We start from the raw sequence: 144,179 nt of genomic DNA on the forward strand, positions 1-144,179 counted from the left end.
TAAATACTTCCCTTCCCTTATTGATTGGTCTCTGACAAGACCCTAGTAAGTTAGACTCTGGTAAATAGTTTCCCCTAAGGGCAGGCCTTGTATGGAAAAAGAGTGCTCTGGCACATTTCAGAATGCTTCTTTTTCAATATAAACAAACAAACAAAATAGCTATAGAAACAAACGCATAGATACAGAAAACAAACTGATGGCTGCCAGATGGGAGGGGGTGGAGGCTGGGTGAAAAGGTGAAGGAAGTCAGAAGCACAAATTGGTAGTTACAAAGTAGTCATGGGGATGGGGGACCACCTCTTAATTCATATAAATGTCTAACCACTATGCTGTACACCTGAGACTAATGTAAAATAATATTAAATATCAATTGTAATTAAAAAAATAAAATTTAAAAAAAGTTTTATTTTCCTCCTCCCTCTGCCAAAAGCATGAGGGAATTTTTTTTTCTGATATCACTGTGAGATCCTGGAGGTAAAACTGACAGAAGTGTGGGCACCCCCCTGATTTTTGAACTCTCAGGCTCATCTGTCCTGAGCCTCCAGAAGCTGGTCAGTTACAGTTTGGCTTTCCTACTTTGGTACTGGTTTCCACGGAGGGTTCTGCTGGTATTTCTGCTCAGTAAGTTGTGATTTTCTGTATTTTCCTGTTTGCCTCTCCAATTTGGGGGGCAGTAGTTTGCCTTGTTACTTCGCTTCTCTTATGATCTAAGATTTGATGAATTTTCAGTTTGTTCAGGTTTTTTTTTAAATATATATATATATTATTGATTTTTTACAGAGAGGAAGGGAGAGGGATAGAGAGTTAGAAACATCAATGAGAGAGAAACATTGACCAGCTGCCTCCTGCACACCCCCTACTGGGGATGTGCCCGCAACCAAGGTACATGCCCTTGACTGGAATCGAACCTGGGACCCTTGAGTCCGCAGGCTGATGCTCTGTCAACTGAGCCAAACCGGTTAGGGCTTGTTCAGGTTTTTACTTGTTGTTAGAAGAAGTAATGAATGACTTCCAAGCTCTTTCTGTGCCAGAACAGAAACCAGAAGTCATTGATACCCTCTCCATTCTTGTTCTGCACAAAGATCTGGTTCATGGTCTCTTTTGACCCTTGTCGTGGCAACTGAGCAAAGATCTATTATTTCTGCCATAATATTAAGTAGCAGTTGAAATGAAAGGATCACATGCCCACAGTCCATGGAACTCACCAGATCACTGATCTGTTTGCCTGGAGGAAATGATCTTAGATCAGTGGCAGTTTGCAATGGAGAGAGATTTTGCCCTCCAGGGAACATTTGGAAATGTCACATTTTTGGTGTTACAACTGGAAAAGCTGCTACAGGCATCTAGTAGATAGAGGACCCTAATAACAATCCTACACTGTAGAGGACAGTCTCTCCCCAAATCCTCCAGTACATGCAACCATGACCTACCCAGTCTCAATGTCAATGGCAGAGGTTGAGGAACCCTATTTTACATTAACCTGGAGGTTCTCTTCCCCTAATCCCACCCCACCCGCATCTTCAATACAACCAGCACTGAACCAACTTGATGCCTTGAATGCTATTTTGTAATCTTAAGATTCAACCTTTCTCTTGATTATTTGTTGGTCTTGTCACCATTATTAGGCTGCTAGTCAAGATTCAGCCAGCATTTTACTGAGTATCTATGGCTCACCAGGCAGCATGCTCATTCCTTTACCTTATTATCTTGCTTCATTTATTTCCATTAAATATTAATGGAGCCCTAATAGGTACCAGGTACACTACTTCAATATGAGGGAAGAATTGCTATCCCTGTTGTTATAGGTGAGGAAGCTGAAGCTCAGAGAGGTTAAGCAATATATCCTAGGTCACACAGCTCAGAACTGGTTTGTTAGATACACACGCTGAGAGAAGCCACCATAGCCTTCCTTTCTCCTGGAATTCGTGGGTGCCCAGATACCCTGGCTAACCAAGGCTGGAAAGTTGGAGAAACCCTGGCAGGATTGAGGAGGTACACACGGTCATGGCAAACAGAGGAATAGAACCCAATGTTCCAAGTCCCCACCCAGGTGCTCTGCAGGCCTCCCAGAGAGTATGAATGGGTTTTGATGGGGTTAATAGTCTCTCTCCAAATACACTCACTGTTAGCCTTTCTTATGGAGCAATTCAGCTTTCAAATGCTCAGTACATTAGACCAAAGGATGGGTGTTTTGTCTTCTTTTTCCCCTGCCTTTTTCTTTTTTTAGGAAAAGCAATTTGCTCCTTTCTGATTTAGAATGAGATCTGGCAAGTAAGTGCTTGTTCTCCCTCCTTCCCTTGTTCCCCCACTCCCTCCCCACCCTTCAGTTAAAAAAACGCTGTGAGGGTAGTGAAGAGGGGGGGATAAGAACACAGGATCCATGCTAAGCAAAACTATTTGCATAAGCTGTACACTTGGTCCTTAGAGCTGGGGCTGATCTAACCTATGACAAATTCCTCCGTCTCGGCTACCTGCCAGCTGCGTTTTCATCGGGGCTGGCAAGACAACTGAAGTCTACATTCTGTACTAATTAACGACCTTCAGGGAGAAGACCACCAATTGCAATGCCAGCACACTTCGCTTGTTAAAGGGGACAGGGGGCCTTGTTAGACAAGGCCCCGGCTTTTTTCTTTAGCGTGGGGGGCGGGTAAGCAGGCCAGGAGGAGTGAGGGGTGGGCTGGTATGGGGGGTGTACAGTAAACATTCCAGAAAGGCAAACTCTAAGTTGTAGTAACAGTTGGGAAGACATCTGCACAGACCACAACGCACAGTGAGCCCTGGCTTCTGCAAGGTGACCTTGTTGCAAGTAGGAAAGGAGCCCAGGAGTGAGGGGCTCTCTTTTGGGATGGGACTCTGGTGACCCTGAGCGTGCAGGCAGAGCCCATGCTACAAAGGGCAGCCCTGGCTAAAAACATCAGGGCTGCCTTGCCCGTTGGTGCCCACCAGCCACACCCACTGCCTAGACAGTCATCAGCACTGGGAGCATCACCTTTTGGTGCAAGGATCACAGATGCGGCTAGAAGCCACTCAGAGGGAAAACCTCTCCTCCCCCAGGATTCTACCAATTTCATGTTTCTTTACTGTTAGATGAGGCGGGGGGGGGGGGGCGCATAATAGGGGACATTCTTAAAGAACAGTTGAGTGAGGAGAACAACCATCTGTAATCTCACCATCTAACCCAGCTGCTCAGTTCGTGCTGCGGGATGCTGTGCTGCCGTTGCCCACACTCTGTGAACTCCCGGAGCCATCCTTCTTCACCCGGATGGAGACGGCCTCCAACCACAACACGTTAGGGCCTGAGGGAACCCGGAGAGATCATTTCACTGGCCCTCCTGGATGCAAGAATTACCTTTTAGAAACCAACCCTCGTTGGGTGATGACACGGTCCGTTTTTAAGGAATGAAAGGGATCCCCCAGGTTCTGCCTTCCCCACTCATATTGTGGGCCAGTGCAGGGGAAGAGTCGCTTGGTGGGGAGGATATAGGCCATGTGCTCCTGGCTGATGCTCCTCCCAGGAGCTCCCTGCCTCCTGCCCAGCAGAGCCTCTCCTGGAGGAAAACCTAAACCCTCTCTTCCAGCTCACCCCCTCAGCGCTCCAATCTCCAAAGGCTCTGACATGGAGCTAGTTCCATTCCTAGAGGCACATCCATACTAGCTGTGAGGTAAAAGAGGGGCCAATTGTCCTTTCCCTCAAGAAGAGCCTGGAGTAGAAAGATGGGGTGCCCCTCTGCTCACCCCTAGCCCCTGCAGGCTCTCAACACCCCCATATCACCAGCCCATGCTTCATTAAGGGAGCACAATGTGTCCCCGTGGTCGCCTGCCAGCCGGGATGTCCTGTTTGACAGCAGATGCAAAGAGAATGAACAGGCGGCTGAAAGAGCTGGGGACAAAAAGAGCACATTGTCCAGAGCTCTGAAAGGGCTGCCTGAGAGGGGACATATGCATCTGAAAAAATACCCCAGTGGGTCTCCCCCCCTGCTGGCCTCAGCCCCCCTCACCCAAACCTTCAACTGATATTGCACAATGGTGTCCCCAAGCCAGGCAGGGCTAGGCCAGCTCCAGGCTAAGAGCTGGAGGATGACTGTGGAGGTGAGGTCTCAGAAACAGAGGTTCCCTCTGAGAAATTCTCCACCTGTGTTCCCTGTCTGTCGTGGAACCATACAAGACTAGAGCTGAGAGAGTCTGTAGAAGTCACCTGGAATGTCCCCTCACATTATAGATAAAAAGGATTGAGGCCTGGGATACATGAGGTGCTACAGCTGGACAGCTGAGGCAGATGCTGCCAGGGCACCCAGGTCTCCAACCTCCTGGTCTGGCGCGCTTTGGTACCCACAGACATCCATTCAGAGGATGACGATGAAACTTCCAAAGGGTCGATATTCTCGCTGAACCTCCCCTCTGCTGCTCTGTCAGGATCTGGAGCCAAAACTTGGGAAGTGATTGTGTCATACCCATAAGAATCCCAGGGGCCCCCAGAAAAGGGAGAAGGAGTGAAGCTCACTCACAAACAAGCTGCTGTTTTGTGAGAGATGACTGCATGATTTTGCAAAGGAAAAGTTCATGGTTTTACAAACCAAATGTAAGCGTCCACGTCCTCGGTTCTGTTTTGTGAACCTGGGCAATCCATGGTACCTCCATAAGCTGCAGCTTCAACCTTAGCAGCCAGGGCTGATGCCAACGGCAATGGCAATACCTCTTCACGCCAATTCTGGTGCTAACAGTGTTAGCAGTGTCCACCCTGACTTCCCCGAGGGTCACCTGAAGATCGAATGCGATACCATGAGTGAAAGTTCTTTGTGGAGGAGAAAGCACCGTACAAGTTAGAATATTACTTTTACCACAAGAAAGCTGGGCCAGGCTGCCTCGGCCCAGGACCATATTCCTTTGTAGATGGGAGTCAAGGTTCTTTTTTAAATCAATTGCAAATTAGATAATGCCTTATTTTAACCATGACAGGCAAAGCAAACTCTTCTCGTCAAGGAAGGCGGCTGTAGGATCACTCGCCCTTCAGCCTGTCTCCAGTGAATTTTCTGATGTGAAAAAGTTCCCCCTCCACCTGGGGCCACTTCCTCTTTCCTCCTCAGCCCCTCCCAAGGTGGACTTAAGTGGACCCCACAGACTCAGACTGCATCCCCCGGAGAAATGAGCTCACCGGCTGTATGCTAGCAGATGTGGGGAAGTCTGTGTGGTCTCTCACAACAGCTGTTCAGAATTCTTTCCCTGAAAGTTTCCATTCTGTATATGGGGAGGTGGGCAGGGGGGGAAGGGCACGCCGGCAGGCAAGGAAAGAATGTCAGCTCTCCACCCTGTTTTGGAACTGCTTTGCTGCTTTGAGATCTCAATGTTTCAGAGACATTGTGTATGCTGGAAGGTGTCATAAATGAGTTTGTTTTGTTCCAGATGTATGACACCAGGATCTCTGACTCGGATTATACACATTATGTTGCCATGCCAACACACACACACACACACACACACACACACACACCACCCGCACACACGCATGCACTAGTATTCCAAATTGTTCGGCACTGGGGAGGAAACAAGGGGCCTAGGAGAGAACTTTTTTTTCCTCTAGAAAGAATTTCCCATTGTGAAGTCAAGTAACATATTCCCGAATCAATTAGAGGCCTGGTAAATGTCACACTGCCCAGAACCCAGAAGAAAGAGAGTTCCCTTAGGAAGGGGCTGGTCAAAAGAGGTTTTGTGGCGAAGGTGTGACTTAGTTGGCTGAGAAGGGGAATATAACTTGGGCAGAAGGCAAGGGCTGGGACACTCTACACAGGGTGGAAGGGTGTGCAAGTGTGTGGAGGTGGGATGAGCTGGTTCCTCTTACCCCCATGCGTCCTACATATGTCTAGCAGTCTACTTAAAGACTCCTGGAGCTGAGGCCAGTGGAGAGCCAGGTGGTCTATCCCCACCTCCAAGCAGAATCATGATCAAATCAGCCTCTCTTGTTTGTAAACCTTACCCAAGAAAAAAATTCCAGAATCTCTGGTAAGATGTTCTGGAATTTTATGGCCATAATTGTCAACAAATCTTTCCTCATATTTGCTTTTAATCCCTTTGGCAGCCTTGTGTTCACAACCTGAAAACAAGTCTTAAACATATAGAACACATGGCCCCAAAGGCATACTCGAGGCTAAAAGGCCCTCGCCTGACACTGCTGGACACCTGCGGTGTACCAGGCTAGACATCAGACCCCAGGCGTTCTGAGGTAAGCTAGGACTTGCTTTCAATATGCTCACAGGGAAGTAGAAAGGCTATAACACAGTGCAGGCAAAAAGAATTCACAAGAAAGTTACTAACTCTGCTTTGAGGTTGGAGGACAATAAGGGAAGCTTTGCAGAGGAGGTTACAGTTGTGTTGGACTTTGAAGGATGAATAAGGGTTTGGCAAGGGAGGAAGCAGCATTCCAGGCACAGGGATCAGAAGGTGTGCATGCGTAAGGGGTGAATGGGCATCCCCTCTTCCTTCCTCCAGGACCTTACTCCCAAAGTGAATTTGGATCTGTTAAAAGAATCAATAATAAATGAGTGAATGCATAAATCTCCTAGCACTTCACAGAATTGTCCATGGGATGTGACAACCTTGTAAGCACAAGATATCCAAAGGGTCTTTTATTAATTGGTTGGCACTGTGAACCCTGAGGACTAAGGGCTCCTGGTGACTAACTGGGCTCAAAACACCAGAGCTTAACAGCCATTTCCGCACAGGGCCTCTCACCCAAACTGCACTCCTAGGAGAAGCCTCTTGCTAACCTACCTGCTTGGGCAAGAGTGCCTGCCTGCAGGGTTTCCACCATGGGAGCCAGCCCTTATAAAGGAGTTCCTGGAGTTCTATTTCAACCAATAGGACTGAGGCTTTCCACAGACAGGCTGTAGTAGCCTTGAGCTGTTTGCACTAAATGACATTTCCTTCTTCACCACACCCCAAACAGGATTCCCATTGACGCCTGAATTAAATTGGCACAACGGCCATCAGTGACAGTGCCCATGGCAATGTCTGAGAAAGAGGATGAATGTGAACGTTTCTAGCAGAGCACCCAGCATACGGAGGGCACTTGCTCACACACTTCTTCAGGGACCGGCCTGAGGATAAGGATGCCAGTGTGAGGTTATGAAAGCTTTAGCTAATCCATGGGAGCTGAGATAACAATAGGAGAGCGAATGGAGTCCGTGTGACAAAGGGAGGCATATTTGTCTGCTGTGTCGCCCTTCCTCTGTTCTTAACTGTTTCTGTTCCAAGTCCCTTTTCCCTTCCTCATTGGGCTGGAAGAGCAATGCAATACAGTAACAGTAATGCAATAGCATTAGTAACACTGGAAACCTACCATCAACCAGACCCTGCTCTAAGCACTTCCTATGTTAACTCATAGTCCTTATGATTCTGTGAGCTAAGTGCGATTATTAGCCTCCTTTATGAAAACAAGAACAACAACAAAAAGCCCCCCGCACACAATGAACATGGACAACAGGGGGATGAGAGCAGGATTCGGGGGGAGGATGGGGGTTAATTGGGGGGATGAGGACACATTTGTAATACCTTAACTAATAAAGAATTAAAAATAAATAAATAAATAAATAAAATTAAAACAAAAAACAAAAAAGCCCACACACACAAACACTGAGAAGTAAAATCAAACAATTGGCCCAGGGTCACAAAGCTGGTGACTATAGAGCTGGGGTTGAGCCCGGGTGGAGGGGTCCCAGGGCCTGGGATCTCGATCAGGACCCTCATGGTCTTCTCCCAGTGACACAGTATAAACCAGACCCTTTCCCTCCTCTCAGTGCCCATCTACTGAGCTTCAGTAATAAGAATCATTGTAGTTATTATCACAGGTTCTTTTCTATCCTTCCATCTTTACTTTGTCCCGATCTCAGTATAGCATGGCTGTGGGGTGGGGTGGGGAAGGAGCAGCATATAGCTGGTGGAGAAAATATGACATCCGAAGGAGGATGGGGTAGTAGTACCCTATACTGTCTGTGATTTGAAAGTTCTGGGCGCTCCATCTCCTATATAGTCTTTTTCTCTTACAGGGGAGATTATAAACTCCCCTTTGATCCTCCACCTCTTCAAACTCGAAAAGAAAGATATCTCATTATGTTAGACGAGAAACTCAGGCAAGGGACAAAGGTTCATGGACCACTCATCAGACCCTGAGAACATGAGGGCATGACAGTACAGGAACTTCTACTTTATAATCTGATCAACAGCCACACAGCTCATGGCACCAGCCCAAGATCAGACTAGAAAGATGGCAGCCACCTGGCATGGAGGCCTCCATTTCCCTGTCGCATTGGACAGACCTCACCAACCCACCCCGCAGTGTTTCCCACTGTTTTGGTGCTGCCTCAAGACTTCTTAGAGCAGTGCTTCATGCAGTCACTGCATCCTAATTTGATTTGACCTATGAGATAAAACCTCTTGGAACTCCCTGGACCAGTCATTAGCTGTTTGAAGACCTTATTGGGATCTTGAATTCCCTCCTAGATCTATAATCAACATACCGTCTCCGAGGGCTGGATATTTTCTCATTGCGAGGCTGTTGGGCTGACTAGTGTCTCTTCCCTCTTTTATGGGACCAGGGCAGGAGGAGTAACAACCTAATGGCCTTCCATTAGGTTCAATAAACAAACTTTTATTCTGTGCCAGACCCTATTAAACATAAGATCCAACTATCCCCCAAGCCGCTGCTTAGGATTGTGCAGGGTGTGTTTGGACTGAGATGTGAATAGCAGCCAGAGGGCTGAGCATTGCATATCCTGTATGATGATCTTCTGAGGCCTTCATCCCTCCCTCAAGCAGCTCACAGTCTAGTTGGGAAAATGATGTCTAAACAAGCATAATTCATTCTCATCAGCACTGTCACTGAGGCACGTCCAGGAGCTCTGGAGGAAGCCAATAGCTCTCCACCTGGGAGCTGGGGATGTCATCACAGCACAAGAGCCCTCAGCGTTAGGCGTTGAGCAATGAATAGGAGTTTCCCAAGCAGAGCAGGAAAGAAAGAGCATTCTGGGCAGAGGGGCCACAATGTGGGACGGTGTAAGTGTGTGCAGGGAGGGGAGGAGGCAGGCCTGGTGGAAGTCGCCTGGGTGCCTGCAGTCAGGTCAACCCCGTCCTGAGAATCCTCTTGTCTGCCACTGGGGCTGTCTGGGAAGGAGAGGTCCTCAGAGACAAGCATGTCTAATGCAGAGAGGAGATGGAGAGATTTATTTTTTAAAGGCAAAACCCCCAAGCCTCAGCCCCACAGTACATCAGTGTGTAGAAGTGAGAGCCACAATTCATAGCCTGTTTGCACAGGCCAGAAAAGGGAGGCTTTCTGGGAGTGAGGTGAGAGCTAGGCTGTTCCCAAAGTCTCCAGTCTCTGTTTGTGCAGACAGCATGGAATCCTTTCAAGCCATGATGGTGTGGCATCCGCTGCTGGCCTCCAGGAAAATCCATGGCATGGCAAGGAATGGCCAGCTTCGTCTGCCAGAGGAGGGGCAGGCATTCTGGGGCTCTTGCCCACTGTGTGGTCAATCCACTCAAGAGACTATAGAGGCTCAAGACCTTTTAGCTCAACCTCAAGCTGAATGTAAAGACAATCTCCAGAGTAAAGAGAGGGAAGGGAGAGAGGATTCTTAGGGACCACCCCTTTCTCAAGAAAAACACTCCATGGACAAAGATATCCATCCCTAAGCTGGGGAAACCCCCAGGCACTAGACCACAGAAGAAGGTGTCCAACATCTCTGGCTCAAGTTCTCCTTTCTCCTGCAGCTCGAGGAAAAGCGTAGCAAGGACCAGTTACCTCAACCACATGGCACATACCAGCTGCCCATCTGAGCCAACAGTCACATCGAATCAGATTTGGGGTGCATCTCATCACTCCAAAAGCTTCAGATGTTGCTCTTGCCTGTGAGTAGAATCCAAAGTTCTCACTGTCTTATTTAGATCCATCACTACCCCCTCCATCTTACTGCAGTTCACCCGCCACACTATTGGCCTCTTTTGCTCCTGGAGAGCTACTCACTATTCCCTGAGCTCCCTGTGTCCCAGTGCTGGGCCTCCAGCTGGCAAAGCCCTCCTCCTCCTTCTTGTCTATTGAAAATGAGGCTCCTGCCAGAGCTCATTCACATATGCCCATTCTAGTGATAGCTCAGTAAGCCACGATCCCTTCTCCTGTTCCTTCACATCACTGCACTGTTTGTATCTTATCTATAATAATAAAAGTGTAATATGCTAATTAGACCGGACGTCCTTCCAGATGACTTTCCAGATGAAGCCAGGGCTATGAGGGCAGCCTGGGTCCCAGTTGCCAGAGGGAAGCCGGTGCCGGCAGCTGGGGGAGGGAAGGCCTACTCTTGCATGAATTTCGTGCATCTGGCCTCTAGTTATTTTAATAAATTAAAAAAGTTTTCAATTACAGTTGACATACAATATTATATTAGTTTCAGGTGTACAACATAGTGAATAGACATTTATGTAATTTAAGGAGTGATCCCCCCAATAAGTCTAGTACCCACCTGGCACCATATATAGTTATGACAATATTATTGACTATGTTCCCTATGCTGTACTTTACATCAACATGATTTTTATAACTGGCAATTTATATAATCCCTTCACCCTTTTCACCCAGTCCCCCAACTGACCTCCCATCTGGCAACCATCAATTTGTTCTCTGTATCTATGAGTTTGTTTCTGTTTTGTTTCTAACATAAAATTCAATTTATAAAATAAAATTATGGGTATTTTTCATCAGATTTTGAACTTCTTAAGGACAGGAACTGATCTCCCACAGTGCCTTGTATAAGTGTCTCACAGTCAGTTATCATGTGCCCGCTGGAAGAGAAGGAGGGGAGGAGGGAGAAATGAACTCGTGCATTTTTCTGAATACTACTCTGTTAATGAGGTGATTTCTTATTCTTGAAGGCAGACCTCACAAACACTGCCTTCTTGTGTGGATATCATAAAAGTCTGTCTGAAAGAGAAATCCTGTCAGCCAGATGCTTTCACAGAGGTATTTACGTGTGAGGTTGAATTCTATATTTGAATACATGAAGAATGTCAGATACTTTTAATAAAATAAATTTCTCCAGCACTTATGCAGTGTCAGGCATTACACTGTAAAGCAGTGGTTCTCAACCTGTGGGTCACGAACAATGAAAATATATCCTGCATATCAGATATTTACATTACGATTCATAACAGTAGCAAAATTACAGTTATGAAGTAGCAACAAAAATAATTTTATGGTTGGGGGTCACCGCAACATGAGGAACTGTATTAAAGGGTCGCGGCATTAGGAAGGTTGAGAACCACTGCAAAGGGACTTAAACTTGCCCTAACCGGTTTGGCTCAGTGGATAGAGCGTCGGCCTGCGGACTGAAAGGTCCCAGGTTCGATTCCAGTCAAGGGCATGTACCTTGGTTGTGGGCACATCCCCAGTAGGGAGTGTGCAGGAGGCAGCTGGTCGATGTTTCTCTCTCATCGATGTTTCTAACTCTCTATCCCTCTTCCTTCTTCTCTGTAAAAAATCAATAATAATAATAATAATAATATATATCTTGACTCAAACATGGAGCAGAAGTGGGCTCTATCTTCAAGAAGCTAAAAGTCTATCTATACACAAAGAGAAGACATGAGTGAAAGCATCACATGCAAGGTCAAAACCCTCCGGTGTGGTAAGAGATGCGAAGAGGGAGGATTCAGCCCAGTTTGTGGAGATGTGAAAGCAGTGTCTTTCTGCCTTGAAGGTCTGGGGAGGAACTGTAAATCTGTTTGCTTATTGCCGAAGAATGCTCACCTTGGAAACTAGAGAGTGCCTCAGATTCAGTCCCAGTGATAAAGTATCTCTAAACTGGGCCAGGGACAAAAACAAAGGGGACGACACCATAAATAAGGAACTTACGGGGCAGAAGGTGTCAGCTCAAGCATTTGGAGGCGCTCTGCCAGGGAGAGGGAACTAGAAATGTAATTATTTGGAAGACTTCAAAAACAGTAAATCGATGAGTTGTTTAGTACAGCACTTCTCGCTCTTTGGTAGCCTATTACAATTACTTCCGAACTGATTTCTCCAGCTTCCATCTCTCCCTGCCTTATCGATCTTCTACTGTATTGCCAGGTGCATCTTCCTGGGACGTGGCTTTAATCACGTTACTCCCCTTCTTACACCTTTTATTTGTTCCAAAGAAAAAGAATAAAAGTAATGTTTCAATGGGCATTCGAAGCCATTTTAGCTGCAGTCTCTTTTAACAAGCCCTGATTCTGAGGCCTGAGAGGCCTCAGAATTGTTCCCTTATGGCTTATGTCTTCCACCAAGGAAGTATATTTCCCCCTGACAAGAGCCTCCCTGATACTATCTTGTAGTCCTCGGCTCAGAGTCTGTCACACAGCAGAACGTTCTAGAAATCGGGGAGAGGCGACCTGTATCTTCTGAGAAAAGGCTGCTTGACAGGAGGCGTGCTGGGTGCGCTGGGGAAGACAGCAGAGCTAGACATCGCCCAGCGTTTGTTCAGTCTATCAGAGGAGACAAAATCAACACAAGCGGCAAATGAGAATGATAGAGCTGCTTTTCAGGGTGCAGCTCCCAGAACCGACACCAGCACAGACAAGGGGAAGAGGCCTGCGTGGTTGAATTATATGTCTTTATATGTCCATAGAATGGCCTCAGTATGGCCGAACTCTCCCTTCATGGTGCTTGGGTTATTTCTTTTCTGTCCAGGAGCAAGTGGCCAGCAAACCAGAGGATAACAATGATGATGAAGATGATGACAACAATAACAACGAATGTATTCCTACTTAAGACAATAATAACTAACATTTATTAAGGTTCCAGTATGTGACCTGTATCTTCTTAGCATTTTATATATTAACTAATTTAATCCTCATAACAACCCAATGATACGTATCGGAGAGAGATTAAAGCTGAGGAAATCAATTCAGAAGTTACTGCAATGTGCTAGAAAACCCACTGAGATAGTGATTCATCAGTTTTACAGAGGTGGAAACTGAGGCACAGAGAAGTTAGGTAAGATTCTACTGATTGGAAGTGACAGAGTCAGGTCTGAATTCCTCTGTGCACTAAGGGAGTTGGGAACGGGCAGCTAGGGTCCTGGCCCCTTGGCGTGATCTGCAAAGTGCAGAATGAGATTTTAGTTCAACAGGGAAATTCTTTTTTTTTTTTTTTTTTTACAGCGAAAGCAAAACTTTTAATGATGGTCTTGCAAGGTCAGGTGTCTAGTATGCAGGCATAACAGGGGCAGTTACAGGAAGCAATTTATCCCTACTGAGCTAGTCCCTCCCCCGGTTCCTCATTGGCTGAGTACTATGGGTGAAGGCTTCCCCCCACCCCCCCACATCATCTAAATTTACTATTGGGTTATTTAAAAAGTGGGCTGTGGGCTTTTTAGTTGTCCCCACCTCCCTTTGTCTCTTTGTGGTGGGAAGGTCTTCCTGGGGTATGTGCTTTCTGACACATATACAGTCTTTTTTTAAAAAAGATTAAATTCTTTATTGTTTAAAGTGTTATGTAAGTCTCCTTTCCCCCTGCCCCCTTGACCTCTCCCTGGCTGCCCCCACCCCCAGCACGTGCCTTCCCGCCCTTCGCCCCCCGCTCGCCTGCCTGTGTCCATTGGTTATTGGCTATGCTCATCTGTATGCATACAGATCCTTTGGTTGGTTTCTTACCCCCTCACCCCCCACCTTCCCTCATAGGTTGGACAGTCTGTTTGATGCTTCTATGACTCTGGTTCTATTTTGGTGCTTCAGTTTATGTTGTTCATCATATTCCACAAAAGAGTGAGATCATGTGATATTTATCTTTCTCTGACTGGCTTATTTCGCTTAGCATAAGCTCTCCAGGTCCATCCATGCTGTTGCAAGTGGTAAGAAAACAGGGAAATTCTTGGTGTCTTCAGCAATATCCTCCCAGATGGCTGCTGTTCCTTGTTAAGCTTTTCATCATCTTTTCGGCTCAGTAATTGGCTTGCTTTCTCACCTGCATGGGAGAGCTTCTTCCTCTTTATTGATTCCCTTTAACATGCTTCCACCATCCTCCTTCCCCTACAGAAATCCCAGATGCCCCTCAGAGCGGGACACGGGTATCCCAGCACCCTCTGCTCCCTCGCTCCTGGCTTGGATGGGCTCTCCTCCACCTTAGAACACTCTTTTCTTTTCCTCTTTTTCTTCATCACAGAAGGAAGGGAAAAACTGAGTTGACACCTATTTTTACAGATAGATTTTTAAAACAGGAGCACAGAGTTGCAGTTCAGTGTGATCCCATGGGGACAGTGCTTCGGGGGACTCAAAACAACTAAGTTGTATGCCATCTCTGACTTACTGTGTGACCTTGGGGCCAGCCACTTGCCCTCTCTGTGTCTCAGTCTCCTGGGGTGGGATCATAATATCTACCATCAAGCAGTGCTCTGAGCAAGAATGAATTATTATCCTGAACACCCTCTGAGCTTCTGGGACAAAGGTGCTATGTTAATACACAGTATCCCTCTTCTTCTTCTTCTCATTAGTATTATTCAAACCCAGATGGCATTATTATTGTTGTTGATTGACAGCCCTGCATAGCCCCATTCATGGGTGTCAGAGAGCCAGGCGGTAGTTAACACAAGCAAAAACCATGTTTAAAACAAAGCCCAAGGAACACTCCAATAGTGTGTGGCTTGGGCTGCTATTAAAGCCAGAGCAGCTGCGGTGGCAACACGGAGGGACAGGGCAAGGAAATGCATCCCGGAGCACAAAGAGGGGAAAGTGGGTCTTGACACTGATCATATAATCGTGCTGGGCTTTTATAGACACTGGGAGGCCTCAAACAGAATAAATGCTTGAACTTTATCCACGGTTTACAGGCAGCGGCTGTAAAGGTCTTTGTTGCTGTTGCTGCCATATTAATGACCCAGCTTGGGGCGCTGCAGCCGCCGCCGCCGGCCGCTTCTTCCAAAGAAAACAAATCAAAGTGAGTAACTCGATGTCCGGCAATGAGTTTTCCATTATATAAAAATAAGTATAAATCTTTCCCAGTCGGGCAGCCCCACTGCGACGTCGGAGGCTGGTGAAGGGGTCAAGGTGGCTAGACGCTTTGAACCCCTGAACTAGCGCATCAAAAAGAGGCTCCTTCTCTATGTTAATTGCAAAATAAACAGATGAAAATAAACCGTGGTGCTCTGGCTCCGTGGACAGTGTTTGCACCAAAGGAGAGAGGATGGGAGGCTGCTGGTAGGGGAATGGTTTCCCTTGATCTGGTTCTCCCTTACCTTTCCTACTCTGCCTAGGCGGATAAAACCCCCTGAGTAACTGACCCTCCACAAGCAGGGGCATTCATCTTCAGCTCCAGGCCATGCCTTGCAACATTAGAGAAGTCTTCATCAAAGTGGTATCTTGCACAGATGCAATTTAGTGCCTTGGAGGTTTTAAAAAATGGTTGCCCATTCATATTCTGATTGTCTTAAACAGTGGTTCTCAACCTTCCTATTGCCGGGACCCTTTAATACAGTTCCTCATGTTGTGGTGACCCCCAATTTCATTGTTACAAATTGAACATAATTAAAGCATAGTGATTAATCACAAAAACAATATGTATTTAATATATGTGTTTTCCGATGGTCTTAGGCGACCCCTGTGAAAGGGTCATTCCACCCCCCGAAGGGGTCGTGACTCACAGGTTGAGAACTGCTGTAAGTCCTTGGTAAGCGTTAGGAAGCTGAAAGGTGGAGGCACGTGCCTTGGTGGGGGAATTGGACAAATGAATGAACAATAGCCTGAGCTCCCAGGACATGGCCAAATGGATGACTTTGGGTAGTTGGGCTGGGGGGTGGGGGGAGCATGTGAAATAAGGCGGGTGGGTGTGAAGGAAGAAAGTGGGACACTGGAGTGAGAGACGGAGAGCTTGTCCCTGGAAGGGTGTGTGTGTGTGATGGTTTGGGGATGTGGTGAAGGAAATGACAGGGACAGAGTTAGTGGCAAGGGAAAGACATTAGACAGCTGGAGGGGCAGGAGATGGGCACCTGGAGGGAGAGGCAGGTGATTCCCCCTGATTACAGGGTCTGCAATCCCCATCCCATCCCATCCCCATTCTTCCTTCAGATGCAGCAGAAAGAACCCAACATTCTGCTTGGATGTGGAGCTTTTTCTTCCCTAAAATAGCAGATACCCACCCAGCAAAAGTAAATGTGTTTCTTTTATCCAAACACTTTGTTTTCTTTTCTATATTTTATCATCCTTCTCTTCATCCCCAGACCTCTTTCCCTACCTGGGTCCTTTCTGAGTATCTTTTCTTTGCCACCAGTGACCATTGATCAGTTCATTCATTCATTCAGTCAACATGGTGGAACACCTTCTACAGTGACTTTCCAGAAACCATGCAAAGCATTCTAGATGCTACTAAGGGAGGGTCTCTGCCCTGAAGCAGTTCTCTTTCCAGCGTCTGAGACCAACTGGTGCTGAGATAAGTACCAATACAGAAATAAGCACAGAGCTGGGGCCTGCTTCGGGTCGGGGTGGGTGAGAGATTGTGGTATGTGTGTCTGGCTGGCAATAGTAAGGAAGGATTCAAGGAGAGAGTGGCTGAGCTGATACATGAAAACCATATGGGAGTTAGGTGGAGGAGAAGGGGTAAGGATTTGGCATAAAGAGGAATAAGCATGTTCAAAGCATGGAAGTTGCATTGATGAAAGAGAAAAGACTGTGAGAGCCAGAACAACAGCAAGGCTCTGGGAATGACAGGCTGCCTGGAGAGGCTGGAGCAGAGAATGCGAGAGAGGTGAGGCCAAGAGGTGGGCGGGGGCCAGGTCACAGAAGGCCTGATAAGCCACAATGAGGAGTTCAGGCTTGATATTGAAGGTACAGGAATCTACTGAAATGTTTGAAGTGTGGGGTGGGTCGGGGATAAGATCAGATTAAAGAGAGATCACTCTGGTTGTGAGATAAATAGACTGGTGGGCAGGGGTGTGAGTAGAGAGACCAGTTAGTTAGAAGGTTATTATTATCTCCAGGGCAAGAGACAACCTGGCCCAAGCTAAGCAGGACAGGGGCAAAGAATACAGATTATGTAAAAAGGTGAGTCACCTAAAGAGCAAGGCATGGGAAAAGCGAGGAGAGGATGCCTCCCAGAATTCTAGCAAGTTTAATAAATCCCTCCTCCTGTTCATTCCTTCATAGCTCAGCTCCTGAAAGGGCACTCCAAACTCCTCTCATTCAAACTCTCTCTCTCCTTGCGTCTCTGGTTTTGTTCAAGTCTCCTCCTCATACCTTCCTCTCACATACATACAGCACCATGGCTCCTGACAACTGCTCTTCTCCAATATCCTAAAGATCCTTCTCCTCCAAATCTCATTTTCACCTTCTTTATTCTTGCTTTTTTCCAATTCTATGCTTTTCCCAGCTTGCAGCACAGTAGAGGATGAACTGGCTTCCAGACTCTTGCCTTAAGGGCTGCTTGGGAGAAAGAATTGAAGGACTTTCTGGGAGGCAGGGTGAGGGAGATTTGGGTGAATTTAAGGCAGAAATAAAATTAAATTGGTCTGGTTTCTTCCCTGAAATAACAGCCCATTGGTAATAGATTTAATGTGCCCCCTGGACATTTTCACTGCATACTCCTAAATTTGAGATTTTTTTTTTTTTTTTAGAATGGAAGAGAATCTACTTTTTTGGGCACTTTTATAGTTCAGGAAAGTTTTCCCAAAATTCAATGATTAGGTGACCATTTGTATGTGGTCTACGATAAATTGGCATGCCTTCATTTAGCACACACTTGGTATCTCCGTGCTTGACACTCTGACCTGGATGAGAGGTGATGACTATGGTTTGGTTGTCAAAAGTAGCTATTGGCTTTTGGAAGTTACACAATTCTTTAACCAGCTGTATGTCCATACTCATGAAAAGGTCTTCTCCTGGTGGAGTGAAAACAACATGATCCTTTTGACCTAAACAATGATATTGTCTCCTGGCTCCAGGCTTGGTTCTTGGTCTCCTTCACCACAGAATGTTATCTTGTAGCCACCTTTCATGCCTTTGTCAATATGAACTTCTAGAATCTTCTCTCAAACTATCTTCCTTCCATTGCCCCTTTTACATCTACCTTTTGGACAGATTCATTCCTCATGGCTCTGGCACTCCATGCACACAGACTGAACTGGCCGAACCATTCCAGGTCAGATCTGATGAATTCTCATTTGCATTCCAGTACCTCGGCAATTGGAATGGCACTCTACTGCTCCTTTCTTATTACCTCTAGCTTTATATTTGTCACATACCATGTTCATTGGTTCTTTGGCAGAGCTATTTTTCTTGTTGCACTACTATGTACACCTTCTAAGATTACTGATGAACAACATTTTTACCTCTCCTTTCTCTCTGCATCCTCCCTTCTCCTCCCAAAGATGTCCACTGGGGGAGCCAAAGCCACCACCTGCTCCATCTTCTTTAATTGCCTGTTTTCTTTTGTCATACAATACCCCCTTCTTTACACCAAAGAGCATTTTGTAAGCTTGAGAAATCTGATTAAACTTCTCTCCTTCATTTAGAGTCTTATCAAGGTGGTACTTCAAGGCCAGCTTCCCGTAAGCCTTTTTCAATGCTTCCTGGATTTGACCCCCAAAACATCATAGTAAGTGGTTTCTTTCACCATTTTTGACAGGCAGTGAGCAGGCTGAGGCCCGTGAGGAGGAGCAGGAGAGAGCACATTGCTGTGGAGAACATAATTCTTAAGAGAACAAGAGAGAAGTTGCCCTTCCCCCTGCTCCTTCCCAGCCACTGCAGGGAATGGGAGCATGACTCCTGATTCAGACATTTCGGAAAGACAAGTGGAGACTTCAGAGGAAACATAAGGAGTCATTTTTGTGATTTCCATATTAACAAGTTCAAAGCAGCTTATTTATCACATGATAATGTTCTGCTTGGCGATTTCACATCCATTACATTTCCTCTAATCTCATATCAACCTTTGGGGGTAATCATAGTCCCACTTTAGAAATGAAGAAGCTGCTGGTTATGAAACTGGCCCAGGTCTGTGTGAGTCCTCAGCCTACAGCCTTTCCCACTATGCCATGCACTCGCTCCATTGTCAAGCTAATGCTATTTAAAAAATAAAAGTGAAACAATAATAAGCCACATTAGCCTAGCATAAATGTAACCTTACGCTTTTTCCTCTGTCTCCTCAAATGTTAGAAATGGATCTCACTCTCTGTATTTTGTTTGAAACAGAGAATTAAAAATGTTTCTTATAGAATTTTGATACTTTCCTCCAGGTGAAATATTTGTTGTCCTGAAAAGTTTTTTTGTTTGTTTATTTATTTGTTTGTTCCCAACAATAGCATCAAATAAAATCTTTCACTAACCCCATCTTTCAGCCCTTTGCCAAGACAGCTCCTCCGGGGAGCCAATCTTGGAAGAAAATCGTTTACCCACTGTGTAATGGAGACCAGACGGGCTTGATGGGCAGTCACAGGAGATGTAGATAGACAAGGAAGTCCAAAGTGGGTGTGAAGGTGAGAGACAAGTTGGGTGCTGCTGTAACAAGACACATTCAAATATGAGAGTGGCGTTGGGACAGTAGAGGACAGAAGCTGGAAGGACCTTGAGAAGATTATTAGTAAAAATTTAAAGGGTCTCAAAGAAACTGTCAGTAGAAGCCAATGTCTTTGAGAAGGCTATTGGTCCAGGATTACAGAGAAGTGAGGAAAACGTTACTGGCAATTAGAGAGAAGAGGTTCCGCTATGCAGTGACAGAAAGTTTAGCAACACTCCTGCCTGCAATAATGTGGCAAATAGAAAATGTACCCCAAGCAATGGGTGATCTAGCTAAGGAGGTTCCCAGGCAGGGCTACAGGTCACCCTGGCTTATTTTTCCCGCTGACATTGAAATGGGAAGGGAGAGCAATAAGCTCAAGAAAAAAAAAGTTACATATGAAGGAGAGAGAATCTGCTGAGTTTGTAAATACCCTGCTTCTCCAGATGGAAAGCAATGTTGCATTAAGAATGGTTTCTGGAGAAAAGTAAAATTTAGGAAATTAAGGAAAACATGGTGTAAAGATGAAACAAATTATGATTATAAAATTATTTGCTAAGACTGTGGAAAGGTTTCAAGTAATGTCTTAGAGAACTGTTCAGTCAAAACAAAAACAAAAAATCCAGGACTTTTAAGAATCCTTGGCAGCTTCAGCAGAAGCCCAAGATAGATGGTGATTTATCATAAAGAGATTTGTAGCCCGGCCACAGTGGCTCAGCTGGTTGAGCGTTGTCATGTGTAAGGAAGGGTTGCAGGTTCATTCCTGGTCAGGGTACATAGCGGCTTGTGGATTTGATCCCCAGGCGGAGTATACAGAAGGCAACTGATCAATGTTTTCTCTCTTACATTGATGCTTCTCTCTCTCACCCTTCCTCTCTCTAAGCATGTCCTTGGGTGAGGATTAAGAAAAAGAGAGAGATTTATAGATGTGGCTTTTTTTCTAATGGCATGAACCACAGTATGATTCATAGGAGGCTCTCAAAAGCTTTAAGAGAATGCCCTGGCCGGGTAGCTCAGTTGGTTAGAGCATCATCCAGATACACCAAGCCTGTGGGTTTGATCCCCAGTCAGGGGACATACGAGAAGCAACCAGTGAATGCATAAATGAGTATAATAACAAACCAATGATTCTCTTCACTCTCTCTAAAAATCAATTAAAAAATTTTTTAAAGTCTTTGAATTCCCAGACTTTATAGGCTGAAAATAGTCTGAAAAAAATGAACCAGTCACAAATGGCAAATTCAGATTACCTTTTATGGAAAAGGAAGAATGATACAGAGAGTAGAACCCAGAGCCTCTGTGAATAATTCCCAGGGTTTGATCTCTAATCAAAGAACTGACCACATGTGGGCTCTCAAGTTTCAGGGTTGCTGTATGCCCCCTCTGGTACCCCTTTTAGAATGAGTGTCTATAGCAATTATCCTGTGCCTGTCCCACCATTGCATGTTCAGTGTGTGTGTGTGGTGGGTGGGGAACTAAGGGGTACAACTAGGTTGCGTCTTTAATTCCCAGGTTTTCAAATAGGGACTAACGGTACTGAAGGAATCATGTCTATCACTTTATAGGATGGAGACCCAGCACGCCTTCCTGGCACTTTATACACTCTGTTCCTTCTGCCTAGAATTGTCTTCCCTCACTTCCCTATATGGTTAATTTCTATTCACTTTCTACAATTCAGTTTAAAAATAATCTCCTCCATGACATCTCCCTAGTTGTCATCAGCTCAAGTTAGTGGCTATGTTTTCTGTTTTTCTATAGGACTTATCATGGCTCTTATCATCCTGAGCAAAACAATTTACATACTTGTTTGTCTCCCCCACTGGCCCATCATTTTATCAATGGTGGGGATTATGCTTATCCAGACTCACTGCAAAATTAATACAGGTGCTCAACAAATATCTGATGATAAATACATGTGAGGCTACAGATGGTATAAAAACCTTGATGAGGGAAAGTTAAAACCTGAATGGTATGCTCAACAACTGAGGGCTGGAGAAGTTTGATAAGGTGACGTGGGGCTAGGGCCCTGTCCTAAAGGTCAGCCTGATTTGGTGTTTAGGAAATCTGAATGCAAAGCAGGTCTTCAAATAATGTCATTTTGTTCAATATTGTTTCTTTATAACACTGATGAAAAAAATAATCAGTTCCTGGCTGGAGCCACCGTCTACGTGGAGTTTGCACCTTCTCCCCATGTCTGGATAGGTTTTCTCCGAGGACCCTGGTTTCCTCCCACATCCCAAAGATGTGCACGCTAGGTTAATTGGGTGCCTCCATTGTCCCAGTCTGAGTGAGTGTGGGTGAGTGAGTGCCCCTGCAATGGAAAGGAGTCCTGTCCAGGGTGGTCCCTGCCTTGCTCCCTAAGCTCCTGCCACCCGTGAACCTGAACTGGAATAAGTGGGTTGGAAAAGAATTCGCTCACTTTTTTAGTTTTCAATTCATCTTTTTTAAATGTATTATAGGTCACATTTATTTCCATGTTTAATATTAAAAAGTGTTTGGGGCCTTTATTTAGAAGTTTGGTTATGTTTTTGTGACCAGAATTATGCCACGGGAACTTGTCTTATGCTATCAATCAGCCTAGGTAAAATTGGTTTCGTTACACATGAGCTTGCTTGCAGCCACGGTTTCCAAGAACCTATGGACAATGTGGAGTGAAGACTTACTGTACTGAACAAGTAGTAAGAGAACACAGGAAAGAAATGGCTTCATTTGTGCATGTGGAGATGGGCACTTTGTTCTCCTTCATATATCGTTAGGGAACCTCACTAAACTCTTTAGCATTTAGGAACCTGAATGGGGCACCAGGAATGGTGGAACTCTGAACATCAAATACCTGGGGACCACCTCAGACCTAAACTCTTCTGTTGGGAGAAACTAGTGCAGAGAACCGAGTTAAGCTCCGTGGGACCAGAGACTGGCCAGGCCTTCCTCTGTCACTGCTGGAATGCAGTATGCACCAACGACATCATTTAGTGGTTGATTGCTATTATCATATGGAAGGAGGAAGAAGGGAAGGGAGAAGGCTAGGGGATAGTTGGGAAGTTTCCCAATGTTACCTAAAGCATAGGATTTAAGAAAAACAAATGGTGTGAGTTTATCGAGTGGGGGTGATATTGTAAGGAGGTTTTGTCACCCCAGGATGGTGGTCTCCAAAGGCCACCTCCCTGAGACCTTTCTCCAGAGGCTCCCACATTTGGTTGGAACTATTCTCCCCTAATTCTCAGTAAGGCTCACATCTGAGAGAGTATGAGACAGAAGCCCACAACTTCCGCTGCCACGGAAACTGCAGCTGAATGCCCGGGAACTAGAGTCTTGAGGGGGAGGGAGGTGATCTACATTGAGCCCAAAATAAGATTTATTGACATGATTGATATTTCTTTTTTCTGTTTCCTCCTGTAAGGATCTCATAGTCAAGACCTAGAAATTATTGTAAATACACAAATAGGCACATTCTAGTTCAACAGAACTTATCCAATGACAGTGTTAGAGGCACCCCTGTAAGACATGTTTTCAGAGGGGCCGACAAGGCCTCTTTCCCGACCACAAGAGCTCTTTCAGCCACAAAGCTGCCATTGGCTGTCACAGTGGCTTGGTGAAAATTAGAGAAGTCATTCCTTCCTTCAGGGGACACAGCTCTGTGCCAGGGAGCATGGCTTGGTGCAGAGGGTGCATAGTGGGTTGACAGTTCCACTCCACCCCTTGGCTTCAAGCTCCATGTCAGAAACAACCTACACAATCCAGATGAAAGTCCTCTTGAAGTCCAAAATTCTACCATTTGGATTCCATTCTTTACGATTGGATGAAAATATTATTACTTTTCATAAAGTGCAAACACTCCTAAATATTGAATACACATCCAGCTCCTATCAGCCAGCATTTATGACTCTTTACCAATGGCAAGGAATTGTGACAGAGACAGGGGAGGAGCCTCCAGGCAGAGACATCTGAGCATGGACGCCCCCAGGGAGAAGAAACTACCCTAGAGCAAGCATGTCGAACTCCAAGGCTAACACAGGCCTAATAAACAAGGTTTAAGTTTTTGTGGGCCGGGAAAAAAAAAAGCTTCAATTTTCATAAAAACGTAGGTTTATTTCGATAGAGACATGCTGAATACCAAGGGCTGAAATAAATGAGTAATTGCTAACATAAAATAATAGAACATTTTAATAAAAAATATTATTTTTTTCTTGAACATTAATTTACCAGACACTGAATAACTGCATACATTAGTAAGTGTAATGCAAATAAACCTATTTTTCTTGTTTTCCAAAAGTGAAATATTTCCTGTTGCACACACCAAACAAGTCAGTCCAAGACTAATGACGTGGCAATGGGCTGCTAAAATATTCGCTGCTAGCATTAGTGGAGAGAAATGGTGTGCCTGCGCATAAGGTGGCTTAGGGTCCTAAGGGAAATGAATGCAACATGATGAGAGCCATCAGTCATTAGCGAATGTTGTAGTTCCTTGTTAACAATTATGTATATAGGATATTGTAAAAATTAAGTTACGAAATTTTTATTAAAACCTTTCTTACATACTGCTATATTGGCTGGGCTGCAAAAAATATTCATTGTGGGCCACATGTGGCCTGTGGGTCAGCCATGAGTTCGCCATGCTTGCCCTAGAACCTCAAGGAGGCTAAGGTTCATGGGAGGGAGTGGGAATGGTGGGTGGGGTAAGATGCCCGAGGGCCAGACCACATTCCATTCACCAATTTCTTCCTAATGGTAATGTGGCTGCTAGAAACTTTAAAATTATATATGTGGCTGCCTTATATTCTATTAGACAGCACTGCTCTAGAACTCACACAGTACCGAGCACCTAGCAGACGCTCATAGATGTGATTTGAAATGAAATGGAGCTAAACGTACCACAATCGTGTGTCCAAGAGCTGTGACTGATACCTTTTCTTTGTGCAGTACCTCTTTCTCTAACTGGCTACTTTTTGTTTGTTTCTTCAAAAATTCACAGTTGCTTAGAATAAAAGATTAATACAATAAGCTAAAATATACTTCCAGATACTTTCTGTAAAACAAATATCCCCATGTCCCTCTCCCTTATTCCCTTCTCTGGAATGTACCACAGTCTCTCAAGTACTGTGTGATGGCTGGTCACACAAGGAGAGAAGACAATTTGTCAACTTTGGGTTCTTTCTGTAGACATTGAAATTGACTCAGAATTCTAAACTATCTAAACTCTAAATCCTTTATAAGGGCCCACCGTGGATTCAAAGTCTATATCTATAGGAAATACAGCAGAGAGCAGAGGATGTAGTTAATGGCTTTCTGTTAAATGAATAAATGAATAAAGCTTTGAGACTGTATTAGGAATATGGAGGAAGATAGCGATTTGGAGAAAAATGTTAGGCTCCCGCCCCCCCCCCCCCCCCCGGCCCTGAATCACTAGGAAGAAAATAATCTCACAGTTTTAATTCTTTTCAGTTCTCTTACCCCTGTTGTTATATGTGGCTTTTGCCCACCACATCCCCTATGTCGACAGAAGGAGCTCTTTGGTGACCATAGCTGGGTCAGGTGAGTGTGGCTGTGTGAGGAGGTCACACTGGCTTGGCTTTGGGGAGGGGTTCGGCGAGGAAGAGGGTGTAGACAGGCGCCAGAAGAGGCTGTGGTTTTAGGGGATTTTTTTGTTTGTTTGTTTAATTACTTGTTAGAATAGATTTAGTTTCTCTCCCCAGAATAGATACAGATTTGAGATGAATTTTAGATGTTTTTAGAATAAAAATGCTGCTCAGTTGAATTTCTGTTTCAGCCATAGCCTTGTAACTGAGCTGGGGGATAGAAAGAACAAGTAACTCCCACAAGACTGAATCCCTTTTTGTTTCTTCCATGTCGCAAAGCCTGCATTCTGTTCCTGAGGGAGAAATAGTATCCTGAAGGATTCCCCAAAACTTGGACAATTAGGTAAATATTTTTGCTCAGAAAACATGCCATTTGCTTCTATTTTCCTTGATAAATTATCTTTTCCTTGTCAAAAAGAGGCCAAAAGAAGGAAGCCTTTTCTGAGATAGAATCATAATAAATAAAAAGATTTGATTGGATTTTTATAGATGTTAAAGCACTTAAACATGCCAGAGCTTGAAGTAGTTAAGTGTTTTTCCATATTTTTAACTTTTCTGAAAAGAAAAGAATAAAGTCCATGGTAACATCTCTTCTCTTTTTAAAAGACTACAATGAAGTTGAGGGAGGAAATGAGACAGTTGTCCCTAATCATTTTTGCCTTACTGGTTGTAGAAGCCATGCGTTTACAAAAGGCATATTGGGCTTCTTGCTGGCTTCATGCATAGTTAGCTTAATGGCCAAGATATAAGACAAACTTCATGGATAAACTGTGTCCACTGCTCTCCCTTTATTTCTAAATGAACTGAGTAAATATACTACATTACAGTCGCTCAGAGAAGATACTTAAACAAAAATTGACCATGGAATCAGTAAACCATAGGTACTGTGTATCTTCTCAATATTGCACACCATATGATTCATTCACTAATCCCCCCAGTTCACATGCATTGAGTGCATTGCACAAAGAAGAAACAAATATCTTAGCCTCTAGAATCTGGAGCCAACTTCCCAACTGAAATTACTTTTGATCAAGGTCTTGAAGATTAAAAGTGTGGCAGGAGGGCCAACCTGACAGAAAGAATAGCATATGTACATACACAGCTAATAAGTGATAGGTATAATTCTAAGTGTTGTGAGGGTAGAAATGGGTATAACATAGTTGTTATCTCCAAGGAACTTAAAATGTAGTTGAAGAGAAAGAATATACACATGAGACATTGATTAATAGTTCTTATTAATAGTTTCAAATAGTTATATTTGGAAAATGTATTATTATTTATAATTATGTCTACCGTATCTCCCAGGCATTCTGCAAGGTAATTTGGGTTAGTATTGTTAAGGTTTAATTTACCGATGAGAAAACTGAGGTTCAGAATAATGGACATGTATTTGTAGAGCCAGGTTTCTCTTTATTGAGTCCAGTGCCCTTTCTAGAACCCATTTGTTAACCTTTATAAAAATACCAGAATTATTATTCAGCTACTAAAAGGAATGAAGTTTTGCTACATGCTTCAATGTGCATGAACCTAAAATACATCATGGTAAGTGAAAGAAGCCAGACACAAAAGGTCACGGAATATGGAATATTGTATGATTCCATGTACATGGAATATCCAGAATATGCAATTCTATAGAAACAGAAAGCAGATTGGTGGTTGCCAGGGGCTGGTGCCAAGGAGGAATGGGTAGTAACTGCTTGATGGTATGGGATTTTATTTTGGGGTGATGAAAATATTTGGAGCCCTGGCTGGGTGGTTCAGTTGGTGGAAACATCATTCCATACACCAAAGGTTTGGAGTTTGATTCCTGGTCAGGAATACATACTTGGGTTGAGGTTGGATCCCCAGTAAGGGCATATATGGAAGGCAGCCTATTGTGTTTCTCTCTCTCTCTCTCTCTCTCTCTCTCTCTCTCTCCCTCTTTCATATATATATATATTCTTTCTTTCCTTTGGTGAGCATTTAAGATAATGACATGCACACCACTCTCCTCTCCCCAGCTCCCTCAGAACTGGGTTAAGAGTCACTGTGAAGATAATGGGAAGTTAAAAATTCTAAACAGGCTGGCATGATGAAAGCTGCATTTTAGAGAGAGCATTAGTAGCAAGAAGATGGGATATGAATGAAAAATAACATTCAGTCCGGCCCTAAAGGATTTAGAAAACCTAGCCGCAGAGAGACTAAACACAAACAGTGTAAAGGACAAAGGGCCCGGGTGGCAGCCCAGGGAAGAGCACATGGGACTCACACCAGGAGAGAGGCACACTGTTGTAGGAAGTGCAGGAAATGAGCTGGAGGACTGGGCTTTGTCACTTTAACGCTGTAGGTCTCAATTTTCAACCTCTAAAAGTGAAATAATGACAATATCTACTTCACAAAGCTGTTACAAGATTAAATTATAAGGCCTATATGAAAATGCTTTGTTGACTATGTAGTCGTGAGCCAATACCAAGCACCAAGATGTATATTGTGTCTCTGAGCTATACAATGTACTCTAGCAGTAAAATTAATGACATGGACTTCTTTGCTCTTTACCTGCCGTAAATTCTTCATGTGAACAAGGTCAAAGAAGGGCAGCAAATCTTCCCGTTGGAAGGCATCTTTGAGGTTATTATTTCAATCTCCCACTCCGTGGAGGAATCCTCTTTACAAATGCCTGCCCTAGGTGGCCACCCTGTCTCCGCCTGAATGCTTCCCACGGTGGAGGTGCTACTCCCTCGTCGCGCATCTCAGCCATGGTGGACCGCAGGAATCATTATAAATAGCCCTGAAATCAGACTCCCTCCAAGTTCTTTCCGTTTTGTCTCAGTTCAACCTTCTGAAGGAACACAACACTAATTCACTCCCTTTCCCCTCTGACAGCTCGTCAAGGCTTTGAAAACAGCTATCAGGGCGCTCAGCTGCCTCCCTGGGATAAACAGCCCCAGTGTTTTAACTGCCCCTCACAACATGATTTCTAAGGCCCTTCACTACACTGGCTGGCCTCCCTGGAAGGCTCACTACTTTGTCAATCTCCCTTTTAAAGTCTGATGCCACCTTCCTGCCACCACTTCTAAATGGAAACAACCTAAATATTCGGGGGTCAGTCGATTGAAACAAATTAAGGCATAGCCATATGATAGTAGGTTGTGTAACTATTAAAACTGTGTTTTCAAAGAACATGTAATGAACTGGACAAATAAGTCAGAATATAATGTTGATTTTTTTAAAGAGTATAAACTATATAAGCCACATTTTTAATACTTCCCTCTATATGCCTCCATCTCACACAAAAAGACTTAAAAGAACACGTACAAAAATGTAATTTTTGTTTTCTTCTTTTTATTTTGCTATACTTCTAATATTTCTACAATGAACATATTTTGTTTTTATAATTAAAAAAATACAAAGGCCCACAAAGCTTAATATGAAGGAGAAACATGGTGCCTAGAACCAACCTCGATGCCCTGATGCAGGCAGGATGATGGACCCCCGCCACCCTCGGTATGACCATTGAGCTTCCCTCCATACTGTCTACCAAACATTAATGCTATTTTTTTGTAGCAATGTCAGAATTTTTGACTCACATTGAGCTTTCTGTTAACTAAAAATCTTCAGACTTTTTCACATTGACTATTGTCAATGGTTTGAATGACTGAGTTGTTTTGTAAGAATCAGAATGAAAAACTTTCACTTTCCCTCATTAAATTCCATTGTGTTTATTTTGGTTCCTTGTTCAGGCAAACCATATCCTGTTTCTGTCGGGCAGCCTATTACTCATACTTCTTCACTTTGTGTCCTGCCACATTTATGTATTGTCAAGTCTTTCATATCATTGAAAGATTTTTAACAGAACAGGTCCCCAGACAAGGACCAGCGGCTTCTTGTTCTGTGTACCTCCCTTGTGTGTCTTGGCTCAGTCATTCAGTGTGTTCTGGATACAGTGCTTTTCCCAGCTGTGCCTTTACCCGGAGGTAGATCATCTAGTCCTAATCTCTTCATGTTACCATGAGAAACTTTGTTAAAAGCCCTGCTGAAAGATTCCCTACCTCTGGGTCCGTCTGGTCAGTTTTGGTACCCTTTCAAAAGAGAAAAAATGTATAAAATGTTGTTTGTATGACGTGGTTTGTGTTACATGAATTTGTGCTGGCTTCTTGAGATTACCACTTCCTTTTTGAAGCGATTACAATCTAACTCTTCAATAACTCAAGTGAGAGTTTGCTGGAGACCAAAGTTAAACTCAACAGTGCAAACGTTCCAGAACCTACCTATTCCCCCTTTGACAACTCGGACAGTTTGCCCATACTAATCCTTTGGCATCACTCCTGAGATTTCTGAGAGATTGCTGACAACGGTTCTGTGATTAAATCTACAAGTTCTTTTAGTCCTGAGGATGTAATTTGTCAGGGCCTGGAGACCTGAGCTTATTTAGAGACAAGTCATTCATTTTCTAAGGAGCTTCACAACTAGGGCTGCAATTTTCTCTTTACCTTGTTTATACCACCCTTTCCAGTTTGGAGATCCTTCCTGGAGATGGCGAAGACGGAAGCTAGGTAGGAGTTGAATAATTCTGCTTGGCATCTGTCGTCTGCTAGCATTACACCATCTGCCCCACGCACTGGCGCTGGCCCTTCCCTATTCCTTCTGCTCAGAATGTGGTTGCACAAAGCTCTTTTTGCTGTTACTGAGCACTTGTTGCAAGTCTCAACTCATTCTGAGCCCAGCCTTGCTAACACTATGACTACATGCCTCTGACAGTCTTTGCTTTTCTTCTCTGGTTCGGGGCCTCTCCTTTCCACTTTCGTGAAGGCTCTTTGAAAACCTGGGAGTGCTGGAGGGCTTCCTCTGCTGGCTCTGGTCTTCCCTTTGCTTCCCAGTCAGAATCGCAGGAAACTGTACTGTTAGAATTTAATTCGGGGAAAAATGTTTCTTTAATAAGCCTCTGTCTTCATATCCTTTAAAAAATAAAACAACAACCACAACAAAAACAGGACAACAACAAAACCTCTTCAGGCATGTTTCCTGTCACAGATGCAAATAAGGTCTGACAAGTAACTGGTATTGTGCATTTAGGCTCAACTCTCCTGGTCAGCTTTCCTAGAAAAACATGAGAAATGATTAAAAATATTGCTTAATTTATTTCAAGTAAGGATGTAGAGGAGCTGTTTCTTTCCAGTTTATTGTGCAATGAGAAAGAGAGGAGAAGGCAGAGATTAAAGGAAGAAGGGAAATTAATATTGAGTACCAACTACATTATTTCACTTAACCGTCATGTCAATCCAGGAAACACTTTCCTGATTTTAGAGATGGAAAAATGAAGCTTAGGTTAAGTAACTTGAAATAATTTTGTTCGTGATCCAAAAGGTAGAGAGCCCAGAGCCGGGTTCAGTCAGTATGACTCTTCTCTTCATGCTTTGGTAGGTAATCTACTCACAAAACTACTCAGCCCAAAGTTGGATTTTTTGGACCAAACAACATTTAAAACAATTTGAATATATTGCCAACATTTCAATTTAGGAGATTTTATATCAAATTTCAGATTTCCAGTTTCTTAAAAAATCTCTGGATCCAACAATTCCCCCCATGGCAACCATTGACCAAGCTGAGTACTGATGATCCCTTTCCATCCCTCTCTAGTTTCCATATCCCCACTTCTTCCTTCCTTTGTAGTCTCTGCTTGGTCCTGCTAGGTATTGGAGTTTTCAGTGCCTGAGGCCATGCTGCTGCACCATTGTTTTTCCTGGTTTTAGAGAGAATGTCCTCTGCCATATGGAAGAGAAGGGAGCAAAGGTTATGAAAAGCATAGATATGTCTCTTACACTCAATTCAGCCTTATTATTCCCATAGAAACGGGGCTCCTAGAAACTCAAGAGGTTCTAAAAAGAATGTGCTTATTTTATTGAGCTTGTCTTACATTCCCGCTAATGTGCTCACTTTTTGTACTATGTTTCTTAAACCACAGAGTCTAACAATAATGTAATTTCAGACCTTAAAACCTCTAAGGATGGGCAACAGCGTTTCTTCCTATGACTCTTTGAATAGGAGTCTCAGGCATGATCAAAGCCCATGCTCTCCCAGAATCCCCAGCTAAGCCAGCCATTGTGGCTGGACACTTCTAATAGATCATTAAAAATACATAAAGCTGGATTGACCATAGGCTGGGAATCAGGAAACCTGTCTCTTAGTCTTGTTCTGTTACTATAAGGATACTAATGCACAGAATATTATAGTAATACAGACCTGGGGAGGTAAGTCCTAAACCAGGGCCAGTAGTAAGAATGAAGTTAGAGGAGGAATCTAAATGTCATTTTGAAGGGAGGAAGCTATTCATTGAGTCAGTCATTCGATATATACTTATTATGTGTCCACTACATGTCTGACACATTACAATGAGGATTTGAAAGTGAACAAGACAAACAAAAATCCTTGCCATCATAAAGCTTACATTTTAGTAGGGAAAGACAGATGATTAAAAGAAATAATAAGAAAGTGAAAACTAAATAAAAAAGAATATATCTAGAATAATAAATGCATAATATGCTAATTAGACCAGCCATCCTTCCGAATGACCTTCTGGACAAAGCAGGGGCTGCAAGGCCGAGGCAAGCTGCTGTAGCTGTGAGGGCTGTGCCCCTTGTATGAATTTCGTGCATCGGGCCTCTAGTATATAAATAATATAATATTTTATTTATATATATATATATATATATATATATATATATATATATATATACTAGAGGCCCGGTGCACAAAAATTTGTGCACTCGGGGGGGGAAGGGGGGGTGCCTCAGCCCGGCCTGTGCCCTCTCGCAGTCTGGGACCCCTCGGGAGATAAACCCCTGCTGGCTTAGGCCTGCTCCTGGGTGGCAGAGGGCAGGCCCAATCCCTAGGTGCAGCCCCTGGTCGGGCTCAGAGCAGGGCCGATTGGGGAGTTGAGGCGCCACCCCCTGTCATGCACAGAGCAGGGCAGATCGGGAGGTTGCAATGCCACCCTCAGTCTACTCTGGGTAGGGCCAATTGGGGGATTGGGGCACCGCCCCCTGTCACACTCAAGGCAGGGTCGATGGGGAGGTTGCGGCGCCACCCCCTGTCACGCACAGAGCAGGGCCAATCAGGGGTTGGGGCGCTGCCCCCTGTCACTCACAGAGCAGGGCCAATGGGGAGGTTATGGCTCTATCCCGTCACACACAGAGCAGGGCCCGTGGCGGGGGGGGCGGGGTTGGGGCGCCACCCTCTATCACCCACAGAGCAGGGCCGATCAGGGGGCTGGGGCACCGCCACTCTCACACTCAGGGCAGGGTCGATGGTGAGGTTATGGCTCTACCCTGTCACACACAGAGCAGTGCCCGTGGGGGGGGCGGGGGAGGTTGGGGCGCCGCACCCTGTCACACACAGAGCAGGGCCGATCAGGGGGTTTGGGCGCTGCCCCGTCACGCTGATCCCGGTGCCCGGAGGCCTCGCGGCTCCGCTGATCCCGGTGCTGGGAGGCATATTACCCTTTTACTATATAGCATCCTTTTACTATATAGCATAGAGGCCTGGTGCATGGGTGGGGCTGGCTGGTTTGCCCTGAAGGGTGTCCTGGGTCAGGGTAGGGGTCCCCACTGCGGTGCCTGGCCAGCCTGGGTGAGGGGATGATGGCTATTTGCAGCTGGTCACACACCCTTCAGGGTGGGGGTCCCCACTGGGGTGCCTGGCCAGTCTGGGTGAGGGGCTGAGGGCTGTTTTCAGGCTGGCGGGTGACTGAAGCTCCCAACCGCTCCTTTTTTTCTTTTGTTTTTTCTTTTTTTATTCTGGGCCAGCTTTAGCTCTGGCTCCAGCTCTGAGGCCTCTGCTGCTGAAAGCAGGTATCTGGTTTGTTTGGGTTCTATAATTGAAACTCTGTATCAACTCCAGCTCTGAGATCCCGGCTCTCTGAAAGCAGGTTTCTGGGGTTTTGTTTAGCTTCTATATTTTTTACAATGTTTCAAACTGCCAGCTCAGTGGCCGGCAAGGCAGGCAGGGAACGTTGGAGTCCTCCATCACTGAAGCAAGCAAACCTCATTCATGTTTGCTTTAAGCTGCCTGGCTGCCAGCTGCCATCTTGGCTGGCAGTTAATTTGCATATCTCGCTGATTAGCCAATGGGAAGGGTAGCGGTCGTACGCCAATTACCATGTTTCTCTTTTATTAGATAGGATATATATATATATATATATATATATATATATATATATATATATATGCCTAAGTGACTGAAAGACCGATCACCTGGTCGCAATGATGTACATTGACCACCAGGGAGGGGACAGATGTTCAACACACAGGATTGGGCTCCCTCCTATCTGGATCGGGCCTGCGGGGATTGGGCCCAAAACCAGCTATCTGACATCCAGAGGGGTCCCGGATTGCAGGAGGGCACAGGCCAGCCAAGGGATCCCACTGGTGCAAGAATCCATGCACTGGGATATATGGAGAGAGAGAGAGAGAGAGAGAGAGAGAGAGAGAGAGAGAGAGAGAGAGAGAGATATTGAGATTTTGGTGGTGATAAGGCTATGGGAAAAAATGTGTCAAACCAGGTAATCCCTGTTAGGGAGCTTTGAGACTAGAAAGGGATATTTAAATAGAATTGTTGAAGCCTCTTCACTGGGAAGGTGATATTTACAGACCTGAAGGAAGTGAGGAAGTAAGCCATGTACATATTTAGGGAAGAGCATTCAGGCAGAGGGAAGAGCAAGTGCAGGCCTTGAGGTGGCACCATGCTTAGCATGTCTGAGCTGGAGCAAAGACCAGCATGGCTGCAGTGGTGTAGGCAAGGGAGAGAGCAGTTGGAAATGCGGGTGGGACAGGCAATGGAGCCCTAGACCATGGAGGGACATGCAGGCCATTGTAAGCACTTTGATTTTTGCTCTGATTGTCATGGGAGGCAGGGAAGTGACATGATCAGACTTGCACTTAACAGGATCACCCTGAGAGCTCTGTTGAGAACAGACTATAGGCAGCAAGGGTAGAAGCAGGGAGCCCAGTTAGGTGACTGTTACATGGTGGTGGACTAAGGAAGTGGCCTTGGAAATGGTGAAATGTGGTTATATTGTGTACATATTTTGAAGGTAAAGAGAACAGGATTTGCAGAAGGATCAAAATGGAGCCTGAGAGGAGAGGGAAAGGTAGGACTGTAAGATTCTACCCTGAACAACCAGAAGAATGCCATTAACTGAGGTTGGGAAGGCTGTGTGGGAAGAATGGGTTTTGGTATCAAGACTAGGAATTGTCTTGGATACATTCAGATGCCTATTAAACACTGTTACTATAAGGATACCAGAGATTGTGAATAGGCAATTGGTATGTACACATGTAATTATTAGTGAGGCATCATAAGTGTATTGATTATACTTAAAACCATAGACTGGATGAGTCACCAAGGAAAAGAGAGTGTTTAGAAACGAGGAGAGGTGCCAGGACTGGGCCCTGGCCATCCTGACGTTAGGAAGTGGGGAATAAGATAAAATCAGCAAAGGAAACTGAGAAGTGTCCAGGAAGAAAGAAGGAAAATGCAAAGAAGCCAAGTGAAGGAAGTAAATTAAAGAATGAGGTGATCCAGTCTGTCCAGTGCTGCTGAGGGGCCAGCATGATGAGGACTTAGGAATGGCCATAGGTTGTAACAATGAAGAGGTCTCTGGTGACCTTGATAAGAACGTCTTAGCAGTAGTGGAGGGGATGGGAGGAGAGGCTGCTATGAAATCCTAACTAGGGAATGTGGCAAAGAGAGATTGGAGACTGTGAGTATAAACCACTATTTAAAGGAGTTTTGCTGTGTAGAGAAGAGGAGAAATGGGATGGTGGCTGGAGGAGGAAGTGAGGTTAGAAGAGGTTCTCTCTTCTCTCTCTCTCTCTCTCTGTATTCTTGCCTCAATAGAGGTGAGGATGTCTAAGTGAATTTGTCAGATGGGATCTAGTGAATATGTAGAGACAGTGGCATTTGTAAGGAGCAGGGCCAGCTCATCCATGGTAATGGTATGAAGGCGAGGTAGGTAGCACATGGAGTGACAGAAACTTATAACTGTAGCAGATCTCATCAGCTAGCTAAAAATGGAGCGGGCAAGAAAGAGAAAACTCAGAGATACAGGTCCAAAGGCCCATAGGGAGGTTGGTAAGGGGTAGATATGGGTAGTTCTAGTAATTGAATCTGAGAGGACACCAAGTGGAGGCATTTTTATTTTTTATATTTTTATTTCAGAGAGGAAGGGAGAGGGAGATAGAAACATCAATGATGAGAGAGAATCATTAATCAGCTGCCTCCTGCACGCCCCCTTCTGGAGAATGAGCCCCAAACCCAGGCATGTGCCCTTGACAGAATTGAACCTGGGACCCTTCAGTCCGCAGGCCCATGCTCTATCCACTGAGCCAAACCAGCTAGGGCAAGGCACCTTTTAAACAATGAGACAGAGTAGACCTGAGAGCCTCAATTAGAAATAAAGCCTGTGGGAGTTGTCATCACAGCCAGTGCCCAAAAAAATAAGATTGGATTAATTGAGAGAGAGAGAGAGAGAGAGAGAGAGAGAGAGAGAGAGAGAGAGGCAGGAACAGGTCAGGCAGTGGTTCCACAGGACACCCTAGGAGTATGTGTGCATATGTGTTGTTGGTTGGGTTGGGGAGGCAGCAAAGACAGAAAAAGATCATTGCTTCAATTGTCAGTTCATACCTACTTTCTTGCCCAAAGAAGTAAAGACAACTGAACATGCACTGGAGAGTATTTCCTGAAGGAAGGAACCATCAGCTAGATCATCAGCTTCATGAAGGCCAAGGGGGTGGGGGAGTGATGGCTTAGTAAAGTCACCAGATTTAAGAAGGAGGTCACTGGCTTTCTAGGGGACAGTTACAATAGAGGAAGTTGGGCAGATGCCCAGTTGCAGGGGCTTAAGGTGTGATTAAAGAAGTGAAAAACCATATAATACCTCTGAGGACCAAGCAAAACATTTAAGGGAGTTCTAGGATGACATCAGAAGAGGGGCCATGGAGAGGGCGAGAGCCCAGAGAGGCAGGGGCTGTGGTGTGGCTTACAGGATTCTCAGCGGATTTCTGCCTACACTTCCTTGTAGCATACCTGGAAGTTCCAGGGGGCGGTGGAAGGACATTTCAAGACCTTTCACTTGTCCCATAGCCGCCTGGGCAAGATTATACACAATAAGGAAATGGCAAGTGAGATGCATGGTGTCCTAAAAATCCCCCAGGTCTGCCTGGGTGGAGCTCCCAAAGCTGGGAGGAGAGAACGTAAAGCAGGACACGTAGATGCTGCTTTCCTCATTCCCTTTCTTATTTCCTTTCCCACATGCCTCCAAGTCTGGATGTAAATGTGTGTCTCTGCAGAGTGTTCTAAGAAGGTTCTACTCAACATGAGAAGTCCAGGAGTTTCCTCTTGGAGGAGGAGACTCAGGGCTGGAACCTGCATGTTGGGGAATAACAAAGCATCACACTTTGGATCCTAACCCATGCTCCTAGTGGCATCCTGCAAAGGCCTTCGGGGACTCTCAGAGCCCAAAACTTTAGCCACAGGTGAAGAGAATAGACTCGTGCCTCCTCTCCTACTATTTATTCCTCCTGTGCTCTTAGAAAAGGTCTCATTAAGCCTTCAGAGAGAAAGCGCCAGTGAAAATTTTTACTCTGGAAAACCTTCTAGGTTTTTTAATATTACAAAGATACATGTTTTTATTAATACATTAAAATGTTATTAATCAATATATTAAAGTGCAGAAATTAAAGTTTAAAGAAACCACCTCTCCACTTAAGGCAAAGTCATTTTCTTTTTAAAAAATATATTTTATTGATTTTTTACAGAAAGGAAGGGAGAGGGATAGAGAGTTAGAAACACCGATGAGAGAGAAACATCGATCAGCTGCCTCCTGCACACTCCCCACTGGGAATGTGCCCGCAACCAAGATACATGCCCTTGACCAGAATCGAACTTGGGACCCTTGAGTCCGCAGGCTGATGCTCTATCCACTGAGCCAAACCGGTTAGGGTGTCATTTTCATGTAATAAAGCAGATATTATTGAGTACTTGAAATATGCAGGTCACTGGGCCACATGCTTGATATGCATTATCAGACTTAATCTTCAAAACAAATTGATGAGGAAAGTCTTTACTGCTCCCATTTCATAGATGCAGAAAGGGAAGCTTGACGACATTCATGGGTCCAAGTCCAGGAGCTGGTAAAGGACAGATCCGGGGTCCCATTCCCAATCTGCTCCACAGAACACGTATTTCAACCCTGTTGGAATCCTCTGACGGTATTTGATGAGTATTTTTTTTCGAATGCCTGCCTAACCTTGACCTACCCCATCTCCCTTCATTGTGGTAAGGGGTTTCCCAGTAGGAAGATATTTGGGAAATCTTCCACCCCATCCCTTTTTCTCCTGGGGCAATGATGCCCCAGTACCAAGGGAACTTGGACCACCTCCTCATTCCTTAGCGCATTGAGAACCTCTGTGGGTGGGAGGAAGCACAGATGGAAATGGAGGCCCGGCCTCTTGTTGGTGGGAGGCAGGATGTGTGGACAGCTCAGAGGCTCACAAATAGCCCCAGGTCACAATTCCTGCTCCAGGTTTGCAGAGGCCCTTATTTGAAGTGTGACCTTAGACAAGTGACTAGACTCCCTAGGCCTCCATTTTCTCAGGTAGAAGGAGGGGGTGCTCTCTCCCTTTTCACTGAGGGCTTCAGCAGGGGAGTGGGGAGGAAAGGAGGTCCCCCCCAAACCCTTCCCTCTCATCAGAGAGACCAGGCCTGAAGAGGGGAGAAGTTGTCCTGGCAAAGGGCTGGCTGGGAGTTTACTACCGGATGAAGGCTGGGGGCAGTGAGGTTGGGGGTCAGGCATTCAGGCATGTGAAGGATAAGGTTGGCTTCACAGGCATAGGATTTCCCAAGGAAAATACTTCCTTGACTCGAAATAACAAGGTTAGATAGTGCGCTTAGGTGCAATTTCTGGATGACTGTTAGTTCAAAGGACTGGGGTGCAGGAGTTTATGTTCTCACGCCAGCAATGCGTGTAGCCGGGCTGTTTCTTTACACACTTCTACTTTGGCTTTCCTGTAGGGAGTTCCAGTGTTATCATTATGCTTAACAGTTATAAACACTCCCATTTATTATGAGCTTACTAAAAGCACTGTCTTTACTTATATCTGCCTGGCGAATCTGTGCTTATCACCCCAATCAGGGCTGTGAAAGAGCTCCCTCTATAAACACTGCCTTGGACGCCTGGAAGTGATTTGCTAGTTTGCAACCTTCATAATAACAGCGTGTGATTCGGCCTCTTGGTTCACGGTTTTTTCCTGGTGATCGAAGACTACTCCAAGGCATTGGCAGTGATCGCTGGAGAAGTTAGTGAGCCTCTTCTCTCACCTGTGGGAAGTTTCAGCAGGGTGAGGGGTGAGTGTTTTCGAGGGCTGTGCAGGAACAAAGACAATCCCTTCCTTCTCATTCTCCTAGGCCCCCGGCCACAGTGGACACACAAATCAATGTTATAGTGCTTCTCATACCACTGTTGTCATCTGTTTATTGGGTGGTCTCTCCTTCAAGACCGTGAACTTCTTGTGACCAACGTCTATGTATCTTTTCTGTCTCCACCTTCCGAACGCCTATGCCCCGAAAGGGTCTGGTTCATAGAGATCCTCAGTGCATGTTTGCCTGCACGAATGCCTCCTTACCTGGGCTCATTTCTGCCTGCTTTGTGAGCTTACGAGTAGCTCATTTGGGGGAAGACTTTCTTCTGTTACAAGCTCATCGTAAGACTTTTCTCACTCCTATAGTACTTTCATGGCAGTGCTGTGATTCCGAACTATTCCGTTAAGATTACTCATTATAACTTATAACTTACTATGAACAAATGTTTCACAAATGTTGGGGGGAAAGGCCAACTCTCCCTTTCCACGTGCTAACATATTTATACAACCCCTGTTGGCTTGTGCATACCCGCTAGGATGCAGGACAAACAAAAGCAGTTTCTCCATTACAAAGAAATGTAACTATGCCATTTATTAGGCAAGATATGAACCTGGCCTCCAACCCAAAGCTTTAGGAGGCGTTGGCCAATACAGGAAAGGTTAAATTAGCATGTGATAGGCTTCGTGAGTCACACTTGATCCCGAACCAATTAGTAATGTTGTGCATTTGGCAATTTTCCTCACCTCTCATTTTTTTTCCTCTTTACGAGTCAGAAGATCAGTGTTTTGTTTCTAAAGCTCTGCCGTAATTTCTAGCAGGTGCTGATGGTCACCTGCCACACTGTCATCAGGTTGTCTATGTACCGGGCAAGGAGAGTCTGGCCATCAGCAGGCCAGGCCAGAGAGGCACACTGGGTGGCTCTGCCTTGCTGCTGGTACTGGTAACTTCTTGCTTCAATTCATCTACAATGATCTTGCCCTCTAAGTCACAGATCTTGAATCTGGGGTCTCACATCTCATATCTGTGCTAGCACAGGGAGAAAAGTGAGATAGTTTTGACTTCATTATCAATTATATTCTCAAATTTATTTGTCTTAAAATGAAATGCTTTCTATAAAAAAATCAACAAAAACAAATCCCCTGAAAGGGTAAATGGAAGAATGATTTTCATTAATCATAGAGCAGACTGCTATTTCATAGCCACATTGTTACTTCTAAGATATTTTAAAAAATAGATTCAGTCTTATTCATATAGACACTGATTTTTTTTATTAAACCATAATTAAAAAAACAAGTGCTTTCTAGTATTAAGCTGCCTGCGCTCATCTTTTTATGACTCCAAAGGAGAAAAACAAACTTGCATGGATTAGACAATTACCTCAATGTTCTGAGTAGGAAAAGCTGATAATGGCTTAGAATTCATTTAATATCCGACCAGAGTTTATTGAGATCCCCTGGACAGACAGTGCTCAACAAGGGGAGGGGAAGAGGGCAGGAGGGAGGTCCCTGGAAGTGTAAATCAATAACAATACAATGCAAGAACACACCCAATGCCGCAGGGATTACTGTGATTAAGTGTCAGATGATCTGCACTGAATGCATCAGAAATTTAGAGAAAGGAGCACAAAGTGTCTGGGAGTGCAAAAGAATCGCAATCTGACTGAGAGGGATGACATTCCACCTAGAGCAGGGACCTCAGCAAAAGGACAGAGCAAAATACACATGGGAGAGCGACTAGGTCCCTCTGAAGGGAGAGAAGGTATGTACCTGAGAGGGCCACATAGTGTTTGGATTCTAAACCAAAACATATCTTCAAAATTTTAAAAGGGTAGAACAAATTTTATTGAGAGGAAACTGAAAGCCAAGATAAATGAAAAATGTTAGATTACTTGAAACATAGACATCAGACTTTGAAAGGTCCTTCAACTTCATCCGGTCCAAATGCCTTATTTCACAGAAGGGGAAATTTAAGCTAAAATAAAATAAAAACATGCTCATGCTCACTAAGATAGTAAATGGCAAAGCCTGGGCTAGAAACGAGTGTGGTGTCCTTCTCTTCTCCCCCTCCCCCCTTAATAAATTCAAATATCCAGACTTAGACAAATCACATCCCAGGTTGCGCAAAGAAGTCCCAGAACCATTGTCAATAATTTCTGAACAAGCATGGAGAATAGAAGAACTGTTGGCAGACAAGAGAAGAACAAAGTTGTCCTGATTCTCATGAAGGGGGAAAAGGGCATATTATAAAAACTATAAGCCAGTCAGCTTGACAATTATCCCTGGCAGAATTCTAGAACAGAATTTTAAAAAGCTATTTACTCCACAAACATTATTATAATAATAGAAACGAGGGGGGAAATAACCCACAATTTCACCACTTTAACCCATCAACTGAACAGATTATTAAGTAGACTGTCAGTCTTTAGAAAAGCAAAGATCACTCAGAGCCAACCCGAAATCTCAGAAAACAAAACATGTCTTTATTTATCCCTTTTCTGATAGGGATATTAGACTGGTAAAAAGAAGAGGCACCAAATCCATACTTGCTTTCAGCATGGCTTTTGACAAGACGTATCATAATCACCTTGTGGATAGGACATGAACTGGCTGAGAGCCAGTGGGTACAACCGTGGCTGGGGCAAGAGCAAGACCTACAAAGTGCTGATTAGCTGCAGAGCAACTATGATGGTGAACCACGGAGAGCTCTCTTTTACCCCTCCCTAATAGTATTTTTGTTTGTGTCTTAAAGGAGAAGCTTATCAGATTTTCATTCGATGTGGAGAAGGAAGGATAGTTAATATGAGGGGATATTACTACTACTAATAATAATGACAGATACTGGTTACTTGCTATGTGCCATGGATTGTGTTAAATATACTTTCCCCACAAAATTATTACGTGTAGATTGTAGCTTCCTATAAGGCAGGTAGTATTATTTTCTCAATTTTAGAGATGAGGAAACGGATGTTTTAAGAGATCAAGCAATTTGCTCAAGATGACACAAGTCATAAGGGGCGGAACGAAATTCTAAATCCAGGTATGTCTGGCACCAGAGTCTGAACTAAACAATTCTAAGTAATTTTGACAGAACACAGCTATGAGCTTAAATCCACATGATATCTTAGGGCTTAACACGTGCATTTTAATTTTAAAAATTAATTATACGTACAAAGATTGGGCTGATCTGATATACCCATCCATATGAATGACCTGGGAGTTTCAGGTGACCTAAAGGCTCCAAAGAGAAAATAATGAAGAAAGTTCATAAAATTTTGGCTTTATTAAACTGATAAGAACAGATACTACACTTGATCTTAGCCAAAAGGCCGAGAAGCGATGAATTTTGGCTTTATTAATAGACTCATAGTAATGAAATCAAGATAGCTAAGTTTACTGGCAGTGCGATCAGAACACATTTTAAGACAAATCAGAAAATGTTATCCAGATAGATCCAGAAACCATGCTATATGAAAAATAGATGAAGAAACAAATAGCATTTTAGCCTGAGAAGGCCTAAACCATCACATATTTAAGGAACATCATATTTTTAAAAAGGCAGAATGGGGATATGTGAGTGGAAGTTATAAAGAGCTACCACCTAAGGAAGGACTTTCTACCTGTTGGAACTGCCTAGAAATATAATGAGCTGCTTCTGGGTGCTACTACAAGAGTTCAAACAGCCTGCATGAGCCCTTGTGAATGTGAAAGAAATTACCGTGCTTGCGAGAAGGCAGGCAGAGGCGCTAGAAGGAAGGCCGAGGCATGTATGCTCCATTCCAAATCCAAAGATTCGAAAACTTAATTTAGATACGTATTAGCTTATCAGAACCTGGTTAATGGTTGCAGTTCAAACAGTGAATTATTCATCAAACGATATAAAATAATCCTCAAACAGATCTAAATGTGTTAAAACAACATGGTTTGTGGGGAAGTAGGGGAGTTCCTATTTTAATTTCTAACTAATTTGGAGTTACCTGAATGTACAGCTGCATGATCTAACTCACTGGCAAAGACCCATTCCATATGAGAGTAAGAATCTAAAATGCATCACCTTCGGTGATAGTACACAGCGAAGTCTCTTGGCCACTCATTTTTGTCTTTTGACACTGCATGCTTAAAAGTTATAGTTCATTATAAATACCTTTATTCCTCAATCTTGACCATTTGGTTGATTTAGGGTAAGGGAGTACCATTAGATTATTACTACTCCAGAAAGCCATTCTGACATGTGCTTGACAAAAACTGATCTTTCCCATCCAGAAACAAAGGAATTCTCTGGCTTATTATTAGGCGGTTTGTGCTCACCCTTTTTTTTAAAATCAGAGCCATTCTTTCCTGTGTGCCAGCGCCATCTAGTGGTGAAATAGGCACATTTTCCAGTGGGGAAGAAAAACCCAGTTGCGGACAATTAATTAGGGATCACCATTCCTTTCTGCAGGATAATTGGAAGAAACCTTTGAGGGGAAAGGAAATATTTAATATCTTAAGATAACCCAACAAGGCCTCTCCCAAGATCCTATCCAGAGACATTTTCAGTTGAGTTTCCAGAAAGCATTAATCCAAGAGGCTAGGGCTGAAGTTTTCCTAGATTAATGAAAGGAAATCCTCCCAGAACAAATGAAAATAAGTTAATTCAATGGGAGGGATCACAGTGACTTTTCCTTTCTATTTCCTTTCAGTATCAGTTCTAACTCATGGAAGTTTATGGTATGCAAAGGCATGTGATTAGACACCTGTGGAGACGCTCAGAAATAGCCGTAGGGAGTGGAAATGGCTCTGGAATGAAAGGATGAGATAGAAAAATGCATGAGGGCAAGAACTTAATTTTTTTAGGACAATGATTTTTGACAAGTCATTGCTAGGCAGATCTTGTGCAACTCCAAGCTGATAATGAGACTTGTCTTAAAATCATTCCATATTCAATCCTGGGCTACGAAGAGGGAGATATTATATGCATTCCTCTTCCAGTTTTAGGATTACTCAGGATTGGGGATAATGTTAAGGATAATAATATAAAAATATTAGAAGCCTGAGACAAGCATCCCAAAGACTAAACGCAGATGGAGGGGGGTGAATTGGATGATGGCTAAGATCCCATTTCTCCTTTCAGAGTTTCTTACTCTGTGATTTGAGGCCATCCACAAGGTCAATAATGACTGCCTCTGTGTCAGGGCGACCGGCCCAAAGGACCCAGGGGTTGGCAGAGTGACAGACTCTTTGTCTCTTTAGTTCCACAGGTGAGTCAAAGCCAGGTGATCTGGACCAGAGGGCTGCCCATTCATGATTCTCAGCTGCTTCCTGTCCCTTGCATTCTTCGGATGGTTTACATATTTACTTCACAATCTTGTCAAGTCTTACATGTGGCTCTCTTTTCAGTCCCCTCCAGTCAATGAAAAGTTCCTCAAGGGCAGGGAATTTATCTTTTGCCTCTTGTATCTCTGGGCGTCTTGGCACTGACATAGGAGCCCTGCATCTCACTTGTCTCATTATGACACCAGACCCTGGACTGTGAGACCTGGCATTGACCTTGGACGTCACCTGGCTCCATTATCTCATCCTTTTGTGTGAAACTGGGGCCTCAAAATGAGATGTGACTTCCTAAATATCACTCGGCTAGTGAGAGCTTGGCTCAGCCCGAGACTCCTGACCGTCCTAGATGTTAGCATGGCATCTCAAGCTTCCCTCCCATAGGGCAGGGGACATGTGCCCCACCCAACCCCTCAGCTGGAAGAAGGCAGCCAGAAGCAAGAAACTTTCTAACAGCATGTGACCACCGCCTTCTCATGTATGTGAATTATTTCCTTCTACTCCATAATATATATGTTTGTTTTAACATTAAAATGTTAGATTATCTTCCTATTAAGGAAAATCGGTACTAAAGGTATAGTGGGAAAAAGTCATTTATTTTCCTTGGCATAATGCTGCAAGCCTTGGAGTCAAAACAACGTTGTAACTTTGGTTGGAGTGCTTGGGGTTTAGCAATGGTGAACATCCTTCTGAGCATGATTCTGGGCCCCTGAAGCTGCGAAGAAGGAAAGAGGTCAGAAGGAAGGTAAGCAGGGAGTGCAAGCCAACATCCTATCTATTTAAAAAATTGTTTTAACAGCTTTGTTAAGATATAATTCACATACCACCCAATTCCTCCATTGAAAGTGCATAATTCAATGGCTTTTAGAATACACGTCTGTGAGAGAACAGGACACAGAGGGCACAAGAAGAGCTGGTGACCATCGTGTTACAGACACACCTCCAAATAGTGCCTTTTGGGGTAGAAGGAAAGGCAATGATCTAGTTTTAAAATTCAATTGTGCTGTGTCCTCCCTCCTAGACCAAAGCACTGCTCCATTGTCCCCCAGCTTCCCCTCCCAAACTGAACCAAGGCTCCATCCATAGACATTTACTTGGGCAGAAGCAATAGGCCCCAGTGATGAACTTGCCATAAAAAGCAGTTCTTGAACTGGCGAGAGAAGGGAGCAAAGGGCCAGGAGGGCGGGGGGTCATAGGTGGTAAAGCAGTGAGCAATACTCATTTTAAAACAAAACAAAACAAAACAAAACAAAACAAAACAAAACAAAACATAAATTGACCCTAGGAGAGTAACTGAATTCCAATTGCTACTTGGTGCAGAAGTAGAGGGTGGAAGCCATGCTGAGAGATGGCATAGGGGAGTGGTTAGGAGCTCCGGCTCTGAAGACAGGCACCTAGGTTTGGATCTTTGCTCTTTGGCCAAGTAGAGGGTAGGTAATAAGAGTACCTACTTTTGGGTTGTGAGAATTACATTTGTGTATATATATATATATATATATACACACACATACATACATGGAGGCTGCTTGCTAAATGTAAAAGCCCACCCTGGGCTTTTACATTTGTGTGTGTGTGTATGTATATATGGTGCTTGTAACATTGGAAGGCACTACTTGGTGCCATGTATTTGTTAATTGCTATATGAGTATATATACATCTATACCCGTTCAAACTGTAAACCTCCTCTGCTCCTCCCTCTCCAAACACACACACACACACACACACACACACACACACACACACACACACACACTAAGTTTGCTCCCTTATCTCCTCCAGATTTTACTTCAAATGTTACCTTCTCAACGAGGACCATCCTGACTACTCTCAGGATGCCCTGATCTATGTTTTTCCTATAGTTCTTATTACTTAATACCCTCTCTACAATGTTTGTTACATCATCTGTGTCCCCCTACTCCCAGCCCAAGGCCTTCCCAACCCCAACCCCAGCACACAAATTCCACAAGGGCAGGAATTTTTCTCTATTTTGTTCACAGATATATCTGAAGAGGCTAGACTCGAGATAGTGCCTGGAACAACATGGAGGGTGCTTGCTAAATATTTGTTGAGTGAAGAATGGAAGAGTAATTCATGTTAGATAATCTGCTGTAATTTCTTGACGCCCCCCCCCCCCATGTGCTCCTAAGGAACAGGGGACAGCCCCACACGTCTGGAATGACCTAAGTGCAAACAGTACACCCCCAGGCTGCTCTTTCTACCACCCTGGGTTTTTACTTGCCTCCCTCTCTAATTTTGAAAATGATTTCTTATGAAGTGTTTTCCTGATTTCTGCTTTTAGCCTCAAAGCTTTTCTCACTTGTTCCCAAGTCATTTCTGCTATCCTTTCCCAAATCACTCCTACAAATTCCCTTTTCACAACGTGATGACCAAAACCCTAATGTGGCATTCCTAGAAGGAAAGCCTGGCCAGGAATGTCACCGCTCCAGAGCCTTTTCAGAATTCTCCATCCCCTAATTAGGATGGCCACACATCTCAGCTGCTGCTTTTGACTGCTGCTGTGAGCTGCATGTTGATGCCCATCATTGTGCCTAGATAATTTCCCTGAGCAGCTAAAACTAATAATCAGTGGTATTTTCAATACAGCCTTTCCATTTAGTGTGGGTGAGCACTTCATTTTTTTTTTGGCTGAATTTAGTTCCTTGTCATGTTTCCTAATTAGGAAGATTTACAGGACTCATTTTGATTTTTTGAAAAATTCCTTCCCAGGAATGCTTATCTCAGCGTCAGCAAATGTTTCATCTGCCGATTTCAGCTCTTAATTCCCGCTGGGTTGTTAACATGTCAGACCACAGCAGCAGGGCTGCTCTGGGGCTGCCTCACTGCTGGCTCTGTTTCATACTGAGGCTGGGTCTTTATACTAAAAGCTGATGGGCACATGTGGAGCTCCCCCTTATTCCTGTACCCCATTTCTCCTTTTGCACCTTCTTCTGGTCTCTGGATCCTCCTTCCTGTCGAATCCAGCCTGTCTTCCATATGCATTCCTAGTGCTTCATTTCTGGCAGTAAATGTGGCCTTTAAAAATCAAAATGATTATGAAAATAACATTGAAATAAATATGTACTAGATCCTGCATCTCACCACTTACTTGGTTCTCTTTTCTCCTCCTGTTGTCTTTATGAGAGATTGCTCTCCCCCACACACAAATTTACTTTGCCATTCAACTACCTATCTTCTGATTATTTTCATGATTTCCAGTGATCGTTCTCCGCTCCTCGGCTTTCTCCTTTCCCCTGGAGCATTTCCTCCCACCCCTTCTGGCATTCAAAGAGCTCATAAACTCCACCAGGTGGGAGTGGGGCTGGGGTGAGCACGATTTAAGACATTGCCATCCAGAACACACATAGAAAACATGAAAGATAGAGTCAAATGTCTTCCTGAGAAAACCAGTGACCGTGGTCAGTATGCATAGTTTCTACTCAGTGGCACTTTGCCAGAACTCTGATGCAGAGGGAAGCATTCCCAGTGCCGGACTCTCTACCAGGCAACATTTTGGGCATTACATGCAGAGAGTAATCTATTGAAAGACTGAGAGATTGAGACCCAGTGACTGAGCCCACCGTTGAGAAAGGTATGGGAGAGAGCAGTGAAGGTATCTTCTATAAGGATATTTTAGAAGGCCCAGATCCATTACATTTCCTCAGCAAAATAAGAGGTGGGTTATATGTAGTACAACCCCAAATATCTATAGGGCCCAGGTAGGTCATTTAAATGTGGATGAGCAATAAAGGCCTGATAACTCAGACAAACCTGACAGCACATTCCCGGTCTAAACGGGTCTGTAGGATTTGGCCACTTGTTTGGCATATGAGAATACAGTGTCTAAAGCAGTGGTTCCCAACCTTTTCTTGGCCATGCCCCACATAAGCGTCTCTAACATCCTGATGCCCGGCCTGTGACATATAATTCTTGTTATTCAAAAAGTGAACTCCTATTCACCTGGAGGAAGCCTAAAAGGCCATTAACTTGGTCTAAACAAGCTTCCAAAGAACATGGCATCCATGAAAGAGGAAAATAAAAGAACGAAAGGACGGTTGAAGTACTGAGGAAGAAATCACTAAGGAATTGTTTAAAAAAATAATATGAAGTGATATAAGAAATAGCAAATAAAGTTTCAAAACATATAATAGAGAAGTAAAATGCATAAATATGTCACAATATATATTTATATACTGATATGAGGCCCCTAGAACCATAAGAAATACAAACAATTCACTGTTAACTCATTCTTGAATTGCCCCCCTTAAAAATCCAATTGCCTCCCTGTGGGGCTTGTGCCCCATGTTGGGAACCACTGGGCTAAAAGAAGCAGGAGATCCATATCATTTAATGTGAAATTTCCCATTTAAAAAAAAAATTAATACTCTGTGTGCTAAAGCTCATTAGCTAGCAGTTTGTGACCTGAGGCCTAAATGATCATTAAGGCCCTTTCCCACACTTGCTCTCTAAGTGGTTTTAAATAAAGAATAATAAGAAAAAAATTATCTAACATTTCCACAGCGATTTTCAGTTTATGAAATATATTTCCTCTATATTATTTTGGGATAGAGCATCTGCATATATATAAAAGCCCAGTGACCGAATGGCGGAACAACCAGGACGACCGTTTGACCAGTCACTATGACATGCACGGACCACCAGGAGAAAGATGCTCAATGCAGGAGCTTCCCCCTGGTGGTCAGTGTGCTCCCATAGCGGGAGCGCCGCTTGGCTGACTGGGATGAGCAGCTGCTCCTGGGAGCAGCCACTAGCAGGCCCAGGGTGAGCTGAGTGCCTGCACCTATCAGATACCTGAGACAATCCAGACTCTGGCCTGACCCCAGCAGCTGACGCAGGCCCTCTAAGGTGTGTTCTAGAAAGAGCGCAGGGAACTGGCATAGGCAGATGGCAAGAGGGGACATGACTGTGCCCCCTGGGGAGGCTGTCCTGATGGCTGAGGATCCTGGAGCACGGCTGCGGTGAACATCCCTGATGGTGCCACCGATCTGGCATCACACATCAAGGACATTCACTGAGTGGCTTTGGGGTGCAAAACTCTCCGCCAGGTTCCTCCAGGACACAGAACACGCCTTTATCCAAGACATAACCCTGAAGTATCAGCTCGGACTAATTTCCTCATTCAGTGGCGGCTCAGAGGGCAGGTCCACAGCTACGCCGCTGACTGTGATGACCCGGCTCCCACAGCGGGTGATTCCCGTAGGCCACGCCCCCCACCACTGCATGAATCCATGCACTGGGTCTCTAGGTATATTATAAAAGGTTATTCACCTGCTACATATCCAAACCAGTTGTGTTCTCTCTATCCCATTCTGTGACTGCCAGCTCAGGTAACCCCAAGGCTTCATGGAAATGAAGTATAGGTCCAACCCCACAGAAAGCTGAGGAACTGGTCCTAATCTTTCTGGTTAAACTTGCTTTGCAAAAATCCACTCCACCTTTGATGAAGAACTAATTCCTGAATTACTTAAACTATTACTGTTCACTTAACAAAACTTGCTAAGACAATCACAAAGAACACCAATTTCATTAATTATAAACTTTAATCCTAAATAAAAGATTAGCCCTGGCTGAGTAGATCAGTTGGTTGGAGCATCATCCCAATATGCTGAGGTTGAGGGTTTGATCTCCAGTCAGGGCACATACAAGAATCAATCAATGGATGTATAAATAAGTGGAACAACAAACCGATCTCTCTCTCTCTCTCTCTCTCTCTCTCTCTCTCTCTCTCTCTCCCCCTTCTCAAATAAAAAATAAATAAATAAGAGATTAACAAATTGAACCCAAGAGTGTATTCAAAGAATAACGAATACACAATGAAACAAAGTTTATTTCAAGAATAAAAGTATGGGCTCAATATTAGGAAATCTACTAGTATATATTTCATTATATTAATAAGTCAGTAAAAAATGAATATAGTAATAGAGTTTATGAGAAAGTTTATTTATCTTTTCCTGTATTCTTCAAAACCGTTCTGAGGTTCTGGCCAATGCAATAGGAAGGTAGAAAACTGCATTCTTTGTAGGTGATATTGTTACTGGAAAGGGGATGGCCATGAGCAAGTCTGCCTAGGGCTGGCTGGTAGTGTGTGGAGCAGGATTACACCAGCCTTGGTGCAGGAAAGATTTCACAACACAAATCCAAGTGATTTTGAGGGTATGTTTATTAAAGCTGGGGGCAGTGAGACAAGGAAGGGCCTAGCATAGAAGAAGCAACAGGAGAGACCTAGGTGGGGCTGCTTTGGCCTCTGGGAATGTTATAGGAAAGAAATCAGCCAAGGCAGGGCTGCTCTGGCTCACTGAAAAGTTAGAGAAGAGGGGACATTGGGGACAGGTCCAGGGGGTTAGGCCAGGATGAGCTGCTGCTGTCTATTGCTGGTTGCAAGTCTCATGGGGTCCCTTAGAGTTTAGGAGATGCACACCTGTGGGGCATGAAGAAGGAGAAGGGTGAGGGCATGATCCCTGGAGGGAGAACACATGGTGGGAGCTTTGTTTTGAGGGTTTTTAAAAGCTGGGAGTTTATGGGAAGGTCTTAGGGGAGGATCTCAATAGACTATTCATCAGTTTTATGTTGATGTGCTAAAATGAGATTTATTCCCTTAACTTCACCTGTCCTTGGGTGTGATTGGCACAAACAGCACCACTCTATCTCCCTAAGTAGGGTGATTTGAGCTATTTAACCTCTGGTTTGGGAGGAGAAGTGTAAACCATTTGTACTTTTAAAAATATTTTCATTTTCATTTTTTTTTAGAGAGAGAGAGGGAGAGGGAGAGATAAACATCTATGTGAGAGTGAAAGATTGAGCAACTGCCTCCTGCACACCTCCTACCAGGGATTGAGCCCACAACCTGGGCATGTGGCCTGAACAGGAATCGAACTGGCAACCTTTGGGTGCATGAGATGACACCGAACCAACTGAGCTATACCAGCCAGGGCTAAACCATTTATTCTTAAGTGTCCTTGATTTAGGGAAGATAGGACTTGCTAGATGGCTATAAACTGCTTGGCCATTTAAATATCTGTCTCAGTTTTCCTATTCCACTTGCCAAGGAATTTTTCTAGCTTTTTACTATCCAGCCTCAATATGATCATTGACATAAAAATTCAGAGACATCAGCTGAAAAAGCTACTAGGACTAATAAGACACTTGCACAGGTGGTAGGATACAAGATTACATAAAAACAGTAGTTTTCCTCATTCATAATAACAACAAAGACTACAAAATATCTAAAAACAAACTTCACAAGAATTGTGCAAATCTACGTGAATTTTTGTGTGTAAAGATATAAAAGACCTAAGTACATGAGATGTGTTCCTGAATAAGACGACTCAGGATTTTGAAAAATTTAAATAAAGAAGGGACTTGCTTTATGAGAGAGGGAATATATTACTAAGTTATAATAAGTATGACATAGCATAGGAATTAGCACATAGCTAATAGAATAGATGAGAATGTTCAAAAATACATACCCACAAATTTAGTTTTTGATTAATGGTGGCACTTCAAAGTAGTGGAGAAAGAATAGATTACTTAATAAGTGATATTGGGGCAACTGGTTAACCATCTGGCAAAAAGTAAAGTGAAAAGAAGCAAAGTGAAGATCCCTACCTCAGTCCATTTAGAAGTATAAATTAGAGATCGCAAATTTACATACTATTTTTGAGTGTAGTTTGGTAATATGCATCAAAATTTGAAATTTTCATAATTTCTTATTGAACAATTCCATTTCTTAGAACTAATTACATGGAGGTACATGGATAAATGTACAGAAATGTCAATACAAGAATGTTTATTGCTATATTTTTTGAAATAGTGAAAAATTGAAAACTACTTAAATGTCTGTCACAACAGATGTGTAGCACATACAAACTATGGAATGCCAGGAGTCTTTAAAATGATGATTTTAAAATGATGAAGTAGATTTACATGTATTGTAATAAAGAATATCCACATCATATTAAGTTAAAATAATACCATGTTTTAAATCTGTAGGTATTCTTTATTTTTTTAATGTGTGAAGGTATAGAAGAGCCCAGGATCAATAGCAAATTGCTTCTTTTTCATTTCCAATAGGTAGAGTCTACTTTTTGACTAGAAAATTCTTCCCCTCTCTTAGCTCTTTACCCAGGTAACTTCAACAGGAGTACATTCTTAAACTTCTTATGGGGAGGGGAGCGGACACCTATCCTAGGTAAGCTTGCTCTCATAGAACCCTGTACTTGCCATGCTACCTATAAACCATACTGCACCTTCTTATTGATCTAAGTTACTTATTTTTTTTGTTTTTTTTCTTTAGATTCTAATCTAAGCTCCATGAGGTCAATCTTGTTCACTCAGCCTAGCACAGTGTCTGGCAAACAACATTCCTTGAGCTCTTGCTGTATGTCATATACCATGCTAGGTACTTTAAATGATATCACTACGCCCTTAGGTAGATACTATTATCATCTCCATTCTGAAGATGAGTAAACGGAGTTAGGTTGTGAAGCCTGTCCCAAATGCCACTGCTTGCATTGGGATCCATTCCCAGGCATGTGTGGCTCTCGGCCACTACACTCAGCTTACGGCGACCAATAACTATCGGAGAAAATACAACCAACCGAGGCCCGAGGATCTCTTGATGGGGATGTTGCCATGGTGATTTAGCACTAGAAGCCCTTTAAACTTCATTACAGTCCAGACACTTCCCAGCTCCTCGCATTACCATCAGCTTGCTGAGCCCGGAAGGGAGCGATAGGGGCGGAGCGGCTTCCGGGGGCGGGGCGGGGTCAGCGCTCCGGGCGGAAGTCGGGAGATTCGGTGGTCCGAAGACGCTGGCTTGTGACACAGAGGGGGAGAAAGAAGGCCTGCTGGAAGGTTGCCTCTCCATCCCTTCAGTCCCGGGCACCCTTGGAAAAAAGCCAACACCCGGCCCGCGGCAAGCCCCTTCCCCCAGGCTCTCTCCGCTCGATTTCGCCACCGTTATGTGGGAAGCGAATCCGGTGAGTAGCCGGGCGGGACGGGGCGGACCCAATGGGCGGGGTTGGTGGGAGAGCGGGGGCGGGAGGGGGTTTCCGGGAACTGCTCCCCCTCACCCGCTTCAGGCTGGATCTTGAGTTCCGGAGCTCAAAGATCCCGGCCCTTGCGGCTTCCCCAGCACTGCCTTTGAGGGGTGGAAATGGCCTGGTGGGTTCTCCAGCGTGGAATTGCTTTCCCGTTAGTTGCTTATTTTGCTTGCTGTGGTTTCTCCGCTTTCTTCCCTTCATCCTTTGAAACTCAGTTTTGCTTTCTAATTGGAGTCATTGGGCTTCGGACCTGTTACTCAGCCTTTGCCTTAGGTGTACTTGCTAGTCCCACTTACCTAAAGCTGGGGGATTCGACCCTCGGGTCTTGAATGGGCCTGGAAGGAACTGTCACTGCTTCCCTTCTTGGTGGACAGTCATTTAAAACTTGGGGACCGAGGATATGTTCTAAGCCTCTCGATTGTGAAGTTCTTAGATATTTCTTTTTCAGTGGACAGAAGTAATGACCTGGAATGTTTCAGCTGCAAGTTTTGTCTCCCTCGTTTGATTCTGGTATATGCATTATGTCTGCATGTATTTTTGTCTGTTTTGCTTTTATACATTTATTTAATGTGCAGCCCTCAAAGAGTGCAATCTCTTTGCCAAGAATATTCCATTAATCTCTTGTTAGAGTTGAAATTACTTAGTAACATGGCAAATGTACACTGTTTATGCCTTATGAGTTGACTGGGAAAATGGTAGAATCACATTTCAACAAATTGTTGGACTAAATATGTGAAACTACTCCATATGCAGAGATATCTGCCTAAATTTACTTTATAACCCTGTTTCCATATTTTCAAAAACTTACTTTATGTAATTAATACTTTCTTTTCATTTCCAGAATTTATTTCCAGATAAACTGGAGAGTTTATCAGTTAATTCAGTTAGATTTTTAAAAATATGTTTTTATTGATTTTAGAGAGAGGAAGGGAGAGGGGTAGAAAGATAGAAACATCGATAAGGGAGAAACAGAGATCGCTGCCTCCTGCACACCCCCTACCAGGGATTGAGCCCACAACCCGGGCATGTGCCCTGACTGGGTATAGAACTAGTGACCTCTTGGCTCATGGTTGGATGCTCAACCACTGAGCCACATCAGCCAGGCTAATTTATTAATTTTTAAAGTTTTTATTCAACAGAAACTAGTCTGTTAGTATGCGTTTTTTGGTTGTCCACTGTGGTTCTATCCCAGTTCATCATGTAACAGTGGTCATCTGAGATTTATTTATTTATTTTTGGTTCATACTTATAGCCCTCTATTCTAGGCTACATCAGAGAAAGTAGTTGCTGGTATTTGGTTTTAGCAAAAATAATTTAGAAATACGAGAATGTGCTCTCTCTATATATTCAGTTTCCTGTCAACAATCTTCATTTTGTATCGTGTGTGTGTATGTGTGTGTGTGTGTGTGTGTGTGTGTTCGTTCAGTTTGTATTGGCAGTCTTTCTTGTCTTGATTTCTCTGTAACAAACCTTTTAGTCACGCAAATACATGCCTTGCTCAAAGTCACATGTTTTAAATCCTTCACTATATTCTAAGCTCTCTATGGGCAGGGAGTTTTGTCTGTTTTGTTTATTATGGTATTGTCAGTCTAGAGAATGGAGCCTGGCACACTTAGTAGGCACTCAATAAGTATTTGTTGAATTAATAAAGGTGTTTGTGCTAGAGAGAGTCCTTTGCTCCCACTACTCTCCCTCCTCCATCACCTATACATCAGCATTTGCTATTGGGTCATTTGTATGTTTGTGAGGATTACAAAGACATTAATGAGTGTTTCATTTATGTGGTTTGTTATATCATTATCTCATTTCTTTGTAAGAAATGCTGTTTTCTCTGAAATCACCCTAACAATTTTGCTTGATTTCAGTAGAGTAGACTGATTTTTGTCAAAAGTACTGACCTTCTGCATTGTACCCCTTGTATGCCATCATGATATTCCTTAATGCTACTGGGTTTGCTTACTTACTGTTGCTGTTTTTCTTCCTATAACAATATGAATGCTGACAACAAAGGCAGTTTAGTTTTTAAAAATACAGTCAACATTCTGCATGTGGATTTCTCTAGTAATTCATTAGTGTCTTTTAATAGAAGAGGCATCTAGATATTCCAGCTGTGCTTATGGGAGGAAATTAATGTTACTGTAAGCCAAACAATTGGGAAGGTTTTTAAAAACACAATGATCTTAAATGCAAATGACTTTTGCATTACCCATCAGTTTAAATCACGGTTTATTATTTCTTTCCATTGAATGAGAGAATAAATTCTACTATATGAAGAAAGGGAATTGACTTAATTGAACACTTCTGCCTAGTTTCTCCCCGTGTGTTTTTGTTAGTATCCATGACTTTACTATGCCACCTGTGATCTGCAAATACACCTTCTGGGTGATATTGTGAGGAAATATACCCTGGGTTATGGATAGTTTCACTGTAAACATCTTTGCCTCAGACATTTTTGTTATAGGCATTTCACAGCAAACATTTTCACCACACAACTAATTGGTAGTAAGGCAGTTTCACCATAAAGGATAAAATAGTTGACAGTTTGGTTTCATTTCTTCATTGATGAGTCATCTACCTCCAGCAGACAAATATTTAAGCTAGTTGTCAGTTTGGTTTCATTTCTCCATTAACATAGTTTTTGTTGCACTCCCATTTTTATATTATGTAGAGCTTAGCCAGATTGCATACTATACTCTAATTACAAAGTCCTCACAGTTCTTCTATTTTTATATTATATAAATCTTAGCCAAGTTGCATACTATACTAGAAAATTATAACATGTCAGTTATTTCATATTTTTCCATGAGCACAGTCATCCCTCCACCTATGAAAACCAAGTTTACCAAGCTATGGCAAACATAAAAGAGGTGGCTACTAATTCATAACAGTCTTTAAGAGCATCATTAATTCTCTAGTTGGAAATTGATACCTCTCTTAAAGAAGGAGGAGATTTTAGTGATAAAAGAAGTGCAAATGCTGAATGAGGAGACAAATCAACAAGCAAGCAAAGTGCACTATGAACAAAAGACTTCAAAGACAACGTATTTTCATTTTTTGCAATAAAGTCTTTAATTTTGTTAATAATTTTTCATTTTCATTATGTCCTTTTGTAATGTATCTTTTATATTTTGTTTTTTAAAATCTTTTCCAGTGAAATTTTCTCTGGTTAATTAGTTGTGCTGCAAAAATGCTTGTGGCATAGATGTTTACAATGAAACTACCGGCCATGTGTACACTGACCCTCGCCATAGTAATGTTCAGAGGCAGCAGCCCCTTTAGGTGGAAAGTTTCCATGATATGACTTGAGTGTGGAAAATTACCCCTGATCTTGCAGCCTTTTCTTGGGGGAAAACCCCCAAACAAGATAACCAAGGAGCTACAAAAGCTTTATTTAAATACACAGTTTTATTTCTCAAGGAAGTCATGAGGTCAGTGGTGATTCTACCGAAGCCTGCCGCTGACCAGGCACCTGGAGGTAAACATCGTGTCCCTGCCAAGGCAGCCCAGGTTGCAGAAGCAGTGGGCACACTCAGTTCTGATACGAGCTCCTGGTCGTTCTCCACCCACCTGGTGAAGGTAGCCTTTGACTAATGTCCGCATTTAGGAAAATGGCAAAATCTCTAGAAAGAAGATGGAAGGGTTGCCATCTACACACCTTGACTTTATCCTGCCTTTCTCTGTCTCCTTGTCATTCGTTGTCTTACCCTCTTTGCTGGGATTGAAATAATTAGACCAGTATCACATATGGGGGAGTTTCAGCTACTCTCTGTCACACTGAGTAAAAATGAAAAACAACAAACATCTGTTCAAGATTAAAAACTATCTATTACAATAATACGACCTTACTTTTTCTTTTTAGTTGTTCTTATTTATTATTTTTTAAAAATAAATCTTTATTGTTCATATTATTACAGTTGTTCCCCCTTTTTTCCCCCCCGTAGCTCCCCTCCACCCAGTTCCCACCCCACCCTCTGCCCTTACCCCCCCACTGTCCTCATCCATAGGTGTACGCTTTTTGTTGCCGGGTCAAAGGTCATACACATGGAAAATGTAGCTATTTCCATCCGCATTGTGTCCCTGTGTTCGGAAAGGTCTCTCACGACTTGTTCACGCTCTACTGAGAAAGGGTACGGAGCCATGTAACGGCTTTTTAAAATAATGTATCCTCTTATGTTTAAAATGAGGATTTCGCTACCAAAAGTGAGGAGACAGCAACACTACAGCTGGTTTGCGGGCCATTGCTGAAGCCATCTGGGCAGTCCGCGCTGCTCCACCGGCTTCCCAGGGGCCGTCGCAGCCTCTCAGGGGCTGTCGCAGCCTCACACAGTCTCATAGGGGCCGTCGCAGCCTCACGCAGCCTCATGCAGCCTTGCAAAGGCCATCGCAGCCTCGCAGGGGCCGTAGCAGCCTCACGGGGCCATCACAGCCTCACGGGGCCATCACAGCCTCGCAGGGGGCGCCGCATCCCACGTTGGGGGTGAAGGTGCGAGACAGAAGCTCCTCTCGCTGTCTCTCCTGCTGCTCCCTTGCGTTCGCCGATGCTGGAAGTTTCTGAGAGCGGTCTGCAGGTGCTGGACATCATACTTTAACTGGTCAACACAGAGTTTGGCATTCTGTCTTTTGTTGGGAGGCTCCTTGCTGGACAAAATTTCCAGGCGTTCTAGCTGGCTGAATATCTGGTATGCTTGCTTGGATTTCATTTTCTACTAAGTGCACAGACTGCTTGTCTGCCATCTCCCGGCATCCCATGTGAGACTGGATCTGGTGGACCTGCTTGTGCATTTGCTGGTACAGCGGTTCCAGGTCGCCGGCCCAGCTGGGTCCGGCTCCAGTTTCCTCCGAACCTGATTCTGCTTCTTGAGTGTGTCCCTTATGGGTGTGAGGAGTTGAAATCTGCAGTTTGTTGGGTTAGGCTGCAAAAGCGCAGGTGGTTCCTTTTGTGCCATGGCACAGCTTGGGTGGGGATGTAAATTGAGTAGGGTGGGGTCTCTGGGAATCACCAGGGTGGAGCAAAGAGCAATGGCGTCTCTGTGACTCCTCGCCTCTCTGTGACTCCGCGTCTCCGCATCCCCGAGTGCCGGTGAGCAGCTCCGCGAGAAAGCCACCCTCGCTCTCCGACCCACTGCAAGGCAGTCCGCCTCTCCCCATAGGGGTCTGGGACCTCAGAATCCCGCCCCAAACAAGCTCAGTGGATTCGAGAGCTTGTATCCTCTTCTGATTGAAAAAAAACGTGCATCCAGTTGCAGCCCGCCTGGCGCGCGACTCCGTACCTCTGCTCTTGGCGCCTCTGCACCTCCTACTCAGTCTCAGTGCACTTCTGTCTTTCCTTCCAGTTGTAGAACTTCCACTGGGCCAGCTTTCCCATGGTTCTGAATGATAGCTGTTTGTCTTATAGTTGGTAGTTTCAATGTTGTTGTGGGAGGCAGCGCGCACAGGTCTGTACCTTACGCCGCCATCTTGGTTCTCCACGACCTTACTTTATACAAAGTGATAAGCTCTTCTAAAATCCCTTTGTACTTCTTAACTCGTACTATTAGAATAATCTGAGGGGTGAGCTAAGGGAGGGAAAATGATTTTTCTAAGAACACTCAGGTGAGTAAGCCATAGAATTCTATCAGCTCCCATGTCCTCTTTCACCCCATTTCGTTGTGTGGTGGTTGCAGTGAGGACAGTGTATGCCCGAGTCATGCTTTACCTGCTGAGCCACCTTTTTCTCTGTTCGTTTATATTCACAGCTGCTTCCAGACTCCCTTGGCACTATGATTCTATCTCCTTTTTCTGTTAAACTTCTCGAAAGAATAGTCTTACATTTTTTATCGTTCTTACTCATACCTCAGCTCCTCCAACCCTACTTCTGCTCCTTACTTGCTAGGAGGTCACCAAGTACTTTTGAATCACTACATGTAGTGGCAACCTTTATGTCTTAAACCTCTTCTTTTTTTTTTTCCTGTAACATTAATGCCATTAGAGGTGTTTCCCATAGCTCCATTTTTTCTTTCCTGAGACTGTACTCCTTTGGATTTCTTCTTTTTATGATTTATCATTGAATTATAATCTTGACTTAGCTGTACTGCCTTCTTTTACCCCTGAAATGTTCTACCTTAACCTTTTGTTGTTGTTCCTCTCAGCACATTGTTTTGTTGAGCTCCGTGGCTTCAGCTCTCACTCTGGTGAAAACGCCTGCCGAATGTGCACCTATAGTCGCGACCCCTCGAACTGGGGGATGGACAGTACTGGTGGCCCCCCTGACAGTTCAAAGTTAGTATGTGTAAACCAGACTCACTCAGTCAATGATTTATTATTTCACTCAGTCAACAAATATTTAGTAATGTATCTGGTACATAAAAAAAACACCATTCTAAACACTGGGGAGGGAGGTTACAAACGTGGATCAAATCAGAGCCTGCCTCTCGGGGGTCTTGTAATAAATATACTTTAGGGGGAAAGTGATACCAGAGGGTACCTGGCGGTGGGGGGGGGAGGGGGGCACTAGGAAGGTTTGCATTTGAGGTAGGTGTTCACCTTATAAAAGTAGTTGTATGGGAAGGTCAAAGGAAGCAAAATGACCAAAGCCCATGGAAGTGAAAGAGAATTGCAAGTACAGTTTGGACAAAATGAAGGGAAGTGGAGAAGATGTGTATCTAATGATGTGTATCTGTTTGCTCATTAGAGAATGAGGATGGAGGGGTTGTGGGCAGTGGTAACTAACATCTATGTAATATCTTCTGAGTCAGCTGGTGTGTTTTATAGACATACCCTTAGTCTAGGGGGAGGATATGTGTCTGGAAATGGAAGTTCTATAGAGAACTTAGTGTCTGTGCAGATGTGTTCTTAGTACCAACATATAATCAGGGGCTCACATACTAATACCTTTATCTTCTTGACATTCTTTGTAATTCTTCTAACACTGGAGTTAGTTCGGCTAAACTGAGAGTCAGTGTGACATGCCAGTGTTTGGTGGCTGGGGACAGTGCTAAACAAAGTATGCCCAAACTTAGGTTATCTTACACTTCCGTGAGGTAGGAATTAATAAATTATTAGCCTCCTTTTTTAGTGACAATTCTAAGGGTCAAGGTTTGGTGAACTTTTTGGATAATGACAGAGACACATTTTAAATTTAGAATTTTCTTGCTCCAAACACATACTCTTTCCAGTCTTACTTAGGATATACGATTTAAAGTAAGTAAAAAAGGACCTGTGAGGGGAGTCACAGAGAGAGATGAAGGATTCCGAGCTAGAGAAAATCAGGATGTTTTTGTAACACCCATGTTTTTAGTACTTTTTTCTAGTGGCATAACACCTGAGCAGGAGTAGAGAAATAATGTGGCCTTCCCAGGATTGGCATGGCAGCACAGGGCCAAGGAGATAAGTCTGATAGTCTTTGGTATGAGGGAGGAGAACAGTTTGGGATAAAGCTAGAGGCACATGTTTGCAATAGAGGTTGGAAGGAATGGGATGAGATGATATGTTCAGTGTGACCCACTGGGCCTAAAATGCTCAAGCAGAATGGTGAGGTGCTGATGCAACTTACTCTCTAAGAGTTACCTGCTTTTGAAATTGTGTTTGATGGCTCTCATTTGTTTATTGAGCATCTACTACATGCCAGCCACTTCTAAGTCCCAGGGTTTACAGTGGTGAACAGAACAGACTAGACCCCAGCACTCATGGGTTTTCGGTCTGGGGTAGGGACGCAGACATTAAGTTAATAATTACACAAATAACACTTAACTACAATTGTAGAAGCTCTAAAAGAAAAAAGAGCACCATGGGAATGTATAACGAGAAGAGCTGGTGCTAGGCTGGAAGATCAGGTAAAGCCACTTTTACAGAGATCTGAAGGATTGAACTAGAGTTACCCAGGTAAAGGTGGGATGGGAGGCAAAGAGGGCTATTCCAATAGCAGAAATAGTATGCACAAAAACCCTGAGGTGGAAGGGAGTTTGGTGTTTGAGGAAAAGAGAGAAGCTATGTGTGGCTGGAACACAGTGAACCAGGAGACGAGGCCAGTAGTTAGGAAGTAGGCCATGCCTGGCTTTGTGGCATACATTTAGGATTATTCTTAAAGGAGTTGAAAACCATTAAAGGATTTTAAATAGGAAGTGACATGAACATGTTTGTTTTTAAAAAGACCATTCTGGTTGCTGTATAGAAAATGAGTTGTGTATTAGAGAGGGGTAGGCAGGATAATGGCCTCCCTATTCTATTCTAATCCCTGGAAATGGAAATATGTTAGGTTACACAGCAAAGGGGAATTAAGATCTCTAACTAGCTGACCTTAGGATAGGATGGCTATTTTGGACTAATATAAGTGGGCTCAATGTAATCACAAGCGTTCTTACAAGTGGAATATGGAGGCAGAAGATGTGAGTTACAGGGAGATGTAACTATGGAAGAAGAGGCAGAGACAAGGTTGCTGGCTTTGGAGATGAAGTTGGTGGTGGTGGTGGTGGGGGGGGGGCGTGCATAAGGCAAGAAATATGGGTAGCTTCTAGTAGCTGGAAAAGCCAAGGAAATAGATTCCCCTGTACAACCTCCAGAAAGGAATTTAGCCCATATCAGGTTTCTACATACCTGTAAGATAATAAATTTGTGTTGCTTACGTTTGTTGTCATTTGTTCCAGCAGCAATTGAAAACTTGACAGAAGTGCATCAGAAAGGCTGTTGGAAGACCACTTAAGAAGCTGTAGTATAGTCCTGGGTGGAGATGAAGGTACTTGGACTAGGTAGGTGGAAGTGGAGAGAGAACAAAGTGAATCAGTTCAAGCTGCACTTTGGTGAGTGTTAGCTTCCTGGCACAGGCCACCGAGAAGGAAATATTTTCATTGAGATGGGGTGATTGGAAAAAGGGGAGAGATGGTAGAGATAAAAAGTTTGGAGCCTATTATAGGTTTAATGTGCCTATGAGGCATTCAAGTAATAACGTCAGAGAGGCAATTGGACAGGTGAGTCTGGCAGCAGAGGAAGAGGCTAGGGTAGAAGTGCAGTTTGGGTCTCAGCCTTTAGAGATGGCTTTTGCAATCATGAGAGTAACTGAGACCCCTAGGACAGTGTTTGTCACACTTTCTGCACTCATTCAGACCTCTGGTTTAAACGGTAAAGCAGTATTTTAAAAATTAATGATGTTTGTATTATCATTGAAAAAGGTGTATTTTTTGTAGCCTCTTACAAAGTGTGCAACTAGCTTGAAATATAGATTAGACCCAGCAGTTTGATTTTTTTTTTTAACCCAATATTTCTACTAAATTAGGAGACCTCATGCTATAATCAGAGATTGTCAAGATTTGCAACTGGTATTTGCTGGATGTCAGATGGTATAGAATATCAAGATCAAATACAGACTGAGAAATTATGGGAAGATTTCTCCCTGAAGACCATTCCTAGAGCTCTATGAGTTGCCAAATCGACATGCTTATAATATTAAATAAGGTTTCAGCCAGCCTGAATGTTTGTAAGAAAGGAGGATAGATATTCTTAGTCATTCTTTGATTATTTTAGTCTCTGGAAAATACCTGTTCATGTTTTGTTATAACAGGTGGCTGTGTTCTATATATACTTACAATGATAATAATAAAGTCAGTCTCATTCTCTGGTGAGTAAAAAAAACCATCAGATTCTGGGAAGAAATCATGCTCTAGCAGTTGAGCTGTTTGGTGACTTTGAAAAATCTGGTATCTATTAATCAGCATTAAAAATTGGGGTATTTTGACCTTGAAGTAGTAGGTTCATGTTATTTAAGATGCTGAATATATGTCAGCAATATTTAAGCAGGCCTCTAGAAATCAAGAAAGATTTTATTGGTATTATTAGCATCATGAAGAAATGTTTTTGTCTTCTTCCTCCTTTCAGAAACTTGTCAGCACCTTTTTTCCTTTGACAGCCAGTAAACTTGAGTAGGAAGAGTAATTTTGCAAACACTGCCATTTTTTCCTTAGAGCTTCTGAGAGCACATACTCTGAGTGTGCTGACACTAATTTTCATTATTTCCTTCAACACACAGTTACAATTAGGAGCATATTATATACTTTTAACTGTTCCACGTTTGTAACATCTTTTAGTAATACAACACCTTTTTTGCTATTTGTGTAGCTTGTGCTCAGACAGTTTTGAATGTGTTGTACCTTTTTCAGCCTGTGTCACACAGCACACAAAAATAGTGTCTAAATGAAAACTGTCATTCCCCACAGTGAGTTCTCACTGATAGGCAGAACAAAGCAATATTGAGTACTTCTACCTCATTACATACTATATATACAGGGTGGGGCAAAAGTAAGTTTACAGTTGTTTGTATGGAAAATAATACAATAATAAATAATAATACAAGAATAAACTCTGTGTTTTGCATACTCACAACTGTAAACCTGCTTTTGCTCCACTGTATTTTCTTTGGTGAAGTGTCTACTTAAAAAAAAAAATTGAGCCATTTATCTTATAAAAAGCAAATAGCAAGATGATAAACCTAACCATATCAATAATTATACCATAATAAATGCTCTAAACACTCCAATTAGAAGGCAGAGTGTTAGACTGGATTAAAAAGCAATGCCCAACTATAAGTTGTGTCCAAGAAGCACACTTTGAATATAAAGACAAAATAGGATAAAAATAAATGGAAGGAGATGTACAGTGCTAACATTAGTCAAGAGAAGGCTTCAGTGGTATATTAGTGTTAAAGTAGATTTCAGATGTAATGATTTTGGGGTAATGAACACCACTTCCTAATGATAAAGAGGCCAGTGAATTAGTAACAATCCTAAACATTTACACATCTAATAATAGAGCGTCAAAATTCATGAAGTAAAACTAATAGAACTGTAAGAAGCAATAGACTAATTTCATTATGTTGGAGATTTAAATTCTCTATAATTGATAAAATAAGTAGATAGAAATGAGCAAGGATATAGCAAACTATTACACTAATAGCAACAGTATTGACCAACTTGACTGAATTGACACTTATAAACCATTACAACCCAACAACAGCTAAATACACCTTTTTTTCAACTACGCAGAGAGCATTTAATAAGATAGGCCATATTCTGGGCCATAAAACAAGTCTCAGAAAGTTTAAAAGGAACCAAATCATAAAGTGTACTATCTGACCAAAATGGAATTAAATTAGAAATCAATAGAAGAAAGACCTGTAAAATTCCCAAAATTTGGTAAATAAATAAAACACTTTAAAATAACCCATTGGTCAAAGAAATAAAAAAGGGAAATAGTATGAAACAACATATCAAATTTGTGCTATGCTTCTAAAACAGTACTTGAAATTTATAGCTAAACTAATGCTTACATTGAAAAAGAAAACGTGTCACAAATCAATGATTACAGCTTCTTCCTTAAGAAAGGAAAAAAAGCCCTAACCGGTTTGGCTCAGTGGATAGAGCATCAGCCTGCGGACTAAAGGGTCCCAGGTTTGATTTCAGTCAAGGGCATGTACTTTGGTTGCGGGCACATCCCCAGTAGGGGGTGTGCAAGAGGCAGCTGATCGATGTTTCTCTCTCATCGATGTTTCTAGCTCTCTATCCCTCTCCCTTCCTCTCTGTAAAAAATCAATAAAATATATTTTTTTAAAAAGAAAGTAAAAAAAGAAGAGAAAATTAAACTCAGGCAGGAGCAAGAAAATAAAGCTTAGAGTGGAAATTATTATGAAAAAATAACAGAGAAAATCAATAAAACCAAAAGCACTTTTTTTGCGGGAACATCAGTACTATTGATAAACCAGAGAGATCAGGAGAAAAAGAATACAAATTACCAATATTAAGAATGAGATAGGTGACTCTGGCCAGGTAGCTCAGTTGGTTTAGAGCGTCGTCTCAATATTCCAAGTTGCAGTTTCAATGCCTGGTCAGGGCACATACAAGAAGCAACCATTGAATGCATGAATAAATGGAACAGCAAATCAGTGTTTTTCTCTCTTTTTCCCTCTTTCCCTTCCTTCCCCCTTTCCTCCCTCCCTCTTTCACTCTCTTCCTTCCTCCTTTCCCCTCTCACTCTCTTCCTCTCTCTCACAAGTCAATAAATAAAATTTATTTTTAAAAAGGAATGAGCTCGGGCTGGTGTTTCTCAGTGGTTAGAGTGTTGGCCCACTCACCGAAGGGCATGTACCTGGGTTGGGTTCAATCTTCGGCCCTAGTTGGCACATGTAGGAGACAACCATTTGATGTGTCTCACTCACATTGATGTTTCCCTCTGTCTCTCTCCCCTTCCCTCCCTTCCATTCTCTCTAAAAATCAATGGAGAAAATATTCTCAGGTGAGGATTAACAAAAAAAAGAAAGGGAGGGAGGGAGGGAAAGAATGAGAGAGGTAATATCACTACATCCTATATAATAAAAGCCTAATATGCAAATTGTCCCCTTGACTGGGAGTTAAACTGCTCACTATGACATGTGCTGACCACCAGGGGGTGGCACGGAACATGGGCGTCGGTGACGCGGCACTGGCAGTGGAGGTGCTGCCAGCCCCAATGGGCCCTGATGAGAGAGGGACTGTGGCAGGATGGTGGAGCAGGTGAGGGGTGGTGCCAGGTGGCCCAATCGCCCTGCCCATCACCCCATTGATGGCAACTAGCAACGGCAGCGGGGGGTGGGGCCACTGCCTGGCTCCCAGGCGCTGAGGGATCCAGGTGGGGGTCCAATCGCCCTGCAGACGGTGACCAGTGGCAGGGAGTGGGGCCGCTGCCCGGCTCCCAGATGCTGACGGAACTGGGTGGGGGCCCGATCGCCCCACCAATTGTCCCACAGACAGCAACCAGCGATGGCAGCAGGGAGCGGGGCTGCTGCCTGGCTCCCAGGCACTGAAGGAGCCGGGCAGGGGCCCAATGACTCAGGCAGAGGGGGCGCACAGTGGCTAGGGGCCCAGGTGCTGCCCGGGGTCTAGAGGTCAGCTGGGACCTGCCCTTCCATGTCAGATGCTCATGCTTTGATCGCCAGCCAGGCCTAGAGACCGCACCCGTGAATGAATTTCATGCACCTGACCTCTAGTATTCTATTAACATCCTATCTAATAATAGACAAACATGGTAATTAACCATACCTCTGACACGCTCCCCATTGGCTAATCAGGGTGATATGCAAATTAACTGCCAACCAAGATGGCGGCTGGCAGCCAGGCAGCTGAAGGGAACAGGAGTTTTGCTTGCTCCAGTGATGGAGGAAGCCAAGGTTCCCCGCCTGCCGCCGCCCAGCTCTGAGCTGCACTCTAAACAACTATTTTGCAATTATAGAAGCTAAACAAAGCCCAGATACCTGCTTTCAGCAGTCAAGGTCTCAGAGCTGGAGCCGAGCCTCAGAGCTAAAGCCAGCTCTCAGCTCCAGTGACAGCCATAGAAGGTAAATAAATCTCAGAATAAAAAAAGAAAGGAAAAAAAAGGAGAGGTTGGGAGCTTCAGTCACCTGCCAGCCTGAAAACGGCCCTCAGTCCCTCACCCAGACTGGCCAGGCACCCCAGTGGGGACCCCCACCCTGAAGGGTGTGTGACCAGCTGCAAACAGCCATCATCCCCTCATCCAGGCTGGCCAGGCACCCCAGTGGGGACCCCCACCCTGAAGGGGGTGTGACCAGCTGCAAACAGCCATCATCCCCTCATCCAGGCTGGCCAGGCACCCAAGTGGGACCCCCACCCTGATCCGGGACACCCTTCAGGGCAAACCAGCTGGCCCCCACCGTGCACCAGGCCTCTATCCTATATAGTAACAGGGTAATATGCAAACTGACCCTAATAGCAGAAGGACTGGGAATGACTGGTCACTATGACACACACTGACCACCATGGGGCAGACGCTCAATGCAGGAGCTGCCCTCTGGTGGTCAGGGTGCTCTCACATGGGAGGAGCTCTGCTCAGCCACAAGCCAGGCTGATGGCTGCCAGTACAGCGGTGGTGGTGGGAGCCTCTCCCGCCTCCTCAGCAGCGCTAAGGATGTCCGACTGCAGTTTAGGCCTGCTCCCCGCTGGCAAGTGGACATCCCCGAGTGCTGCCAGGCTGACAGAGGGATGTCTGATTGCCATCTTAGGCCCAATCCCCTGGGGAGCGGGCCTAAGCCAGCAGGTGGTCATCCCCTGAGGGGTCCCAGACTGCGAGAGGGCACAGACCGGGCTGAGGGATCCCCACTCCCCCCAGTGCACAAATTTTTGTGCACCGGGCCTCTAGTCCTATATAATAAAAGGCTAATATGAAAATCGACTGAACAGTGAAATGACCGGTCACTATGATGTACACTGACCACCAGGGGGCAGACAACACAGGAGCTTTCCCCTGGTGGTCAGTGCACTCCCCCAGGGGGCGCGCCACTCAGCCAGAAGCCAGGCTCACGGCTGGCGAGCTCAGTGGCAGTGGCAGGACTGTCTCCCGCCTCCGCAGCAGTGCTAAGGATGTCTGACTGCCCGCTTAGGCCTGCTCCCTGGGGAGCAGTCAGACATCCCCCAAGGGCTCCTGGACTGTGAGAGGGCACAGACCGGGCTGAGGGACCCCCCGCCCCAACCCCGAGTGCATGAATTCCGTGCACTGTGCCTCTAGTTAAAGGATAATGGAATGTTATGAACAACAATGTCAATCTATATGACAACTTAAATGAAATGGACATATTGTTTCTAAGACACAAACTATCAAAGCTACCTCAAGAAGAAATAAATAACATGACTATCCCAATATCTATTAAAGATCTTGAATTTGTAAAAAAAAAAAAAAAAAAAAAAAAAAAGCCTACACACAAAGAAAACTCCAGTTGCAGATGGTTTCACTGGTGAATTCTAACATTTAAGGAAGAAATAAAATCAATTCTGCACAAATGCTTAGAGAATTGAAGGTAATATTTTACAACTCATTCTAAGAAGCTGTCATTACCCTGATACCAAAAGAAGTCAAAGATATTACAGGAAAACTACAGACCAATATCTCTAATGAATATAGATGCAAAAATTCTAAACGATGTTTTAGCAAATCAAGTGTAACAACAAATAAGAAGGTTGTTGCATCATTATTAAATGGTGTTTGTACCAAAAAAAATGCAAGGTTGGTTTAATATTTGAACAGCAAATCAATGTCATTCATCATATAAACAAACTAAAATGAAAAACCATATAAGCATTGCAGTGCATGCAGAAAGAAACATTTGACAAAATCCAGGAAAAAAAATCTCAAAAACCTGGGTATAAAAGAGAACTTGGTCAACCTGATAAAGGAAGTGTGGGAAAGGGTTAACTCAGCAGTCCTGTGTGGCTCAAAATCTGTACAATCTCAAGAAAGGCCTGTTTCCATGACTGCTCTTTGCCTAGCACCAGGGAACTGAGCTCTTGAAATGGTTTGTCTAATGAGTGTATTTGTATGTTTGACTCCTAGAGCCATGCTTTACCAGTTTGTTCAGATAGTTTATACCAACAATGTGATTTATAGTGAACATCTGCTTTTCCTCTGGAGCTCTGGAACTTGAGCATATGCTCATGTGACTAACTCCCAATAAAAACCCTGTACATGTAGGCTCAGGTGAGCATCCCTGGTTGGCAGCACTTTGCACTGGTTGTCATACATGGTTGCTGGAAGAATTAAGTGTGTCCTGTGTGACTGTACTGGGAGAAGACACCTGGAAGCTTGTACATGTTTTCCTTTGACTTCACGTGCTTGTTCCCTTTGCTTATTTCACTCTGTATACTTTCACTGTAATAAACTGTAACCATGAGTAGAACAACATCTGAGTCCTGTGAGTCCTTCTGTGAGCCTGAGGGTGACCTTGGGGACCTCTAACACAAAGGGCATCTACAAAATACCTATGTAACATTAAACTTAGTAGTGAGAGACTGAATACTTTCTCCTAAGATTAGGAACAAGGAAATGATGTTCATTCTTTATTTAACATTGTACAAGAGATCATATTCAGAGCAATAAGGCAAAAAAAATCCCAAAACAAACAAACCAAAAAAAAGAATTAATGGGCCATCTGTTAGAAGATATAGATAGATAGATAGATATAGATAAATCTTCATATGGTAATGGTTTCATGTGTGTCAGAACTTACATATCTATATCATTTATATCTATATCTTATATAATAAAAGCATAATATGCTAAGCGTCCAACCGATCAACCAGTTGACTGCTCAACCAGTCACTATGACACCACTGACCACCAGGGGGCAGACCTTCCAACCAGTAGGTTAGCTTGCCACTGGGGTCTAGCTGATCAGGACTGAGCGAGAGGGCCGGACTTTCCCTGGAGCCCTCCCGTGGTCCCTCCCCAGCCAGCTGGCCCCAAGTGGGGCAGCCGGCCAACCTCCTGTGGTCCCTCCCTGGCCAGCCAGCCCACATCGACCTGATCGGGACTGGGTGAGATGGCTAGATAGGCCTGATCACTGGCCAGGCCAAGGGATCCCACCCATGCATGAATTCATGGCCTCTGGTATATCTATATGTGCATAGATAGATATATGATGCCTATACAGAAAATCAGATGGAATGTCCAAAAATGTCCTAGAACTAATAAGTGAGTTTAATAGGTTGCTGGATAAGGATCTAAGTACAAAAATCAGTGTATCTCTTTATATTAGCAACATTCAGTCAGAAATTGAAATTTTAAATGCAATTTTATTTATAGTATAAGAAATATGAAATACTTAGGCACCAATTTTGCATAATAGGTGTGCAAGATTTGTACACTAAAATCTGTAAAATATTATTGAAAAAAGTTAAGACCTAAATAAGCCAAGAGACATACCTCATTCATGGGTTGGAATACTCCATATTGTTGAGATGCCGATTCTCTTTAGACAGATTGCTAGGAAATCCCAATCAAAACTGTAAGGACCTAGAATAGCTAGAGCAATTCTGAAAAGGAAGGAGAAATTTGGAGTGCTGGCACTACCTGATTTAAAGATTCAGTACGAAGCTATAGTAATCAAAGTAATCAAGCTATGGCATCATGATAGAGAAAACAATTTTTAGAAGAGAATAGAGAGTTCAAAAATAGACCCACAAATGTATAGTCAACTGATTTTTTAAATAAAGGTAAGATTCAGTGGAGAAATCACAGTTGTTTCAACAAATGGTGTTGGAATAATTGAATATCCATAGGCAAAAAAAGTGAACTTCAATACATACTTGGCACCACATGTACAAGCAAATTTAAAAGTGGATCATAGACCTAAATGCAGCTATAAATTCTGTAAATTTATAGAACAAAGTGTAAGAGAAAGCTATACATTTCTATAAGAAAACGATAAAAATCTTAAAAAATAATAAGAAAGTCTTTGTAACATTGAATGGGCAATGATTTCTTAGCTCTGACTCCAGAACCATAATGCATAAAAGAAAAAGTTGATAAATTTGCATAAAAATTAAAAACATTTGTGCAGCATAGGAAATATAGTCAATAATATAATAACTATGTATGGTGCCAGTTGGGTACTAGAAATATCAGGGAGAATACTGATATTTACGTATATGATTGTCTAACCACTATGATGTACTCCTGAAACTAATCCAAAATAACATTGAATAAATTAATTGAAAATAAAATTTAAAATGTTTGCTGTTCAAAGCATACTGTAAAGATAATGAAAATCTAAGCCACAGACTAGAGAAAATTTTTGTAAAAGCATATATCTGAAAAAGGATTTGCATTCAGATATATTAAGAACTCTCAAAACTATAACAAGAAAATAAACAACCCAATAAAAATGAGTTAAGGATTTGAACAGACACTGCACAAAGAAGACAAATAGGTAGAAAATAAGCACATGAAAAGATGCGCAGCCTCATTATTCATTAGGGAAATGCAAATTAAAACCACAGTGAGATATCACTACATTTCTATCAAATTGGCTATAATTTAAAAGTCTTGGTGAGGATGTGGGACAACTAAAACTTAACACACTGTAGATGGGAATGTAAAATGGTACATCACTTTTTAAAAGTTTAGCTATTTCTTAGAATTTTAAGCACACATCTATCATATGAGTTAGCTATTGAACTCCTAGGTATTTACCCAAGAGTAAAGGAAGCATATGTTTATACAAAGACTTGTGCATAAAAGTTATAGCAGCTTTATTTGTAATAGTAAAATCTGGAAATAACCCAGGTGTTCATCAACAGATAAAGGGATAAACTGTGACATATCCATATAATGGAATACTGCTTAGCAGTACAAGGGAATTAACTCTTGAAATACACAATAGCATGGATGGATCTCAAAATAATCATGCTGCCCTAGTTGGTTTGGCTCTGGATAGAGTGTTGGCCTGCAGACTAAAGGGTCCTGGGTTCGATTCCAGTCAAGGGCACATACCTGGGTTGCAGGCTTGATCCCCAGCGGGGAGCATGCAGGAAGCAGCCGATCAATGATTCTCATCATTGATGTTTTTATCTCTCCCTTTCTAAAATCAATAAAAATATATTTAAAAAAATAATCATGCTGACTAAAAGAAGCCAAACAAAAAAGGGTACATACAACATGACTCCATGTATGTAACTTTTTAGAAAAGGCCAACTATAGTGACAGAAAGCTGGTTAGTGGATGCAGGGGAGGGGCATGAAAAAATTCTGGGGGTGATATATATGTTTATCATCTTCATATGGTAATGGTTTCATGTGTGTCAGAACTTACGAAATTGTACACCTTAAAGGTAGTTTGTTTGTCAATAAAGCTGTTAAAAATATAGTATTGTTTTCTAAGTCTAGAAAGTAAAGCAACACAGTGTGGTCTCAAATGGAGGCACACTGCTGGCGGAATACGAGTAGATGAGGGAGCTTATGAGACTTGACCCTTGTGTGTTCCTAGAGACTGTCATCCTGATTTTTTCTAATATATAGAGAAAAGCCTTTCAAGTAATTTATAATTTCTTATGAATTTTCCTTTTGCCCACTTCTCTGTTCAGGCTTCTAACATCTAGAATCTCTTGTTGTCATCAGAATCTATTTGTTCAAAGCATTATTTTAGATTGACTATCATTATTATTTGGCTATAAGAGTCCAATTCTATGTTCTTTAGCTTTTAAAAGGAATATTTCTATTTAGATGTACTTCACATACCATAAAATTCACCCACTTAAAGTGTGTAATTTAATATTTTTAGTAGATTCCCAGGGTTGTGCAACCATTACCACAGTTTATTGTTAAAACATTTCATCACCAAAAACAGAAACTCCTAACCATTACCAAGTCATTCCACCTCCTTGTCAACCCTAAGTAATCACTAACGTACTTCTTGTCTTTATAGATTTGCCTACTCTGTACATTTCAGTGAAATCATCCATAATCTGGTCTTTTGCATCTTGCATCTTTCACTTAGAAAAATATGTTTAAGTTTTGTCCATGTAGTATTTCTTAGTGCTTCATTCATTTTTAAGGCTGAATGATACTCCATTGTGTTGTGAAGTTACATGTTTTTTCATTCATTCATCAGTTGATGGAAGTTGGGTTGTTTCACTTTTTGGCTATTATGAATAACTAGAGGCCCAGTGCACAAAATTCGTGCACGGGGGATTGGGAAGGCCCTCAGCCTGGCCTGTGCCCTCGGGGGATGTCCGACTGTCTTTTTAGGTCTGATCCCAGCAGTGAGACATCCCTCTCGCAATCTGGGATGCTGCATGCACCAGTGACCATACGTTTCATACAGGTGAAAGGCATCTTGGTGTTGTATGGGCAGCTACATTTTTTGCCCTGATTATAAAAAGTAGTACATAACATGATCCTTCTGAGGCAGTAGTACCATTTTCCCCATCTTATGGGTGGAAAACTGAAGCAGAGAGAAGTTAATTGGCTTTGTTACACAGTTGTAAGTGTGAGAATCAGGGCTGACCACAAAATGTGCAAGCCAGAGTCCAAGCATGTCATCACTGCATCATCCTGTTTTTTCAGTGTTAGAGTAGCCTTGCCAGGTTTTAAATCTAAGAGATTGTTACCAATATATAGGGTAGGGTCCCTAGGCCTGGCCCGTGATCAGGGCTAATCTGTGGGACGACCAGTGGGTGGTGCAATCAGGGGGTTCCCGCTGGCACCCGCCTTGGCTGGTGGCCTGGCACTGCCTGCTGGCTGGCCCCGTTCTCCCTTCCCTCCCCCCCATCGCCACCATAGGTTGCCTCCCTCTGAGGGGGGATGGGGGCAGACGCACATCATAGCAATTGGTCATTCTGCAGGTCATTTCGCCATTTGGTCGATTTGCATATTATGGTTTTATTATATAGGGTTTTATTACTAGTATATAGGATTTTTCTGTTAATACTTGTATATTTGTATGAATGTATATTTTTGCTCTTAGGTATATACCTTAAGGTGGAATTATTGGGTTATATGTTAACTCTTATGTTTAACTTTTTTGGGAACTGCAAACTTCTCCAAAGTAGTTGCACCATTTTACATTCCCACCAGTAAATATCATACAATGGAGTAAGGAACCTATGAAGGTTCCAGTTTTTCCACAATCTCAACAACACTTGTTATTGTCTGTCTTTTATTTTATTTTTCAATTACAGTTTACATTCAATGTTGTTTTGTATTAGTTTCAGGTGTAGAGCATAGTGGTTAGATAATCACATACTTTACAAAGTGTTTCCCTTCATAGTTCCCGCAACCACCTGGCCCCACACATAGTTATCACAATATTATTGACTAGGTTCCCTCTGCTGCACTTTATATCCCATGACTATTTTGTAACTACCAATTTGTACTTCTTAACCCCTTCACCTTTCTCACCCAGGCCCCCAACATGCCTTCTCTCTGGCAATCATCAGTCTGTAGTCTGTTGCAATATTTTTGTTCACTTATTTTGTTCTTTAGATTCCACATATAAGTGAAATCATATGGTATTTGTTTTTCTATGACTGACTTATTTCACTCTAGCATAATACCCTCTAGGTCCACCCATGCTGTTGATAATGGTAAGATTTCATTCTTTTCTAAGGCCAAGTAATATTCCATTTTATACATTCCATTTCATATATTGGCTGTTTTAAATAACCCTGCAATGAATATAGGAGGTGCATATATTCTTTGGGCTTCTTTGGATATACACCCAGAAGTTGAATCATTGGATCATAAAGCAGTTCCATTGTTAATTTTTTAGGACCCTCTGTACTGTTTTCCATAGAGGCTGCACCAAACTTCATTCCCACCAACAGTGCATGAGGATTCCCTATTAGCCACATCCTCACCAATATTTGTTGTTTGTGGCTTTATTGATGGTAGCCATTCTGACAGGTGGGAGATGATATCTCATTGGGGTTTAATTTGCATTTCTCTGACAATTAGTGACATTGGGCATCTTTTGATATATCTGTTTGCCATCTCTTTGGAGAAGTGTCTATTCAGGTCCTCTGCCCATTTGTAAATGAATTTATTTGTGAGATTTTTGGTGCTGAGGTTGTGAGTTCTTTATAAATTTTGAATATTAACTCCTTACTAGATGTATCATTGGCAAATAAGTTCTTTCATTTAGTAGGTTGTCTTTTTGTCTTGTTGGCGGTTTCTTTTGCAGTACAAAAACTTTTTTAGTTTAATATTGTCCTGTTTGTTTCCCTTGCCGGAGGAGATATATCAGAAAAAAATATTGGTAAGAGAAACGTCAGAGATTTTACTGCCTATGTTTTCTTCTAGGAGTTTTATGGTTTTGAGTCTCACATTTGAGCCTTTAATAAATACAGGTGGAGTTTGTTCTTGTATATGGTGTAAGTTGGTGGTCTAGTTTCATTTTTTGCATGTATCTGTCCAATTTTTCCAGCACCATTTATTGAATATCCTGTCCTTACTCCATTGTATGTTCTTGTCTCCTTTCTCAAACAGAAATTGACCATAGAGGTGTAAGTTTGTTTCTGGACTCTATTCTGTTCCGTTGAACTATATGTCTGTTTTTATACGAATACTAGAGGCCCGATGCGTGAAATTCGTGCAAGGGGTTTGTCCCCTGCAGCCATGGCGGCTGTGGCTGCATTGGCCCTCAGGACGCCGTGGCTTAGTCCAAAGGTCATCCAGAAGATCGTCCACTCTAATTAGCATATTATGCTTTTATTATTATAGATCATGCTGTTTTGATTACCATGGCCTTGTATAGTTTGATATCAGGTGATGTGATATCACCAACTTTGTACTTCTTCAAGATTACTTTGTCTATTCAGGGTCTTTTGTGGTTCTATATAAATTTTCAGATTATTGGTTCTAATTCTGTGAAACATGTTACTGGTATTTTGATAGGAATTGCATTGAATCAATAGAGAGCTTTGGGTAGTATAGACATTTTAATTATGTTAATTCTTCCTACCGTGAGCACGGTATATACTTCCATTTATTTGTATCTTCTTCAGTTTCTTTCTTCAGTATCTTACATTTTTCTGAGGATAGGTCTTTTACCTCCTTGGTTATATTAATTCTTAGGTATTTTATTACATTTTCTTGATGCAATTTTAAATGGAATTGTTTTCTTGGTTTCCCTTTTTGATATTTTATTGTTGGTATATAAAAATGCACCCAAATTTCAGAATGTTATTTTATATCCTGCTACTTTACTGGATTTATTTATCAGTTATAGTAGTTTTTTGGTGGAATCTTTAGGGTTCTCTACATACAGTATTATGTCATCTGCAAATAATGACAGTTTAACTTCTTACTTTCCAATTTGGATGACTTTTATTTCTTCTTCTTGTCTGATTTCTGTGGCTAGGACTTCCAGTACTATTTTGAATAAGAGTGGTAAAAGTGGACATCCATGTCTTGTTCCCGATCTTAAGGGAAACACTTTTAGTTTTTCCCCATTGGGTATGTTAGCTGTGGTTTTGTCATAGATGGCCTTTATTATGTTGAGGTATTTTCCCTCTATTCCCATTTTTTGAGATTTTTTTTTTATGGGTGCTGGATTTGGTCAAAAGCTTTCTTTGTATCTATTGATACAAATTCACACTCCGTGCCAATGCTGGGACTGAGGTCACTCAGCAAAAGTCTCAAGGTACACCAAGGTCAGCTGCCACCATCTGGGTGCCCATTGACATTTGTGGGAGGGTAGGGTGTCAGGGATTCCTCATGTGAGGCCAGCAGAGTTAATGAGGCCCAAACAGACCAAGATTTGGTCATATGAAGGGAGGGTTGTGCACAAGAATGCTAATGCTGGTTGGATGTGCGAGCAAAATATGGCCTCACCCTAGAGCCACACAACTCAGTTTATCCTTTACTCTCCTCTGCAGGTGGGAGCTTGGCAGGGTAGAGTCCCCAGGAGTCGGAAGGGTGTGGCTAGTGAATTCCTCCAGGCTGATTCAGAATTAAGGGGAGTGCTTGACCCAGGAAAGATGGCATCTGTGGGCAGTGTGGGAGAGGGACTCAGCACAGGGACCCTGGCAGCTGTCCCTTCAGCTCTCTCACTGGAGCCATACAACCCAGTCTATCCTCACATGACTCTGGTCTGCTCTGATCCAACCTCCCTCTGTGGGAGCTAAGAGTGAGTGAACAAGATTTATTGTGCTGGCCCTTTCAGTAGGAGTCTGGATTTCTAACAGACTCCCATCTCTCCCTGGCAAACAGAATCCCCTCTGATTTTCATAGCCAAATATTATATAGACTGCTCTTCCTGGCTCTGGTGTTCTGGGCTGGGGAGTCCAATGTGGGCTTGAGACCCCACACTCCTCAGGGGGGATCTTTGCAGCTAAGATATCTCTACAGATTTTCAACCACCACACACGGGTGCCAGGCCAGCCCTTTTCACCTCTCAGTGCTTCCTATTAGTCTTGATGTGGTTTCTTCTGTAAATTCTTGGTTATAAGACTTGTTCAGCTCCTCTTCAGTTGATTATTCAGGTTGATTGTTCTATCATTTAATTGTAATTCCAGTTTGGACCTCGGAGAAGATGAGTATAGCTTCTACCTACTCTGCTGCCACCTTGGATCTCTGTTGTCTATCTTTTTTATTTATGGACATTTTAGTAATTGTGAAGTGGTATCATATCCCATTGTGGTTTTGAATGCACTCCCTGATAACTATTGATATTGAGCATTTTTTCATGTGCACATTGGTAATTTGTATATCTTCTTTGGAGAAATGTCTATTCAAATTCTGTGTTCTTTTTTGGATTATTTGCCCTTTTTTAAAAATCCTTGCCTGAGGATATGTTTTTTATTGTTTTTTAGAGAGAGAGGAAGGGGGAGAGAGAGAGAGAAACATTGATCGGTTGCCTCCTATATGTGCCCTGACTCGGATTGAACCTGAAACCTACATATGTGCCCTGAACAGGAATCAAACTGCAACCTTTTGGTGTACGGGATGACTCTCCAACCAACTGAGCCACATGGCCAGGGCTATTTGCCTATTTTTAATTGAGTTGTAAATGTTCTTTATGAATTCTGAGTACAAGTCTTGTATCATATATGTTATTAGCAATTATTCTCTCCCTTTTTTATCTTTTCATTTTCTTGAAGGTATCTTTTGTAGTACAAAAAAATTTTAATTTTGATGTAGTACAATTTATCTGTTTTTTTCTTTTGTCGCTTGTTCTTTTGGTGTCATGTCTAAGAAACCATTGCCTAACGATTTTTATGTGTGATGTAAGGTAGGGTCCGTCTCAAAACTATTTGTCGAAAACACTTTTCTTTCCTCCATTGAATTGTCTTGGCGCCTTTGTTGAAAATCAATTGACAATAGATGAAAGGGTTTATTTCTGGACTGTCAGCTTTGTTTCATTGATCTATATGTCTGTTTTCATACTAGTCCTAGACCTTTGGTTTATTGTAGCTTTGAATTAAGCTTTGAAATCAGGAAGTGTAAACCCTCCAAATTTGTTTTTCTTTTTTGTTTTTTTAAATTCTTTTTATTTAAAGTACTACATATGTCTCCTTTTTTTCCCATTCACCTCTCCCGGGCCATCCCCACCCCCAGCATATGCCCTCACCCCCTCGTGTCTGTGTCTATTGGTTATGCCTATATGATGCATACAAGTCCTTTGGTTGATATCTTACCCCTCCTTTGCCTTCCCTCTGAAGTTTGACAGTCTGTTTGATGCTTCTCTGTCTCTGGATCTATTTTTGTTCATCAGTTTATGTTGTCCATTATATTCCACAAATGAGTGATATTTATCATTCTCTGACTGGCTTATTTTGCTTAGCATAATGCTGTTGTATATGTAAGACTTCTTTCTTGTTTACAGCAGCGCAGTATTCCATTGTGTAGATGTACCACAGTTTTCTAATCCACTCATCTGCTGATGAGCACTTAGGCTCTTTCCAAATTGTAGCTATTGTAAATTGTGCTGCAATGAACATAGGAGTACATATGTCCTTTCTGATTGGTGTTTCTGTTTTCTTTGGATATATTCCTAGAAGTGGGGTTACTGGGTAAAGTGGGGCTTCCATTTTTAATTTTTTGAGGAAACGCCATACTGTTCTCCAAAGTGGATGCACCAGTCTGCATTCCCACCAACAGGGCATCTTTTTCTCCACCATCTTTTCTCCACATCTTCTCCACATCTTCGCCAGCATTGTCGTTTGTAGATTTGTTGATGATAGCCATTCTGACACATGTGAGATGGTATCTCATTGTTGTTTTGATTTGCATCTCTTGGATGATTAATGACTTTGAGCATTAGAAAGAGGGCAACAAGAAAAGCCCAGAGTGAGTAGAAGCAAGGAGATAATAAAGATCAGAGTGAAAATAAATAATATAGAGACCAAAAAAAAAAATACAAAAGATCAATAAAACCAAGAGCTGGTTCTTTGAAAGGATAAACAAGATTGATGAACCTCTAGCCAGGCTCACGAAGAAACAGAGAGAGAGGACCCAAATAAGCAAAATCAGAAATGAAAGAGGCGAAATAACAACAGACCCCACAGAAAGGATTGTAAAAATATACTATGAACAACTCTTTTCCAACAGCCTGGTCAACTTAGAAGAAATGGACATATTCCTAGAAAAATACGACCTTCCAAAACTCAATAACGAAGAATAAAAAAATCTGAATAGGCTGATAACTATGTAGGAAATGAAAGCAGTAATCAAAAAACTTCCAGCAAACAAAAGCCCTGGACCAATTGGCTTCACATGGGAGTTTTACCAAACATTCAAAGAAGAAATAAAACCTATCCTCCTCAGACTATTCCAAAAAATGCAAGAGAAGGAACACTTCCAAGCTCTTTCTGTGAAGCCAAGATTACCCTAATCCCAAAACCAGATAAAGACACTAGAAAGAAAGAGAATTACAGGCCAGTATCTCTGATGAACATACATGCTAAAATCCTCAACAAAATCCTAGCAAATCGGATCCAACATTACATTAGAAAGATCATAAACGATGACCAAGTGGGTTTTATCCTGGGGATACAAGGATGGTACAATATCCGCAAATCAATAAACATGATACATCACATAAACAAGTTGAAAGATAAAAATCACATAATCATATTGATTAATGCAGAGAAAGCATTTGAAAATCCAACACCCTTTCTTGATAAAAACTCTCAGCAAAGTGGGAATAGAGGGGTCATACCTCAACATAATAAAAGCCGTATATGACACACCTACAGCCAACATCATACTCAATGGGTAAAAACTAAAACCATTTCCCCTAAGAACAGGAACAAAACAGGGATACCCACTCTCACCACTCCTGTTTGACATAGTACTGGAAGTGCTAGCCATAGCGATCAGATAAGAAGAAGAAATAAAAGGCATCCAAATTGGAAAAGAAGAAGTAAAACTGTCATTATTTCATAGATGACATGATATTGTACATAGAAAACCCTAAAGACTCCATCAAAAAAACTAAACTACTAGGTATTATAAATGAATTCAGCAATGTAGCAAGATACAAAATTAACACCCAGAAATGTATGGCTTTTTTGTACAACAATAATGAACTCACAGAAAGAAAAACAAAACAAAACAAAAAAACAATCCCATTTACCATTGCACCAAAAAAAAATTAAGATACCTAGGAGGTAAAAGACCCGGACTCAGAAAACTATAGGACATTGAAAAAAGAGATAGAGGAAAACATAAACAAATGGAGGAATATACCGTGTTCATGGATTGGTAGAATCAATATCATTAAAATTTCCATAGTACCCAAAGCAGTCTATAGATTTAATGCAATCCCCATTAAAATACCAATGGCATATTTCAGAGACCTGGAACAAACTCTCCATAATTTCATATGGAATAAAAAAAACCCCAAGTAGCTGCAGCGATCCTTAGAACAAAGTAGGAGGGATCACAATACCAGATATCAAGCTGTATTACAAAGCCATGGTTCTCAAACCCTGCTTTGATCTGGCACAAGAACAGACATATAGACCAGTGGAACAGACCAGAGAATCCAGAAATCCACCCAAGCCGTTACGCTCAATTAATATTGGACAAAGGAGGCAAGAGCATACAATGGAGTCAAGACAGTCTCTTCAATAAATGGTGTGGGGTAAATTGGACAGATACATGCAAAAAAAAATGAAACTAGATCACCAACTTACACCATACACAAAAATAAACTAAAAATGGATAAAGGACTTAAATGTAAGACAGAAAAACCATAAAAATCTTAGAAGAATCCATACGCAGCAAAATATCCGATATATGTCGTAGCAGTATCTTTACTGATACAGCTCCTAAGGCAATGGAAACTAAGGAAAAAAATAAACAAATGGGACTACATCAAAATAAAAAGCTTCTGCACAGCAAAAGAAACCATCAATAAAACAGCAAAAAAGCCCACTGCATGGGAGAACATATTTGCCCATGTTATCTCCAATAAGGGTTTAATCTCCAAAATTTACAGGGAACTCATACAACTTAACTAAAGGAAGATAAACAATCCAGTCAAAAAATGGGCAAAGGACTTAGACACTTTCGAAAGTGGACATACAGAAGGCCAAGAGACATATGAAAACAAGTTTGTTATTCTTTTTCAAGATTGCTTAGTTATTCTGAGGCTTTTGCATTTTCATATGAATTTTAGTATCAGCTTGTCAATTTCTACAAAAGATTAGAAGGAATTTTGTTAGGGATTGCAAGTCTTCTGATCCATGAACATGGGATGTCTTTATTTATTTAAATTTTCTTTAATTTCTCTCACCATTGCTATGAAGTTTTCTGTGTATACATTTTGCATATCTTTTGTTAAACTTACACCTAAATATTCCATTCTTTTTGGTGCTATTGTAAATGGAATAGTTTTCTTAACTTCATTTTTGGAATTTTCATTGTTAATGAAATATAATTGAGGTTTGTATTTTTATCTTGAAACTTGTCAAACTTGTTTATTAGTTTTAGTGAATTCCTTAAAATTTTCTACATAAAGTTATGCCATCTGCAAATAGAGAGTTTTACTTCCCTCTATCAAATCTGGATTCATTTGTATTTATTTATTTATTGGATATTTGCCCTGGGAAACTCCAGGATAATGTTAAATAGAAGTAGTGAGAGCAGACATCCTCATCTTGTTTCCATAGAGCACTCAGTTTTTCAACAGTGGATATGATGTTAGCTATAGGATTTTTGTTGATGTTCTTTATCGGGCTGAGAACATTCTTTTGTATTTTACTTTGTTGACCATTTTGTTATGAAAGGATATTGAATTTTGTCAAATTCTTTTTCTCTGTATTCTAAAATTATATTTTTATTTTTTTATTAATATGTTGTATTACATTAATTGATTTATTTGCATGTTAAACCAGTCCTTCTTTATTAGAAAAAAAAATCTCATTTGGTCATGGTGTGTACAACTTTTATATGTTTCTGGATTCAGTTTGCCAGTATTTTGTTGAAGAGTTTTGTCTTCTATATCCATAAGGCACACTGATCTCTAGTTTTCTTGTGATGTCTTTTTCTGTTGTTTGTTTAATCAGGGTACTCTCAGCTTCATAGAATGAGTCAAGAAGTATTCCTCGCCGAAACCGGTTTGGCTCAGTGGATAGAGCGTCGGCCTGCGGACTGCAAGGTCCCAGGTTCGATTCTGGTCAAGGGCATGTACCTGGGCTGCGGGCACATCCCCAGTAGGAGATGTGCAGGAGGCAGCTAATCGATGTTTCTCTCTCATCGATGTTTCTAACTCTCTATCTCTCTCCCTTCCTCTCTGTAAAAAATCAATAAAATATATTAAAAAAAAAAAGAAGTATTCCTCTTTTAGTTCTTTTGAAGGCTGTGTGAAGCACTAGTATTTGTTTTTCATTAAATATTTGGTAGCCCAGTGAAGCCATCTGGCACTAGACTTTTCTTTGTGGAAAGTTTTAAAATTACTAATGTTGTCTCATTATTTACAACTAGAGGCCCAGTGCACAAAAATTTATGCACTCGGGGGGGAGGGGGAGGTCCCTCAGCCTGGCCTGTGCCCTCTCCCAGTCTGGGACCCCTCGGGAGATAACGACCTGCTGGCTTAGGCCTGCTCCTGGGTGGCAGAGGGCAGGCCTAATCCCTAGGTGCAGCCCCTGGTTGGGCTCAGAGCAGGGCTGATTGGGGAGTTGGGGGGCCGCCCCCTGTCATGCACAGAGCAGGGCGGATCAGGAGGTTGTGATGCCACCCTCAGTCACGCTCAGGGTAGGGCCAATTGGGGGGTTGGGGCACCGCCCCCTGTCACACTCAAGGCAGGGTCAATGGGGAAGTTGCGGCGCCACCCCCTGTCATGCACAGAGCAGGGCCCATCAGGGGGTTGGGGAGCTCCCCCCTGTCACGCACAGAGCAGGGTCAATCAGGGGGTTGGGGAGCTCCCCCCTGTCATGCACAGAGCAGGGTCGATCAGGGGGTTGGGGAGCTCCCCCCTGTCCCGCACAGAGCAGGGCCCATCAGGGGTTTGAGGAGCTCCCCCCTGTCACTAACAGAGTAGGGCCGATAGGGGAGTTGGGGCACCACCCCCTGTCACCCACAGAGCAGGGCAGATCAGGGGGTTGGGACGCCGCCCTCTATCACCCACAGAGCAGGGCCGATCAGGGGGTTGGGGCGCCACCACTCTCACACTCAGGGCAGGACCGATGGGGAGGTTATGGCTCTACCCCATCACACACAGAGCAGGGCCCATGGGGTGGGGGTTTGGAGCGCCGCACCCTGTCACACACAGAGCCACAGGGCGATCAGGGGGTTGGGGAGCTCCCCCCTATCAGGCACAGAGCAGGGCCGATCAGGGGGTTGGGGCGCCTTCCCCTGTCAGGAACAGAGCAGGGTCGATAGGGAGGTTGTGGCCCCGCCCCCTGTCACACACAGAGCCGCAGGGTGATCAGGGGGTTTGGGCGCTGCCCCCTGTCACACTGATCCCGGTGCCGGGAGGCCTCTCGGCTCCACTGATCCCAGTGCTGGGAGGCCTCGCGGCTCTGCTGATCCTGGTGCTGGGAGGCATATTACCCTTTTACTATATAGAATAGAGGTCTGGTGCATGGGTAGGGCTGGCTGGTTTGCCCTGAAGGGTGTCCTGGATCAGGGTGGGGGGTCCCCACTGGGGTGCCTGGCCAGCCTGGATGAGGGGATGATGGCTGTTTGCAGCTGGTCACACACCCTTCAGGGTGGGGGTCCCCCTGGGGTGCCTGGCCAGTCTGGGTGAGGGGCTGAGGGCTGTTTTCAGGCTGGGACTGAAGCTCCCAACTGCTCCTTTTTTTCTTTTTCTTTTTTATTCTGGGCCAGCTTTAGCTTGGCTCCAGCTCTGAGATCCCAGCTTGCTGAAAGCTGGTTTCTGGGGTTTTGTTTAGCTTCTATATTTGTAACTATGTTTCAAACTGCAGGCTCAGAGGCCGGCAAGGCAGGTGGGGAACGTTGCAGTACTCCGTCACTGAAGCAAGCAAGCCTCATGTTCAGTTTAAGCTGCCTGGCTGTCGGCCGCCATCTTGGCTGGCAGTTAATTTGCATATCACCCTGATTAGCCAATGGGAAGGGTAGTGGTTGAACGCCAATTACCATGTTTCTCATTTATTAGATAGGATAGGCCTATTTAGATTTCTGTTTCTTCTTGAGTCAGTTTAATGAGTTGTGTTCATCTAGGAATTTGCTTATTTCATCTAAGTTATCTAAATTCTTGGCATACACTGTTCATAATTCTTTTATTTCTGTAAGATCAGTACTGATGTTCCCTCTTTTATTCCTTGTTTTAGTAACTCAAGTTTTCTCTCTTTTTTTCTTTTCAGCTATTTAAAGGTTTGTCAATTTTCTTTTTCTTTTCAAATAAAGCAACTTTTGGTTTTGTTGATTTCCTCTATTTTTTTCTATTCTCTACTTCATTTTTTTCCTTTCTCCAACCTTTATTATTTCCTTTCTGTTTGCTTTGTGTTTAGTTTGCTCTTCTCTTTCTAAAGTGGAATGTTAGTTTTTGATTTTTCTTCTTTTTTAATTATGGGCATTTACAACTGCAAGTTTTTCTCTGAGCACTGTTCTAGCTGCATCCCACAAATTTTAATAAATTGTGTTTTAATTTTCATTCTTCTCAATATATTTTTAAATTTCCCTTGTGGTTTACTTTTTAACCCATTGGTTATTTAGTAGTGTGTTGCTTAATGTCATATATTTGTGAATTTCCTGTTTTCTTGTTATTGATTTATAATTCCATTTTGGTAGGAAATCATACTTTGTATAACTTTATTCCTTTTAAATTTAGCAAAACTTGTTTTATGGCATAACATATAGAAATGTTCCATGGTTAACAATAATACCAGGAAGCTCTTGGCTATCCCTGGTTCTTTATATTAGATTTCTGCCTTCTCTGCCATTCTTGTATCAGAGCTTCAGGCCCCCGATAAATTGTTTTTATCAAGATTTCCATTTTTTTAAATAAGCATGAGGTTTTCTACTTCCTGTTTCAAATAAAGACAATCCCTTCAAGTAGAGATGTAGAGCTCTTTGTCCTTAAGGTGTGCCTTTTCCTTGCAGTAGAACCCGCATGCCACTGTACTTGGAGCTGGGGCTAGGGACCCACTTTTCCCAGGGTGACACCCCGGGCACTTGGTGGGAGGGGTGGTGGCAGCCCTTGGTCTTCTTGACCTACTCCTCCTGGCATGATGAGCAAATTGGGGTGGTAGCAATCAAGGTCCAGTATTCTTTGCCTAGTGGGCCTGGAGTAGAGTTTCCACCAGATGAGTGGGGAATGGATGAAGGAATGGAAACCCAGGTTCTGGGTGCCTGTCCAGAATAGACCTCTGCACCTCCTTGCTGAAGCTGATGAGAAACACCAGCAGCCTGTCCCCCCCCTGGGTGAAACCAGCCCCAGACTGGGAGCTGGGAGGAAATGGAGTCCCTGCCTTCTTGGCTGCATATGCCAGAGGTAGAACTTCTGTAACAGAGTTTGTGGAGTGGGGGTAATAGAAGAGATGTTGGCTCAAATGCCACAAATTCTTGCCTCTTCTCAAATTTAGTAGATTTTCTTGAATAAATGTTTCTCTGTTGGCTATTTGCTGTTAGGACAATTTCCAGAGACTTTAAAAAACAAAACTAAACAATGTTCAGTTAAACTGCAGAGTATGTATGGCAGGGGTCCTCACACTTTTTAAACAGGGGGCCAGTTCACTGTCCCTCAGACCGTTGGAGGGCCAGACTATAGTTTAAAAAAAACAACTATGAACAAATTCCTATGCACACTGCACAAATCTTATTTTGAAGTAAAAAAAACAAAACGGGAACAAATACAATATTTGTATTTGCATGTGGCCCGCGGGCCATAGTTTGAGGACCCCTGATGTATGGCATTGTGGCTAAACTAATTCATTCAGCTGACATTTATTAATTGCCTACTCCATGACAGACAACTTTCCTTATATTGCCTATAAATGTGTTCTAACCTAGATCCATTATTACTATGATTATAGTATTTTAAAGTTATTAATTTAAGCTTACTCTATGAGCCTACTTTTGCAGAATAGCCATTCGTTTGGAAGGAAAATTTGTTATAGAAAACTATAAGATTTAGTCTTATGAAATGAGTATGGAAAGAAAGCCATAGCATCTGTGAAGCAAAGCAATCAAATGAAGCTTTGGCAACAAAAAAAAGAAGGAACAACTGACCATATGTGAAATGAGGCAGTGAGTGTTGGCAGCTCAGGAGGCCCTGGGTGTTTCTTTGGTCTTCTTTATACTGCTAACTCTAGGGTTCTAGACAAAATAATTATATTTCCTCTGCTTCATGTTTTTCCCAACTTTAACTGAAAAATAATGGCTTCTCCTGCACATTGGGTTATGGAGGGAAAAATTAGTGTAAAGCAATAAAGAATGTTAAAAAATTTGAAGTGCTTTAGGAATGTTCAATGCAAGGGCACCTGTCTATAGTGCTGCCCTCTCTAAAACAGGGATAAATATGTGCCTGTCTTAGGTCCTACCCAAAGCTATTGATGGCAGGAAGTTCTGAAAGGACTTTGTTAAAAACACTTTCACTTGTAAACTGGCTTAACATGTGATCTTAGGGGCAGTGTGACGAGGCAAAGCATACATGTTATCTATATGCTGTATATATGCAACATGCTATATTTGTTAAATTTCCTTTTCTAGCAGAGAAAAAAGAAAACTTGTAAGCCAGAGATTTGTCTTAAATACTACTTTCAAATTCATTCTTCCAAATTGTTTTTTATTATTTTCAGAAGGAAAACTGAAGTCAGGTCATGCTTTCTTTCTTTCTCTCTCACAGTAAAATGGCCAAATGACGTGAATGTTAATAGAAGAAGCAGAAGTTGTGAATTGTTAACCTATACAGTTGATCCTAAATTTTAAATTATTGCCTTTATTATCTGGTTAAAATATGTAAGGCTCCTAAACCTGAAGCTCTTGATCCTAAGGTCTTCTATTTTTTATTTCTTTTTTTAATATGTTATTTTTATTATTGATTTTAGAGGGAGAGGAAGGAAAAGGGAGAAAGAAACATCAATCGGCTGCCTCCTGCACACCCCATACCTGGGATCGAGCCCAAAAACCGGGCATGTACCCTAACCAGGAGTCAAACCAGCGACGCTCAGTAAAACGGATGACGTGCAACCAACTGAGCCACACCAGCTATTTTTCATTTCTTAGGAGCCAATCAACCTTAAAACATGTAGGAAAAATCCAGAAAATAAGTATTAAGCATTCCTTGGAGATTAAAAAACATGAATAAAAAGTATTTTGTCTCATTACTTTCTAACAACAACTCAATGAGTAAGAAGCCTTTAATCTCCATTTTGTGAAGAAGAAACTGTGGCCTAGAGAACGTAATGGAATCTCATCCTAGATCATACAGCTTCTGGAAACAGGATGGACATTTAAAATAATGATATTAAAAACAAATATTTTCAAAATTACTTAAGTAGTACATATTCTTTGTAAAACAAATATATAGGAAATAAACATTTTAAAATAAATAATTATAGGTTTCTATGTGTACATATGATCTCATACATACATAGGGAGGGAGGGATGGAAGGAGGGAGAGACAGAGAGAGATAGGGGGTGGGGAGAGGGCTGAAAGATAAATAGTAAGTTGATAGCATTGGTTAACCCTGGAAAAGGAAGGTGAGAAGGTGCCAAGAATGGAAGTATGGAAGTGATGGTCAGAAAAGTCTTTAGGATTATTTGGTGCAGCATGTTTTCATATATAAGTTGAATAAATTTAAACTAGTAATTTTAAAAATCCTTTTAAAAAATGAGGACAGAAAGCAACATTCCAGATAAAGTTTTACCATTTTTGACTAATTTCTTTGCCCCTTTTCTGGTGACTTCCTCTTTTTCACAATCTCCACCCAAGAATGTTGAAAACTTTTCAAAGATAATGTGTACATGAGTTAGTTGATATAGTTAAGATTATAAAATCATTGATGATTAAGTATAAGGCAGTTGTCATGGTGGTTAAGAACCTGGGTCCAGACCGCCTGAGTTTGAAACCTGGCTTCCTCTTTGTATGACTTCCCTGTGCCTCAGTTTTCCCATTTCTAAATTTGGGATAATAGTACCTATCTTATAGGGTTGTTGTGAGGCCTAAAGGAGTTATTATCTGTACAGTACTTAGAACAGTGCTTGGCAAGTAGTAAGAGCCATATAAGGCTTATTATTATTAGTAGTAGTATCCTAACACTCAGAAAAAACTAATCTAAGTTTTTGTATATCCAGCCAGACTTTGTATGTATGTGTACATGTACATACACATACGTATACACTCATGTGGGTAAATATAGATGTATTTTTTATTAAAATTGGACTATACTATTTTTTAAAATTCTTTATTGTTTAAAGTATTACATAAGTCTCCTTTTCCCCCCATTGACCTCTACCTGGTCGCCCCCACCCCCCAGCATATGCCCTCACCCCCCTACTGTCTGTGTCCATTGGTTATGCTTATATGCATGCATATAAGTCCTTTGGTTGATATCTTACCCCTCACCCCCTGCCTTCCCTAATAGGTTGGACAGCCTGTTTGATGCTTCTATGACTCTGGTTCTATTTCTGTTCATCAGTTTATTATGTTGTTCATTATATTCCACAAATGAGTGAGATCATGTGGTATTTTTCCTTCATTGACTGGCTTATTTCGCTTAGCATAATGCTCTCCAGTCCATCCATGCTGTTGCAAATGGTAAGAATTTCTTCTTTTTTACAGCAGTGTAATATTCCATTATGTAGATGTATCACAGTTTTCTAATCCACTCATCTGCTGATGGGCACTTAGACTGTTTCCAAATCTTAGCTATTGTAAATTGTGCTGCTGTGAACATAGGGGTGCATATATCCTTTCTGATTTGAGTTTATGAGTTCTTGGGATATAGTCCTAGAAGTGGGATTAGTGGGTCAAATGGAGTTCCATTGGATTATACTATTTCTATTTATTGTAACCTTCTTTGTACTGAACACTATATTACAAGCATCTTTCCATGCCATTAAATGAAATAATGAATGTTTAAAACAAAAATCAGATGTATTTGGTCTTAATTAGTTGTGATATCATGCATCCTTTTGACCAAACACATGAATAAACATACGATCAAACAAAATTTTTGACACTACGCTGACTCTGGAATGCTTATAGATTTGATACAGCTTACTTAAAAGGTTGAATGGGCACTGATATATCCTACCTAAGTGATATTCAACATTTTACTAAAATGTTCATCTTCAGAGCTAATATACAACATAGAATGCTACTTTTGAAGTGTCCCTGGGGGAAAGACACTTGGAATATAGTTATTTGTAAGAAGAAAAATGACATGCAAAAAGTACATTGGTTAGTAGAAAAAACATTTCTTTCTCTGCCTCTTTCTGCCTTTTCAGGAGATGTTTCACAAAGCCGAAGAATTCCTATCCAAAACAGCAGGTGGTGAGATGGACGAGATGGACACATCGGATACCCAGTGGGGCTGGTTTTACTTGGCGGAATGTGGAAAGTGGCACATGTTTCAGGTATCTCCGTCCCTTGGACATAGCAAGAATGGATTTAGATTCACTTAGCGTCATCTTGCGGATGGATAAGATGAGTATAAGCAAACCGGAAAGAAATCAAGCTCTAAGGAAATCAGATTGCTTAACTGAAAGAAAAATTAGAAATTCTTCTAGTTCTTTTCCTTTTCTTCCCCCACGTTTTCACAATAATTTATTTAGAAGAAACAGTGTGTGTTTGCCGTGTGTACAGAAGGCGATTGTGACTGAGAGTTGCATGATAGCAGTACATCTGAGCAACTCCAAGTTTGATTTGGTGGACAAAGAGAAAGGGAAGAGAACAGCCCATATTAAACGCCTTCTGCACACCAAGTATTATGTTAGGTGTTGTACATAAATTTTCTCCTTTATCCTCATAACAACGCTGAAGCAGATGTTAACACTCGGTCTTACAGGGAAAGTGAAGCTCAGAAAGTTAATGTATTTTGTCCAGAATCACACAGCTAGTTAATGGTTAAGGTAGTGATTAAAGCTTGTAGTCTTTTTAAACTTACAAAGCTATTTAAAGAAGATTTAATTTTTGAGCCACTTAGGAAGCACAATTATTGTCATAATTTGTGAAAATTGTAATAATTTTGGATAAGGCTTAACCAGTTTTTTAAGTTTCTTTGCTGGAAATCCTTAAACTATTTTTAACATGCTGGTTTAGCTGTGATTTTCCCGGTGTTTAGGGGACTAGAACAGATGACTAGTTAAGTGTCCCTTGTTTCACCATTCTCTGTCTCTGAGCACAGTACCACCTCTGTGGCCAAGCCATTAAGGTGAACAGCTGTAATTGAAACTTTCTGGTTTGTCTTAAAGCCGGATACCAACATTCAGTGTTCAGTTAGCAGTGAAGATATCGAACAAAGCTTCAAAACAAATCCTTGTGGCTCCATTTCTTTTACTACTTCCAAATTCAGCTACAAGATAGACTTTGCAGGTATGTTGCTTTTTTTCTTAAAGTTGTGTGGTTTTAGTATACGGATATGGTAAAATCTACAGTTCTGAAGATGTATCAAGGATTAGTTGATACATTTGTGAACAGTGAAGTAAATCCTCTTTGTAATACATACAAGTACCTCTATAAAAATTCAGGATTTAAAATCTTGAGCAACACTGTCTTTTTATAAAGGAGTGTTTATATGCTGAGACTGATGTAATGCTCCTCTTCTAAGGAACACAAACACTCTAAGCTGTTGTTTTCCTCATGATCCTATCAGTCTTTTGAAGTAGATAGGAACCTTTTATTTTAAGGACCACTCTGAGAGGTGAAGTGACAAAGTCTGTGATAGTTTTAGACTGAAGTTCAGATGAATGACCCACCTCTGGGGTCTTTGCCAGAAAATTATTTCTTTAGTGGACATTGCCTTCTGCCCTTTTCTGATTTCATGGGCTCTTTCACAGATTAGCCAGTAATCTGGAAATCAGCTGCACTTGGGATTTCATTCCTGATTTATGGGCATGATTTGGGGTACTTCTCCTGAAAAACCTGTTGGGTTCAGTCCCTTCACTTTCAAACTGCTATAGTCCCAGCTCTTTGCTGCTTAGAGGCAAACAGGACCTGGTTGGGGAAGCTTCCTTAATAAAAGTGCATTTTGGTTATTTCACAGCTCAGTCCTCTAACTGTTCTTCCCAGTGTCTTTATGACAATTAGTAGTGTGTTTCTGTAGGGTAGGGTGGTGAAACCTTAGGAGATTTCCTTGAATGAGCCAAGGCCCAGAAACGGTAAAGGGGATTGTCCAGTAAGAGGTTGATGCAACCAAATCTCTAATGATCATCATCCCCCAAAGCTTTTTTATCAAGAGTTAAAACCATTAGATTCTTACTCTTGACTCACCATAACTTTTTTTCCCCACAGTTATTTTCTTTTAACTTTTTATTGATTAAGCGCAGGGGTCCTCAAACTTTTTAAACAGGAGGCCAGTTCACTGTCCTTCAGACCGTTGGAGGGCCGGATTATAGTTTAAAAAGAAACTATGAACAAATTCGGCAAAAACACCCGGCGGGCCGGATAAATGTTTTCGGCAGGCCTCATGGGGCCCGCGGGCTGTAGTTTGAGGACCCCTGGATTAAGGTATTACAAATGTGTCTGTATCCCCCCCATTGTCCCCTCATTCCCCTGGTCTTGCCCTCACCCTCACCCCCTGTTGTCTGCGTCCACTGCTTATGCTTATATGCATGCATACAAGTATTTTTATTGATTTCAGCGAGGAAGGGAGATGGAAGGGAGAGAGAGATAGAAGCATCAATGATGAGAGAGAACCAGGGATCAGCTGCCTCCTGCATGCCTCCTATTGGGGATCAAGCCCATGACCTGAGCATGTGTCCTGAACTGGAATCAAACCCAGGACCCTTCAGTCTGCAGGCTGATGCTCTATCCACTGAACCAAACCAGCTAGGGCACCTTAACATTGGATAAATAGGCCATCTGCCTTTAAAGGGCCCTGACATTTATCTTTCTCCTGCAGTCTAGACAACAGGTGTCTGGTAGGCATTTTAGTCTGTGTACCGGGGCCAGTTCTGAAGCCATACCGAGACATAAAGATACGCACAGACTCATATAGGAGATGAAGTTTGTCGAAGCAGATGATTCAGCAAGCTACATGTTTCCGGAAGAATATTTTCTAGAAAACATTTTTGCGAAACTTTCAGACAATACAGTTTATTAAAACATTTTTTAATCATCTAGGAGTCACATGTTATGTTGCGGTCAAGTTCCCCAACCCTCAATATAATGACACTGTTTCAGAAGTATACCTATTAGCACTTCATATATACCATTTACAAAATTAGTCCCTGTTCTGCCACAAGCCAATTCAGGTTCTCTCTGTAGAAATGGTAAAAAGTGAACTCAGAGGAAGACACTACAGTTTTCACTATGTGAGCTGAGATCTTGCTTTTCCCTGCACCATGGTAATGCCAGTGTGTACAGAGTCTAGGAGAATACAGACAGGGCAGAACATACTTTATACAGCATTTGCTTGATGGGTGAATCCCTTTGTTTTGGAATGGAATAATGTCAATTAGATAAGATAACTGACTAGAATCTCACATTCACATCTTTGTGGGAATGTAGAAATGGGCTTGGTAAGTACTGCCACTGCTGAGGCATAGATGAAAGAAGAAAATAATACTTTTAATTAATTAGTCCTTTGTCACTAGAATCTGTTATGTAAGTACTAGAGGCCCAGTTCATGAAATTCATGCATTGGGGTGGGGGTGGGGGGTTCTTCAGCTCGGCCTGCACCCTCTCGCAGTCTGGGAACTGCGGGGGATGTCCGATTGACAGCTTAGGCCTGATTCCCTCGAGCTTGGCCAGGGGGCAGCTCCTCCATTAAGCATCTGCCCCCTGGTGGTCAGTGTGCGTCATAGCGACCAGTCATTCCACAGTTTAGTTGACTTACATATTGGACTTTTTATTATATAGGATGTATGGAGTCTAGCTAGGTTTTCTATGTTTTGGTTTAGGTATACAATTTAAAGAGAAGGCAAGCAATGTACACATTTTTGAAATTCTGTGAATTGTACATGTTTTATAATGGTAATGTATTTTTTAAAATCATTTCCAAATACTTTGGAGAAATCATGTAGTTTCCACTTAATAAGCATCTAGAATATTCAGTATTATAATTTCTTTCTCTTTCTAGTACTCTTAATTTTCCTAAGTTTAGAATTCTTCTAGTTTAATGTCACTTTAACCTAAGGATTATATAGAAAAGGATTGACCCTGCCTACTGAGCCGCATATGGTATTAGCATTCTTTTGTCTGAGAGTAGATCAAGCAATGAAGCCATCCTCCCCGAATAGCGCTTTTATGACATGATAGATAGGTAGGTAGGTAGTAGGTAGGTAGGTAGATAGATAGATAGATAGATAGATAGATAGATAGATAGATAGAAAGAAAAGTATCTTAATGCACTATGTTTGTCAGTGACTCCCAAAATTCTGTGATTCGTGTAGGGTGGCTATACATCTTCGTGACAATTTATAGCACAGTATGTTTCTGTGACTTATCTAACATCTTTGTCTTTGTATACAGAAATGAAGCAAGTGAATCTTACTACTGGAAAACAGCGCTTAATAAAAAGAGCCCCCTTTTCTATCAGTGCTTTCAGGTACGGTAACGCGAATAGGGGTAGAAAGATTGGGCTTTTCCTCTCTCTTCTCTTTCTTAATATTTGATAGAGGAACAAATAGACTGAAAATGTTTTGGTAGGTTACTTAATGATCTTAATATTGATCCTTTCAGTACTGAATTGCACCTTACTTGATGAAATAGCAATATTATTATTTTATGCCCATGTTTCCTTTCGTCACACAACCATCCAGTTACTTGGGCTATAAATCCCAAGTAATTACCACTCTTCTCCACTGGGCAACGCCTGGAAGTAATTTCAGAGCAAAAGGAGACCTGAGGAAGGTGGGAGTGCAGTGGGACAGCAGCACTGCTACTTGTTCCCACTGCGAGTTGTCTTTTTCTGTCTCTGGATTATATAGCCTGAAAAGAGGCATAAATACCAGAAGAGAATAAATATTTTGTATTGCTGTGAATGGAATCGCAGTGAAAAATCTTACACTGTGTCTCCTATTTTCTGGAACGATTTCTCCAGCAAATATTGAAATCCTTGCTGTTCAAAGAATTTATAATGAAACAGAAGAACAAAGAGCTAGCATATGAATTTTAAGGACTACCCATTTGCTCCTTCTGAGGAGATATTGTGAAAGGATTAGAGTAAAGAACAAAAATTTTTAAGTTTCTATCAGTTTGTTTCACAAGATTTTGGCTTACATTTTAGCATCATGATTTAAAAGTTATTTAATTAATGAATGTTCTAGTACTTCTATGGAATGTAGAGAAAACTATTTTCTTATCAACTATATCATATCCTCATTCTTAAGTATAGGAATTAATTATCTTTAAAGAGTATGTAATCTGGGAGAAAATGAAACTTAATAATGGGAAATGATATTGTAAATTGTAATTGCACATTATTGTATCTGGTATGTTATGGTGAGGAGAAGCAGCACATGATGGGGTCTAGCACTTTGTTCTCTCACTGACTATACACACCATAGAAAAGAGACAGGAGAGGGAGACAGTGCACCAGAATGGAGGATAATAAGATATTAAAAGATGAAGAACAGTTAGTTGGGATACAGAAGAGTGTTGAAGGTGAGGTGAGTATGTGCTGATATAGAAATGTTTATTTATTACAGGAAATATTACATGCAAGGTGAATAGTATATATTTTCCATTGGCAAAGATTAGCAGTTAACTAAGGCTATGGGCTATAGACATAAAAAAAAAAACCGCACACACACACACAAAACTTTTCCATAGCTAAAAGATATGGCAAAATCTTCTTAAAAAATGGGTAAACTATTGTTACTCATTATCACAGCCTAGGGATTTATCTCTGTAGTATATGAAATATTTCTATGAATCTCTAAGTAGAAGACCAACAACCTGTTTAAAAAATGAGCAAAGAATTTGAACAGTTCATAAAACTTCACTCATAATAAAAGAAATACAAATTACATCAGACTATTTTTTTACTATCAGGTTGACAAAAATCCAAAAGTTTGATAACACATCTTTTTTATGAGGTTGGAAAATAGACATTCTTTATTTTTCTGGTGGGAATGTCAATGAGTACAACCTTCAAGGAAGGCTTTGGTCAGTATCTGTCAAAATCATGAATAAATATATTCTTTGATTGAGAAATTCCATTTCAAAGATGTCATCCTAAAAATTGACTAGTGGACACGTACAATGACAAATGGATGAACTAGTTCTTTGCAACATTCTTAACAGTAGCAAAAAGTTGAAAGAACTGAAGATCTTCAATAGGGGACTTGTTAAATAGATTGTGGTGTCTCCATACCACGGAATTCTGTGCATCTTTGCATGTGCTAGACCCTATGGTAGGGACTGGGAACAAGGGTACTCTCTATCTACTGATGTAGAAAGATATCTAAGAACGTAGTAAGTGAAAAATAAAAGCTGCAGAAGACACATGTTTCAAGCTACCATTTGTGTGTGGGGACAGATTGGCTTGTGTTAACTTAAAGAAGTTCTAGAATAATAACCAAAAGACTGGAAACAATATTACTTGGAGTTGAGGCAAGAGGTGAGAATTGGACAGTCTAAGGACTGGAGTGGGAGGGAAACTATTCACTATTCACTATTTACTCTTTTTATACTTATTAATTTTTAAATCATGTCATTTTATGATTTTTTCAAAGTTGAAATGAGTTTTTAAAAATTAAACTGAAAATAGGCTTGAAATTTATTTCTTCCAGTGACCTCGAGTCACCACAGAGGGTTAATATGTCAGTGTCAGCCTGTTGCCATTGAACTCCCCAAGATTGCTCTCTTTTTCTGTGTTCACATCCAGTGGCTTAAACACGGTAGATAGTTTTTAAAAAGTTGTACTGACTGATGATATTAAGTGTGTTAATGTGAACTGTGTACGAGAATAGTGGGCAATAAACAGAAAAGTTTAGATTTGAGTTAGATCTTGAAGGACATTGAATGTATGGCTGAGGGGTTGGGATTTTATTTAATAGGCAGAATAAATATCTTAGGGAGTTTTATTTTTTTATTTTAAATATATTTTATTGATTTTTTTACAGAGAGGAGGTGAGAGGGATAGAGAGTTAGAAACATCAATGAGAGAGAAACATTGATCAGCTGCCTCCTACATACTCCCTACTGGGGATGTGCCTGCAACCAAGGTACATCCCCTTGACCGGAATTGAGCCTGGGACTTTCAGTCCACAGGCCAATGCTCTATCCACTGAGCCAAACTGGTTAGGGCTTAAGGAGTTCTTTTTAAATCAAGGGTTTTATTTTCTTCTCGGAAATTTCTTTTCTTTAGCTAAAATCTTCCTTACATTTTAAAGAAATTCTGTAAAATTCAGAAAAACAAGACAAAATGAAACAACTATTCTTGAAATGTTAATGTTATGTAGGGTTGGATGTTTTCCATTGAAGTTCTCAATTCATCACTTAAAAAGGTAATACACAAGAAAGATATTCAATAAATATTTTAAAATAAAGAAAGCAAGGATTATACTTAATTGCATTTATCACAGTATCCCAAACATGAAAATTCAGCATTGAAGAAGTCTAACTCACAGTAATTATAATCAGATTCTAATATTTTGTTTTGTCTTTTGCTATTTAAAGTTATATCTGTGAAAATGAGGCTATCCCCATGCCACCACATTGGGAGAATGTGAATACTGACGTACCCTATCAGGTAAGAGCAGAACTGACTGACCATCCTGTGCTAGAGATGGAACAGGACTTCAATAAAACTATTAAACTTTATTTTCCAGCTTATTCCTTTGCACAATCAAACACATGAATATAATGAAGTCGCTAGTCTCTTTGGGAAAACAATGGATCGCAACAGAATTAAAAGAATTCAGAGAATTCAGAACCTAGACTTGTGGGAGTTCTTCTGCAGGTGAGATAGTTTCTAATCTGACCCCCCTCCTTGGCCTCTGAGACTTTTGTTGTCTTAGAGATGATAATGTAGCACAAACATTTAATTGTATTAATTTTCACTGCTGCTGTGTTTTCTTCTTGCTTTGTTTTGACCTGGTCTCTCAGCTCTCTTCTTCAGCCTTCTCAGGGAGTAAGAGAGATGCTCTGTAAGTAAATGCAAGGCATTGTTTACAGGGCTCGGGAACGTCCCACCGGCCGCATAAGGCCCGAGAAATCATTTGTTCTGGCCCTGCCAAGGCATTAGGGGTAAGTTCATTAAATGTTTGACCAAATACGGCAGGCTAATTTTTAAGTTGATAATTTTGTATGGCCCTGAATAATGTTATAAATACCCAAATGGCCCTTGGCAGAAAAAAGGTTCCCCACCCTTGGCTTACCACATTGTAATGCAGTGGTAGAGGTTAGTCTCCTCAGCACACTCCTAGAAACTTGCCCCTTTCAAGGTTCTGAGCTTCGCATCTTGGCTTAGTCAGCATTGCAGAGGAATAGGGGAGCTCTTTAGTTTTGTTGATATGACTTTGTTCGCTCAGACTTTTATGTTGAACTAGTGGCCCGGTGCACAAAATTTGTGCACTTGGGTGGGGGTTGGGGGTCCTCCAGCCTGGCCTGTGCCCTGTCACAGTGAGGGAGCCCTGTGATCCATCGCCCCAAAGAGGTAAGCCCTGCCCACCCAACTGGTGCTCCTCGATGGATTGCCCCAAAGTGGTAGGCCAGAGTTGGTGAAGGCCTGCGGACCTCCAGCCGGGCCCACGGCGGAGGGCCCTCTCCACACGCCTGTGGATCCCTGGCGCAGGCATGCGGAGAGGCCTCTCTGCCGCTGCCCCAACCCTGTCCCTGACGCTGCAAGTCCCCGCCCACCCATGCCTGCTGCGCACGCAGCCTGCTGATTGGTTGTTACTGTGACGATGTCCTGACCAATTTGCATATTACCCTATTATTAGTATAGATTATAACTCTCTGAATCATTGTTGAATTTCTTCTTAAATAATTACACTATCTTGCCTATAGTCATTTGCGTATTTAGTTTGAAGGACCATTGCAAAACATACCTGGAAATTTTCTGTTTAGCCCAAAGTTTATGTTGTAGATTTAAAAATCTCAATTTATTACTCAACTTAGGTTGGAAATGACCCATAGAATTGCTCTGTGTGCACTTAACCTAAAAGTAAAGCCCACTACAAAACCGGAAGGGTATTGTCCAAATTAATCTGTTTGTTGTGCTGTTTGTTTGTTTTTGTTTATTTCTTTTTTTTTTTTTTTACAAATGTATAGTAACAGAAAATACATCAGTATTAGTGAGGATAGAGGGCCAATTGAGAGAGGCAGGATGGAGGGATTACACATAGGAATAAGGAAACTGAGGAAGGTGATAGATATGTTCATTATTTTTACAACAGATTAATGGTTGTTAATTGTAAATATGTGCAGTTTATTGTATGTAATTATATCACAAATTGTGCTGAGGAATGTGTTTTTAATAACAAGTAGTACCTAAAATATGTGATTTTCTGAAATATTTATTAAATACTAGAGGCCCGATGCATGAAAATTCGTGCACTCGAGGTGGGGGGTGTCCTTCAGCCTGGCCTGCTCCTCTCGCAGTCCGGGAGTCCTCAGGAGATGTCCGACTGATGGCTTAGGCCTGCTCCTCTACAGGAGGCAACCAGGCAGGCCCATCAGGTGATGGTGCCAGCCGGCGAGCAACTGGCTCTGCCCAACCCCCGATTACAACTCCACCGCTGCTGGTTGCTTCCGCCCCCAAATCGCCATCCCCTCCCTCTGCCCGCTGTCACTAGCCTTGGCTGGCCTGGCGCAGCCTGCTCACTGGCCCCGCCCCCCCCCCCACCGGTTGTTCTGCCATTCGGTCGATTTGCATATTATGCTTTTATCATATAGGATGTGTATGAGATTTAGTTTCTAATATATTTTTATTATTTTTATTTTATTAATTTTTATTTTATTATTTTCTCTTTTTTTCTTGTTTCTAATATTTCTTAATATATGCAGACCTTTAGTACTTATTCAGAAAATTTTCAAGTAATAGAGTTTAATATAACAAACCTCTAGGTAGCTATCATACTGATTTAACATTTATCAAGATATACCACATATTATCTATCAATGAAAGCTGCAGTCTCATTAAAAGCAGGCTGACTTGTATTTGTTAATGATACATGGAATTCTTTCATGCTCTGGTGCTCATACAAGTTTATATGATAAAATAAGGAGTTTTCAGCTTTATTCTTTATAGTTTTGAGTCTTTGGACCAAACCAACTTTTATTTCTGACAGTACTGAGTTTAGAAGGTTTTATTCAGTTCTTGTTTGGGTAATTTTTTTTTTAGAGGAAGGTGGAAGCCTCTCTCCCTTTTATTTTATTCTCTCAGTGAATAAAGTTTTTTCTCAGATGGTCTGATGAAATCTTACTTCATTATGTTTAATCTGGCCTCCGAAGTGGAGTTCATATTAGTCTCCCTCCTAATTTGAGTCTTCAGTTAAATCCTAGTGATAAAATGTACAGTGACTCCCCAACATTTTATATGAAGATTTTATGGAATCAGTTTACTGTCGATGCCCTTTATAATTTTATGTAATGTCAGTGTCTAGAAATCTGTGATGGCAAATGAACCTGCCACCTACTGCGATAGTAGAAAATACTAAATCTCATTATGAAGACAGCCTGTCATGTTGTCATCTCCCTGAAGAACTGATGTAACCGAGTCGATCTCATTGTCATGTAACCTGTGACTCACTACTTGAGTGCATCATGCATCAGTTTGCATGTTGTCCAGGCCTTTCTTACTTCCTCCCTTTTTCTAAAAATATGTTTTAACTCCTACTTTGTGACAGGCTTTATTCTGGGCACTTGGGATATAACAGGGTATAGGACCGTAGCTTAGACAAGGGGCCAGGCTATCAAACCACAAAATGTAGGCGGGAGCACAGGATATCTTGGAGCACAAGGTGAGGGTATCTACGCACCCTGCTTGACAAAAGTAAGATATGTATTGTGGAGTGGGAAATATCAAGAAGCACTTCCTAAAGCAGGGATCATTTAAGCTAGACATAGGTGGGAGAAGGGAAGGGCACCCCAGACTTTGGGAGCAGCATGGGCCAAAGTTGATGATGAGAGGGAACGTAGAACATTGAGAGAATTTCAAATAGAACAAAAAATAGGATGAATGTTGAAGAAGGGCCTAGAAAGGTACTCCAGAGGTAGAACATGCAGAAGTTTGTAGTAGAGCCACTGGGTGGTTGTGTGATTTTCTTTGGTAGCCTTACTTGAGTTGGACGGACACACTGTTAAGGTAGAGAGTTAGCAGGGGCCAGGCCATGCAGGCCTTACAAACCAAACAAAAGGATTTGGATTATTTTTCTGGGACAGTGGAAAGCTATTGTAGGATTTTAAGCAAGAAAGAGATGGGTCTGATTTGCATTTTAGAAAAATAATTCATCAGTCTATATTGTGGAATAGGTGTTTAAAGCAGTTAGGAGTGATTTTTCCCACCAGCGGGTATTGGCAATGACTGGACACATCCTTATTATCCTGCAGTGGGATGGGGATATCCTACTGACATCTACTCAGTAAAGGCCAGGGATGCTAAACATTGTACAGTGCACAAGACAGCCTCCTACAATGAACAAATATCCAGCCCCAAATGTCAGTAGTGCCGAAGCTTAGAAATTGGTTTAAATGGATCAAAGTCAGCAGCAGAGAGGCCATTGTAGGAAATTGTTTCAGTAATTAAACTGAGACAAATTGGGAGGCTTGAACCAAAGTGGACCGAAGGAGTGAAGAGGACAACTTTGAGGTATTAAGAATGTAGAATGATGTTGTTTGGTGCATAATTTAATGTGTGCAATGGGTTGGGTTAGGGAGATGGGAAAAATGACATTGAAGTTTCTGACTTGTTTTAGTTGACTAAGGAAATATGGGTAGGAACAGATTTTGGTCTTGGGAGGATGTGAAGGGAGTAGTAGTTGATATGTGGATTGGGAGCTTAGCAGAGTGGTGTAGACTAGAGATAAAGGTTTTGGAGTAGTTAAGAAATGTGGGTACTTGTTGGGGTCCAGCCCCAGCAAGTCCAGGTTTGGAATGGAGATAACAAACGCCCTAACCTTTGGAATAGAATGGATAGGATTAAAATCAAATGGTATAAATACAGATGTAACAGGAGAATAAAAAGAGAACCTGGCTATGCTGATCATCTGAACGCTGTCTCCATGTCATTCCTTCTTCACCGACTCTGTCCACACCTTTGGGAACCCCTGGACCTGCTGGGGCTGGACCCCAACAGGTAATAGAAGCCATAGGAATTGATAAGATGATCAGGGATGTTATGTAGATAGAGAAAATAGGATGGCCAAGGACTGAACTCTAGAAGGGATAGACAGAGGAAGAGAAAACCTAAGGAAGAAGCTGAGAAGTAACAACCAAAAAAAGGTGGAAGAAAATGAGTGGAATGTGATCACAGAAGCCAAAGGAAGAAAGTAGTTTACATAAGTAGGTGTCATCCACGGTCATATAGTGAAGAATAACCAAGTAAGATAAATATTGACAACTAGAGGCCCAGTGCATGAAATTCGTGCACTTGGGGAGGTTGTCCCTCAGCCCAGCCTGCGCCCTCTTGTAGTCCGGGAGCCCTTGGGGGATGTCCAACTGCCAGCTTAGGCCCACTCCCTGCTGGCAGTCAGACATCCTTAGCGCTGCCACAGAGGCAGGAGAAGCTTCCACCACCACCACTGCACTCACCAGCCATGAGCCTGGCTTCTGGCTTAGCAGTGCTCCCCCTGTGGGAGCACACTGACCATCAGGGGGCAGCTCCTGCACTGAGTGTCTGCCCCCTGGTGGTCAGTGCATGTCATAGCGACTGGTCATTCCACTGTTCGGTCGATTTGCATATTAGCCTTTTATTATATAGGATATCCTTTGGATTCTGCAACAGAAAGTTCATTGGCACCTTTGATGAGAGCAATGTTGGTAGATGCTATACAGGGTTGGGCAGAAGTAGGCTTACAGTTTTTCAGATGGAAAATAATACAATAATTAATAAACCGTCAGGTACTCACAACTGTAAATCTACTTTTTGTCCCACTGTGTATTGTATTTACAGCAAATGTTGACCAGTATTTCAAGAAGCTTGGCAGTGAAGAGACTGAGAGATCTGAGAAGATGGGTAATGTAGAGTTGGGAAGGCTGTTTCTGTTTTATGTTTTTTGAAGTAAAACATCAGGTAGACATGAGCATGTTTACATTATAATAGGAAAGAGCCTATGGAGAGGGAGAGTTTAAAGGATAGGAGAGGCAAGGGTAATTGATGGATTAAGTCTCCTGAAGAGGTGTGATGGGATAGAACGTATGTTAGGAGTTAGACAAAGGTGGTCCAGTTACGTTATAAGTAAGGAGAAGTAGGAGATGAGGACAGGAATTAGGTTGGGAGCTCCATCCTGATACTTTCAGTCTCCTTTGTGAAATAAGAATTGAGGTTCCCTATAGGTAATGATATTAAGGAGGTGTGGGTAAGAGGGAGAGATAGAGGAAAAAGAGCGATTTGAAATGGCCATTGTGGAAAATGGGGGAGAAAAAGCTAACTTGAGAACTATAGGATTTCCATCAGTGCTGAAGGCTTAGTTAGAATGTGTGAATTTGTGGAAATCACAGAGATGTTGTTTGACTTATTTCAGCTGTTTATGAGCCGAGACAGGTGGTGGTTTAGTTGATTCAGGAAAAGGTGGCAAGGAAAAAAGAACAATGAAAGCTGTTATCGCCTTATGAACGTGGGAGAATGTGGATTGAGATCAGAGACCCTCAGCCCTGGCTGCATATCAGAATCACCTGTGGAGCTCCTTAACAAGTAGAGCTATTTATCCCCACCCTTGACCCACCACATCAGAACCTCCAAGTTCTGACATCTTTAAAAAGTTCTGCAAGTATCCAGCCAGAATGGAGAACCACTGGTTCAAACCTAGGCAAAAATAGTTCAATCCAGACCATGAAGATATCCCTGCTGCTGCTCAGAGTGCATAGCACATCTAATTTAGTTGTTTTGGCATTCCAGTTCCTGAGAGGGTGGGAAAACTTAAGAGATCTTTGAGAGGTGGGTGCTACAATACTTTTAGTAAGTTCAGAAATGACCAACTTACACCATACACAAAAATAAACTCAAAATGGATAAAGGACTTAAACGTAAGATGGGAAACCATAAAAATCTTAGAAGAAGCCATAGGCAGCAAAATAGCAGACATTTGTTGTAGCAAAATCTTTACCGATACAGTTCCTAGGGCAATGGAAACTAAGCAGAAAATTAACAAATGGGACTACATCAAAATAAAAAGCTTCTGCACAGCAAAAGAAACTATCAACAAAACAACAAGAAAGCCCACTGCATGGGAGAACATATTTGCCAGTGTTATCTCTGATAAGGGTTTAATCTCCAAAATTTACAGGGAACTCATACGACTTAACAAAAGGAAGATAAACAATCTAATAAAATAAATGGGCAAAGGACCTAAATAGACACTTTACGAAAGTGGACATATAGAAGGCCAAGAGACATATGAAAACATGCTCCAAGTCATTAATCATCCGAGAGATGCAAATCAAAACGACAATGAAGTACCATCTCACACCTGTCAGAATGGCTATCATCAACAAACCAACAAACGACAAATGCTGAAGAGGATGCAGACAAAAAGGAACCCTCATGCACTGCTGGTGGGAATGCAGACTGGTGCAGCCACTATAGAAGACAGTGTGGAGTTTCCTCAAAAAACTAAAAATGGAACTCCCATTTGACCCTGTGATCTCACTTCTGGGAATATATCCCAGAAAACCAGAAACACCAATCAGAAAGGATATGTGCACCCATATGTTCATAGCAGCACAATTCACCATAGCTAAGATCTGGAAACAGCCTAAGTGCCCATCAGTAGATGAATGGATTAGAAAACTGTGGTACATCTACACGATGGAATACTATGCTGCTGTAAAAAAGAAGGAATTCTTACCATTTGCAATGGCATGGATGGAACTGGAGAGCATTATGCTAAGTGAAATAAACCAGTCAATGAAGGAAAAACACCACATGATCTCACTCACTCATGGATAATAAAGACCATTATAAACTTATGAACAAAAATAGATACAGAGGCAGAGCTGCCTCGAACAGACTGTCAAACTACAGCAGGAAAGCCGGGGAGGGTTGAGGGGCAGGAGGGGGGCGGGTAAGAGATCAACCGAAGGACTTGTATGCATGCATATAAGCATAACCAATGGGCATAAGACACTGGGGGGTAGGGGAGGCTGGGGGATTGTTAAGGGTGGGGGAAAAAGGAGACGTATGTGATACTCTTTGTAATACTTTAAGCAATAAAACAAAAAAGAAAGAAAAAAAACAGTGGAGGTAAAAAAAAAAATCAGCAAAAATGCCTTGGCAATTTTAGCATAGTTCCTAGGATATTGGTTGGCACTCAAAGGGTTAAAAAGTAAGTACATAAAGTTTAAAAAAAGACATAATTTATTGTTAGTGAAAACATGCTGGCTTTTTCTGCAAAAATATTTGTTTAATACACATCCTTCTAAGTTATGATTAATGGTTTGAAAAGACTATCAATAGTAGATCAAAGCATAGACATTAAATTTTGATACATATTGCCAAGTGACTCTTGAGAACAACCATATACACTTCCAATTCTTTCATCATTTAAATGCAAGTATCCCCTTTTTCCCTGCATAATCACTAAGTTGCATGTTAGTTTTTAAAATAAATTCTGCATTTTTAAATTGCTATCTATATATATAAAAGCCTAAGCGACTGTTACTATGGAACGACTGGAATGACCGGTCGCTATGATGTGCACTGACCACCAGGGGGCAGACGCTCAATGCAGGAGCTGCCCTGGGCCCCCAGGCCCCGATTGCCAGATGGGGCCTGCCGGCCAACCTCTCGGTCCCTCCCCCCAGCCAGCAGGCCCCCATCGCCCGATCAGGGCCAGGCCCCGGGCTGAGATGGGGAACTGGAGGTGGGTGGCAGCAGACACATCCCCTTTCCCCGGGGGCCAAGGGCTGGGATCCCACCTTGGGGCTGGCAGCCAACTTCCTGGGTCCCTACCCCCAGCTGGCAGGCCCTGATCGCCTGATTGGGGTGGGGTCCCAGGCTGGGACAGGGAACTGGGAGTGGGTGGTGGCAACCAACCTCCCGCGGTGCCTGGGTGGGGTGCTGTGACCTCTCGCTGGCTACCTGGGGGTGGGAGTGATGAGGACAGAGGGTCGGTGAGAATGTGGGCTACCTGCTGAGCTCACTCTCACACCCCCTGCTACCTTCCCTGGGGATGCCAGGTCTTGCGCATCGGGGAAACCCTGCACTCAGATGCTGGGTGCCAGTGAGGAGCCTGCCTCCCCCACCCGTGCAGCCTCTTCCAGGTGAGCCAGGTAGCAGCCACCAGGACCACAGGGGCTGGTCGGGCTCCCCGTGGGTTTGCACAGGAGCCGGTCTACAAGGCTGGCCTGGAAAGAGTACGCTGCCTGCCCGGCTTTCATGCGGCACCACTGGGCAGCCCAGAGGTCTGTTGTGCCCCCGCCCGCAGTTCCTGGCCACGCTCACCACATCTCCGCGTGGGGACTCGGGAACGGTGACTCAGGTGGGACCTGTCCTTCCATGCCAGACCTCACACTTTGGTCACCGGCCAGGCCTAGGGACCGCACCATGCATGAATTTAAAAATAAAGCTTAATTGAAATAAATGTAGTACTGCATTAAGTTTGTAAATCAGTTATACAAATATAGAAAGCTGAGAGGAGTCTAGTTTGAGAAAGTTCTGGGAGTTTTAATTGACTCAGACTTATCAATAGTGTGGTGCCCCTGCTACAAAATAAATTCAGTGTGTGCTGGTAGAGTCAGTGCTGTCTGAGATATCTGGACTCTGCTACTAATTCCTACCAACATTATAAAGTAGAAGGGATCCAGAAGATTCTTGTCAACTAAGGGCTGTCCAGGATGGAAAAAGAAAGGCCATGCTGAGTGAGGAATAGCTGATAGAATCCTAATAATAAAGAGCTAATATGCAAATGATCATCATGCCCTCATGCTGTCATGCCATAACGTCTCAGACACTCAACACTGTGGAGAGAGGAATGGGGACCAGCCAGGCACCAATGAGTTCGCGACAGAGGAGTGGGGACCAGCCAGGCTGTGGCCCAGGAGAGGGACAAGCCGCCTGCCCTGTGGTCCCAAGTGCCAGCGGCTGCACCTGCACCTGCGGCCAGGAGAGGGACAAGCCACACATCCCACGGTTCCGGGCGCCAGTGGCTGTGCCTGTGCCTGCAGCCCGGGAGAGGGACAAGCCACCCGCCCCACAGTCCCGGGCTCCTGTGGCTACAGCCCAGGTGAAACCACCTGCCCACGGTCCCCTGTGGCTGCGGCCAGCTTGGGTGAAGCCGGCCCAGGTTCTGGATGTCTGTGGCCAGCCAGAGGGAGGGAAGCCTGGGTCCTGGGTGTGGGGTGAGGCAGAGGTGGTTAGGGGCAATCAGGCCAGTAGGGGAGCAGTTAGGGGCAATCAGGCAGGCAGGCAGAGGTGGTTAAGGGTGATCAGGCAGGCAGGCAGGCGAGCGGTTAGGAGCCAGCAGTCCTGGATTGTGAGAGGCAGTCAGACATCCCCCAAGGGGTCCCAGATTGGAGAGGATACACCCCCCCATGCACGAATTTTGTGTACTGGGCCTCTAGTCTATATATATAAAAGGCTAATATGCAAAGTGTCCCCTTGGGACTTCAGCCGGGAGTTTGATTGCTCGCTATGACATGCGCTGACCACCAGGGAGCGACATGGAACAAAGGAAGGCCCCAGCCGGCAGCCAAAGGCCCTGATCAACCCTGTTCACCAGCCAGGCCTAGGGACCCTACCCGTGCACGAATTTTGTTCACTGGGCCTCTAGTGGTGTATATTTAACCTAGAAAAGAAAGCCAAGGTCAGTGTTCATAGTTAATTTTGGATATTTTCAGAGTGGTTTTGTATAAGAATATTTGAATTGTTCTGTGTTCAAAACAGAAAAACTAAGACAAATCAATAGAAGTAATAAGAAGGCAGATTTTGGTTCAGTACAGTGGGGCCTTGACTTACGAGTGTCCCGACTAACGAGTTTTTTAAGATACAAGCCGTCTCTCGGCCGATTTTTTTCTTTGAGTTGCGAACTAAAATTCGGGTTACGAGCCAGCTTCAGATACCCCACCGCTAGTTGGCGCAGCGAACGTCACAGTGAACGCCACAACATCAGCCCAGCATCATGTGTCTCACTCATTCACTGTTGATTTGACATACGAGTAATTTGAGTTACGAGCTCCGTCACGGAATGAATTAAACTCGTAAGTCAAGGCCCCATTGTATTAGGATGGACATACTGTCTCACAATTACAGCTGATTGCAGATAGGTTGTGCTGTGTTGCAAAGCTTTGAGCACTTGACCCTGGTCTGAATTGAAGCAGCTGTTAAATAGCTATTTAGAGATATAATGGGGGAGGGATTCTTTTTCATTTTTAAATTGTTTTTATGAAATGTTTTTAAAATGAAAATGCAGCAGAGAGTTTACAGACACCTGTGTACCTACCAATCAAATTTAACATTTTAATATTTGTCACATTTTCTTTTTCTTTGTAGCAGTTTTGTTTTTCTTTTTAAGATATAAAGCATTACAGATACAGGTGAAGTGTTTACCCCAATCCCATCCTGTTTTCTTTCTTCCTCATGAGGTTGGTGCGATACCTTCTTGTCCATATCTTTATATTCTTTATTACCTATACATGTATACTTATACAACACTAGGGGCCCGGTGCACGAAATTCGTGCACTGGGTGTGTGGGGGGGGGAGTGTCCCTCAGTCCAGCCTGCCCCCTCTCACATACTGGGAGCCCTCAGGCATTGACCCCCATCACCCTCCAATCGCAGGATCGGCCCCCTGCCCAGGCCTGACGCCTCTGACAGAGGTGTCAGGCCTGGGCAGGGGACCCTCATTTCCCCCCATCACTGGTTCTGCCCCCAGCCCAGGCCTGATGCCTCTGGCCCAGGCATCAGACCTGGGCAGGGGACCCCCAGACCCCTCCAATTGCTGGCTCTGCCCCTTGCCCAGGCCTGATGCCTCGGCCAGAGGCATAGACCCCCATCACCCTCCGATTGCCTGATCGGCCCCTTGCCCAGGCCTGACGCCTCCGCCAGAGATGTCAGGCTTGGACAGGGGACCCCCATCTCCCCCCAATCACTGGCTCTGGCCCCCGCCCAGGCCTGAGGCCTCTGGCCCAGGAATCATGCCTGGGCAGGGGACCCCCATCTCCCTCTGATCGCTTGCTCCACCCCCCGCCCAAGCCTGACGCCTCTGACCCAGGCTTCAGGCCTGGGCAAGGGGACCATCATATCCCCTCAATCCCCGGCTCCACCCCCCACCCAGGCCTGATGCCTCGGCCAGAGGAGTTGACCCTCATACCCGCCGATCACCAATCACCGGATCAGCCCCTTGACCAGGCCTGAGGCCTCCGGCTGAGGTGTCAGGCCTGGGCAGGGGACCCCCAGTTCCCTGCGGTTGCAGACTCCGCCCCTGCCCAGGCCTAACACCTCTGGCCTAGGCGTCCGGCCCGGGCAGCGGGGACCTGCAGTCGCAGCGGCCCCACGATCGTGGGCTCCACTTTAGGCCCAGGCAAGGGACCCCTAGCTCCCGGGACTGCCAGCTTCGACCGTGCCCAGCTCCCATGGCTGGCTCCACCCTTACTTCCTGCTATCACTGGCCAGGGCGGCAAAGGCACCTGATTCTCCGATCATGGCTGGGGGCAAGGCCCCCCGGCTCTTAGCTCCCCCCTGGGTTTCCGATCACTGTCAGTGGCAGGGGGCTTCTTCCTGCTTTCCCTTTCGCCTCCCTGCATTGTACCTACATATGCAAATTAACCGCCATCTTGTTGGCAGTTAACTGCCAATCTTAGTTGGCAGTTAATTTGCATATAGCCCTGATTAGCCAATGAAAAGGGTAGCGTCATACGCCAATTACCATTTTTCTCTTTTATTAGTGTAGATACAGTATTATTTTGAGTCATATGCCTTTTTTTGCAACATTCTTTTTACATTCAACATTATTTTGCAAGAGTTATTTGTTAATACATGTAAGTCTAGTTTATTACTTTTAACTTTCATGTATAAATAATTATTTACTCATTTTTCTATGAAAGATTTTTAAGCTGTTTTCAGTTTGTTTGTATGTTTTTTACTGTTACAGTCAGCCCTATATTGTTAAAAGAGATTTGTCCATTGGGAAGAGGTTGAACTGGTTGACTTAATTCAGTTTAATTCAACCAGTATTTTCTAATCTCTGAGGATAAAAAGATTAAGGCATAGTCCCTGCTCAAGGAATTCACTGTTTAAAGACTCTGAACTTTGTATTATTTAATTGTTTAAAGTGCCATTTTTAGGCATCTGTAAAACTTGGCTGGTTTAGGCAATCACCTTTTTAATAATGGAGCATCATCTGACATATCTATAGTTTTGAGTGTAATTTTCAACCTTAAGTCTCAATGCTAACTAATAATTTTTGATGAGATGACTTATGTGTCCAAGAGCATTTGAGATTCTTCTTCAGAGCTGCTTTGTCCATTTATGATTTATGTTAAAGAAGGTTTTCTGGTTCATGTTTTCTACTGAATTTTTCTCTTTGAAAAATTAATAACTGCCACTTATGGTATATTTCTGTGTATTTTATGTCTGTGTGTATTGTGTTTTTAGGAAAAAGGCTCAACTAAAAAAAAAAAGCGGTGTGCCTCAGATTAATGAACAAATGCTGTTTCATGGTACCAGCAGTGAATTTGTGGAAGCAATTTGCATTCATAACTTTGATTGGAGGATAAACGGTATACATGGTGCGCTCTTTGGAAAAGGTAATTATCAGAATTCCAGGTTCGATTCAGGTCCTAGGAGCAAATCTCCTCTCTTTAGAGATAATTGACTGTTCTGTAATTCAGGGGTTTGACAGTTATTAAGTTAAAAGTTATGTACGAGGTTCCCAGCACACCCTCAGAGGTTCTGAGCTACAGAAAAGCCACCTCCTGCATGTACAAGACAGAAGTAAGACCTTTATACCCTGCCGGGTTAGATCACGCCCCGCTCCCAGTCATTCGCAGGACATCATGTCCATGTTCACTGATTTTTGCATTACATTTAATTTTCATGTATAAGTCCTTTGCTTGGATAAAACTAAAACTTTTATGTCAGATAAAGAGAGAACTATCAAATAAATTAATGTACATTGTGCACAGGTCTAGGTACTAGTATTTTTTGTTTTTTTAGAAAAAGATAGGTAAGAATATTAATGAGCAATAAAGAATAATGGGGGAAATCCTCACCTTTTTCCTAATGTCATGAAAGTCCAAGTTCTCCAATTTATGCCCACTACCCAAGCAAATTAAGGAGAGAGATGAGGGGGAAAGGGAAGGGATGAACATTTATTTTGCTGGTTCTTGCTTTGTACCTTACTTCCATCAAGAGAACTGACTACCATTTAGGATTAGGGTGTGCTCTATTTTTAAAAATTAAATACATTTTAAAAATAACTACCAAAAAGTCCATTTTATTTATTTAACTGTAAGAGGATCAGAAAAGTGTTACATTAATCCCATCAGTACTGGGTAATACAAGACATTGAAATTACTTTTCAAAAATTTGTAGAGTAAGTGTCCCCATAATGATGTCAGTCCTCCCAAGAGTCAGATGCTTTACTGAGTTTTCCCAAATAGGCAATGAACCAGTGAAATTGTTCTGTTGGGTGGTCGGATGTGAACAGCATTGCACGCTCGGGACATAGAGTTCTATTATTTCCAGACATATCATTGGATTGTTGCTCTGTATCATGGAAATGCGGTACCTGGGGTTTGAAATCATCTCTGTAGACCAGCAGTTCCCACTGTGCTCTCCAGGGCTTCAGTGGCTGCTGTATAGGGAAGCGGGGGAGGAAAGCGGTGGAAGGACATAGAAATGGGAGGGAGTCCAAACAATTAAAACTCAGGTCCTGTCACACTTTTAATCACAGAAATAGTTTGTATCAGTCTCACATATTGGATTTCTTTGTAAGATTTTTTTTTGAAAACAAGTCTGGCACTACTTTTTGGTGCGGAGTGATGGAGTTGGTGGTGGGGACTGGTCCATACTAACAAATCTATCCCTATGGCAGTCTGAATCACAGCCATCCATAACAGATAAACTTCTGTTCTTAAAGATCTACATAGGAGGAAATTTCACATCTATTTCTGTTATACAATTCCATGTGTCTATTCCCCTAAACCATGGTCAGCTAACTGCGGCTCGCAAGCCACATGTTGGCTCTTTAGCCCCTTGAGTGTGGCTCTTCCTAAGCCTTAGGAGTACCCTAATTAAGTTAATAACAATGTACCTACCTATATAGTTTAAGTTTAAAAAATTGGGCTCTCAAAAGAAATTTCAATCGTTGTACTGTTGATATTTGGCTCTGTTGACTAATGAGTTTGCCGACCACTGCCCTAACAGAATGTTTTTTTCTTGTGTTTCATGTATTCTTCAGACTAGTCTTTAATCTTGGCTTTCTTTTTTCTTGGTTCTTTTTTTTTTAAGGAACCTATTTTGCTAGAGATGCTGCTTACTCCAGTCGCTTCTGCAAAGATGACATAAAACATGGAAACACATTCCAAATTCATGGTGTAAGCCTGCAAAATCGGCATCTGTTTAGAACATATAAATCGATGTTTCTCGCTCGAGTGCTGATTGGAGATTATATAAATGGAGACTCCAAATACATGCGACCTCCTTCCAAAGACGGTAGCTATGTGAACTTATATGACAGCTGTGTGGACGACACCTGGAATCCAAAGATCTTTGTGGTGTTTGATGCCAACCAGATCTATCCTGAGTACTTAATAGACTTTCATTGATCCAACTTACAAATCTCAGTGGTCAAGGAAGTTTATTCTTTCTTGCAGGAAGACTTGCTCTCATGTCATCTAGCCACTAATGTTAACTATCTGACACTTTTCAAACAGACATGAGAAAAAAAGTGGACTCCCTATAAAAAGACATACTGGCTTTATGGTTGGTTTTACTGTTGTTTTGTTTCTGCTAGTTGTTCACTGTCTTGTTTGTTAAAGATGGACACCATTGCCATTTTAACACCTTGCGGTGAAAGATACCACTCAAAGCTGATCAGCGGAGTCTCAGTTAGCATGGTCATTGAGAGTTATCAGAGTTTCTGTGTGTGTTATCGGGATGAACGTTTTCAGGCGAGATAGACTGATTCCTACATATGTTCGGAAAATAAGTTATAGACATAAGCTGGTTCCTTCAGAGGAACTGAACCTTTGTAAGTTGAATTCTGATGTTACTGTCCGCCAATCTACATGTTGCTTTGTTGGTCTTCTGAAACCTTGAAGCAGCCTGAGTATTCTTGAGAGAAGTAGGAAATAAGAAAATTATTTGCAGTCCTGCCAAACAAGCCAGAAGGAGAAAATCAAGGTAGAGTGCCCTGCTTCTGTCTGCCCAGGACGCAGGCTGCAGTCTCAGATTGCTCCTGTCACTCCGCTGTCTCCTGCATCTGAACTGACAAGTGCCGCAGCTGTCGTTAGCCTGCAGTTCATCCACCGAGGCTCTGGAATTCTTGTAACTGAGACTTGCTGCACAAGGTGTTTATTGCAGCTTTAAAGCAAAACTTTTATTTACTGTTTAAAACACATATTTTCCCTTTGTTTTGGGGTTCTGACAGTGATTACTTGTAAGGTATTTTTATCTGCTTCCCAACTACCACACACACACAGCTATTCAACAGTGATTTCTAAAATTCACTTCCGAGTTGTATTTCCCCATTTTGAATCATTGGATGCAAGGAACAAATCTGGTTTATTCCTTTCAGTAGCAATTGACAATCTGCTAACTCCCTTGAAAAGTTAGACAAAATTTATTATCATGTTTAATGGAAGTTTGTTTCCCTGTTCTTTCTGTTTTGCTATCCGATTCTAGGAGAAGTAATGTTGCAACAGCTTCCTGCCCTTAGAGGTATTCTGGCAGACTTTTACAACCTTGATTTTCAATAGTTCTACCTGGAAGAAAGAAAAAAAAAAGAACACTTGTATCAATCATTTTCAAGAAAACCTTCAATCTAATACTGAATTGTCTTCATTATCCTCACCCAGTTTTAGCTGAGAGTTAGTGAACACAATTTAACTTCTCAAGAAAAATCCAGTAAATGTTCATGTCTGTGTTGTTCAGTTCAGCCATTTGAGTTGGGAAGGCATCTAAGCATAATAAAAATGAAGAGTATGGAGCAAGATTAGGTTGGTAATTCTTTACCTACTATCTCCGCATTTATTATAGCCCAGAACACTCGTATTTGTGAGTCGAAAGTAAGTAGCACACAGGAAATTGCGTGTACTGGTATAATACCAATTAAAAGTAAATGACAGCAAAGATTTCCTGACTCAGATATGCGGACTAGCAGCCACTTTTGATGAAGTGCTGTGAATATTTAGAAAGCATATATTTTAGAAACAGTCAGAAATCATCATGGAAATAACTGAGAAAAAGTCTGCAGGCTGCCTTGGGAGTGGTAGTACACCATTGCTCTAGCCCTGTTCACAAAGAACTTCCTTAGAGACATTAGGAATTTAGATTTTTGAAAATCTTTTGTGCTATTTATTTTTACACACCAAAATGTTTACATAGTCTGCAACATGGCTGTCTTTTTTTTTTTTTCCTGATTTAACATGATTTCCTCTCCCATCACTTGACTGGAATAACTATTATAATGTCTGGGGGTTATTTTTCATTTAGACATGTGCAGATTTCATCTCTGGGTGACTAAGAGCCCAGAGCTGAGATGTGCAAGGCAATCTGTGTGAACTTAATTAGTTGGCTCATCTGTAGGAAGCAGAGTGCACTGCAGTAGACATTGTAAGAAAGAACTATTTGAGAATCTACTGTTAACTCTCCTTTTACAAGAAAGAGCCAATTGAGATCATTTTTTTAATGTGACAGCATTGAGTTAATTGACACTAAAATTCAGTTTCTCTCTATTGATCAGTAGATTGAGTTGAGAATCATGGTATCAGTATGTTATACATGCTGGTCTGGACCCATCCACTTGTCACCTTTTCTTCTTGGCATCACATGGTAGGCGTGGGCGAGGGAAGAGAAGCCACTCCAGGTTAAAGAATCAGTGATTTAAAATATTCTACATTGAATGAATCCCAGCTGATAGTGACCTTTCTTTTTCACTTTGGTGATATCAGCCTCAGGGCAAAAAAAAAATGTGTTTATAAAGAAAGTTTCATAAATCTTGCTGTTATGAACAGGAAGGTTTTTGTACTAGTGTGACTTTCATCTCTCCACTGTGGTGACGATGGTAAAGAATTTGGAGCCATTTTTGATATGTGAAAATATTGTTTTTACATGTGGTGATTAAAGCTCTCCATCACAGGCCTTGGTTGTCTGTGTATGCCACATACTTGTTTCTGTGATTTCTGTGTCTCATCTCCACCATTCGTTATTTAAGCCTAAATTTTCAGCTCAAATGAAAGGAGTTTATTGCTTGTACCTCTGTGTAACCCACGCACAGATGGGTAAAGTCTCTTGTTCTCAGTTTGCATTACCCTAATCAGATAACCTGTGAGGAAAATTACCTGTTCTGTGCTGTTGAAAATTTCAAAACAGACCAAGGGCTAATGCCTGTGGCCGCACCTTTCCTCAGCGCGCTCCCTGCGCCATCCTGCCTCCAACCAGCCCCTCCCAGCATGTTCACAGTAATTTCACTTCATCTTTAAGCTTCTATTGGCAAAAAGGAAGGTATCAAAAGATATCTTAATTTTAAAGCTGAGAGAAATGAGAAACCGAATGATCAAGGCTCACCTGTGGAAACAAATCAAGTTTTACATCTACTAAAATCATGTCCCACTCTGTCTAAATGTTGGGCTATAATTGTTATGGAAATTCAGTTGAGCTCTGACTGATGATGCAGAAATGTGACATGTTTATAAGTTTTGTTTCTAGCCATCCGGTGTTGGAGATCCCCTCCCAGGTCTCAGGAACAGCACTGGAAACCGTCTCCCAGGTCCTCGGTGTGCTTTGTCCCAGATTGTCCTCCCTCCATGGGAAGGATGTTTGTGTTGTTTTCAATAAACATATTGCTTGAAACAGAGAGAGTCCATTTCTAGATGAAATTATGGGTTTTGTTCTTGTAAAAGAGAAAATTAAAGGGAAATGAAGATTAGCCAGGAAAGGAAAAACAAGCCTTCTAAAAAATTATGTTTGATTCGAAACTGTAGCAAAGGGATTGTATTTATTTTTAGCCCTTTGTGCTAATATACAGGAAGAGGTTTGGTGAAAAGAGCCGCCCTGCCGCACTTCCTATGAATAATTTTATGATGTTGCTTGGGGCAACGGTGATGGAAGAAATGAATGTTTCAAAGAAATATGAAGTACATGATTCTTTTTAAAAAAATTTATTGATTTCAGAGAGGAAGGGAGAGGGAAAGAGAGAAACATCAATGATGAGAGAATCGTTAATCAGCTGCCTCCTGCACACTCTACAATGGGATCGAGCCCAAAACACAGGCATGTGCCCTGACGGGAATCGAACCGTGACCTCCCGGTTCATAGGTTGATGCTCAACCATTGAGCCACGCTGGCCAGGCCAAGTACATGATTCTCTGTGGGCTTCCTGGTTGGTGTGAGTAATAAATATAGGAGAGGTGAGCCCTATGTATTTAGGAAAGACATTCAGAGTTCATCCATTAACCTTCACTTTTTTGCAGAGGTAGTTGACTTCTCATGTTTTTCAAAAACTCCAGGCTTTGGTAGGTTGTGCAGTCTCTCTCTGCCCTGCCCCTTCCTGTACTGAACTTTATTTGATAAAAAGATGACTTCTTTAGCTTTGGCTGATGTGGCTCAGTTGGTTGGGCATCATCCCGTGCACTGAAAGGTTGTCGGTTCGATTCCCGGTCAGGGCACATGCCCAGGTTGCTGCAGGCTCCGTGTTTCTCTCCCTCTCATTGTCTCTCTAAAAATCAATAGAAAGTTTTAAAAAAATATGTCTTATTTATTTCTAGCACCCAGACAAGAACTTCCTTGCTATAACTGAGCTCAGTCTCTTGCTGTAAGACTGTAGAATGCATTTTCTCAGCTCTAATTGCTTGGCTATCATTCTTTAGCACTGTAGGCTAAGAACCTGGCTTTGATTTGAACTTTCTCGTTGTGTGGCTGTGTATCTAAGAATTTAGCATCAGTCTTATTTATTTTTAAGTGGCTTCTCATGAGATTGGAACATAGGATTATGCCAAAGACATTGGTGTTTTCTGCAGCTGAAAAGCCTTATTGTGTCCTCTCCTGAGAGGTTATACAATATGCTGATGCTGATTCTGGCTCATGCTAACTTCACTTTGGTAAGCTGGTTTAGGGGAGTCACAATCAGAATTTAATTCAAATTATTTTTGCAGTATCCTATATAATAAAAGCATAGTCTGCAAATTGTCCCCTCGGCCAGGAGTTCATCCGGGAGTTTGACCAGGGGGCAGGTCCGGCCGGGGGAAGGGAGGGAGTACCCGGCCAGCAGCCAGCAACCAGCAGCTGCTAGGAACCCTACCAGTGCAGGAATTTTGTGCACCAGGCCTCTAATTAATTATAAATACAGATTGCCCTTCTTGTGTTTTCCTGTTCCTTTTTAGAAAATATCCTTTCCTGAAGGGCTCATTTCAGTTTAATGTCTCCTAGATAACATGTAGTATCTGCAGGCATTATATAAGTCCACATTTGATTAACATTCTTAGAGAATCAGTATTGAAGTCCATTTCCTCTTATCCTTTTAAGAAGAGCAAGGACCATTTTTGGAGTTGCTGAATCGGAGTTTTCTGGCTTTGCTGTTTGATTTAGTGTGACCTTGGATAACTCACTGGGGGGGGGGGGGGAAGGTAAGGTTTACTTTTCAGAAGGTGAAGTTTATGAAGGACTGATCAGACTATTGTTAAAAGAAAAAGACCTGAAAGATTTCTAGGTTTCAACATCTGGTCTGACTGATGACAATTTTTGAATTTGGGTCAAGAAATACACTAGAGCAAGGATCATGATGCATTAGGAAGCAAGAGTTTGGAACAGGAAGAAAAAAATTGACCTGGTTCTCCCCAAATCTCTACCACCCATCAAGGTGGCAACTCTGAGTTCCTGCAGTGTGCCAGTCCAACAGGGCCCTGACCTCGTGAACTTGAAGTCTAGCAGGTAGGGGCAGATGCTGAGCTGAACAAGAATAATAGGTTTAACAGAGAGGAAGTTCAGGCCAGTATGAGTGCCTGTGATGAAGGGATCAACCTATCCTAAGGGATCAGAGAAGGCTTCCCTTGGAAGTGACACGTGGCTGTGGAGACCTGAAAGATGAGTGACGGTGAAGGGTTGATTTTAGTCCCCCTGGCTACACCCAGCTAATGCCACACAGGCTTTGGGGAGATGAGAAAAACTAGGTGTGGGGTGGAGGCAGATTGGAGCATTTTTTTTAATCATTAAAATTAAGGTAACAGAATCAAAGCCACCTAAAGAACCAGAGTGCTAACCCTACTCCTGCACCTGGCCCTGCGGGTCAGTGTTAAGGGAACCAGGACCAGCGCTGAAGGGTATGTGGAAAGAGGAGCATGGATTATGTCGATTTTTATACAATTTACTGAGAGAATCAAGATGCTTGTTACATAGAGGTATCCATCACCCCTGCTGCCTGCCCTCAGAACACAAGCTCACAGACCTCTCACACCTTCCAAGTCCTATTTATCGGAAACCTGGGCTTGGGAGTCAGATGACCACATGGCATCCTGGCACCCCCACTTACCAGCTGTCTGCATTTGAGGCTACTCTCTGTGCTTTACTTTCCTCGTCTGTAAATAAGAATAATGATAATATGCACCTCCTGTGATGAAATACTGCCTGTAAAAACACAGAGTTAAGTCTCAGTAAATGTTAGTAGTAATAAGTAAGACCACTTTTAGGAAGTGTTGTGTAACTAATACAGCCCTCACAGACCTGGGATTTTTATAGAATTCACTCTTCACTGGAGTTAAGAGCATACTTTTTTCCCCCTTAGCATTTACTTGGTCAATGCCCTTTAGCCAAAGACTACAAGAGCAGCCTGTAGTTAAGTGGATTTTAGTGAGGGAGAGCACAATCCGTGGGGAACTATGGAGTATGTTAGTAAAGGAGTTAGAAAGAACTTCCTATAGGATTTGCGTTAGGGTTAGGTCCGTGGTCAGCAAACTGTGGCTCGCGAGCCACATGCAGCTCTTTGGCCCCTTGAGTGTGGCTCTTCCTAAGCCTTAGTAGTACCCTAATTAAGTTAATAACAATGTACTTATCTATATAGTTTAAGTTTAAAAAATTTGGCTCTCAAAAGAAATTTCAATCGTTGTACTGTTGATATTTGGCTCTGTTGACTAATGCGTTTGCCGAACACTGGGTTAGGTGATTGGGGAGCATCTAAGGAAATGGGGTTTTGCCTTAGACTGGGAACTGTCAAAAGCAGGGCAAGTCTCTGACTGGGCATCTCAGTCTGTGGAAGAAGGACTAGCAGAGGAGGAACTGCCCCTTGTAAAGAGGCAGCAGGCACTCGCTTAGGCTGAGCTGGGCTGCTTGGTATTCTGCAGGGGGCATAGTGAGCTTATTTTTGTCTGTGCTTAGACACAATTATGAAGTGACCTTGTTTTATCTCATTTTATCACAGTGCCCAAGTATCTTTGTCTGAGGTTGGTATTCTGAGAGTTTATGTTCAGTAGGAGAATAACATGGCTTAGTCTGAATGCCAGGCCAGCTTCTAAATGTCAGAATGCTTTATTTTTCTTTCTCATGGGGTAATTTTTATTTGGGCTAGTTTTCTTCCTTCATGGAAATGGTAATTGAATATATTCATGGAAATGGTAAGTGAATATATTCATTCATTCAACAAAACATTGAGTATCTATATCTACTACATACCACCCACTATGTTAAACATAGGATGCAATGGTAAAAACCCCTTGTGCAGGGTGCTCAAAGTCTAGCATACGAACAGATTTCAAGATTGCTTCAATCAACCATTTTTTGTGTGTCTTGTTTTAAATGCCTTCTTTAACTTTCCTGCAAAGAATTAGCCGTAGGCCAGTGATGGCGAACATATGGCACGCGTGTCAGAGGTGACACACGAACTCATTTTTTTGGTTGATTTTTCTGTGTTAAATGGCATTTAAATATATAAAATAAATATCAAAAATATAAGTCTTTGTTTTACTATGGTTGCAAATATCAAAAAATTTCTATATGTGACATGGCACCAGAGTTAAGTTAGGGTTTTTCAAAATGCTGACATGCCGGCCTCAAAAGGTTCACCATCACTGCCCTAGGCTATGCCTGCACACTCCCAGTGACAAGAAACACCTGCCCCTAATAGGCAATACTAGAGATTCAGTGTTAAAAAATCAATCCTTAACTTGATCTGTAATCCCCTCCCCCCATATTCCATCACCTGGGCCTGTCTTCCATTCAAAGTGCACACAACAGGTTCTCTGCATGTTCCCTGAAGTACCTCTGTGTAGTCAGCACATGGAAGGTCTGACTGAACTCTGATTCTCATGTCTCAAGGCTGTACTGACTCCTCATATTTTCCTCAAGAGTACCGTATTTTTCTGTGTATAAGATGCCCCCCCCCCACACTTTTCCAATCCAAAATTAAGAAATCAATATTTTAAACATAAAACAGAACACATTTTTATTTAGTAATTACCGCCAGTAATGTTTACATAGCAGTACTATGATATTATGCAGCATATCGCTGTATTCGACCCCTGTTGCATCGCTGCTCTCTTCTTCATCACTATTAGTTCCAGACATATGAATTTCTTCAACTTCTATTGTATCACTGCTGTCTTCTGGGTCACTATATATGTGAGATTATCCTTGTAGACTGGTGGCATTTTCTGAGCTAACTTTGTTTGTGCTCTCATGGTCAACCCTTCTCCCCTGATGAAATTGAAGCACCATTTGCCTTTCCTATAAGATCAACAATGTTCAGTTTGCTTTCAAACATTCTAGCCTGACGTTGAATAAGCTTGGTTGACACACATAAGCCACTCTGGCGCTGCTCCATAATCCAAGTCTGAAGCCTTTGCTCCAAGTTTGCCCATTTTGCTGGTTTTCCTCTAAAGGCCTCCTTCTTTTTTGGCATCTTAAGGAGTTGTTCTTCCTGTTTTCTCCACTGTCTGATCATACACTCAGTGGGAGGAGGTCCAAATTGTCTCTCTGCAGCTCTATTTTCATGTCTTTTGCATAGCTGATTACATTCAGTTTGCATTTTGCAGAGTGAGACAATCGCTTACCAATATTTATCTTTTTATTTTTTCACACCTTTATGGGCTCAGACGGCTCTGGTCCCTTTGCATCTGCACACTCTCCACATCCCCCTCCAATGACAGCATCAGCTGACGTCAGTAACAATAAGGCTGGTGATTGGAGGAAGCCTGTTTGACAAGGTGTGGGCAGCTACGCACCCATGCAGCTCTCTCCTCGGCTGACTTCTGTGTATAAGACCCCCCTCAATTTTCAGTCTAACAATTTTAGAAAAAAATAGCATCTTATACACGGAAAAATATGGTACTCTATTCAACAAATACCTTAATGTAGATTCTGTGTGGGTATGCCTTTGCTATTTAGGTCTGAGAGAGACCACATTATTGGGAGGTGAGAGCAGCAAACACTAGGTGGCAGCATCTGACTTCGGAACTGGCACAGTCAGGTCTGGGAACCAAGTTCATCCCTCCCCATTTTAGAGAGCAGGGTCAGAGGACCAAATAATCCTGTTTTTGCACCAGGCTGGACCATCCTGGTCAAAGCCACCTGGGCATTTATGTATCCTATTTGAGATCATTGCTAGGAAAAGTGAGCCCCTTCCCACTAGTTGAGAATCTTGCCTGTCTGAAAGTTCTTCCTAAACAACCCTTTCACATACTATCATTCACTATTATTTTCTTTCCTTTTCTCATATGAAGTTTTATTTAACTCAGTAAATAATTACTGGGTACTTTCTGAATCCATAAACCTTATCTTTTCAGAGACAAGCTAAAAATATGTAACCCTCTAACTTCTGTCTTGCCTTACTCTCCAGCTCCTTATCTACCGGTGGTGCTATCTCTGTGTGCTTTGTCCTCCTCAAGTTACCAAGACCCAAAGTTCTGCCATCCTTGACACAAATAAGACACTCAGTTTCTTATAGTTGTAAAGGTAGTACTTTAGAACACAATAGGCACATTCTGTACTCTTTACAAAACATGAGTCAGAAAAGATGGGCCATAAATTTAGCTTAAAATTGGAATCTGTGATGTATCAACACACATGTTTCTGACACACTTCTCTCAAAATTGAGGAGCTGAACTTGGTCCATGACAAATGTGTTAAAGGTATAATTTCACACTGTCCCTATGACACTGCGGTGGGGTCAGATACTACCTTGACACTCAGGAGGACAGGAAGAACTGACTCCAGAAGGTGCACTTCAGTGTGGGAGCTGGCGTGACTTCCAGACCCCAGGTGCGACTTCCAATCCGGTCAGCAATATCTTAATTTACTTAGTTGCAATGTGGCTATATTTGCCTCATCTTAGCATTGATATCCTTCATTATAAAAATATATGTATTGTAAGATCAATGTTTTAAAATTATATGTGTCATGGGTTTTGCATTTGGTGTTTGAAAAAAAATGTGCTATAATGAAAAACCTAGGTTTTAGAGTCAGAGCCAGCTTTGCCACTTTGGAGCATGTAGCCTTGGGGAAGTTGCCAAGCCTTTCTGAACAGCTGTTTCCTTGTCTTTAATGTTGTTGTGAGAATTACCTGAGGCTGTGTGAGTAGGAAAAGCACTTAGCACAGTGTCTGACATATGCTAGTTGCCCAACACTTAGATATAATTATTATTATTAATTGAATTGTTCCAAGAGGAGGGGATCTATAAGGTCATGGTGAAAGGGCCAGATGGTCTGGGGGAAGACATACTGGAATGATAGAGTGTCAGATCTCAACACAGCTCTTCACCTCTCAGGAAGCACAAGAAATGGATGCAGGAGAGGCAAGCCAAGGCATAGAAAGGCCAAGCAACATAAATAGAATATGACTTAGATTCTTTACCATCCATCCACTGGCTTCCAGACAGGTTTGTATTTTGTCCATTCCAGATAGCCCTAGTGGGCTGGGGGCAGAGCAGGATTGTGGATAAGGGTAATATGATTTTTAATATCCCTTCTAATCTGATGACTTTCTGTTGCGAATTTTTTGTACAGTTTTGTAATAAAAAATAGCAACAATGCATACAAGAAGCAACCAAGGAATGCATAAATAAGTGGAACAACAGATCCCTGTTTCTCTCTTCCCTTCTCTCTCTCTCTCTCTCTCTCTCTCTCTCTCTCTCTCTCTCTCTCTCTCTCCTTCCTCTCTATCTCAGAGCCAGGTTGAAATTTACTCTTTTCTTCTGGTAGCTCCTAGATCAGCGCCTTGAAAATTCACATTTATATTTGTTGGGTTTACAATTAATTGCATTAGCCTGAACTTAGTTTTGGCTCTTCCACCAACTGAGCAAGTAACTTCCTCCTCCTGGGCTTCAGTTCCAGATCTGTAAAATGGGAGGGTGGTCGAAAGGCCTCTGCTAGATCACATTTTCTGAAGTACACAGCTTTTACTCCCTCAAAGCTGCCAAAAATGAAAATAAGATAAATCTGCAAAGCAATTTATGTTCACTGTTCTCCCAGCTTGGAATAGACTTGGACCATAAGTCTACTAGAAAACTAAATTATAGGTAAAATGCACTAAAATACAAAAGGATAAAGCAGCAGACATTGAGGGCATTTTCAGTGTAATGAGTGGTCCTTTAGAGAGAGTTGACCCTCAGATGACCTTTGAGAGTTCAGTCTATTCTTTTTTTAATTAAATATATTGCGGCGACATTGGTTAATACAATTATATAAGTTTCAAGTGTACAATTCTATAATGCATCTGTATATAGACACAAAGTTTAGTCTCCTTCCATTACCATATATTTGCCCTACTTTATCCTCTTTAACCTACCTCCAACCCCCTTCCCCTCTGGTAACCACCATACTGTTGTCTATGTCTATTAGGTTCTCTTGGTTTGTTTTGTTTGTTCATTTGTTGCTTTCTGTTTTATATCCTACATGTGAGTGAAATCATATGGTTCTTATACACTTCCATTTGACTTATTTTGCTTAGCATGATGCTCAAGATTCATCCATGTTGTCACAAAGGCAGTATTTCATCTTTTCTTAATATATATATCACATCTTCTTTATACAATCCTCCATTGTGGGACACTTAGGTCATTATCGTGTCTTGGCTACTGTGAATAATGCCGCAATGAACATAGGAATTCATATATCTTTATGAATAAAAGTTTTCAATTTTTTGAGTAAATATCCAGAAGGCGGATTACTGGGTTATAAGGTAGCTCTATTCTTAATTTTTTAAATATGTTTTTTTCTTCTTTTTTAAATTGTTTTATTGCTTAAAGTATTACAAAGAGTATTACATATGTCTCCTTTTTTCCCCCGCCCTTGACAATCCCCTTGCCTCCCCTACCCCCCAGTGTCTTATGTCCATTGGTTATGCTTATATGCATGCATACAAGTCCTTCGGTTGATCTCTTACCCTCCTCTCCTGCCCCCAACCCTCCCCGGCCTTCCCGCTGTAGTTTGACAGTCTGTTTGTGGCAGCTCTGCCTCTGTATCTATTTTTGTTCATAAGTTTATAATGGTCTTTATTATCCATAAATGAGTGAGATCATGTGGTATTTTTCCTTCATTGACTGGCTTATTTCACTTAGCATAATACTCTCCAGTTCCATCCATGCCGTTGCAAATGGTAAGAATTTCTTCTTTTTTACAGCAGCATAGTATCCCATCATGTAGATGTACCACAGTTTTCTAATCCATTCATCTACTGATGGGCACTTAGGCTGTTTCCAGACCTTAGCTATGATGAATTGTGCTGCTATGAACATAGGAGTGCATATATCCTTTCTGATTCGTGTTTCTGTTTTCTTGGGATATATTCCTATAAATGGGATCACTGGGTAAAGTGGGGCTTCCATTTTTAACTCTTTGAGGAAACTCCATACTGTCTTCCATAGTGGCTGCACCAGTCTGCATTCCCACCAGCAGTGCACAAGTGTTCCTTTTTCTCCACATCCTCTCCAGCACTTGTCGTTTGTAGATTTGTTGATGATAGCCATTCTAACAGGTGTGAGATGGTACCTCATTGTTGTTTTGATTTGCATCTCTCAGGTGATTAGTGACTTTGAGCATGTTGTCATATGTCTCTTGGCTTTCTGAATGTCCTCTTTTGAAAAGTGTCTATTTAAGTCCTTTGCCCATTTTTTGATTGGATTGTTTATCTTCCTTTTGTTAAGTTGTATGAGTTCCCTATAAATGTTGGAGATTAAACCCTTATCGGTGATAACATTGGCAAATATGTTCTCCCATGCAGTGGGTTTTCTTGTTTTGTTGATGGTTTCTTTTGCTGTGCAGAAGCTTTTTATTTTGATGTAGTCCCATTTGTTTATTTTCTTATTAGTTTCCAATGCCCTAGGAGCTGTATCAGTGAAGAAATTGCTTCGGCGTATGTCTGAGATTTTGTTACCTTTGGATTCTTCTAGTATTTTTATGGTTTCCCATTGTACATTTAAGTCCTTTATCCATTTTGAGTTTATTTTTGTGTATGGTGTAAGTTGGTGGTCTAGTTTCATTTTCTTGCATGTATCTGTCCAATTTTCCCAACACCATTTATTGAGGAGACTATCTTGACTCCATTGTATGTTCTTGCCTCCTTTGTCAAATATTAATTGAGCATATTGGTTCGGGTCGATTTCTGGGCTCTCTATTCTATTCCATTGATCTATATGTCTGCTCTTGTGGCAGTACCAGGCAGTTTTGAGAACAGTGACTTTGTAATACAGTTTGATATCGGGTATTGAGATCCCACCTACTTTGTTCTTTCTCAGGATCGCTGCAGCTATTCGGGGTCTTTTTTTATTCCAGATGAATTTTTGGAGAGTTCATTCTAGGTCTGTGAAATATGCCATTGGTATTTTAATGGGAAGTGCGTTGAATTTATAGATTGCTTTGGGTAGTATGGACATTTTATTGATGTTGATTCTACAATTTTTTAAATATGTTTTTATTGATTTTAGAGAGAGGAGAAGGAAGAGGGAGAGAGAGAAACTGATGAGAGAGAAACTGATCAGTTGCCTCCTGCATGCCCACTACTGGGGATCAAGCCTACAACCTGGTATGTGCCCTGGCTGGAAATCGAACTGACGACCGCTTTGGGCATAGGACAACATTCAACCAACTGAGCCACACCAGCCAAAACTCTATTCTTAATATTTGAGGAATTTCCATGCTGTTTTTTATAGTTTCTGTGCCATTTAAATTCCCATCAGCAGTGTCTGACAGTTCTTTTTTCTCTATATCCTCTCCAACATTTCTTATTTCCTGTTTCTTGATATTAGATATCCTAAGAGGTGTGAAGTGGTATCTCATTGTGTTTTTGATTTTAATTTCCCTGTAGCTAGTGAAGTTGAGCATCTTTTCGCAAATCTGTTGTCCATTTGTATATATTCTTGGGAAAAGTGTCTGTTCAGATTCTCTGTCCACTTTTTAATTGTTTTGTGTGTGTTTTTGTTGTCAAGATTGAGTTCTTTATTGGAGATATTGTTTTCAAATTTTTTGCCTTCTCCCATTCAGTTGGATGCTTTTTTTTTCTGTGCAGAAACTTTTTAGTTTGACATAGTTCCATTCATTTATTTTTACTTTTACTTCCCTTGCCTTTGGGATGAAAATCATAACATCCTCTCTGAGACCAAGGTCCATAAGTTTAGTACCTATGTTTTCTTCTATCTTATTGTTTCAGGTGTTATATTTAGATCTGACCCATTTGAGTTCATTTTTGTGCATGGGTCAAATAACATTCTAGTTTCATTCCTTTGCATCTGGCTTTTCAGTTTTCCTATCACCATTTATTGAAGAGGCTTTCTTTTCTCCATTGTATGTTTTTGTCTCCTTTGTCAAAAGGTAGTTGCCCGTATACATGTGGGGTTTATTTCTGAGCTCTCAATTCTGTTTTATTAGTCTGTGTGTCTGTTTTTCTGTCAATACCATACTGTTTTTTTTATTGTATCTTTGTAGTATAATTTGAACTCAGTGATTCATTGGGATTTTGATGAAGTTTGCATTAAATCTGTATATTGCTGTGGATAATATGGCCATTTTAACTATGTTGATTCTTCCAATCCATGAACATGGGATATATTTCCATTTCTTTGTGTCTTTTCAATTACTTTCAGTTTATAGGTTCTTTCACATTCTTTGTTAAATTTATGTTTAGGTCTTTTCTTCTTTTCTGTTGAAATTGCAATGGAATTGTTTCTTCCATTTCTTTTTCTGAAAATTGATTGTTAATATATAGTAATGCAATGAATTTTTTAACATTGACTTTGTATCCTGCAACTTTACTGTAATTGTTTATTGTTTCTAATAGCCTTTTGGTGGAGTCTTGCAGATGCCAATATTTCATTCTTTTTTATGGTTGAGTCTATTCCATTATATATATACCACGTCTTCTTTATCTATTGATGAACTCTTAGGTTGCTTTTATATCTTGACTATTATAAATAATGCTGCAATGAACATAAGGATGCATATCTTTTCAATTTAGTGTTTTCAGATGAATAACTAGAAGTGGAATTGCTTGGTCCTATTTGTCTCTTTTTATACCCTTTTTCTTGAAGTCTATTTTGTCTGTTATAATTATTGCTACCCTAGCTTTTGTTTTTCCATTTTTATGAAATATCTTTTTCCGCCCTTTGCTTTCAGTCTATGTGTTTCTTTTGACCTGAAGTGAGTCTCTTGTAGACAACATATATAAGGTCTTCTTTTCTTATCCAGTCAACCACCCTAGGTCTTTTGATTAGAGCATCTAATCCATTTGCATTTAAAGCAATTGCTGATATACATGTATTTATTACCATTTTATTATTCATATTTTTCCCTCCTCCTCCTCCTCCTCCTCCTCCTCCTCCTCCTCCTCCTCCTCCTCCTCCTCCTCCTCCTTCCTCTTCTCCTTCTCCTCCTCCTCCTCCTCCTCCTCCTCCTCCTCCTCTTCTTCTTCTTCTTCTTCTTCTTCTTCTTCTTCTTCTTCTTCTTCTTCTTCTTCTTCTTCTTTCTTCTTCTTCTTCTTCTTCTCCTTCCTTTTCTTCTTTACCCTTGAACATTTTCTATAATACTGGTTTGGTGGCGATGAACTCCTTTTTTGTTTGGGAGGCTCTTCATATATCCTCTGATTCTAAATGATAGCTTTGCTGGGTAGAGTAATCTTGGTTGTAGGTCCTGGATTTTCATCACTTTGAATATTCTGTGTATGTCCTTTCTGGCCTGCAAATTTTTTGTTGAGAAATCAGCTGACAATCTTATGGAAGCTCCCTTATAGGGAACTAACTGCTTTTCTCTTGCTGCTTCTCGGATTCTCTCTTTGTTTTTAATTATGATGTGTCTTGGTGTGGGCCTCTTTTGGTTCATCTTGTTTGGAACTTTCTGTGCTTGTCTGTCTATTTCCTTCACCAGGTTAGGGAAGTTTTCCATCATTATTTTTGTCAAATAGGTTTTCTTTTTTTGTTACTCCTAACCCAAAGATATTTTTCTCCATTGCTTTTCAGAGAGAGTGGGGTGGGAGGGAGGGAGGGAGGGAGGGAAGGAGTGAGGGAGGGAGGACAAGAGGGAGAGAGAGGAGAGAGGAGAGAGAGAGAGAGAGAGAGAGAGAGAGAGAGAGAGAGAGAGAGAGAAAGAGAGAAACATTGATGTGAGAGAGACACATTGATTGGTTGCCTCCCATATACTGCCTGACCAGGAGCAGGGAGTGAATCCAATCCAATTATGTACTCTTGACCAGGAATCAAACTCTTGACCCTTCAGTGTATGGGCCAATACTCACCATTAAGCAACACCAGCCAGGGCTCAAATAAGTTTCCAATTGCTTGTTCTCTCTTCTCCTTCTGGCACTCCCATGATGTAAATGTTGGTATGCTTGATGTTGTCCCAGAGGCCTCTTAAACTATTCTCATTTTTTAAAATTCTTTTTTCTTTTTGCTCTTCTGATTTAGTGTTTTTTGCTTCCTTATCTTCCAAATTGCTGATTCAGTCCTCTGCTTCATCTATTCTACTATTGATTCCCTATAATTTATTCTTCATTTCTGATTGGTTCTTTTTAATGTTTTTTAAATCTCTACTTTCATATTTTCTATCCCTTTTTTGAAGTTTCCAGTGAGGTTATTGAGCATCCTTATAACCGGTGTTTTAAACTCTGCATCCGGTAGATTGCTTGTCTCCATTTTGTTTAGTTCTTTTTCTGGAGTTTTGTTCTGTCTTTTCACTTGGGATATATTTCTTTGTCTCCTCATTTTGGCCACCTCCTTGTGTTTGTTTCTATGTATTAGGCAAAGCAGAGCTGCTACATCTCCTGGTCTTGGTAATGTGGCCTTATATATTCGGTGTCCTGTAGGGCCCAATGGCACAGCCTTCCCAGTCACCCAGTCTGGGTGCCTTAGGTGCACCCCTCCCCCACCCATGTGGGCTGTGTGCACCCTCTTGTTGTAGTTGAGTCTTGATTGCTGTTGGCAGGTCAATGGGAGGGATTGATCCCAGGCCAATCAGCTTTGAGGACTGACCATGACTACAGCAGAGGAGCTGCTGTGCAGGGGATGAAACCCTGGAGCAAGATTTGCTTCAGCAAGGCTTTGGTTCTTGCAACTCTGCCTCTTGAGGGTGTCACTGGTGGAGGTGGTTGGGTGGTACTTCGGTATGCTCTGAAGCTGTCCACAGGGTGCAATGGCTCTGGAACCTCCTGGGCCACCTAGTATGAGCTACAAAGCAATCTTCAGGTGGCTGTTACTTGTGTGGGGCTTGGAGGTTCCTGGGAGAGTCCAAGCTGAACACAGGCTGGCTGCTGCTAGTGCCAGGCCTGGGGCCACTTAGTAAGCAGTATGGAGTAGGCCGAGGCCAGATGCTGCTTGTTTAGGGTTTGTGAACCTTTGAAAGATTTTAGGAAAGTCTGAAGCATGAGTCAAGACAGGCCATTTGTATGGAAAAGCCACTGGAAATGGCTTGTGTGGGCCCACAAGTTGGGTGAGTCAGGCTCTCAGGGAATCACCAGGGCAGGGCAAGCAGTATAGCTAGGTTGATGGAGGCTCATATGGTATCCACCTGCACCTGCAGACCCTCTAGTCCTCATTCCAAAGCCAGACAATTCAGTTCCTCCCAAAGCCAGTTCCTTCCCTATGTTCCTGGTGCCTTTTGAGCTGCTGTCCCAGTGCTAGAGCTCAGAGCAAGTTAAGTCCATGTAAACACATACATTGGCCCTTTAAGAGCACCACCTGGAACTCCAACAGCCCTTTCTCTCACTCAACCACAATCTGCATTTGTTTTCAGAGCAGAAGTTATGGGGAATTCTCTTCCTGGCACTGAAATCCTGGGCTGAGGAGGCTGGTGTGGGGCTGGGACTCCTCACCCCTGAGCAGAGACTTCCACAGCCAACATACTCCTTTGGGCTTTTAACTACTACACGTGGGTGTAGGACAGCCCTGTTCCTTGTCTCCATCCATCCTACTAGCCTCAATGTGGCTTGTTCTGCATATCCTTAGTTATAGGACTTCTGTTCAGCTAACTTTTAGGTGGTTCTCAATGATGATTCTGTAGTTTACTTGTAATTTTTATGTAATCGTGGGAGGAGGTAAGTACTGTGTTTACCTACTCTGCCATCTTGACTGGAAGCCTCAATAGCATGTTGTGTAAACATATTTGTGGCTTTTCCTGCTTTCTTTTGCCAATTTATTTCCAATTTTAACACATTGTGGCCAGAGACTATGCTTGGTACAATTTTAATATTCTTAACTTTGTCAATGCTAGTTTCGTGTTCCAACATATGGTCTATCATTGAGAATGTTTCATTTGCACTAGAATAGAATGCATATTCTGGCATTCTGGGATCAGAAGCTCTGTAAATATCAATTATGTCTATTTGGTCTAATGTGCCATTAAAGACTGATATTTCCTTATTGATTTGCTGTTTTGATGATTTAATCACTGCATTGATTTCTAACAATATATTCTTAGAAAAATATATTTAGACTGAAAGGCTCCTAAGAGATCATCTCATTCATCTTTCCATCTTTAGACAGACTTGGGATTATACCTTTTAGGAGGATCATGATAGCCTAGGATTCCCATTGGTCGCCTGGAAATCAAAAGTCCTGAATTCAGTTTATGATGCAGTGTATGATTTTGACCAAAAAATGTAACCAAGACTCTTGCTTTCCCTATCTACAAATGGGATTTGCTTTACATGAAGTTCCTCATGTTTGTGTAGTCTCAGGAGACAAGATGTAATTCACACAAGGCACTATTAAATTCAGCGGCTGCAGAAGGATGGTAGGTTAGAACAAAGGCATTACACTATACTGTAGTCTATTAAGTGTGCAATAATGTTATGTCTAAAAAATAATGTACATACTTTAATTAAAAATACATGATTGATAAATAATGCTAACCATCACCTGAATCTTCAGCCAGATGTAATCTTTTTGTTGGAAGATCTTGCTTCGATGATGATGGCTGCTAACTGGTCAGGGTTGCTGAAGGTTGAGGTAGCTGTAGCAATTTGTTAAAATAAGAAAATAATGAAGTTTGCTACACCAATTGATTCTTCCTTTCACTAATGATTTTTCTGGAGCATGCAATGCTGTTTTACCCACAGTAGAACTTCTTTCGAAATTGGTCAATTATCTCAAAACCTGCTACTGCTTTATCAAGTAAGTTTATGTAATATTCTAAATCCTTCATTGTCATTCTACAGTCTTCATAGCATTTTCACCAGGATGTAGATTTGATCTCAAGAAACCACTTTCTTTGGGCATCCATATGAAGCAACTCCTCATCCTTTCAAGTTTTATCATGAGTTTGCAGAAATTCAGTCAATTCAGGCTCTATTTCTAATTCTAGTTCTCTTGCTGTTTCCATCACATCTGTAGTTACTTCCTCCACTGAAGTTCTGAACCCCTCAAAGTCATCTATGAGGGTTGGAATAAACTTCTCCAACTCCAATTAATGTTGACATTTTGACCTTTTCCATGAATCACGAAACGTTCTTAATGGCATCTGGAATGATGAATCCTTTCCAGAAGAGTTTCAATTTACTCTGCCCAGATCCATCAGAGGAATGGCTATCTGTGGCAGCTTTAGCCTTACAAAATTTATTCCTTAAATAATAAGACTTGAATCAGAATTACTTCTTGATCCATGGGCTGCCGAAAGGGTGTTGTATTAGCAGGCATGAAAACAACATTAATCTCCTTATACATTTCCATCAGAGCTCTCAGCTGACCAGGTGCATTGTCAATGAGCAGTAATAGTTTGAAAGGAATCTTTTTTTTTTTTTTTTTTTTTTTTTTTTAGAAGTAGCTCTCAGTGACGGTTTAAAATATTTAGCGAACCATGCTGTAAACAGATGTGCTGTCATTCAGGCTTTGTTCCTTTCATAGGGCACAGGCACAGTAGATTTAGCATAACTCTTAAAGGTGCTAGGATTTTTGAAATGGTAAATGAGCATTGGTTTCAACTTAAACCTACCAACTGTATTAGCCCCTGACAAGAGAGTCCATCTGTTCTTTAAAGCTTTGAAGCGAGGTGTTGACCCTCTCCTTTCTAGCCATGAAAGTCCTAGCTGGCATCTTCTTCCATTATAAGGCTATTTCATCTACATTTAAAGTCAATTGTTTAGAGTAGGTAGCCACCTTCATCAGTTATCTTAGCTACATCTTCCGGGTGACCTACTGCAGCTTCTACACCAGCACTTGCTGCTTCACCTTGCACTTCTATGTAATGGAATGGCTTCTTCCTTAAACCTCAGGAACCAACTTTTGCTATTTTTGAACCTTTCTTCTGTAGCTTTCTCACCTTTCTCAGCCTTCATAGAATTGAAGAGAGGCTTTGGCTTAAGGGAATGTTGTGGCTGGTTTGATCTTCTCTCCAAACCACTAACATTTTCTCTATATCAGCAATAAGAGTGTTTCATTTTGTTAACGTTTTTGTGTTCACTGGAGTAGCACTTTCACTTTCCTTCAAGAACTTTCCAAAGGAAATTAAACTTTGTTAACTGGTGCAAGAGGCCTAGCTTTTGGCCTATTTTAGCTTTAGAAGCACCTTCCTCACTAAGCTTAATCATTTCTAGATTTTAAATATATATTTTATTGATTTTTTACAGAAAGGAAGGGAGAGGGATAGTTAGAAACATTGATGAGAGAGAAACATCGATCAGCTGCCTCTTGCATACCCCCTACTGGGGATGTGCCCGCAACCAAGGTACATGCCCTTGACCGGAATCGAACCCGGGACCCTTGAGTCCACAGGCTGATGCTCTACCCACTGAACCAAACTGGTTAAGGCCATTTCTAGATTTTAAAGTGAGAGATGTATGACTCTTCATTTTACTTGAACACTTAGAAGGACATTATAAGGTTATTAATTGGCCTAATTTCAATATTCTTGTGTCTAGGGATTAGGGAGGCTGAGAAGAAGAAGAGAGACAGGGAATGGCCAGTCAGCAGAGCAGTCAGAAGACACACATTTATTGAGCTCACCATCTTATATGGGCAGTGTGTGGTGCTCCAAAACAATTACGATAATGACATAAAAATCACTGATCAGCCCTGGCCAGTGTGGCTCAATGATTAGAGTGTCAGCTCACATATGGAAGGGTCTCAGGTTTGATTCCTCAGTCAAGGACTCGTACCTGGGTTGCAGGTTCCCTTCCACAACTGATGGGGGCACATGCAGGAGGCAACCAGTTCATGTGTCTCTCTCACATCTCTCTCTCTCTCTCTCTCTCTCTCTCTCTCTCTCTCTCTCTCCTCCACTCTCTCTGAAAAGCAATGGGAAAAATATCCTCATGTGTGAGGATTTTTAAAAAATTACTGATCACATATCACCATGACAAATATAATTTTAAAAGTTTCAAATATTGCCCTGATCGGTTTGGCTCAGCGGATAGAGCGTCAGCCCGCGGACTCAAGGGTCCCAGGTTCGATTCCAGTCAAGGGCATGTACCTTGGTTGCGGGCGCATCCCCAGTGGGGAGTGTGCAGGAGGCAGCTGATTGATGTTTCTCTCTCATCGATGTTTCTAATTCTCTATCCCTCTCCCTTTCTCTCTGTAAAAAATCAATAAAATATATATTAAAAAAAAAACAAATTTCAAATATTGCAAGAATTACCAAAATGTGACACAGAGACATGAAGTGAACAAGTGTTGTTGGAAAGAATGGCACCAACTGACTTGCTCAACACAGGGTTGCCACAAACCTTCAATTTGTAAATAATACAGTATTGGCAAAGTGCAATACAGCAAAAAGCAATAAAACCAGATATGTCTGTATTTGCAAATAACAGTATTTATTAGATTGGAAGCAGTGGGCATGATTACCCCGGCAATTTAAAATTACTACCATGTGAGATACATTATTTGAGGATTAAGAAGTAATAAATGGATGTGTCTTTTTTTAAACAACTAATAGTACATCAAATTAATTAGGATCAAACTAAAACATAATCTTGATTTCTCTCTTTACTTTTCATTTTGCTACTTGGTTCTCCTAAGAAGGTGATTGATGATCTGGATGGAGAGCAAACTTCCCTTGTCTTCTAAAACTGAGGTTTTAAAATGAACTTCTGTGGGTTGTCATAGTGATAAAATGTTTACCCAGGATGCATCATAGTCTATTTACTGTCCCTGGGAGAAAATTTCTGACCGCCTTGCAGCTGCTTACCCCAACATGTCGCCTATGGCCAAAGGCACCTTGCACTGTCCTCTGTGTCACTAAGTTCCCACAGAAGCCTGTGTGCCAGGAACATGAGGAACAATGTCTGCATCTTGCTTTCTCTGTCAGTCCAAATGGGTAATCACATCTAGAGCTCAAAAGGAACTTAATAACAGTCCTCAATCCCCTAAAGGGTTTCCATGCAGAAGATGGTGGCCAGCTGCTCTTTATCTTTGCTGAGAACAGGGGAGGGATCGGATTTAAACTACAGAACAAGATCTTTCAGTTAGACATTAAGAAGAATTGCCTGTTACAGTTTTAAGACACAGAGTTGGCAACCAAGGGCAGCTATGAAATTGCTTGCCTTGAAGATCTTTAACAATAGGAAAGATAGGCAGATAGGCAAGGCAACCTGCCAGGGGAGAGGTTATATAGAGGTCACCATTCATTGATCTCCCTCCAGGCAGGCATGACTTGTTCTTAGGAAAGCTCTTTCATGAGACTTATGACAAGATGGGTCATTCCATATCTACTCTACTGGACTCTAGCAATGTTTAGGGCAATGAGAATGTTTGGCATGGTGCCTTGTGCATAGTAGATACTCAAGATTTAGTAGTGAATGAATTCAACTCAGATGAAATGTGTCTTTGGAATTCCTCAATCCCTCGCCTTCTCTTCTCACCCTCTTCCTCCTTTCAGCACCTTCCCATCTCAGGTGAATTCCCAATTCCCTTCCAGCTCAGAAGCTTTAGTAGCTGGATCTGCTCTGTTGTTACCACACCATTGTACCTTTCTTTGGAAACACAGATCTTATAAGCCATCCCTGAATGTGAATGCCTTAATAACAGAACAAAGTTTCCAACTATATATACACGTGTTAGTTCACAATTCCATGGCATTATCAACCCCATTTCACAAATAAGCAAGCTAAGGCTTAGAGAGATTGCCACATACCCAAGGTCAAATAGCTAATAAGGCTGTAAACTCACATCTAAAGCCCAGCACTTAAACACACAGCCATACAAGTTCTCTTGCCCAGGAATATACAAAATTGGACTGTATAAGGAACTAAATCTCCACCACATTCAAGACCAGTCATGGCATCTGACTGCCCAAGCCTGCCTGGCCCTAGCCCAGCCACCGTTCAGTGCCTGCGAGATGTAGGCAGGGCCCGCTATCTACTGAGATGGTGGGTATCACAGGTGCCAGGGGCTGTAGCGGGCCCTGATATTTGAGTTTACGTTACTACCTTGTAACCTGGGGACTCTAGCATTTCATCCACCTGCAGAGTGAATATTTGTCCTTCCCTTTCTGGCATTTGAACCACTGGAAATAGGATCTCTCTATCAATAGTGCAGTCTGGTCTGGGAGTTTATTTTTACTCCTTCAGATGCTTTTTGCTCTCTTCTCAGATCATTAACCCACTCTGGGAGAACTTTTGCTCAGATTTGGATCACAGAGGACCAAGGCTCTGATGTGTGTAGCTGCTATATCAGAAACAGCGAACACTGAAACCGTGGTGCACACTGCCCATGGCCTTGTGCTTGGAGTTCTTCCACTGAATCTCTTGCTTTTTGACCAAATATGTTGATCTGCCCAGACTCCTTTTAAAGAAAGTTACAGATTTCCTCCCTGCAATTATGGTGTGATTCCCTGGGAAAGTGTGGTTTAATTTGTACATGATTTTCTTGGATTGAATACATCATCATAAAGCAATTTTCCATTGAAGCTTTGTTATTACATAGCCAGAGAAAATCATGCAATTATCACTTAGTGTGGGGACTGGCCTGTGCCACAGTGGGAGACTGAGCAGGGAGTGCAGGCTTAGTTTCCAACAGCTGCTTAAGAAATGATAGGGCAGGAGGAGCTGTGACTTGGAGCCCCCATTTTGAAAGGATAATAAACTGGGAAGACACCCACTAGACTTAAATTTTCTGAGGACAAGGCCTGTGCTATACATTTGTAGTCACTATCCATGTCATAGTGATTAGGAATATAGACTCTGAAGCCAGGCAGCCTGGGTTCAAATTCTGCCAAGATCATCAGCAGGCTGTGTGACATCTCTGTGCTTCAGTTTCCTTGTCAGTAACACAGTACCTATCTCCCAGGGCTGTTGTGATGGCTAAATGAGTTCATATATGTAAAGTGCTTAGAACACAGCCTAGAATGAAGTTAGTACAGTATAGTTAACACAGTACCTATGCATGATAGGCTCAATAAATGCTTGTGAGTACATAGCAGCAGCATTCCATGCCTGACCTACAGTAGTCCCTGCATGGTACATTACCACTCCATCAAAAAGAAAAAATGTGAATAGTTGGAATGACTGATCAAGGAGGAAGTGAGACATTTTTCCTTGGGGGTTTTATAATGGTATTGACTCTCCTCAGTCAGGGATCCCTGTGTATATTGCATATTTTCAAGGAGTCAATGGCCTGGAGAAAAAAGGGCACAGAGAGTTCTTCAAACAAGAGAAACAATTGTTGTCTGCTCACATTACCATGTACTAGTCCATATTGTCCACAAGCCACTGAGTTCCACTAGAGGGTGCACTGAGGTTGACCTATTCTGAGCCAATAAATGCTCAAGACCTTCCCAGTGGGTCAGTGAGTGCCACCCACTCCCCAGGAGTCTTCTCACTGGATTTCTCAAGTTCTTGGTCTCTAATGTTTTCTTACATCTTGGTGCCTTACACTACCAGTTTTCACATTTATCACCCTCCTTTGTCCTCTTTCTTTTTTTTTTTTTTGACTTTTAAATATATTTTTTATTGATTAAGATATTACATATGTGTCCTTATCCCCACGTTACCCCCTAACCCCCCCCCCCCCGCTCATGCCCTCAACGCCCCCCCCCCCCCCGTTGTCCATGTCCATTGGTTAGGCCTATATGCTTGCATATAAGTCCTTTGGTTGATCTTTCCCCCTTACCCCCACCCTCCCCTACCTTCCCTCCAAGGCCAAACAGTCCAATCAATGCCTCTCCGTCTCTGGATCAGTCCTTGTTCATCAGTTTATGTTGTTCATTATATTCCACAAATGAGTGAGATCATGTGGTATTTATCCGCTCTCCAGTTCCGTCCATGCTGTGGCAAATGGTAAGAGTTCCTTTTTCTTCTTCCTCTTCTTAAAGAATACCTTTCAGCATTTCATATAATGCTGGTTTGGTGGTAATGAACTCCTTTAGCTTTTTCTTATCTGTGAAGCTCTTTATCTGACCTTCTATTCTGAATGATAGCTTTGCTGGATAAAGTAATCTTGATTGTAGGTTCTTGCTATTCATCACTTTGAATATTTCTTGCCACTCTCTTCTGGCCTGCATGGTTTCTGTTGAGAAATCAGCTGACAGTCGTATGGGTACTCCCTTGTAGGTAACTTTCTTTCTCTTGCTGCTTTTAAGATTCTCTCTTTGTCTTTTGCTCTTGGCATTTTAATTATGATGTGTCTTGGTGTGGTCCTCTTTGGGTTCCTTTTGTTTGGGGTTCTCTGCGCTTCCTGGACTTGTAAGTCTATTTCTTTCACTAGGTAGGGGAAGTTTTCTGTCATTATTTCTTCAAATAGGTTTTCAATATCTTGCCCTCTCTCTTCTTCTGGTACCCCTATAATTCTGATGTTGGTACGCTTGAAGTTGTCCCAGAGGCTCCTTACACTATCTTCATATTTTTGGAATCTTTTTTCTTTTTTCTTTTTCGGTTGGGTATTTTTTGTTTCTTTGTATTTCAAATCTTTGACTTGCTTCTTTGGATCCTCTTGTCTGCTATTGGATCTCTGTATATTATTCTTTATTTCAGTCAGTGTATGCTTAATTTCTAGTTGGTCCTTTTTCATATCCTCGAGGGTCTCACTAGATTTCTTGAGGGTCTCACTGAATTTATCGGCAGTTTCCATAAAATTCTTGAAAAACCTTATAAACGTGGTTTTGAACTCTATATCCAGTCATTTGCTTTCCTCCATTTCTGTCATTTGTGACCTGTTTCTTTGTCTCCACATTTTTATGCTTCCCTGTGTTGGTAGAGTGGTTTTGTGTGCTAGGTGTCCTGTAGGGCCCAGTGGCTCAGCCTCCCCCGTTACCTGAGGTGGACACTCTTGGTGCACCCCCTTGTGGGCTTTGTGCACAGTCTTGTTGTAGTTATGCCTTGATTATTGTAGGATCACTGGGAGGAATTGACCTCCAGGTCAATTGGCAGTGAGAATCGGCTGTGTCTGCAGTGGGAAAACTTCTGTGCTGAAGACACCCTTCTGGGGCAAGACTTGCTTCAGTGGGGCTTTGGTGCTCACTGAGTCTGCCCCCTGGGTGCGTACCTTATGGATCTGAGGAGTTGTAATCCGGATGGTCCCCCTCTGGCCACTGGGTACACTGGCTCTTGGAGGTTATCCAGTAGGAGCTATGAAGAGAACTGAAGATTCCCCTTCCTTTTTTGGAGTTTGGAGGGGCCCTGATGAGGCCCAGCTGTGAAGCAATGCAAGCCATTGTGGGGCCTTGGGCCTTCTCTTGAAATTTCTGGGTCTGTGGCCCAGCTGCAGTTTGTTAGGTAATTTTCAGGTTACAAAGGGCCAGAGCACTCATATGCAAAAGCCTCTGCCGCAGCCTGGGTGGGGCAGGGTCTCAGGGAATCAAAGGGCGGAGCAAGGAACTATGGTGGATTCTCAGCCCTGCCCTAAGGGGCCACGCGTGTCTCAGTGTCCGGATAATTTAATTGCTGCAAGCACCTCTGAGGGAAAGCCGCCCTCAAGTTCCGAGTTCTGCCCGCTGCCAGACAGTCCAGTTTCTCCCCGTATGAGTCCTGGGTCCCCAGAGACTTCCCAGAACCGGAGTTCAGAGCAGTTGGGAGCTTGTGACTCCCTCCCAATTCAAAAAGACAGCCGCGTCCTCAGGTACCAGCCCCTTTCTGCGCACTCTCGAGCCTCCGTACCTTTGCACTTTACTTCCGCAGCTCCTGACCCTCAATGTGCTTTTCTCCTTCCTTCTAGTTGTAGAATTTCCACTCCGCCAGCCTTCCTGTAAGTTCTGGATGATGTCCGTTTTGTCTTTTTATTGTGTTTTGAAGTTGTTGTAGGAGGCAGCAATTTTGGTGTTTCCCTATGCCGCCATCTTAGTTTCTCCGATCTGTCCTCTTTCTTGTGACCCCACCCCCAACACGGTGGTTAAGAATTATATAATTTATCAATTCACAATATTTAGATGTCATGGAAAACACAATTCTGTGATCCATTGGAGGGGAGTTGTTTGGCGATTGTCTAAGCATTATAGCTGTGGCAATTCACTTAACTTCAGTGTGTCTCTAATATATGTCTGTATGCATGTATTCATGTACATATATGCATATATGCATGGGATTTATCAGTATTTATACATGCATATACTTCTTATTGATTTGAGAGAAGGAGAGAGAGAGAGAGAGAGAGAGAGAGATCCATCTGTTGCTCCGTCCATACTTTCACTGGTTGATTCGTGTATTTGCCTTGATGGGGGGATTGAACCTTCAACCTTGGCATATCAGGACAATTCTCTAACCAACTGAGCTACCCGACCAGGGCTATATGCATATACTTTTAAAAATATGTTTGTACTCATATTGCCCTCACCTATAGAATACCTTGCTTTTCCTGCTGCTTGAGGCTCTTACCTTTCTGTGTTCCTTCTACCTTTCCATGATTGTATTCTCCAGAAAGTCACATGACACACTATGAGATGTAGTTTGATGCCTAGAAGTGAAAGAAAAAAAGGAAAAGGAAAATTTTGTCCCCTCTCATACTTTGAAAGCATGAGAATGCTTTGCATTTTTCAGAAAAAAAAGTAACTTTATCAGCAGGTGAATTTGTAATTTCTATAAAGCATATTAGTTGAGTATGTTTTACACATACCTCAATTTTGACCTTTACTTAGTAGATTGTCCTTTATCTCCACATAAGCCCTGCCTGGACTCCCTATTCTCCAGACTCTGTGCTTCTCAACTTTGTATTCCTGCCTTCCCTAACAGCTTCCAAAATACAATAATTTGTTAAAGGAGTAGGGATGTTAATTTACTTGATTGACTGATTGTGCATCTGCTATATATATATATATATATATATATATATATATATATATATATATATATATATATATAGAGAGAGAGAGAGAGAGAGAGAGAGAGAGAGAGAGAGAAAGAGAGAGAGAAAGAGAGAGAGAGAGTTATTTGCAAGGAGCAAAACTCACTTCTGCTATCTCAAGAGAAAAAGGGGTTTGTTGTAGGATTGCATGAGAACTGGAACTGGAAAACATATCAGGATTTCAGGAGTTTTAAGACACCTGCCCTCTTTATCTCTGTCTTAACGTCTCTCATGACAAACCTCATCTCTGTATATATGCTCTTCTTCCATTCCGTCTTCATTGGTCCATCTTCTCCATAGTCTCAAGCCTGAATTCTGACTGGCTTGGCTCATTCCTACTACTCTATTGGACAGCATGCCTTTTGCTGCCTGCCTCACGGATGGATGCCCAGTCTCCGATTGGGCTACCTTGGGTAGTCACATACTATGACCTGATCAGTGGCCACTCCCGCCAACAAGACTGCTTTCCTCCTGCTACTTTGAAGGAGGGAGGTGGGCTATGGCCACTGTGGCTAAATGGAACAATAAATGAAACAGGAGCATTGCAATCCACGGCAGAGTACCCCTGACTGTCCTGGTACATGTAACAAACAAACAAAAGGATAACTAACTAGTGGGTGTTGCTATGTACCAAGTCTGTTCCATGCCTTTCACACATAACCACTTTTTTTGGCCTTTTATGATGTACTCTTAGGGTTGCCAGATTTAGCAAATACAAAACATAGGATGGGTGTTCATGCACTATTTGGGACATTCTTATACTAAGAAATTATTTGTTGTTTATGTTCAAATTTAACTGGGCATATTGTATTTTCTCTGGCAACCCTATTTACCTCCATTTTACAGTGAGGACACAGAGGCACAAGAGACAATTTGTCCAAGGACACACAGTAGGAAGTGGCAAAGCCATTATAGCCTCAGTTCCTGTGGTCCTAACCACTGTGATAAACTGTCACTTTAAACCTATATAAATGTACACACACACACACACACACACACACACACACACACACACATGACAGTCTTTTGTTCTTGTCATGTTTCAAAAAATAAAAATCAACACTAAAGCATTCTTAGCTGGCTGTCAGTCAGAGCCCAGGTAAGAGACAGAAATCAGCAGAACTTTGAACAGGGAAATTTTCATATAAAGCTTGTTCACCATTCAAAGGGCTGTTAACTATTAAAAGAGGTACAAGAGAACGCTAAGGGATAGAGAGGCAAGAACTGCAGAAGGCAGCCACTACACCTAGCACTCGGGGACAGGAGCAAGGAAAAGACAGAAACTCAGAGAAAAGGGCCTTGAACTGCTGGATTCAGATCTCTGAGAAGAGTTTCCTGTTCTCACAGGAACATGTGGCCTGCAGCACAGTGACGAGGAAACTGCCCGAGGACACCGACGGTTGAACCCCAAAGTGCAGCCTGTGGTCTATAAAACGCTGCTGTGGCACCTGCATACTGATCTGCTCCCCGTTATACTGAAACCAGAAACCAGAAGAAGACCCTCTCTCCCAGCCTTGTGTTGTCCCTCCCACACTCCTATTGTCAAAACCTAACATCAAGCCAGCTGGCAAAAGAGACACACAGCCCGCAGAGTTCAGCTCCAGTATTACGAAGCAAGATAAACAAGGTGGGTTTAGAGCTGAAAGACGTTAAATTAATAACTGGCACAGATGGAGAGTACATCTTTCATCCTAAGGAAGGAAAGAAGCCCAAAACATCATCACACAAAAGGAAGATAGATCGACTTAAGAGAGACATTTGGGCCTAAAAAGCTGACTGTCTGCATGAAAACATCTCTCAGAGTAGAGCTATAACATGCAGTCTGCTGCCAAGGTACTGGATATCCAAGACAAGGTGTTTTAAAACCTCTTGTGGAAAAATGTGCAGAATGCAGAGTGTTTTTCAACTGAGCAAACGTCCAGTACAGAGTTATTATAGCTGAGAAATTAATTCTATAAGAAATTGAGTAAAAAAAATCAATCATTAAAGGATAGATGACTCTTTAGGGAATCTCTATAGTTATTACTTTCAAAAGGATGGTGGTAAACATTTACTATGCAAGCTATCATTTACCTCCCGAACACTTGACATTTCTGGAGAGTCTAAGACTGATGTTTGTAGAGGCAGGAGCATAGACTTGATGAACTGTGAAGACCCCATTCCTTGCCAGGAGGGAGCGCGTCTGAGGATGATGAATAGAGACCGTTCTCGCAATGTGAAGCAGAGTAAACCAGGCGTTGGGTCTGTTACCTTTACTCGTGAGATAGTAACCATTCTATGCAGTCAGCAGTTACTGTTTTTTATAGAACCCCGACTTTCCTGGCTCCATAGCAGCTTCTCTAATTGCAAGGTGTGCTCTCTGATTTGCTCTCCAGACAATTATGTCTGTCTTGCAAAGTGCTGACTCTCAGCCTGGCTGAGCTAATTGAACACATCGCTCTTTGAAGTGCCATGGTGCCAAGGTCAGTCCAAGGGGGCATTCTTCTATATTGGAAGCATGCTTCACCCTCCTGCCTGCACTGGCAGTGGTGTCTTAGTATTTATGGAACATCTACCCCAGCTGCACCTGGCCTGCAGTGATTGAGTCAAGGCCCAAGCCATTCTGTAGGCAAGAAGATACCTCCTACTTGTGGCTCATGCTTTGCTTTCATCCTCTTTAAATTTGGAATCAGGGCTACATCCTACTCCTTTTTTAAAATATATAAGTGTGCTTTAGAGATTTTTGTATTCCTAATACTTTCTTGAGAAGCAATATATTATGGTGCTTAAAAGCATGGGCCAGACTTCCAACCTTTACCAGGAATATTAATTTGGGTGACATTTTTAGTTCCTCTATGCCTAGTTTTCTCGCATATAGAATGAGCATAATAATAATATCCACTTCAGAGGGTTATTATGAGATTGTGAGAGAGTAAAAGAGACAGAGAGTATAATCATCTGCCTTGGGAACTGCCTTCCTGCCCTAAAGAATTAGAAGGCATAGGACAACAGGGAGTACAGAACTCTGAAGAGAAATAAACTATGTGAGCCTTATGATTGCCCCAGTTTGCTGACTGGAGGCAGTTTACAGGCTGCGATGCAGATAAGGAAATCCTGCAGTCTCACTTGACCGGAGGGCAGGGAAGCTGGAATTTATGTTGTAGAGAAGCTCCCGACAGCTGCAGAGTGCACGGGGTCTCCTCAGGTCTTTGCCTAATTATATACTTTGGTGTGGGACAAAAATACACAAGGCTGAGGAAATAATCACCAGAAATTTGTAGGCCAAGAAATTCCCAGAGCTCACACATTCCACTGACCAGAACAGAGAAAAATGATAATACAAAGGACATTGGCAGAGTTCTTAAAAGGCTCATCCTTTATAGTAGAGCTTTGCTTGGATCCACTTTATCAAGTTTTAAAACAAGTCTTAAAAGAGCAAACATATCTGCTAGTAACTTAGTTACATTCCAGGACAAAAAGCCAACATTCTTGTTTTAAAAATATATATTTTTATTGATTTCAGAGATGAAGGGAGAGAGAGAGAGAGTGAGAAACATCAATGATGAGGAAGAATCATTGATCAGCTGCCTCCTGCGTGCCCCCCCCCCCCAGCATTGAGCCCACAATCCTGGCATGTGCCCTGACTGGGAATGGAACCCTGACCTCCTGGTTCATAGGTTGATGCTCAACCAGTGAGCCATGCTGGCCAGGCAAAGCCAACATTCTTTAAAGGAATACAACAAAATCCAGCACTCAATATCATAAAATTCACAATGCTTATCATACAATAAGAAATTACCAGGCACACAAAAATGCAAAAAAAAATATAACCCATAATTAGTAGAAAAATAAATCATAGGAATAGATTAAAAAAAATGAGAAAATGATGGCATTACCCGATAAAGGCCTTGAAAAACTTACAAATCTGCTGAAAAATGTAAAGCCCCCCGATTGCCCCACCAGTTGCCCCACAGATCAGCCCTGATTGCCGGCCAGGCCTAGGGACCCTACCCATGCATGGATTTCATGCACCAGGCCTCTAGTATTAAAATAATCAGAGAATGGGAACATTGTATGACAACATATTCAACAACTTAAATGACATGAAAAGTTCCTTGAAAACACAAGCCCATTCAAGAAGAAATAAAAAAAACTACAAAAGTTGTGTAACTATTTAAAATTTTGAATCTGTAATTTAAAAAACTGCCCACAAATTTCAGACCCAATAGTTTCACTGTTGACCTCTAACAAGTATTTAAGGAAGAAATAATATAAATCTTACACAAATTATTTTATAAAACAGAAGAGAAGGAATGCTTTCTAAGTTACTTTAGAAGGTGGCCAGTATTCTAATATCAAAACCAGACAAAATTATTACTAGAAAGCTACTCATGAACATAAGTACAAAAAACCTCAATAGAACATTAGCACACTAAATTCAGCAACAATAATAGAATAAGCATCATTGCAAAGTGGAGTTTATCCAGAAATAAAATATTGATTTAATCTTTAAAATCAAGCAATGTAATTCATCACAAGAACAGCCAATAAAACCCCCATATGACCATCT

General features: G+C 42.1%; 1 protein-coding gene and 2 pseudogenes across 2 annotated transcripts; 1 reads left to right on the top strand and 2 right to left on the bottom strand.

Moving 5' to 3' along the window:
- Window positions 1-17,649: 17,649 nt before the first annotated feature.
- Window positions 17,650-18,619, bottom strand: LOC132226614 (dnaJ homolog subfamily A member 1-like; annotated as a pseudogene).
- A 23,009-nt stretch (window positions 18,620-41,628) lies between these two features.
- Window positions 41,629-41,806, bottom strand: LOC132229089 (U2 spliceosomal RNA; annotated as a pseudogene).
- A 10,751-nt stretch (window positions 41,807-52,557) lies between these two features.
- PARP11 (poly(ADP-ribose) polymerase family member 11) lies at window positions 52,558-114,100 on the top strand. 2 transcript variants are annotated; one of them, XM_059683840.1, is made up of 8 exons: window positions 52,558-52,771; window positions 88,978-89,106; window positions 89,944-90,064; window positions 93,164-93,239; window positions 96,317-96,389; window positions 96,469-96,599; window positions 109,392-109,543; window positions 111,249-114,100. In XM_059683840.1, exons 1-8 carry the CDS (start codon window positions 52,754-52,756, stop codon window positions 111,563-111,565), a joined length of 1,017 nt encoding a protein of 338 aa, XP_059539823.1. In that variant the 5' UTR covers window positions 52,558-52,753; the 3' UTR covers window positions 111,566-114,100. The 2 variants fall into 2 exon arrangements, with proteins under 2 accessions (XP_059539823.1, XP_059539824.1); XM_059683841.1 differs by lacking the exon at window positions 89,944-90,064.
- The last annotated feature ends 30,079 nt before the right edge of the window (window positions 114,101-144,179 follow it).

This window comes from Myotis daubentonii, chromosome 2 (assembly GCF_963259705.1).
Source record: "Myotis daubentonii chromosome 2, mMyoDau2.1, whole genome shotgun sequence".
Taxonomy (NCBI): domain Eukaryota; kingdom Metazoa; phylum Chordata; class Mammalia; order Chiroptera; family Vespertilionidae; genus Myotis; species Myotis daubentonii.

Excerpts from the sequence above, each read along its gene's own strand:
- PARP11 (XM_059683840.1), top strand. Across the intron at positions 93,240-96,316 it reads TTTTCTATCAGTGCTTTCAG|TTATATCTGTGAAAATGAGG; the intron begins GTACGGTAACGC and ends TGCTATTTAAAG. Across the intron at positions 109,544-111,248 it reads TGGTGCGCTCTTTGGAAAAG|GAACCTATTTTGCTAGAGAT; the intron begins GTAATTATCAGA and ends TTTTTTTTTAAG.